Genomic DNA, 141233 nt, shown 5'->3' with positions numbered 1-141233 from the left:
AATTAATGAAAAACCATTTAAATATTGATATCAAAGTCAATTTGATTGGGTTTTTTTTGTGTGTGTTTTCCTGGTTCAATTAACAAAAAACAGAAGAAGACGATTTTTCCATTTATTGCCTGAAATTCGATTAATTTAAATTTATATCAAAAAATTATTTTGAAAAGTAAAACACATCTTTATATAAGGCGATCCAATTTATATACTTGAATTTGAGATTTAAAATGAAGAAATACTTACCATTTCAGTATAATTATATTGTCAATTTGATTGAGTGCGGGAGTTAGATTGAGAAAAAACGGTCGTTAATTAGCTCTTTTGACTAAATTTAATAAGAGGGAATTTAATTGAATTAGTAGTTTTTTTATTGTAATATAACATCCGTTCATTTTTATTTGTCATGTTTCATTTTATGAGAATTAACATAACTAAATTTCGAAAATCAAAAGGTTGCAATTATTTCAAATATTTGTCTAGTAAAATTTGAAGTGGGTTCTTTGAAATAAAAATAGCATGTATAAAATCAACAGAAAACCTACTTTAATTTCAGTCATAATTTTCTTATAATCTAAAATATTTGAAAAAATAATTAAAGAAAATTGTGAAGGGACAGTTAATTAATTGAATTGAATTAAATTTGAATGATTTATACTGTACGTTATGAATATAATGTCATTATTTATGAAACATAAATTTCATATTATATCATAACCTATGGAATAGTCATCAGTGTTATTGCCTTTTGTCACGAACCTAATTATATTCGAAGTTGACGTATAAATCTAATCAACTTTATCATTCGTTATGCTTGTAGCTTAAAAATATCTTCAAACTTAGCTATTTAAAAAAATATCCTTCTAACTAATTATTACTTCAAAACAAGAGAATATCGATCAATTTTACGTTTGAACTATTTGAAATGGATTAATAATTTTGCCCTCCAACAATTTCAACGGTGTTGGTTCTTATGCATGGTCAAATTTATAATAATTCATTAAAATATATTTTTGAGGTACAATTTCTGCTATATTCAGGCTCTTTTTAATGTCTAGTGTAACTTTTCATATTCCTATTTTTCTAATATTTTGAGGTAAATCTTTCTTTATTTTAACACTTTCCATTAAATCGAACAACTAGAGCTTATTAAATATTTAGCAGCAATATATATATATATATATATATATATATATATATATAACATAACAAACTTAAAACACCAACCAAAATTGTTTTTGATGCACTACTCTAAACGTTTACTTTCTTGAAACAACTTATTCATCTTATAAAGATAGAAATAAAAAAAAATTATGCATTTTTTCCAACCTCATGTATTATTATTATTATTTTTATTTTATTTAAGCCTTTCCTTCAAAACATAAGATTATGTTTCGTCATTTTTTAAAAATAATTTCTATTGCCTCGTAAGGTGGCACGTTGGTGTTTGTTACGTAACAATTGGTGCAACGTGGCACTTTTAAGGAGAATTATCATATGTGACCATTTAGAGGTAATTATAATAGCGTGCCTAAATAAAAGTGGGCAAGCTATAAGAGACAAAAGATGAATCTACACATATCTTGTTTATAAATTTTGACAATTTTCACAATGCCACTTGGAAAACGTCACTTTGTAGTGTCAATTTATTAAATCAATTCTATTGGATTTAAGTTAATATATATTAATTGTATAAAAAAGCTTTACATCATTAAAACAATTTAATTCATCACAAACCATCAGTTTGGACATGACTTGAAGGGTTGGAAACTAAAGTTGAATGTTTAATACATGCTTTGATGTCTCCAATCAATTCAGTTTGGTGTAGGGAATAGTTGAAAAAGTTATTATTTTTATCTCCTTTGACTAAAATTTAATAAGAGGGAATTGTAGGGCAGTATTATAAAGCTTGTCTCTTAAAGGTACTCAAAAGGTAAGCATTTCCATATCAATGTCTATTCATTTGTAGCAGTAAATTTTACAAGTTTACCAAAATGATGTATCAGAAGATTGGCTAAATTTTATAAGCTTAGGCACAAAAAGTGTATACAAAGTACAATTACCTATTCAAATGCAAGAAATTGCAGAAATTTTCCTCTTTTTGGTACACTGTTTAGTAAATAACCATCTTATTTAAGAACCTTTCAAGTCATGGTCTAAATATCTCTTTCGATCAAAATAAAACCCTTACGTAAAAATATTAGACCATGGTCTAAAGTTTCTTAGACAGTTTGACACATTTTGTCAGTCCCAGGGCTGTATTTGCATAACTTTTTAAAATTAGGGACAATCTAAATAGTGAAATACTTGAAACAAATTCAGTTTATCGGATTTCTAATATTTAGGAACCTAGGGAGTATAAGCAAACAATTTAAATGATGTTTCTCCTCCCCCCCCCCCCCCCTAAAGATACCTTTTTGTAATCAACTTTATGCTAGATTTGAAAAATTGTACCATCATATTTCTATTGCTATAAATATAAATAGGAGAATCAAAAGGAGGGGGGAAGGGGTTGAATCTGCCTCCAATAAATTTCGTTTTATTTTTGTTGCTCGAATCCCATACCCCACAAACGACGCACGGGGGAAGGTCAACGTTGAAAGGAATGATCAGAGGTGATCCAAGATTTCAAGACAACAGAATGTATCCAACATACACCATTTGAGCTTAACCATAGATATTCTTTAAAAACGATTGTCAATCCACTGCCAACGAGGGAATAAAACGGATGGCTACAGCCAGAAAACAGGCGCTCAACATAAAGGTGAACACGTTAAATACTTTCATTGAGTATACTAGCAAGTGCTTTGAATAACAACCACCCCCAGAAACAAGAAATCCGTTACTAATTCAAATTCAAACTAAGTTGATAGGAAGGCCGACACCCCAAGCTTAGGAACCTAAAAGTCTATAACAGCAGTGGCATTGCTGCATTATTGACAAACACATCCATCGTCGTCTACACACTAGTGAGTATTAATTACATGTCAGGAAGAGCTGAAAGGATTATCCAGAATTTTGCCAGAATACCTGTACAGGACGATAGTGCTAGCAGCTTCCATGTGTGGCTGTAATAACAACCGGCACCCTCCGACTAATCCCATGCCATGTAATGTTTTCTCTTGAATAAACAGTTACCTTCTCTTGCACAGCACACAACCTCAAGTAGATAACATCTGTCGTTTCACCTTTCTCAGCACCGGATGTGCTGCCCGTGCTTTTCTTTATCAGAGAGCCTTCTTCCACTTCATCCCTCAGAATCAAATCATTCAGAATCATCATGTTGTCACCAACTGAACTGAATTTCAGCACTCTTACACCATCATCTTACACAGATAATATAGTCGCACATGACAGCACAAACCAAGTTGCTGGATGCAAAACCATAACCCAATTTACAAGCCGGTGGTCTTTAACCGTTGTAATGGAGTTTCTGATTTTGTGAGCCTTGGACTTGTGGGGCTTGCGGCTGTTGAGGTTGGGAACTTTGCATGTTCAAAGGTTGGGTGTTGTAGTGCCCAAAAGGCTGGGAGTACAGTGGATTGAGTAAACTCTGGAGAAAAACAGAAACAAAATTGATATTGACATTAATTAGACTAGTGAACCAACAAATAAAAAGAATGAACTTCCAAGTCACTGGAAACTTCACGTGATGTGCATACTTCATATATGGGGGTCTTTCAATGATCTTGTTAACTACCAAGCAGAATTAATGAATGCAGTAACCTGAGACTGAAGTGGATTTGCATTGGACATGCCAAAATGGTTCTGTGGACTGTCCTCCTGTGATGGATCGTTGTATCCAGCTTGTGTGAAGAGACCTTGGGATCCATGAGCCATGTAATCCTGCAGAGCAATCAAAATGATGACACAAGTAAAAGACCCATGTAAACAGGAAGAAGAGAAAACATCAGCAAAGAAAACCACATCAGATAAGAGATGTTCACCACCTATGAAGAGACTGCTGACCCCTTCCATTTCCCCCCAACAGACCTAAAAGAGCAAGAAATGAAGGGGACAAAGGACTGGACAGCTTACCTGTGACATAAATTCATTTCCTGAACCAAAACGTGAGTATCCAGCTTGTGAATTCTGGTTCAGATAATTTCCTGGAAAACCAGCCAGTGCTCCCTGATTTACATAATCAACAGCATATCCGCTTTGAGAAGCCTGAACGGAAGTGAAACAAAGCTGAGTTAGTACTACTTCCGGAAAATGATAAAAAATGTACGTACAAATTAGATGGAGAGGGGTGGGAACATCAAGATATTAAAAAAATTAAGGTAGTAATAGCAGCTTCATATGAAGTTGTGAACTGCCTGCTAGAGAATGTGTACGACAGTACCTGTGTAGAGAATTCAGCAACATGATATGGAACATGGGATCCCTGGCTCTTGAAATCATCTCCCAAGAAGTCCTGATAAAAAACTTTCGGATAAATATGATATTCAGTGAAGCAAACAACAATCAATTAACAAAATCGATTACCTGTGACATGCCGCCCATTGAAAATCCATCGCGAAATGTCTGGCTTGGACCTTGAACGGCCATCTATGATGTTTTAAAATTGAAAAAACATGCTTACTACTAGAACAATAAGTAAATGATCGAATAGTGAAAAATTAACGGGTTTACTAACATTAGAAGCATATCCAGGCTGAGATAAAGGTCCTCCCCCAGATGGTTGAGTGTTTGGATTTTCAAGTGCAGAAAAGTTGAAGTTAGGCCCATGACTTCCAATAGGTTGCTGGGAGGCTTGCTGGTGAGAAAGATGGCTACCAATTGGAGCATTGGCATTCCCACGCCCGGCCCCAAAACCCCGGCTACCTGGCTGTGGAACATGAGGTACAGCTCCAACAGGCCCGTGTATAGCACCACGAGCAGGAATTGCATACGGTTGGGGAGGGCCACCATGGTAAGGGGAGATGGGAACTCGAGGCATTGGATAACCAGAAGGATAGACACCAGGTCTGTGAGTACCATTGGATGGACCAGGTGCCATGTAAGAACCTATAAAAAGATAAAAAGTTCAGAACCTGAGCAATAAAACAGGACCAGATGTATGAACACACTGTAATTTGGACCATAACACATGGTTCCACTTTCCGGCACTATTCAAGAAAACTTGGTAGGGAAAGGATGTAGCTTGCATTCTAACAACCTTATCAGGTGAAACCTGCTCAACGTGGAATCATCAACGCCAAACAACTGCATTCTACCTATTATGGGGACCATTATATTATTGTATAATTTTTGGAGCACCTACAGGATTCCACCATTACATGCAGGTGCCTTTCGTAGAAAAAACACATTCTTATCTAAATCATCTACTTTGTATACGCTTGTATACAGGGCTTATCCCTAATTGCATCAAATATGGTACTTCATTTTATTATTTTTTTTGGGTTTGGGGGGGGGGGGGGGGGGGAACAAAATCTCAAAAGAAATTCCACAAATAGCAATTTTACAGGAAATATGCATATGAGTAATGAGTTCCCCGTAACTTTAAGCAAACTCTTCGCGCGTCTAGAAGGATCGATATGGAAATAGTGACACCCATATCATAACATTTCCTACTATACACATCAAAGATACTGAATGATGAGTGTAACATAAGCCAACAGGAGAAAAATTAAATCCAACATACCCTTAGAGCGACTGCTTCGCCTGTCAGCATTGGGGTTTGATGAGGCAGCAGATCCATAATTATCACTGGGAACAATTCCAGGTCCACCACCAAAGAAAAGCCTACGGTCATTGTAGATCTGCAAAACCAATGATACGAAAGATCAACACCACATCAGAACCACAATATGATACATTCTGCTGAGGCACAAACATCAAACTTAGAAGTTAGAACATATATGCACCCATAAGTACCTTTTTTGGCTTCTGAAACTGAACCATGCTTTGCTTCAAGTTATTTAAAGGACCTTCTACCAAGCATTCATGTTCCTGATTGACAAACATGTAAAAGTTTGAGCATCTCAAGGTGTAATAAACTAGAAGTGATTCCCAATGTTTAAAACATTAATGATGTAGTCAGACAAACTCAGTAATACAACACCCTCTTCCAAAGAGGATTTTTTTCAAGTAAAAAAAAAAAATCCTCTTTGGAAGAGGGTGTTGTATTACTGAGTTTGTCTGACTACATCATTATTGTTTTAAAGAGGATTGGCCCAAAAATAACGCGCAATGAGCAAAATGTCAAAAATTTCCAGTTCAACACAACAGTTTAGAATAATCATGAAATGCATATAATTAGGTAATAAGCATTTTAAAAAATCAGTATTAGAAAAGAAAATAAAGAAAGAAAACGTTACCTTTAGCATTTTCCTTTCAGAAATATTTAAGAAATTACCTTGTAGTGTGTCAACAAGCCATTCCAGAGAGGCTGCTTGCTTAACACTTTGGGATTTCCTAGGATAACAATTCCATAACGAGCACGTGTAAGAGCAACATTAAGCCTGCGAGGATCATTAAGGAACCCGATGCCCTGAAATGAATAACAAGTAAACTATAAGTTCCGCAGCTATTTATAAGACACATGGCAATATGGCACGTTTCGGACAGCATGTTTTTTAGTTTTACATAACTATATGGCCAGAACAACCAACAGAGTATTAAAAACTCAAACCACCTCTTGTACCCCAAATCAAAAAGTGGTGAAAAAACTAGCATTTTAACACTTTAAAAATGATGGAAGGCAAAAAATCAGAAGTTATGGTGCAGACATGCTGTGGAAGGAGTGGGAAAAAAGGAGCAAACATCACATGAAGATTACAAACTATCAACACACTAAACCACATTGGTGTCATATTAACATGAACATTAAGTGAAAACAGATAATTATGGATATCAATACCAACCTGATGTTCATTGCTCCTGACACAAGACAAGATGATATAATCTTTTTCCCTTCCTTGAAATGAATCTACACTTGCAACCTGAAGATAAAAATTACTCAATTTATTGGAAGAATTTAAGAGAACCGTAGTAGCCCCTCTATTCACAGCTTACCTCAATTTCCTTGTAAAGTTGCTGCCTTAAAGCACCATTTCTAGACATGTAATTTACAATATATGCTCGTTGACCCTCATATGGTGTGATAACTCCAATCTGGCAAACAAAATACAGAAATAGTAGCACATAAATGAATTATTCAACTCCTAGGTTCTTTTGATTACTGAGAAAAGGAAATGATAGTACCAGAAATAAAACTTATCTGCCACTATGCATTTGGAAGTAGGTAAGTGTGAGTACAGGTTTTTAAATTTAGTTATAGGAAACCTTTCTTCAAATTAAATCTTGCCAATTTCCTTTTAAATATATACTTGAAAATGATTTTTCCATCTTTAAATTTTACTTTGCAGAAATTTCGTGCCAACTTCCTCAAGCGTCCAAAGGACAAGTTACAAATCTAAACCACATACCTGACTAGGGACTACACCACTTTTGAGGAACGTAGTCACTAGCTTCTCAACATTGGCAGCTTCAGTTCTGTTTAGATAGGAAGTTCCACTAGCACTGATCTCCTCTTGTCCCATCTATAGAGATTAACAACTGTGTATGACTTTTTACAGCCAGAAAATGGGAATACACAAAATAGATAGTGAAAAAGAAATCATCAGCCTATATGGCTATATCTCTACAACACATAATCAAGGTATCTTCATAGCCATAGCAGTAATATCCAGATAATCAGGGGAGAACAGAAACAAAATATATATCTTTTCACTCTAATAAGGACATCAGGAAATTAGCTATATAAATTGAGATACCAGGACACTAGTTGTTTTTAAGAAATTGAGAATACCTGGACATAAAATAACATGGGACGGTTTGGCACAGGCCAAGGAAAATCAATGCCTAATGATTGTCTCTCGTTGATGGTTACACCATTTTGAAGGGTACCTTCGTAAAAACTATTTGAGGGAAACTCTGACAGTGCAGGATGCATACGGTATTGTACCTAATATTGCATTTCAATGCACAGGAGAACCAACATTATATATCATTTGAGCAAATATAAAGGGAAAAGCAGAAGAGAATGTACAAACATTTAACAGTAAAGAGGAGTCTGAACAGCATAGACGATAATCAATAAGTTCATAATAAATTTAAACAGAAAGGAACCGACAATCAGGAAAGGAATGGGAGCAGAGTATCTACGACTATACTTTGTCAGGCAAATGAAAAAGGCCAGAATGGCATGGGCAGAAACTCAACAACTGAGATGTAAGTTTAAGCAGGATTGGACTTGCTATCCTACTACACAATTTGGTATGAAGCACGGGAATATCACACACTTAAACTAGAAATATCTTCGTCTTTTGCCCTAACTTTGGTGGGAAGAGTTACCTGGTACCTGTTGCTTGTGAGGGAGGTTGCAGGTATCCTATGGAATTAGTCGAGGTGCGCGCAAGCTGGCCTGGACACCACGGTTATCAATCTCTCTCTCTCTCTCTCTCTCTATATATATATATATATATATATATATATATATATTCTTCCTTTTTTATCTTCCTTATTGTGAAGAAAAAAGATAGAGGAACATTGAAGAAATTTTGAATTTTGGTGTCCATAAACACCCCACACAAAAAAAGGCAAGAAGAAAGAACTGTCTACATAAAACACATGAGCGCTTTAAATCTCTATATCAATTGCATGAGGAACAAGAGAAAACACTGGATCTCATAATTCAACCCAACCTCATAAATCCTCAAAAAGTTAATGCATCGAAAAAACCGCCCAGAAAATCACCTGCAACCTAATTGGCTTCACACCCAGCAGTACAAGACGTTCAAACAGGGATTGAGCAAGTCCAGCCCGTGCAGCTTTCTTGCACATAATGACAGGTCCAAGCTGGCAGTGATCACCAACAAGGACAATCTAGCACATACATTACAGTAAGTATCTTCCATATAGCATACCTCAATATGAAATAAATTGTAGCAGTTACCTGCTTTGCCCCAAGAACCAAAGGAATAAGGCATTCAGGTTCAGCTGCTTGAGTGGACTCATCAATGAGCACCTACAATAAGGTTGCATAGCAGAGATGTTGAAACCAGCAAGGAAACATCCAGATGAATTAAAAAGCGCGCACACCAAAAACTAAATGGATAAGAAAGTGAGAAAAGAGCTAAAGATCCTCAACATCTTTACTTCAGAGGCAAACCAACCTGACGGAATCTGAAATTTGCCAATCTAGGATCTCCAGCACCAACACAGGTGCAACAAATCACATCAGCACTTTGAGCAATCTCCCTCTCCGTAGCCCGTTTCAGAGCTTTATATTTCTTCTCATCACTGCTGGAGAGTTCTCCTGAACATTAATAAATCAAATGAATTTGGATAGGGCAAAGGGCAGCCCGGTGCACTAAAGCTCCCGAATTTGGATAATATGCACACATTTATCAATGCTGCAAACAGAGGATCGTGTATGTACGTAGTGCAAAATTAGTTCTTAGGCCTAATTCACACCCCAAAAGCTAGCTCAAAAGGAGGAGGATTACCCAAGTCTTCTAATGAGTCCACCCATCTCATTAACCACCAATTTGGGACTTTTTATCATTCTTCAACACCCCACTTAACGCCCAGAGCTTAACATCTGGTGCGTGGGCAATTTTAATTTCGGGGGCCCAACATTGGGTAAGACAAGTCCTGCTTTGATACCATGTAACATTAGGTCTTAGGCGTAACTCACACCCCAAAAGCTAGCTAACTTAAAGAGGGGAAAATTGCCCAAGCCTTATACGGAGAGCAACCATTTCATTAACCATCAATGTGGGACTTTTTGTCATTCTTCAACACATAGAAACCAAAGACTTCAAGCTAACAAATCCTTACATAAATTGGAACACCAATATCCATAAAGCATAAACAAACAAGAAGGAACACCAACCTTGTTCATCCTTCAGTTGCTGTAACTTGTGAAGTTCACTCTTCTCAGATGTGTCAAGATGACGAACCTACATGAACAAAGAGTTGAAGAATGGAAGGAGAGAAAAGAATATAAAGGTTCTGAAAGCAAACTTATATGTATGTGTGTGATAATTCACAAAAGAACTAACCTGATAGTGAAGGGTCAAATGCTCAACAGGAGAACTGACAGCTTCTCTCGACTTAGCACAGAGCCTGACAACCTGGAAGGAAAGAATTCATAAGAAAAGAGCTGAAGGATCCAACATTTCATGACGTTTCTATTCATTTTCTGTGATTCCTATGTTCTCAATACTTTTGATTTCTCTTTCTTTTTTCCTTTAGTTGTGTGGTTATATAACAATTAGCAAGGTGCCTTCAGGTTATGGAAAAGTACTCCTCCTGACCAATCAACATAAGGAAAGGGGGTAGAGGAGGGGAAAAGGGAATATGTGATGTCAAAAAGAGAAAGAAGAATAGTTCAGAATTCAATAGGCTACTTCCATTATACAGCAACAAAGAAACATGTGTTGATAACCAAGCAAAAATAATGACTGAATGTTATTTTTTTTGGAACTAGTGAGTATTTTATTTTTGATGCATAATCTTACAATCTTCTATAAGAAAAAAATTGAATGAGAACTTGTTAGAATAGTTCAATGAAAGCTATCCAGCAGAGGGAGATACAGACAAATGGTGGTGCCTCACCTTCAGTCCAGTAGCACTTATTTTCTCTGCTAATTGGTCCACAGCCACGTTACTGGGTGCACAGACCAAAACCTGATGAAAAATAGTCCAAGAAACAATAGAGAATATGCTTAGAATCAAGGGGTTACACTTAACAATGAAGACAAGGTCAACTTGTAGACCAATTAAACATACCTGACCCTGGCCTTGCTTGGCCATATGATACACAATGGCAGCAGAGGTAACAGTTTTTCCCGTTCCAGGAGGACCTTGAATTAAACTGACAGGCTTTTGGAGAACACTTTTTACAGCGAAAACCTAGAAAAATGTACATGTACAATAAGACAATATTTTTCCTCTTACTCATTACGTGATGGGGTGACCATTTTTTCCCCTTTGTTTTTTGGGGGTTGGAGCAAGTGGATTTGAGGCACCACATTTGGGCTAATTAACTAACAGCTGAGTGGAGGGAAAACCGTATGAGCAGAGTGACCAAACAAGATCACCAACAAATTGGATGCAGGATGTTGGTGATGCATAGTTCCATACGGTGACATTCATGATGCAAGCAACTAAAATTATCATTAGTAAAAGAGTAAATACATCAAATCCCCCCCGAACTTGGCACCAAAACTTACTTTAGCACTTTAACTACACGGGCATTCAAATAGCCCCCTTAACAACTTTCAAGTGAATTTAATCTCACCCTTACACTACAATACCAATCTCATAATGGAAAGTGCATTACACACACGCCTCGTCGGCGCCACGTCAGTGCCACATTGAAAAATATTTAAATTTTGTTTTTTTAATTCTTTTTTGTTTCTTTTTATTTATTCACAATTTTAGAAAGGAAAAAAATCTCAAAAAATGGGAATTAATCCAAGATTATAAGGAAAAAAATCTCAAAAAACTAAATCCTTCTCTCTTCTTTCTTTTTCCATGTAAATTAAACTTGGTCAAGTAAAAAAAAAGGTTTCCTTTCTTACCTCACAACTTGTAGCAGTAAAAGGCAGAAGCAAGCACTAAAATTGATAGGTCGGAAAATTTCACCAGCAAATCTTATGTCAACGCCAAAAAATTAAAATGGATTTTCGTTTTTTATTTTGGTATAGTGGAAACAGTGAGGTTGGGATGAGGATGGAGGAAGATAATTAGAGAAGATGGTTGATATGACATACAGTAGTGGCTGTAAAGGGAAGAAGAAAGGTACAAAAATGTAATAAAAAGAAAGATTATTAGCTAAAAAGAAAAAAAATAGGGCCCACTTATTCTTTCTCTTTAATTATTGGTATTTACGCGCTTTTATTTTTTTGATTTGCCATGTCAACCGTTTGGGTGGATTTATATTCACTTGAAATGAGATTAGGGGGGTAAAAAATTATATGTAAAGTTAGAGTGCTAAAGTAAGTTCAGTGGACAAGTTAACATAACTATCATATCATGTGTAGCTCTCTACATGCACAAGTGTGCAGGAGTATAAATCCCATAACTTCTATTCCTAAGGCGTGCACTTGCAACTATCAACTTGCCCCCAAAATACATATTAAAAATATTCCTGAAAAACGGGTAGGAGCAAGATAGATACTGAAACTAGATAGACAACCTGCTGTTTGAGAAATGAGCCAAAAGTTCAAAGAAAGACAGAATTGCCAACCTGAGACGCGTTAAGCTCTGGAAGACCAGGAGCACCAAAACGGCGAGGAAGTGTGTTCCGAAGCATCTGCATCTCTACTTCGTGACCTAGAAGATGATGGTAAATATACCTGCATAATAGAATCAATGAATCAAACATAAGTATTCTATCAAAAAAAATTAAAATCCGGTTAACACAAGCTAAGTTATTTGCTAAAAGTCATCAAGTATGAAAAACTACAGCTATATAATATACTTCAGAGTTCCCTCATGACACCAAGACTGGACAGCAAAGCAAAGTGAATTAACTATCACATAAAGCAACCGCAAAGAAAAGCAGGAACAGTTAGTCTTGCAACATAAATGCCTCCAAGAATCACAGTATATCAACACTCGGAAGAAAGTCAGAAAGCAAATATGAGATCTGTCTATTTAAGAATGCACGATGTAAAAGTACAAATTTAAAGCAAAATAACGCAAACAAGAGGGAAAAGGACATGTATCATTTTCTTTTAATTTCTTTTACAAAATTCAGACATTTGCACTCACCCACTGACACTTGTCTCATCCACAGCAAAAGTTTTCATTGCAGTCTGCATCCTGTCAAAGCTCGTACTCTTCCAAACAAAGTCAACACTCAGCCCATGGGTCACATCAACCGGAACTCCCTGCAAGACAAGAACGTTGCAAATGAATTAAGAACACAAATCGCGATGTAACTTTTGTGTTATTAGGGGGGAAAAGATGACAAGTAAGAGAATAGGAAGTCCTAAAACCAATGTACCTGACTGGCACGAAGCTCAAGGGCAACCTCTTCTTGAGCAGTTAATTTTATCTGAAAATGGAAGAAACAATTCACCAGTCTTGGTCAAAAAGCCAGCCAAAACACACAGATACTAGATGTCGAAGTATACACTTCTCCTTCTAAGTCATCTTGTATGTGTGTTAAGGGTGTTTACAGCTTTAAGGAGGCTCCATAGTTTTTCCCTTCTAAACAGGGTGAGAGATCAAGGTCCGTACCACATGCCCTACTGACTGCCATGCTGGATGAGCTGCATCCCCTGAATAACGCAGTCGTAGCTCATCACCAGGTACAAGCCGTAACTCATTGTCTTCCTAAAAGAACAGCACCCTATGTTCAGTCCAGATGAGTGAAGACACAAAAGAAATCCCACTTCAAGAAAGAATTGGCAATGCCAACAATGTAACAACACAAGAATCTCAAGCTTGATCATAGCCATTAGAGGCAACTTTTATGAGGATGATAATATACCTTCGGGAAAACAAAATATGCAACCCGCTTCTTGTTGAGACCAATATCCCATCGAACAGTGAGGTTATCTTTACTTTGAGACTCTTTCATCATCTACCAAATAGAAATAAAATCTTGTTACGTCAGGCTGTTTTAAACTTCAATATAGACATTACAAGACGGAGAAAAGACGCTCTCAGTAAAACTTTTTGGGGTCTCATACAACATTACCAGTTTCACAAAAAAAAAAGAGGACACTATCATTAGGTTATTGACAGGGATAGAACACATCTTTTCTAAGAGGAAACAATGTCTTAGATTGATAGACTACAGAATTCAATCATAAAGAAAGAAGAAATATCTCATAATTTACAGATTAGACACATTTAGGAGCAAATATAAGGTTGCTTATGACTCAATACTATTGGATAGACCCTCACTCTACTGACATGCAATTCTAATGGTACTACTCACCCAAAAGAAAAGGAAGTACTACACTATCCCAAAGGAAACCTATAAAGGAAAATGATCCATTAAAGGAAAGCGAACGACATTTTTGGATGGAACAAAAAGCCAAGAAAAAGAAGAAATATAATGCACTCAAAATTCAGCAAGTAAAATCATCTAATGGCTGACATACCTTATCATAGTCAGCTTCAAGCTTGATCAGTGGTGCGAATATGTTTTGATACTACATTAGAAGGATAAAGCCAAACTTAGTTAACATGTCAACCACAGAAGTAATTCATGAATACAATCCAGGGCAATTTTATGGAGCATTTATTAGACAACAAAAGCTAAACAAAATAGGATAGCAATATCAAAGACACCTGATAGGCATCTTCATACTTCAAGCCAACAGGCTGAGGTTCGTCATCCACACCTGGCTTCTCAAGATCTTCCAGGTTAGCATCAGGATTTGTCTTCCACAATTCTTCGATTTTATTTATTTGTTGAGCACTGATTTGGCGTGCCCGCAACTGTTCTTGCTCTGTTGGGACCTGCAGCAGGCAATAGGTTACAGAAACAGGAGAGGAGCAAAACTTAGAAAGCACCATAAGAGGAACCAAGAAAGAGTATCCCAAACCTTAACGAGCCATTGCAAGAAACACCTATCATCAATAAGGGGGCACCACTGACTCAAATCCCAATTCATATCCTTCAGCGCATTAACATTTAAACATGGTTCCCTGCAGAGGAGAACAACGACACTCTCTGTCTTGGCAGAGATGAAACCAAGAAGAAAAACGTTTCGGCATCCACAGTTGTAGCACTCTAGAATTGTTTCTCCCAGTGGACTATCTTTATGAAGACAAACCTCCTTGTGTTTTGCTCGGACCTAAGGTCAATGTTGTAGATTAAATTCAGTAATTTCCAAATGCTTTGTTTCTAGAGTGAGAATGACAGATGTACCAACTACAGGAAAAGCCAAGAAACAGCTAGCAAAAAAAAAATATAGCTCATACTCTATTTTTGTCAATTTTATCACACTGTTTACTATAGTAACAAGATTATCTTTGTCGCTTTCGTTATTCGTTATTTGCTTTCCTATATCGCTTTGAACTTCTTAGCCTTATCTGACCTCTTTTTATGCTTCTTCTGAGCCGAGGGTCTCTCGGAAACAGTCGTCCTACCTTGGTAGGAATAAGGTCTGCGTACACTTTACCCTCCCCAGACCCCACGTTGTGGGATTTCACTGGGTTGTTGTTGTAGTTGTTTACTATAGTAACAAGAAACAAAATGTTCGCACTTACTTACATGAATATGTGTCCTATCTTATAGGTGAACTCTCATCTAATGGACATTGAGCATGTAGAAAAGAGAGATCAAATAGAGTACATCAACTCCTTAACAATCAGCAATAGGTACTGCTTCGCTCTTTATTTATTTTTAATAAGTAGATAATGCCTTCGCCTTTCAGCTTGATAAAATACAAAGATCAGTTCAATTTTTCCTCTACATCTAAGAAAATGGACTTGCAAAAGAATAAAATCTTCAACAACCTGACAAGGTCCTAGTTATCAGAACAAGAAGAAATGGACACCACAAATTATACGCCCTGATATTAGAATTCCAAACATAAGACACTGGTCTAAAGAACAACGGCTTCATATTCCCAGGTTGAATATCCATCTCAATGTCCAAGAGAAAGAACTGAATTTGGCAAAAGACCTCATCCGTAACAAAAGAGTATCCGAAAGGAAACAGAACATTTTAAGAGGCACAAAGGATTCTTCATTGATAAGCTCAGTTCCTTAAATTAAACAACTACTAAAACTAGATCATTTTAATCCAAACTAGTTGGAGTTGGTTGTATGAATCCTCTACCTTCTTTTTTTAACAAGTTATAGATTGAAATGAGGAACTACTTAGCACTAAGATATGAATCCTCTACATTCTTTTCCAGTTGGGCCTGTTCCCTCGACAACGAGAATTTAGAGTATATTGTATGGCCGCACAGTATTTTATGCCACCTTTGAATAAGTTGTTTTCCAGTTCCTAAAATCGCCAATAAAAAACTCAATTCCTTGATTTATTAAAAAGTTACTGGTAAAGTCTTCCTGTTCAATCCAATGCAGCAGCTTTCTCACAATTCCCATCAGCTATAGTAATTATCATCATACCTGACAGCCAAACTATGGGAGCTCAGTTCTTCTGGAAATGGGGAGTGGATTACAAGGTGGGGAATCGAACCCTCACCAATAATGTAAAAGTTCAAGTAGCCAACAACTGAGCTACTAAGATTCTTCATGGGAGCTCAATTCAATTCTTCTTTTCTCTCCCTTTTCAACCAGAGGCAGCGACAGCCAATTGCATCGTACAAGGAAAAACAAAACAGCAGGTCTGAGAAGATTTCATGCAATGACCACAGTCATAACACCTCACGCCATTTTTGTGATAAGTCACAACACCTCATTACACCAAAATCATATAATGTGATCTCAAGCAGCACTATATTCACAAGTGTAAAGCTTCCATTTCAAAAACACACTATCTGGTCATAGGTACACACTACTATTACTCACAATTCTTCTTTGAAAAGTAAAGTAACTATCATTTCACAATTCACACTACCTCAAACATCACACAGCATAGAGAAAGTAGTTGTCATTTGTATTTGGGAGAAAACACCAAAGCAACCGGCCCTCCTTTTGGCACATTTCTATAATCACAAGTATGTTTAACAAAACACAGGAAAACCTAAAGCATACATACCAAATGATTAATAATATGAGAACCCGAAGTGTTGCCTCTCGAATTGCAGAACCATTTGCGGCAAGATGGAACGTTGCACCTAACCACACAAGCAGGATTCGTCACTCCACAGTACTTACAAGCATGTTCAACCGCAAAATCCCCTTTTCCATACTCAAAGCTCTCATCATCACCAGTCTCTTCAAAATTCAACCCGCTCAACCCCGCTGCCAATGCATCCACCGCCGCCGCCTTATTACTACTAATCTTACTACTACTACTCCGTCCACCGTCACCTCCACGTGATTTAGCTGACGGAGAGGCGTCAGACGACGACAGCGGACGATCAGGAGCTTCAGAGACTAAGGAATCGGACGGTGTAGGCCAAGCAGATGATCTAATTGGCTGTGAAAGCTCATGAAACTCAGGATAATCAAATTCTTCTCCTTGTGTGTTGAATTCCAAAAATGTGTACGCATCGTTATCCGTGTCCGGCTGCGACGACGTTTCGTACAAACTGTTCCCTTGAGAATCCATTTGTCTCGTTAATCACATAGGAATTCAGCGTTAGGGTTAGGGTTTAGGAATTTGAATGCGAGGAAGGAGAAGAAAATAAATTATATTTTTCTTTCAAATTTGGAGAGTGTTAAGGATTTACAGTGTATGTAAATTGAGGGAGATCGTCGAAGAAGAAGAAGAGAGAAATACAGAAATATTGTATGTATAGCGTCATGGGGGTAGGTGGAGAAACGGCGGGGAGGTCACGTGAGATAAGACTTCTACTCTGTTTGAATATACTTATTTTTAATAATTTATAAATTAAAAATTATTTATAAATTAAAAAATTAAGTAAATGCAGCTAATTTATTTTTTGACCTATAAGATACTTATTTTAATCACAAAATAATTTTAAATTAACCAATCAAACACTCAAAAAAGCTTAAAAACAGTTTATAAATCAATTCAAACGGGTTTGATGCTCTGTGTTGATTGGCTGATTTTGTTTGGTCTCGTGACTATGGGCACGTGACTCAAGGGGTGGCGCGTTTGGCGCGTGAGTTCTTCAGAGTAGGTTGTTTCTTTTTCTGGATATATATTTACAGTGCGTTTTAAATGGAAAAATTGCTATATTTGTAGGTGTAATTTAGTACAAGTTTAACTTTTTTCTTAATATGAAAAATCATAACATACATTTTTTTCCTCAATTTATTTGGAATATTTTGAATTTCAAGAGTCAGACAATTTAAATTTAATCGTAAATTTAAACACGAAATTCTCAAATTTTTTGAAATAAAATTTATATATCTGAAAATTATGTAAAAGTACTATAAATCGCAATAATTGATAATTAAAAATATTTTAAAAGATATATGAAAAAAGTACGGCAAAAAATAGACTATACTTGAATTAATTTAATTTTAACTAAAAAAAGTCAATTCGAGACCAAATCAATCAGACATTATATATATAATTTGTAAAATTTGTTTTATAAATAAACATATTTACTTTTGATATAATTTATAAATATTTCTTATACTTTTCATTGTTTTATCTTTTAACATATTATTTCAAGTTTGAAACTTAAAATTTTGAATGGTCCAATGATGATTTAGTCTCTAGATATTACTAACTCTAATAAATCTCAAATCAAAATCAAATCAATACTAATGCTAAAAATAAATAAATTATTCAACACTAAAATTAACAATAAGATTAAATATTTGTTCTATAATTTACATTGGTCTAAACAATTAAAACATATATAACCTATTTTTAATTTTTCTTTACTATTTAGTCCTGTAATTAATATTTATTGAACTTATTTTAACATAATTAATACTTTTAAATTATGATCATTTTTATTATAACATATTAATTTACAATATTTATTTTATGCAATTTCATTATTATTTTTTATTAAATATTTTAATATCATCATTCATCTCATTTTGTGTTATTTTCTTTAAAAAACACCTTAAATAATTGTATTTGATAAAATAAAAAAATATTTAAAGCACAAATTAATTATATATTGATATGAATACTTTCATAAAAAAAACTCAAAAAAATTCAAAAACTCAAGAATATTTATTTTATGCAATTTCATTATTATTTTTTATTAAATATTTTAATATCATCATTCATCTCATTTTGTGTTATTTTCTTTAAAAAACACCTTAAATAATTGTATTTGATAAAATAAAAAAATATTTAAAGCACAAATTAATTATATATTGATATGAATACTTTCATAAAAAAAACTCAAAAAAATTCAAAAACTCAAGAAACCCAAAATAACCCAAGGTTGAAAACCCAAATTTATTAGCTTGATTTGATTTATAAATTTAAAAACTCAACACAAATCATTTAATTTGATATTTGAAAAACTCGAACTAATCGATCATCACCCCTAACCACATCTAATGATCTAAGTTGTAGATCGGACTATGATAAAAGAGCTTATACTAAGTAATATAACATATAGAATTGACAAAATGGTTCCGGTATCATTTCATACTATTATCGCCCCAATGCAAAAAAGGGGCAAATGTTATTAAAGCTTTTTTCCATTGGCAGGGTAAACTGCAGAAGCCCCCTATCTACGAACCACGTTGTCATCATGCCACTTTTCAATCTGCACAAGCAAACAAATTATACAATATTCATTCCTATGTGTAAACGGAGTTAAGAACATCAAAAACTATATAGTAGGGAGTTATTTATAAATGACCATTTGGATTGGTTAAAATTTTATCTCATAATGAACTCTTAACGTTATATATGTAGAAACTTGTCTGTTTTGGGTTGTACTACTTTCTTTAGGTGTTAGGTGTTAGGTGTTAGGTGTCAAATGTGATGTTATATATCTAGTTGTGAAATCAAACCTAACCTAGTAGAACAAAAAGGAGTTTATTGTGATTGAGATTTGTTAAACGAGGCAGGTCTTTTTTTCGCTTTGAAAATGAAAGAGAAAACGCTGCTCAGTCTTCTAACATAGCGGAGTAAGATATAAGCGGAGTAAGATATATCGAAGAATGAACTTAGTCTTCAACCACAAATGGGGTCCTTTAGGCAGCCGATTGCCCGTTTGCTCGCGAAGTAGACAGCAAGCAGCCAGCAGCATTTTTCGCTTTGAAAATGAAAGAGAAAACGCTTTGAATTTGACGCAAATTATTAGTCAAATTTAAACACACTTTTTTATTTGGGTAACTAAATTTATTTCTATTTGGATAACTAAATTTAGACACACTCCTAATCTGCCACATGATATAGTAAGTACTGAGTGGTCTCAAACTCCTCTCGTAGGAGAGCCCTAAACTTGGCAAGAATGATCTGCCACGTGATATAGTAAGTACTTTTTGGATAATTTACTTCCACGAATAGACTGTTAGGCTAAGAAGAATAGGTTGGGATTGATCCCACCGTTGAAAGAGTGATCTCAAACTCTTGTAGGAGCTCTAAACTTGGCAAGAATTTAGGGATGTATTCCATTCCTATTGCAAGTTTGAGTGTATTTAAGTACAGTTAATTAACTAAGTAGAGGAATGTGTTTTGAGGTTGTCAATAATTTGAAAATAAAATTAATAATTCAGATCGAGGTGCTTGTTCGCCTTTGGCAACTTTGTTAACATCTCTAGCCCTCATCTTGTCATGTGGATCTACTTGAGCTGATGACATTAATTTTTCCTCTATAAACACACAGTACAATAATCTAATTTTTACTTCTTCTTTTGGTGCGTGTAAAATAGTTTGAACAACTTCACCGAATGCATGCTGACACAATGCCTATCAAGTTACAAAAGACGCGTACCAAATATGTAAATGAAACGTGTCACTCGACAATGCTAAGCTTTCCGCTTTTACTAAATAAGAAAGGTTAATTTACAACTTCTTCAAAGTTTATACTTTTTCTTTTATTTTCCCAAGGTTACTAGTGTAGTGTATAGACTTTTGATGACATCCAAGTAGAAGGTGGTTGAACAACGACTCATTAGTAGAAATATATATTTGAATAATTAAGATGTTATTTTTAAAATTTAAATATTAATAATTAAAATTATTTGTTTTTTTAATATTTAAATATGTATAAATTATTTATTTATAAAAATGATAAATACATAATTTAAATAAAAAATAATTAAATATAAAAAATATATAAATTAAATTATTATTTAATATAAAATGAAATATTTATGCTTGTTCGTGATAGTGAAGAAGAGGGTGGTGATAATGATTGAATGATGATGGTGACATTTATGATGACAAAGATGGTTAATATTGTAGTGATTGTTATGATAGTGGTTATGATGGTGAAGTTGGTTGATATTAATAGTTGACAATGTTGGTGATGGTGATTGAAAAATGTGTGGTGTTTGACGATGCATTGACATGATAGTTTGCGCGGTGTTGATTGTGATGATGAAAGTGGTTGGCAAAGGAGTATTGTAATGATGGTAATGGGTGCTAGTGAATGATGGAAGTGGAGAGGACGACAATGACAAAGGCGGTAATGGTAGTTGGCGATGGTGTTGATTGTGTCAATTGATAGTACGGATTTACCGCAGTGACAATAGTGGTTTATAGTGATAGTGGAGGAAGCGATGAAGATGGTAATTAATATAAGGAAAAATTACCTAATTACACTCTTTTATTTATCATATTTTTCATTATTCCCATCCATTTCAAAAAAAATTAAAATCCCTTCTTTCCATCCAGATACATTAATTCTGATTCATAAATTATTCTTATTTTCAATGTATCATACTTTAAATGTTACATGCTGATACATAAAAATCATAATTATTGTATCTGAATTACCATATTTTAAGAAATTTTTGTAAATTGAAAAAAGGGTAAGAAAAATAATGATAATTATCCTTTTACACTGTGTGATTCCTAAAGAATCTACTTAATATAATATAATGATGGAGGTAATAGGTGTGGTGGTAGTTGATAGTAATGGTTAGGAGTGGTGATGATTGTCAGTGATGGTTATGACGACAGAGGTGCTTAGTGATGATGATTTAGCGATTTTCATCCAATTTGAGGTATATGTGATAATTTTCAATGACAACGAGGATATAAATAACCATATAATAAAACAAGGGATAAATTTAGCTAATAAATGAAAGTAGGGTATTATTGGTCCTTTTCCCAAGTGTATTATTGGAGAGGGCTTCAAGACCACTTTACCCTAAGGAGTTTTCATGGTAAGGTACAAAACTTTTTATTTGAGTCTTGAGCAGAGGTACTCGAATAAGCTAATGCATTCATTATTTTTTTATGCATCCACCAAATAATGCCTAATAATTCCACACACTTCACTGATCCTTGAGTGCTGGTATCGCAATATTTTATAACAAAAAATGCCAAAGTATGTTTTGAAGCCCAAAACTACTTCAAAATTTATGTTTACTAGATATTTAAGAAAATTAAATAGCTATTACCAAAAGATGTGGGTCAGTGAATGAGGCTACTCTTTTCTTAACCAGAAGTCTCGATTTCAAGCTCCAGATATGAAAAAATCATTGGTAGAAAGCGATTCTAACGAATGGGCCTTGTGCAATGCAAATTCAGATTACTTGAACTCCAATGTGAACGTAGAAAGCACACGTGGAAAAGTTGAAGCTTTCTGAAAATGGAGAATCCCGAATAGCTGTGGAGGTGTGTCCAAATTTATTTATGGCATGAAACAACTCGCAATATAGGTCTAGCTTATTGATACGACATCGGATGGAAAACAAAACTAAAAAAGAATACTAAAGAGCTATTCAAGTTCTAGACAATCTTAAAAACAACAATTTATAGAACTTGCTAATGTTTTATTTTTTTGGTTGTGGGGGGGAGGGGTGTGTGACTTTTCCTCCACCTCTCTTCTCCCCCTCATCTTTATCCCACTCTAACTAGTATTTGAAAGGGGGGAAAGATCCAAATATTGACAGTGAAATTTCCTAAACCTTTGTCACATTTGCTCAATTCATTTGATGAGTTTCTAGGAAATTTCCTCGTGGTGTCAACTCTCCAATCTGTAATTCTTTTCAATGTATATAAATATCACTTCACAATAGGCACAAGAAAATCATCAAAACATTAAGCTCATAATAATGTGGCATTGCTCTTTCTCTTCTCTCTCACTTTGCTGCTTATTCTTACTATTAACAATAATAACTACACACTGTTACCTGATTTCCCCACCATTGTTAGACTTGATCAACTCAACCTGCAAAGAATGCTCAGATAAGTCAGCAGACATAAACTACAACTTTTGTGTTACTTCACTCCAAGCAATTCCTGTAACTCATGTTACCAACTTACAAGGAGTAGGAATTGTAGCAATGGAGCTGGCTCTAGAAAATGCTACCAACACGATTTCGACCATACAGAAGATGCTCATTAGCAAAGAGTTTGATACTTTTTCTATTGACTGCTTAAGAGATTGCTTGGAACTTTATGCAGATGCTATTGCCATTCTGGTGGATGCCTTTGTTGCATTCTTGGCTGAGCATTTTGATATAGCTACTGTACTAATGAGGACAGTTATGGACGCGACATCAACGTGTGATGAAGAGTTCACTGCGAAGAAAGGAGAATTGACACTACTAGCAAAGGAGAATTACAATCTCTTCCAATTGAGTGACATCTCCTCGTGCATCATTAATAAAGTTTCCTCTGTTCCTTCTCAGCTACCTAATGTATCTTCTTAAGAAGTGGCAGCTATACATTATCAAAAAAAGATATGGCAGCTATAAAGTGTGTACTGCATGGGACATCAAAGAGTTGCTAAATTCTTGTAGAAATATGATCAACAAGTCTTGTTATCTCCATCCCCTTTTTCTTTTTCCCTGATAAGGATATTTGCACATCAAAGTCAAAGCACACATATTAGAGGTCAATTAACAAGAGAACTGGGAAGAACACAAGATAAATGGTAACAACAAAAAGAGCACTATGAAATCCAAGTGTTAAGATCCTGATAGTTGAGGGTGAGATTTGTCACTTAAAATGCCCTCCCTGAACTATTTCTGAAAACCCATCTCCATCCCCTTAGACCTCACGTTACAACGTGCTAACTTCATAAATTTCAGTCTACATTGTTTAGAAAAGGCAGCTCTTAGCTGCTTTCTCAGTAATTATGTGCAGTCAAGGAAGGAGACTACCAGTACTTGCAAGCCACAGCTGATTGTCATGATTTATCAAGACATAAACTGGTGGAACCCTTGATAAAGCAAGGTACGGTAGGGTATGAATTATACTGCTGAATTAAACATACAGTCGTGGGAAAGACAAAGTGCAAGATTTTGTTAGAAAGAAACTTTAGTCAACGCAGAAGTAAATGTAACTGGAGTATATAATAACCCTCACTGTTAAACCAAAGATAAACTTGCTAGCCCATTAAGACAAACATGCACAGAACATTTCAAAAATGTTACATTACAAATAATATTTTTGAATGGCATAACGTAAAGCAGAGTTTTCTGGGATGCTCATAAAGATATACTTGTCGAATGAACATAATGAACTCCCTAATACTTGAAGATGATCTAGAACAACTTTTTTGTAAGTAAATGGACATGATAATGAACCAAGGGAAGGGGTAGAGATTTCTTTTTCCCTTCTCAATTTAACCTAAGAAGCAGTGCACCAACCAAGCATTGGAGATGATGACAGCAAAATTTGAAGTCAGTTTGCAGGAACATGTACTGATAGTTGGTACTCACAATAGTCCAAACTGGCGTGGCTTCATGGAACCTTCTCAGAGCAAATTTGCATTTCTTTCCATGATTTGGGGATATCCACAACCAAACACATAAAGACTTAACAGGTTAAAACTAGTAGAAAATTATCAACGGCCTAAGCCTGAAATGTTCTCTTTACTTGAGTGGGGACAGCAGTTAACCTCCCAGTTGGCACTAATATACCCAGTTGGCACTAGTAGAATGCTTAAAAAGAAACAATCATGTCCATCGTCTAGTATGTTTTTTGATTGTTGCCCATCGTCAAGTGTAACTTCTTTGATACATATTTTCAATATCATTGCTTCAAAGATGCAAAACAGGAATTATCATCTTTACCACTAATTAAACTTGCTGGAAAAATGATTTCTCAAAATTGTTGATACCATACCGAACAGAAATGAGAAAATCTGAACTCTACTGTTCCAATTGAGTTCTTTTTCTGATAAAAGCACGGATTAATCATCTCTTTTACTATTGATTTAGGAAATTAGGTAGACGATATGATAAAAAAACATTGTTGCATTACTTACTAATAACCAGGTAAGACATTTGCCTAAAAATGAAAGCAGTATCATCAATTTTCTGCTTATATGCATTTGTTTCAGTCTAAAATTATCTAACCATGACATTTCTCAAAAATAAATAAATTATCTAACCATGACATGTCATGTGCTTTCCTCTTCTCAGAAATATGCATATCTGGGAATAAAATAGTCCATTTTCTTGTTATTCATCTAATCCTAGATACTGCTAATCCTGCGAGCTGACCTAGATTATAATATATAGGCTCTTCAAATTTGTAACAGAGTTTACAGCAGATTTGAGCTTTCAACATTTCTAGAACCTAATCATGCAACATGTAGTAGTCTAACTATGATGAGCGTGTGTGTTCGTACTCAGCGAGCAAGAGTAAATTCATAAAGAAAAGCTTAAGATCATGATAAGAATATCATAATTCAGGATTAGCCAAGGCAGTAAAGCACTTAGCCTCAGGCTGTATAAAGTATTTTACATGAATTTAGGCTATCCTGTACATATGCCTACCAAGTTGTCCGATCAATAAAATGACTATAACATCTATAGCATATACAACAATAGTATAAAAGATAAATACATTGAGATTTAGCAAAAAGAGTAAACTGTTAATGCTATAGTATTTTAGCAGAGATATAGATAATATTACCTGGAGCCCTCCAGCCAGTCAGTCAGGCAGTTTCAAAGTTTAACTCTCCGTTACGTTTGATATCAACAGATCCTCTTATCAATTGGCTACTTTCAATAGCTTATTTGCCATTAATTGTAATTATTGATGATTTTTTTTTTTGATAAAGGTAATTGTTGATGATTTTCGATTAAGTACACTTAGCTCTATACTATAATGGGAACAAGGAAGTTCCGAAAACCCTCTGGGACTGACATGGTATAAAGCACAAGTGAAAAGAAACGAATGATGATGCCATGGTTTGCTAAAAACACAGACAGAGAGGGGACAGGAAGAAGAATTTAGAAGATTAAACTGAAGATACACAATTTCCAATTATGGAAGATCTTAACTTAGGCATGAGGTTCAACATTTAATTGTTTTAGCTAATCTGGTTGTGGGGAGTGGTAGCAGTGACATGGCGAGGAGAGTGTAGGGAAAAGGGAGAAGGGGGAAGGGTAAAGGACAGATCTAGTGGTGGAGGTTGGCAGAAAGACAGGTAAAAAGAAAGGGAAGGGTAAGAGTGAAGATTCAATGGTGGTGATGGCAGTGATGGCTGGAATGATGCTTTATGGTGGAGGAGGTAGTGTCTGGGAGAGAGAATGAGAAGGAAGAGAGAATTTTTTTTGTTAAAAAAAGAAAATATGACTTTCATGCGCTTATAATAGGTGTATTGTCATTATGCCATGCCAACAATGTGTGTAACAAACACAAATAGGTCACGTGTTCAATAGGTCAGGCATTTAGATCAAGTGTCTAAATGATTCTTTTTAAAAGTTTTGAGGGGCCACATATGTATTTAGCCTTTATTCTTCTTGCAAAAATGTAATGAAAGTCACAGTGATGCTGATTGATTAGTTCTTATAAAAAAATTGATTAGCTGTTATTACTGAGTTCAATGTACATACATAGCAAATATATATCACAGGGGATATGATTGTTCATGAAAAATCATTTGATCATATAGGTACAAAACTACAAATGCAAACAACGTAATATGTTTGCAGCTAAAAGTACAAGTTATATGTTTTAAACCGTTTCTCAAGGAGGAAAGAGCAGTAAACTGTTAAGTTGATAGATTATTACGAATAAGTAAGCAGCATAACAATGTAAAGTTTGCTAGTGGAAACTGAAGCTTAGACATAAGCAACAATGGAGAACAGAGGAACTATCTCATTTTATAAAATTGGATACTTACATAGCTGCTACACTCTTCTTGGCAATATAAGTAACTTTAGTACCATAAAATGTAAAATTTTCTTTCAGAAGAGCAAAAGCCTGAAGGACCTTCAAAAGCACTAATCTGGCTTAAACTTCTGCTGTATAAACCCCTTCTTCATCATCTTCATCACTTCCATTTCTTTCACTATCTTTCTCCCCGCCTGTGCCTAATAAAAACTTTTTATCTGATTTACTGGAAAAACATTTCATATATAGTTCAAAACAAGCATTGAAATGTATCCTGACGTGATGTAAGACCATGTTCTTTAAGGTAGTTCTGTTGCTCCAATGTTTTTCAGTCACTCAGCTGTATATACTCCAGCAGTGCCTTCTCATGATCAGGCCACCACTTAAAAAGGGGTACTTACACAGAAGCTGCTTCACCCTTCTTGGTAACACAAGTACATTTAGCACCATAAAATGTTTGCTTGTCTTTCGAAAAAACTAGAGCCCGCAAGACTTCCAAAAGTACTAATTGTGCTTAAATTTCTGCTGCATGAACCCGATCTTCATCATCATCACTTTCATTTCCTTCATTATCTTTTTCCTCACCTGTGCCTAGTAACAAACTTTTCTGATCTACTGGAACAGCATTTCTTTTGTAGTTCCAAACAAGCATTGAAATGTAATCCTGAGGTGAGATCAGACCTTGTTCTTTAAGGCAGTTCTGTTGCTCCTCCAAAGTTTTCTGGTCATTCAGCTTTATATACTCCACCAGTGCCTTCTCATGATCGGGCCTCCAAGCCACTGGAAAGGGGGTATAATCGGTTTCCGGTACCAGGGACATGCGGGTGTACATGAGCCCATCAATTGATTCCACCAGACCCATCCTCAGTAAATTATGGTATTCTGGTGACTGTCCCTTTTTCTCCTTCAGAGGACGACTAAGAGTCCTAGAACCAATCTTGTAAACCTTAGCTCGTGATCGAAGCTTGTATTTTGCAGCATAGAGCTTAGCAAGTGAACCCCTAATGATATAAGAACAAAAATTAACAATCTTTTTTCTATTATCAGCATACCTGAACCATTCCACCATTGTTGACAAAAGCTTATTCATCTGAGCATTTGTATGGGCTTGAGTAGCATGAAACATTCTAAAACACGGCTGTGGATCTGGATCCCTGTCTCCCTTGAGAAAGTTCAACTTTCTAAATTGTTTAATGCACTGTTTCAGGCTAGCTGTGACAGACAACAGTGTCCCTACTCCTTTTTCACTAATGATTTTCCCACCAGTAGCAGTATATCGGAGTGTGGGATAGACTACTCTACGGCACAATACATGATCAAGAAACAGAATACCTTTTGTTATGTGTTCAATAGGAAGGCTCTCATTGTCAAGCTTGAGCATGTATTTCTGATCACAGAACTCAATCAACTGCTTTCTTAGCGTTGCAGCATCTGCTCTTGGTCCCCTTACCCCTATTAGAATGTGACCACCAAAACGGATGTAGTCAATCTTCCTGGTCTTGTCAGGCCCACTGGTAGGAACAAATTCAGGCCAAGAAGTATTTCCTTGTTCTACTTCCCCATCTGGACTATTCCAAATGACATCATTCTTCGAAGGCCGATAAAACTCCTGGATCTTACCTTCCATCCAGCGGTCCAACTCATCAAGGCAAACATTAGCCAGAAGTGGACTGAGTATACCACAATGCCCCCATGAAGGAACTTTCTCAGCCTCCTCTGGAGCAAAACCAAAGAATGATTCCAGCCAGTATGGATCAGGCTTCGGCTCATCATCTGCTAGGACTCTCTTCTTCTGATACTTTCTTTTCGTTTTCTTCTTTTTCTCAACATCATCAGGCCTGGTAGTTATCACAGGAGTAGTTAAAGCAGCCTTTAGCAAATCAACTACCTTCTTATCTCTAACATCCCTCATTAAAGCGCTAATGACCATCCCAACCTTCATCCCATCCAAAACTGTACTTAAATCCCCTTTTATATACCACAAATACCCTGCAAAGCTTCTCCTAATAACCCTCAAAGCTGTGTGTGCAGTCCTTCCAGGTCGAAAAGCAAATGACTTTTGTGAAAACCGAGCCTCATAAATCGGCTCCAATATCATAAACAACACTTCCTGCACGATCCTATCCTGAAACGGACTTGGCTGTGTTGTAGTCAAGATAGCTTTAATCTTCCTCTTCGACAACGACTCATAATCCGTCCTATCCCTCGGAGATTTAATAAAGAACTCCAACCTAGCTCCCCATTTAAATCTATTATCAAGAACTGCATTTCTCAAAGCCAACAAATCCTCAAGTGCTGGCCTTGTAATCGCACTCCGGGGCATATACGCCCCGGTATCATCGGCAGAAACTTTTTGATAAGCCAATACCCACAACTCAAATCTCCTTAAATAATCAGTTAAATTATTCACTGTCTTATCAGGTTCTCGAAAACTATCAATCCACATTTTACAACAAAGTGATATACTATCTTCTTTCATCAAGGTGGCCGGATCATTCGGGTCCGGTGCTCTTCTATTAGAGTGTGTGGAAGTATACAAAAATGCACGAAATACAGTAAACCCATTATTTCTAGGGTTACAAATACTCAATTCAGGGATAAATAAAGCATTGATTTTTGGTGAAAAAATTGAAGAAATTTTAAGTACCCGATAACTGGATAATACTATACGTTGATGCATCAGAGATTTTGCATCTGTGAGAGAAAATTCTTCGAATAATTATTCAATAATTCGTGTTGGAGTGAAAAAAATTGAAAGAAAATTGAAGATAGGATCGAGGTCTTAAACCTTAAACCCTATTACTGAACCCTAAACGGATATCGACTTTCGGGTTTATCTCACATAGAGATATTCGGATCCAAAATGAGGGTACAATTTGCATAGAGTAACCAATTTTCTTCCCGTTATTTAAGTTAGAGTGATCCATTAAAAAAACACATAAAATATTTTAATTTTTTAAGTTTCATACTTGATCTATTAGAATTTAGATGAATGATTTTTTTATTTGAACTACCATCAATTATTTATTAGAATATACTTTAATTATATTATTTTCATTTGTTACCTGAACAATGATGGTATTTCATATAGAAAAAGAAAATAACTAATAGTTTAAGTGTTTTGATAAATAATTGGAAAGTTACACACTTAAAAATTCAGTTATGAAAGCCAAAAATTTAAAATATTTTAAATATGTTTTTGACCATTAACTTTTTAAATTATATCTAATTCTTTTAAATTATTTAATTTATAATCAATGTTGGCAAATTTTAGACAAAATACGCTTGCCGCCTCCACTATGAGATTTTGTACTTTAATGAATCAGTCATGTTTGATAAGTGTCTTTGTAGTAATGTTGTCTAGTTTTTCTCCTATTCAATTATGTTATACAGTGTCAACTCTTTGAATAACAGGACGTCGGTCCATAAATTTTATTTACCATTTATTTAGTTTATAATAACAATAACATATTCAGTAAAATCATATTAAGTAGGGTCTGAAGAAGATAGAGTGAACGCAGACCATATCATTACCTCAAAGAGATAAAGAGGTTATTTTCGAAAAACTCTAGAATCTTACCATGAATTAAGTCCTCCTCCTCCTCCTTCTTCTTCTTCTTTAAAATTTGACGTACCGCAAATGTGAATCATTTCAATCACATTATATATCAAAATACTTGAAACATCAAAAGAATTTTATGTTTAAAATTTGAATTATATAGAAGATATTTTGAGTTGGTCGTTTTTGAATAGTTAGTGTATACTTTATGTATAGTTAAGTTATATTCAGCTTTTTGAGTATATAATAATGTATAATCAGTGTATAACTCATGTATAAGTAAGTTATATTCAACTTTTTGAGTGTATCATAATGTATAGTCATTGTATACTTTTTATGATTTTTAGCTATTCTTCAAGTAAATAAAAGCATGACTATATTTATTTATTTATTACTATAAACTAATTACTTTATTGTATGTATTTGAAACTATTCTTAATTCTTTTGTAAACTAATTTTACTTATGTGCTTCTTGTTAAATATTCTTTTATTTCTTTCGACACTTTTGCTTTATTACTTTTGATGTAATTTATGTTTCTCTCCATGGAAAAAATAATTGATGTTAATTTCAAGTAAGATAGAAATATCCATACCAGAAAAATAATAACTCCAAACATACATATTTGAACCTTTATGCTAATTTCAAATATAGGCTTGCCCAACTTCAAATTCGTACACTTGAAGCTCTTTGACCTTATAAGCCTTTGAACCTAAAATGTATTTTGATACGGTTAAACATATTCGATTATACCTTAAATAATAATTCTCAAATCGACTGTCTTATAAATAAACTAGGAGGCAGAATCTAACAAAGAATATAGGAAATAAAACCCAGCATAACAAAGTATGGACTGAAGAATTAGAAAGACGGATATGTGTCTCTCAATTCTCATAAAAGGAATATCTCTTTTTTTATACCACCAACAATGGCAGAATGTTGACCTCTTCTGCCCTCATTAATGAAATGGATTAATGGGAATATCAATAGAGTAAAAGAGACGTTAGAAAGGTATTTAGGATGGTATTAAAGACCATAGTAAATTAAGACTATCAAGGACATTCAATAGCTATTTAAGAATAGGGTATTATTGGTGTTAACACAATCTTTTCTCAAAAGGAAAGTCATTAAGGCTTTTCAATTGTAGAATCAATTGTCTGTTACAATTGTTTATGGGAAGAAATATTCCTATTTGGGATATAATTAAACCTTGTTTTTCCAATACTATTTGTGGTTTATAATCATCTCAATCCTCTTGTCTGACCTTTTTATATGCTTCTATTGAGCCGAGGGTCTTTCGGAAACAGCCGTCCTACATTGGTAAGAGTCAGGTCTGCGTACACTTTACCCTTCCCAGACCCTACGATGTGGGATTTCATTGGGTTGTTGTTGTTGTTGTTGTTGAATCATCTCAATCTAAAGAGTTAATTCTTCTCGATAGTGTTAAGTCAAGAATTATTTCAATCAATGTTTGTGAAAATGATATCTTTCTATACTATCTTTGATGTGTTGGGGGAGAAAGCACCACAACTAAAGTTTGATATGATAATAAATAATGAAAATAAATTGGACACGAGAATTTTACGTGAAAACCCCTCAAACAGATAGAGGGGAAAACCACGGGGTAGAAGGATTTTACTATGAAAATATGAACGTATATTGCTCTCAAATACAAGGAGAAAACAACAATTAACACTCCTCTCTTGTAGAAAAAACAACTACTAAAGAGGACCCTCAAGAATATAATATTTATCTTGGTGTATAACACTCTTTGTATTCTTACTCTCTTTTTCTGAATGAATTACATGAGGGCACGAGATCCTCTATTATAGGAGGAAGAAAACGCGTTAATTTTCTACGTGTTTTATTTTTTCTGTCAAAAGTTGTACGCGTAACAAATGTCAACTGCTTTTTCAAACGTTGTTTTTGCCTTCTTTTTTTTTTTCAAAAGCCACTTTTGACTTCCTCCATAGTTGTTGCATTTTTTCTTTCTTTTGTTTTTGCCTTTTTTTGACTTCTTGCATGATGTGCGCAGTAAAAGCCTATTTTATCGTGTATTTTATGCTTGTTAGACAACAAGATATTTGCACTTCAACCTCAATACTTATTTTGGGGGCTTATTAATTAATTTAAATTCACACTGAAAAACTTCACTTTGACGAAATACTCGAACATGAAACCTCTAATTATAAATGATATCCATCTCATCACGATCTTTGATTGGGATAAGCTAACATAGTTAAATTTCATTGAAAAGATATTGAAATATTTCTCCCCAAAATAAACTCGATCTCATCAAATCATATACTTCCTTGTTTCAAGTTTCACGTCAAATTAAAATCAAATAAACATATTGAAACTTAATATTATTATCAAGTCCTCTCTGAGTTTTTTTAACCAGAAAGAAATAAAGACTAAAATATTATAAAATAACCTAACTTAACAAAATAAAAAGTAAAGAGTAAGAGAAAATACAAAGGAGCAAATAAAATTCTGTATGTATATTTATATTTGCAGTGGCTATTTATAACCACTACAAATGAAGAAAGCAACAAATTGATAAAAGTTGATCCCTTAGTGGGATAAAAGTTAGTGGAGGAGAAAAAGTAGAAGAAAAAGAGGGAAAACATAAAAGGGAAAAAGGGGAAGGAAAAGTGGCATCCAATTACATAATACTCCCCCTTGGATGTCCACGTGCAATTAAAAAAAAACTTTACAAGAAACAATATACATAGTTATGTAAACATCCATAAATATTGTGCCTCATTAAAACCTTACTAGAAAAAACCTAGGAAAAAAGCCTAGTAAAGGAAAAAGAGTACACACATCTTGTAATATAGCTTAAGTGTTGTCTCATTAAAAAACTTACCAAGAAAAACTCAATGGGACAAAACCTTGGTTAAGGAAAAAAGAGTGCAACGCATATTTTACTCCCACTAATAAAAACTTTATTTGATATATTGGAGACGACGCATTCCAACCTTATATCTTAGCTTCTCAAAAGTTGATGTTGGTAATGCCTTTGTGAATAAATCTGTAAGATTATCACATGAATGAACTTGTTGTACATCAATATCATCATTCTTCTGGAGATCATGTGTGAAGAATAATTTTGGTGAAATATGTTTCATTCTGTCTCATTTTATAAAGCCATCTTTCAATTGAGCTATGCACGCGACATTGACTTCGAATATAATTATGGGTACTTTGACATCATTTTCTAGGCCACATCTTTTTTTGATGAACTGTATCATCGATCTCAACCACACACATTCTCTACTTGCTTCATAAATTGCTATTATATCAACATGATTTGAAGAAATAGCAACAATAGATTGCTTTGTAGATCGTCATGATATAGCAGTTCCTCTATGTGTAAATAGATAGCTTGTTTGAGATCGAACTTTATGTGGATTTGATAAATAACTTGCATCTGCATAACCAATAAGATCTGCACAACTTTTGTTAGTATAAAACAAACTCATATCAATAGTACTCTTTAGGTATCACAAAATATGCTTGATATCGTTCCAATGTTTTCGTGTTGGGGATGAACTATATTTTGCCAGTAAATTAATAAAAATATTATATCAGGTCTGGTTGTGTTAGCAAGATACATAAGTGCACCAATAGCACTGTGATATGGTACTTAAAGACCAGGAAGTTCTTCATTTTCTTCTAGAGGTCGAAATGGATCTTTATACACTTCAAGTGAACGAACAACCATTGAAGTACTTAATGGATGTGTTTTGTCCATGTAAAATCATTTTAAGATTTTTTCAATGTAGGCAGATTGATGGACAAAGACCCCGTCTGCTAAATGTTCAATTTGCAGACCTAGACAAAGTTTTGTCTTTCTAAGGTCTTTCATCTCAAATTCTTTCTTTAAATATTCAATCACCTTTTAGACCTTTTCAGAGGTTCCAATGAGATTTATGTCATCAACATAAACGGCGAGTATAACAAACTCTGGTTTCATTTTCTTAATAAAAATACATAGACAAATGACATTATTTATATAATCTTCATTTATCAAGTACTCACTAAGGCGATTATACCACATACGCCCTGATTTTTTCAAACCATATAATGATCTTTGCAATTTCATTGAGTACATCTCTCGAGACTTATTACATGCTTCAGACAATTTTAATCCTTCTAGGATTTGTCATGTAAATTTATTATCAAGTGAATCATAAAGGTAAGTTGTAACTATATCCATTAGATGTATTTCAAGAGTTTTATATACAGCTAGACTGACGAGATATCGAAATGTTATATCATCCATAACATGTGAATATGTTTCTTTATAGTTGACCCCGGATCGTTGAGAGAATCCTTGTGCAACAACGTGTGCTTTGCATCTTACTATTTTATTTCTCTCATTTCGTTTTTGCACAAAAACCCATTTATATCCAATTGGTTTTACACCTTTAGGGGTTTGGACTACAGGTTCAAAACCTCACATTTAGCAAGTGAGTTTAATTCTGATTGAATTGTCTTTTGCCATTCTAGCCAATCACATCTACGTCGACATTCTTCGATGGATTTAGGCTCAAGACTTTCACTATTTTGCATGAGGTTAATTGCAACATTATATGCAAAAACATTATCCACCGTAATTTTTGATCGATCTAAATTTATCTCATCACCGATAGAACTAATTGAAAGTTTTTCATTCACTTGAATCTCGGGTTCACTAATTTCATCAGGAATATCAGGATTAGTCAAATCTTGACCTTCTTCAGGAGGTTCTTTTGTAGTATCATCTTTATTATTCCTCACACTTATCTTTCTAGGATTTTTATCCTTTGAACCTAATGGTCTACCAAGCTTCAGGCGTGTTTGGGATTCAGAAGCTATGATACTAGTAGATGGTCTTTTTGGGACATCAATCCGGATAGGCACATTCACTGCACGGATATGTGACTTAGTTATTTGTTGCAAATCAGTAAATGCATTTGGCATTTGATTTGCTATTTTCTGTAAGTAGATGATTTTCTGAACCTCATGCTCACATGTGCAGGTATGTGGATCAAAATGAGATAGTAATGAAACTTTTCACGCAATTTCTCTTTGGGGTTCTTTTTTCTCTCCCCCTAAATGCGGAAAAGTTATTTTATCAAACCGACAATCTGCAAATCGAACAGTAAATAAGTCTCCTGTCAACAGTTCAAGGTATCAAATTATGAAGGGTGAGTCAAACCCAATATAGATGCCCAACCTTCGTTAAGGGCCAATCTTTGTACGTTATGGTGGTGCTACGGGCATGTATACCGCACAATAAAAAATTCATAGATGGACTATATTTGGCTATGAACAAATACTAATTGCGATAAAGAATATTTATTATAATTTATCGGACTGAGATGTACAAGTGTTTCTTCATATAAGATAGCATTATCCCAAACAGTAATTAGCAATTTTGTTTTCATTAGTAGAGGTCGTGCTATCAATTATACGAGCTTAATAAATGACTCTGCCAGGCCATTTTGAGTATGAACATAAGTAACAAGATGTTCAATTTTTATCCCAATTGATAAGCAATAATCATCAAAAGCTTGGGATGTAAATTCTCTAGCATTATCAAGGCGAATAGACTTAATTGGATAATCTGAGAATTGCGCCCTTAATCTTATTATTTGTGTCAACAACTCCGCAAACGCCGGGTTGCGAGATGATAAGAGGCACACATGAGACCATCTAGATGATGCATCTATTAGGACAATAAAATATCTAAATAATCCACTAGGTGGATGAATAGGTCCACATATATCTCCATGTATACGCTATAAAAAGCCAGAAGATTCGATGCAAAACTTCAGGGTTGATGGTCTGACAATTAATTTGTCTTGATAACAAGCAGCACATGAAAATTCATTATTCGTAAGAATCTTCAGGTTCCTTAACGGATGTCCAGTTGATTTTCAAGACTTCATCTCATCATTATTGATCCAGGATGACCTATTCGATCATGCCATTGCATAGATGTATTTAGATCAGTAAACTTGTAATTTACGATCAAATGTGCTTCAATTGCACTAATTTTTCCATAATATAGGTCAGACTGAGTTGGTAATTTTTCTAAAATATATTTATGGTCTGAGACACTCTTGGTTATACCAAAGTATTCAATATTCATTTCATTTAGTATCCTAACATGATATCCATTTCTGCGGATATCTTTAAAACTTAACAAGTTTCTTGGGGATTTAGAAGAGATTGGTGCATCTTTTATAACAATTTTTGTTTTCTTAGACAGAAATATAGTAGCTCTTCTGGAGCCTTCAATCATTTTTGAATTTTCAGAAATTGTAGTAACATTTGCTTTGCTTCTAAGCAAGTTAGAAAAATATTTCTCGTCTTTAAAAATGACATGAGTTATTCCACTATCAATTACACAAATATTTTCGTGATTGATCATTGATTCAAATAAAATTTGAGGCAAATTCATATTTTTCTTCAAAAAAAAATAAAGTAAACATTATAATTAAAACATGGCTCATTATACAAATTTTATTTATTTACATGGATTAAAAAAATACAAACATATTATTTAGTACAAAAAATAAAAGAAAAATTATTTAAATATTATCAGGGTTATCAATATTCATATTTCCTTCTGAGAAATTGAAGAAATCAGCTACATCCAGATGTATAGGCTCAATATTATCTTCAGAGATAAAGTTTATCTCTGGATTATTTTCTGCCCTTTTCAAGGATGTCTGATATAGCTAAACCAGACGTTTTGATGACCGCCAGATCCGTGACCAGTGTCCCATACCTCCACATCTATGATATATACTTTCTAAATTTTTCTTTGGTATAGCTTCTGGCTTTTCACTCTTCTTTTTATATTGCCGATCATTTCTCGATGTCAGCCGAGCATCATGATTATAATTTTTTCTTCGACCACGACCATGACTGGGGCTATGACCTGTTTCTCGTTGGTTATAATTTGTCTGATTCACTTCAGGGAGTGGCAAAGAATCAACGGACCGACTATCATAATTTTTCATTAATAGTTCGTTGTGGCGTTCAGCAATAAGAAGGTGAGAAAGTAATTCAGAATATTTTTTAAACCATTTTTCGTGATATTACTGCTGCTGGAGTATATTTGCTAGTAGAAATGTGGAGTATGTTTTTTCAAGTTTGTCTTGTTTAGTGATTTCTTCTCCGCATAAATTTAACTGAGCTTTAATTCTAAATAAGACAAAATTATAATCAGTTATAGTTTTGAAATCCATTAATCTCAGATTAAGCCAATCATGACGTGCCTGTGGAAGGATGACCAACTTCAGGTGGTCGGTGGTCATATCTTTCTATTAGATTCTTCCATAGTTTAAGGAGGTCTTTTAATGTGAGGTACTGTAATTTTAACCCTTCGTCAAGATGGTGACGGAAAAATATTATGGCTTTGGCACGGTCTTGACTAAATGCCATATTGTTATTTTTTATGGTATCTTCCAGAACCATCGATTCTAGGTATATTTCGGCATCTAGTGCCCATGATGAGTAGCATTTTCCAGATATATCAAGAGCAACAAATTCAAATTTAGAGATATTAGACATTGTAAGAAAATAAAATTCTTATTCTTTTTTTACCTTCTTAAAATAGCTCAAAGTGACGAAAGCTCATGTTGATAGCGTGTTATAAAATAAACTAACTTAGCAAAATAAGAAATATAGAATAATAGAAAATAGAAAAGAGCAGATAAAATTTTGTATGTATATTTACATTTGCAATGGTTATTTATAATCATTGCAAATAAAGAAAACAACAAATTGATGGGACAAAAATTAATGGAGGAGAAAAAGTAGAAGAAAAAGAGGGAAAACGAACAAGGGAAAAAAGGGAAGGGAAAGTGACATCAACTGCATAATACAAAACACGATTGTTTTTTCTTGTAAAGTTTATCCATTAGTTTCTATTGAAGTAATAAATTTTGACTTTGCTAGCTATCAACATCTTTGTTTCTAGTTGTATTAGCTTAGGTATTTATCATCATCACCATATACAGTTGTATGCAGATTATTATTTTTTATTAAAATTAAAGATTGTTTGCTAGATATGAGGATATCTTTAATTTTGTCACTTTCTTTAGTTTTGACAAATATATATTACTACAAATAATATTTGAATTGTTATTTCATATTATATCTGGCATAAAATAATGTTACATAAGCTCTTGCATCTTATGAGCGTATTGGTTATGTGAAAAGGTAAAGTAAGAACCAAATACTCCTTCCATTCATATTTATTTGTCTACTATTTTAAAAATAATTTTTTATTTTAATTTTAATTATCACTTTTAATAACATATTTAAAAATGTCAATTACTTTTTTGATGTCTTATCCTTAACATTTAGTACCTATACCTCAGATCATTTTTATTTGCAAGACTTATCAATTAATATGGATATTATTGTATAAAAAATACTAATATCAATCATTATTATTTAAAAGATGTATACATTGAACAAGTAAAAATAAATAAATAAAATAATACATAAGGGTGCGTTTATAATTGCTTTGTCGTATTGCACAAATAATCAGAGTATAAAAACTTGCATTGCATTATGCATCGTTTGATTTAAATCGATTTCAACATATTCAATATCGACATAACTTATTATACATCAACACAGATTGATGGACTTGCTAATTTATAGATTGATTTAAAGAGTTAAGACTGACGATTCGGTAATCGAGCGAGCAAAGCTACTGACCTGAAAAGTAAGACTAATCCGTAACATCAACTGATTCATGTATTTTTTTCAACACTAAAACTACTATATGAAATAACAATCTCTTGATTAGTTATATATGGATAAAACATTTACAATTAAAAAGATACCCTTAAACATTTTTCAAACCCCTTTTCGAACTCTTGAATACAAACTTAAGTTATGCGATATATAGCTAACTATTAATATAATGAGTCAAATACTCCATAAAAAATATTTTTTGCATTTTATTTCTGCATTACTATTCACAAACTTTTGGGTATAGGAATATATATTCACATTAGGTAGAATATTCTGACTCTCGCTATACAATTCTATATAGAATATAGAAAGACAGTTGTGCATACTTATCAGTGGTGAGGTCAATTTTTTTATTTAGAGTTCAAAATATGAAAAAATAAAAGTTAAAAACGGTTCAACATTTATTCTCTTCTTCTCTCTCTCTATATATAAATTAATTATGTATAAATAATATATTTTTCGCCGAAAAAAGTTCAAATAAACCTCTTTACCCTTGCTAGTTCCGCCCCAAATACCTTTTGACATGTACTTGTCGGATAAACTAACTCTTTATTGAATTTTATTTTTATCATAATTAATTAGGGATCACACATATTCTGTGGTACTCCGGTGAATATGCATTATTATTCGTGAACAACAGTATCCCTACATAATATGTAACTTATTTATTTTTAAACTACTCCGAACAATGTTGAATTTAACGTGGAGACACCTTAATAAACACATTCAGTTTATATAAATTTAAGTAAAATTGAATTTCAATTTATACAAATAATTTAAACTAAAATTATTTTAAGAGTCCAAGTCTTTAATATTTATTATATATTATGTATAAATATTTTTAATACAAATACATGAAAAAATTGTTAATTAAATGAATAAAATGCACTAGAACTTAATAGGCCAAATTAGTAACTATTAACCACCATGTGGAGAAATTCCAATTCTTTCAAATACATAACAAATTATACAACAGATTTTGACCTAATTTCTGTTTCATATAAGCATTGAATTGTAAGCAAGTTATCCCATATACGACATTATTTGATAAATTTGATTTGGCTATCTATTACTAGTAGTCAGAAAGTGTGGCGTTTAAAGTAAAAATTTGTGGTGGGACGATTAGTATTTTTTTATTTTCAATTAACTATGATCAGGTTTGGATCTTGTTAGATATAGAGTATCTACCTCGATATAGATTTTCTAACCTGAATTTAATCAAATTTCAATATAAATATTCTAAAAGATGCAAGATCCGAATCTTTTATTTTAGATATTCTTTAAAAAAATAAAAACTTTAATAATATATAGATTAAGATATCATGAAATGTTATAGGAAATCGAATACATATTAAAATATATCTTAATTAAAAAGATATTTCAACGAATTTATTTCATTAATCATTATATGAACATAATAGTATTTTATAAGTCCACCAACATATGGTACAAGCTACGTAATATTATTAATCCCCATATTTTTAATCTATTTTTTATTTCTTATGAAATTATATATAAATTCATATTGTATAACTTATATATGCAAATATTATTTATGAAGACAATAAAGATGACAATCAATATAGCATTGCTAGCTAATGTTGAATTTTCTGCAAGCATCAAAATGGTAACTAAATATTGTATTACTAATCCTAGAATCTGTGCAAATTTGTCTTTATTTATGCGGCATAATTTTGATTTTGAGAGTCAAATAATTTAAGTTTAACCTTGAATTTGGAAATAAAATATTCAAGTTATTCAAAGCAAAATTTATATAATCCGAAATTACCTAAAATATATTACAAGTCATAATAATCAACAATTTAAAATATTAAAAAATATATAAAAAACATTACGATCAAAAGTAGATATTCTGAATCTTGAAATTTGGAAGGTATAAGATAAATTGAAACAATTGGATTATATTTGGTTACAAGGTATAATCATGAAGAAATACTACGTCATTTGATCCTAACTATTATTTAGTGAATAATTCAACTTTTGCCTTTTTTTCATCCTTTAAATTCGTCAAAGTTAGCTCTAAAAGAACTAATTTTCAATTTGTGGGACTTTATATATATATACACGTGATTAGTGTAACAGATTTATTGAATTTTCTTTCATCTCAAAATCATATAGGATAAGATTAAAAATTATTCCTTATTTCGGAAATTGATTTTGTAGGTTATTTATAATTATTTTTTTTACTGTTATGACTTTTTATAAAAGATGTTTATTTTTACACCAAATAGATCTTCATTTTCGGATATAAGAGATCTGAAATGCAATTTTCTTCTGTTCATATTTACAAGTAACCATGAGTTCTTTATTCCTCACTTCCTCTATCTTCTTAGTATAATTACTTTTTAATATTTCAAATCTCCTTAGTAAAAATCTCCTTACCTGATATTTCTTAGTTTTCTTTATTAATTAAGAATAGGGTTTATTATCACTCTTTGTACCACAACTTATTCATGGCACACTCTACTCAACAAGTGGTGCTGCAAATCCCAGGTTTGTCACTAATTTTCCCATTTTGATAGCTCTTTTATGATCAAAGTTTGATACTGATCTTCTTGGTATATAATAATTCAAGAAATGGACGATGAACTTATTCTACATAGTAGCTCATTAGACAATCGAGAAGCATAGGGTATGTTCATATGATTCTTATAGAAAGAAAAAGATTGTACAGATGATTATATTCGATAGAAGCAATCAACAATATTTATATTGAATACAAGTGATGTATTAAACTAGGAGTGATCTAGTTCAATTTTTTGATTACTTTCACCTAGTTAGTAAGGGTTCGATTAATATGATCGATAACTATTTCAGTCCATGTTGTACTAATTATTCATTTTGTGGTGTATGAAACAAAGAATCAAACAGGCAAATATCCGGAGATGACACAAATCAGCAGCAAAAAATTCCAAGAAAATCAAATATAAACTATGGATGGTGGTGTAGAATATTTTTATACATCATTTGCCTAATTGTTGGCCAATGTGCAGCTACACTTTTAGGAAGATTTTACTATGATGAAGGTGGAAATAGTAAATGGATGACAGCATTTGTTCAATCAGCTGGTTTCCCAATCTTGATTCCTCTCTTCTTTTTCTTTAAATCTTCCAAAAAAAACGCTGCTTCATCGCTCGAAAAGCCATCAAGATCTACCCTTTATATGATCTATGTGTTTTTTGGCCTATTATTAGCAGGTGACAATTTGATGTATTCATATGGGATGTTGTATCTTCCTGTTTCAACTTTTTCCCTCATTTCTGCATCACAATTGCCCTTCAATGCCCTGTTTTCTCTCTTACTAAACGCGCAAAAGTTCACAGCTTTAATACTCAATGCTGTTGTGATTGTCACAATCTCAGCTGCATTACTAGCAGTTAACTCAGAATCAGAGACTAGTACTAAATTATCAGCTGGGCAATACGCGATTGGATTCATCTGCACGGTGGCTGCATCAGCAGCTTACGCGTTATACCTTTCCTTATTAGAATTAACCTTCAAGAGAGTGACCAAAAGTGAGACATTTGACACAGTATTGAAAATGATATTTTATCCAACATTATTAGCAAGTTGTTGTTGTGTTGTGGGGCTATACGCGAGCGGAGAAATAAGAACATTGACAGCAGAGATGAATGGTTTTTACAAGGGCGAAATTTCGTATTTGATGACATTGATTTGGAGTTCTGTGCTTTGGACAATTTGTTGGATTGGTATGTTGGGATTGATCTTTGAAGTGTCTTCTCTGTTCTCAAATGTTATAGGTACTTTGGGTTTGCCTACTGTGCCAGTACTTGCTGTGATTTTCTTTCATGATAAAATGGATGGTGTAAAAGTCATTGCATTGTTACTTGCTCTTTGGGGATTTCTTTCTTATGTATATCAGAATTATCTTGATGACTCCAAAGCCAAATCTTCTAAATCTGAGAACAATGAAGCCACTATTACTCATTGACAAGTCTAGTTTCTATTGGTATGATAAATGGCAAAAAGCATTGAGCATGCATGCTGCACTCTCACCCTCATTCCATTCGAGAAGCTGAGGAAGGAGGAAAAGCGTAATTCTATCATAAGTTACCTTTCTATTTGAATTTTTAAATTATGTCAATTTTTAGAGTACTAGTGATATCTAAGTAGTGTGTTGATTTGAAAATATGAACTTTTTTATTATTATTTGACTCTCTGAAATGTGAAAAATAGAGTATTCCCTTGACTCTTGAGTGATGAATTCAACATGGCAAAATTTATACTCTTTAATTTACTCTCCATGTTCTTTAAAAAGAAAATGTTTTGGGATGCATTTTACAATATGACACTGACTTTGCCTTTTCCTAGATGATTATTAGTATTACAAATACTCCTTCAGTTCCATATTAGTTGCTCATATTATTATAAATAGTTATCGTAAATTACTTATCAATTTACAAAACCAAGATTGAAAAAGAAGTTTTTTAAGGAATAAATTAGTAAAAATTTACATTGTTATTTCATATATGGCCCACGTAAACTAATGTGACAAACTCTTGCATCTTGTGATAGTATTAGCTATGGGAAAAAGTAAAGTAAGAATCAAATAATACATAACGGCGCATCTTTTTAATTCAGTCTCAACATATCTAATATCGAAGCACCTTATACATCAACTTATTCATGTATTTTTTTTCAAAACCAAAACTAATATATGGGCTAACAATATCATGATTAGTTATATATGGATGAAACATTTACAATTAAAAAGATATTTTTGAAGGTTCCTCAACCCCCTTTTTAGAACTCTTATAGATATATAATTTTTTTTAAAATACAAATTTAAGTTATGCAATGTATATTTATTTATTAATATAGTGAGTCAAATACTCGATATAAAATAATTTTTACATTACTATTCACAAACTTTTGGGTGCAGCATACTCATATTATGCAAAATATTTTCACTCTCAATAATCACATACCCATGACATGTATGTGTTAGATGAATCAATTTTTTATTGAATTTTATTTTTGTTCACTATTCATTTTACGTGGAGATTATTTCTCCAATGGCAACTAAATGTTTATCAAGTGGTAGGGACCAAGGTATTAATAGCAAGTTATTATTTCATACACGACATTATTTGATAAGTTTGATTTGGCTTTTTATTATTAATAGATAGAAAGTGACGTGGTGTTTAAAGTAAGGACGGCAGTGGAATAATAAGTATTTTTTTTATTTTTAATTAGATGTTTAAATTTAAATTTTATTAAATTCTGTGTTTTTATTTTTGATGAGAAGATTAAAATTAATTTTTTATACATATATAATTGATGTATTATATATTAAATCTCCCTTAATCTTGACTACATAGATATTTTTTTTGCTTTCTTTATATATTAAAGAAGAACAGGGCTTTATTATCACTCTTTGTACCACAACTCATTCATGGAGCACTCTACTCAACAAGTGGAGCTGCAAATCCCAGGTTTGTCGCTAATTTTCCCATCTTTGTTAGCTCTTTTATGATCAAAATTTGATACTCTTCTTGGTAAATATAATGATTCAAGAATAGGAGGAGAGATCACTTTAATTTGTTGTTTTAAGGATATTAGAACAAATCACCAGAATTTATCTAGGAATTTTAAGTAGCTCAGTTGATTGGTTATCTGAACTTTCACCTTGTCAGAGAGCGATCCTTGTTGTATTAATCATGAATTTTGTGGTGTATGGCACAAAGAATCAAGCAGGCAAATATCAGAAGATGATAATACAAATACAAATCAGCAGCAGCAAATTCCAAGAAGATCAAGTAAACACTATGGATGGTGGTTTAGAATATTTTTATACATCATTTTTCTACTTGTTGGTCAATCTGCAGCTACACTATTAGGAAGATTTTACTATGATGAAGGTGGAAATAGTAAATGGATGGCCACATTTGTTCAATCAGCTGGTTTCCCAATCTTGATTCCTCTCTTCTTTTTCTATAAATCTTCCAAAAAAATCGCCTCTTCATCGCGCGAAAAGCCATCAAGATCTTCCCTTTTTCTCATCTATGTGTTTTTTGGCCTATTATTAGCAGGTGACAATTTGATGTATTCATATGGGCTATTGTATCTTCCTGTCTCAACTTACTCCCTCATTTGTGCATCACAATTGGCCTTCAATTGCCTTTTTTCGCTCCTGCTAAACGCGCAAAAGTTCACAGCTTTAATACTCAACTCTGTTGTGATTGTCACAATCTCAGCTGCACTACTAGCAGTTCACTCAGAATCTGACACTAGTACGAAATTATCAGTTGGGAAATACGTGATTGGATTCGTATGCACGGTGGCTGCATCAGCAACTTACGCGTTATACCTCTCTTTATTAGAAGTAACCTTCAAAAGGGTGATCAAAAGTGAGACATTTGACACAATCTTGAAAATGCAAATTTTTCCTTCATTCATAGCAAGTTGTTGTTGTGTTGTGGGGCTATACGCGAGCGGAGAAATAAGAAATTTGACAACAGAGATGAATGGTTTTTACAAGGGCGAAATTTCGTATTTGATGACATTGGTATGGACTGCTGTGCTTTGGCAAATTTGTTGTATTGGTTTGTTAGGATTGATCTTTGAGGTGTCTTCTCTGTTTTCAAATGTGATGAGTACTTTGGGTTTGCCTACTGTGCCAGTATTTGCTGTGATTTTCTATCATGATAAAATGGACGGTGAAAAAGTCATTGCATTGTTGCTTGCTCTTTGGGGATTTCTTTCTTATGTGTATCAGAATTATCTTGATGATTCCAAAGCCAAATCTTCTAAATCTGAAGCCACTATTACTCATTGAGAATTCTATAGATAGCTAAAAGCATAGAGCGGGCGTACTACACTCTCACACTCCTTCTATCCAAGAAGCTGAAGCGGAAGGAAAAGCGTAATTCTCTAATGTCATAGTTTACATTGTATTTGAATTAAATAATGTCAGTTTTAGAATAGTGATATCTATGTAGTATGTGATTTTAAAATATGATATTTTTTTTAATTATTTGACTCTCATAACTGTGAAAATAGAGTATGCACTCTTGTGTGATGAATTCAAGAAAGCAAAATTTATATTCTAAGGATGCATTTTACAATATGATACTGACTTTGCCTTCCCCTAGATGATTATTATTATTATTAATTACAAACACTTGGAAAAAAAAATGTACTACTTTCTCCTTTAAAATATCAAATGGCGCGTCATGATATAAGGCGATCAAATGGTGCGTCATGATATAAGTGCAAGAAAAAGAAAGTCAAAAAAAGTATAAAATAAAAGGAAAAGTCAAAAAAATAGCTGCCTTTGCCCTTTTTTTAAAAGTCAAAAAAGGGGCACAGTCGTGTTTGTTTGAAAAACAGCAAAAACGTGTAAGAAAAATGTTGACAAAAATAACGCGTAAAAATTTTACATGTTTTCTTCTCCTATAAATAGAAGGTCTCTTGCCCTCATTTAGAATCATTCCAGAAAGAGAGAGTAAGAATACAAAGAGAGTTATACACCAAGAAAAATATTGTAGTCTTGAGTGTCCTCTTTAGTAATTGTTCCTTTTATTTGAGAGTTGTGTACTCCATATTAAAATAGTTTGATCCTTCTACCCGTGGTTTTTCCCTTCTATCAGTTAGAGGGGTTTCCACGTAAAATTCTCGTGTCAAATTTATTTTCATTATTTTCATCATATCAAACTTTAGTTATGGTGATTACTCCCCCAAACAATAAGGCAATAGTAAGTATGGTCTTGAATTTCGTTATGCTAATATTGTGGTGGAAATTGAGTCTAATGTACAACATCATAACTCGTAGTACGGAGAACAGTTTGTTGGACCGGACCCAAAATCCTACTCAGAGAGCCTCCTTCAACGCACAAAGTTAATCAGATTTTAATATGATTTTTAGACGTCTAATGAAAAATAATTTTTTTAAAAAAAACTAAAGTGGCTTCTCCAAACATGTTTTTTCGGGAAATTGGTATAAATTTCATTGTGTGCAGTTTTTTGTGCAACTTATTGGTTTAGTTTGATTAGGTTTGGTTTTAAATTTTGAAAATTGATACTATTTGATTTGGTTTTTGTTTTACTAAAAATGAACCGTAAAAATAATCAAAATCGAATCAAGATATTATATATATAAATTTCATAATTATTTATATATTATTCATAAATAAAATATTCATATTTTGTTAAATTTTAATTAACTTAAGTCTTTAACTTTACCATTTTCTCAAGTCCAACACTTGAATTTTGGAAATTTTCTTGTACCCCTCCCTCGGATAGTCCTCAATTGTTGAGTTTAGAGTTATTTTTTTGTTATAAAGATTTGATCTCTTGATCTTTGGTGTATAATGACTTTAGTATTACTTAACTAAATCACTTTTTCGTGTAATAATAACTCTAGTATTGCTCAATTGAATCAACATTAGCTTTTTTGTGGATTGTTCATTTACTAGGTGTTAGTGTCTATCGAGATGCGTATGCATTCAACAAACTTATTATTTTCAAACAAAAAAAAATAAAAAATTGAATCAAACCTACAATAACCAAACCGATAGTTATTTTTTTGGTTTGATTTTAGAAATTTGAATACCGATTAAATTGATTTGGTTTTGATTTTAATCAATAACCAATCCAAATCGAATCGTGAATACCCCTACTTATTGGTATGCCTGGGCGGATGAAAATATTTTTTGTTCAGACTCTATATATATAATTAAAAAATTTCAAACATACATAAATATTTGATTATGAATTAAACTATTAATTCATATATTAACTTAAAATCACGACAGAAATTCATAAATTTTAAATTAATAAATTTACCTTTTATGTAATGGGAAAAATGAGCGAAGCAATTTACTCAATTTTCTTTTTATGTTTATATGACTCTGAATGCTATTAATTAATAATTAGCCATGTAAATAAAGTTTTGGTTCAATTTAAAAAATTGGAGATCCTATAACTTACTTCTCCTATTGTGCTAATTTCTCCAATTGTGTTAATTTTTGTTATCTCTCGAAAATATTTTGCCTTTAATTTTTGTTCTATCAGATTAAGGAGTTTTAAGTCACCGAGATGACTCTCAATTTCTTCATTTAATTAATCAAAAGTCTTGAATTTGAGCTTTTGAAAATGAAAAATAAAACAAAATCGATTGAAAGCGTCGTCTTCAAAAATAGATCCTACAATATTCGAATCTAGATTTAGTGAGACTCTAATATACATATTCAATACCAGGTCAAAAAACAAACAAAAAAAAAAATCTCAAGGCTTCGATATTGAAATACACACTCTTTAACAGTCTCGCTGGAAGTAACACAACAAATGTTACACTAAACCAAACACAAAAAAGAATTTCTAATTGTCAGAAGACAAAGATTTATTCATACTTATTAATATTTATATTGCTTCTCTATATTAATTTATCATAATTAAGTAATTAACTGTTGTCAAAATATATATTAATTAATTATGATTAAGTGATATAAGTTTAGATGCATATATTATACATCTATCAGATTGGTAAAAACATCAAGTAATTATATAAATAAATAGAAATAAAAATAAAAATAAAAATTCTTACGACATATTTAACACAATTAATTTGAACAAAGGGGATAAGTTGCGTAAAATGCTATAACTCTTTGCTACAATTATATTGTTTTCCAATTAATGTGATTTTGATTGATGGATGATTCTATTAAATGATGGTTATTATTAGTAACAATTTACTTAAGAAAGAATAAAATTAGTTACAAGATCTAGATGACAGTTACATATGATCTTTTTTTTTCAAAAAAGTTGTAATCTATTGAAAGGTTACTATAATTTGTTGAATCATTACTCTTTAATTATCCTTTAGTAGTAAAAGCAAATAATCCCATATATAGAAATTATATTAAATTACCAATTGGCACTTTAAGTAAGGATTTGAATTTAGTACTGATTTCCCGTAAATGCACAGGCATATCACATTTTTCCTTCTATCAATATTAATTTTTTTTAGGTTGAACGTATCAACCTAAATATTTGGAATGTTTTTTGCGTGTTCACAAACATGAATTACATAAATAAGTTAACGCCTAAAATATATTTTGTCTTTAATTATACATGTTAATATCAATTGAAAACACGCATGAGAGGTTTTATAACTTATTGAAACAAATACATAATTATACTTTAATTTCATTGGAATTTAAAAAGGGTGATGTGTACATTGTGAGAAGTGACATTTTTTTAAGTAATTAACTTATCTACGCAATGAGTGACTGAAAATACATGTAAAAAAAATAATCAAATTTTGGAGTCAAAAGTGTTTAAATAAGAACACTTTATTATATTTTTAGATACTCAAATAGAATATATCTTTTACTTCGAAATTCTTGAATGAAATTTAGGCTCCGTTTGGACATGCAATATGAAATTAGATTGGTATGAAGTTGAAATTTTAATTTGTTCGGACTTGCAATTTCAATTTCTCAAGTTGTATAAACATGAAAACCTCACAAGTTATGAAAACTATCAAAATTTTCACAATTCTTATACATCTTACCAAACGAGCAAATCAAAGTTCACAAACAAGATGTCAAAATTAAATCACCGCAATTATAAATCACATATATGGATATCCCTTTTAGAAATAAATATTTGCAATTACAATCTTTCAAATACACATACATAATTGTATAAAGATTAACTAGTCAACAATAGTACTAACTAGTTATTCTTTAATATAATTTTTCTACATGACATAAATAATTTATTCACGCCAAAAAAGAGTATTTTTTTGCAAAATTTAAATGATGATGTTTTTTTACATATTATAAACTTGAGAGGGAAATTTTCCATCTAAAAAGAATTTAAAATTATGATTTGAAATTCCAAATCATATTTTTTTAGAGAATTTAAAATATAAAATTTTGATTTCAAATTATAATTCAAATACTAATATAAAATCATGACTTCATATTGCACCAACACAAGCTTAATACTTTTGTCAATTAAAAATAGAAAAAAAGCTTAAATATGCCATCGAACTTTAAGAAAAGACTCATTTATGTCATCCGTTAAAGATTTAACTCATCTATGTCATTGCCGTTTGAGAAAAGATCCATCTATGCCATTATTTTTTAACTCTGATTTTGAAAAACCACCTAAACAACTTTTAACACTTTTCTATTGGAGTTTTGAATCAAATGTACTTTGTTTGCTTTTTCTTCTTCAAGAATACCAAGTTTGAAATTGTTCAAAATTTCAAGTAATTTGGAATTGTGACGAAAATTCCACTATTAAAGGAGGTTAAAGTTTTAAAATTTTGAATAAATTTTAAGTGTGTCTTGTTGGGTTAGGTTGAATTCGAATTTAAAAGATATAGAGTTTTGATATCTAGCTCGAATGAATGCTACTATTGAAATTTGAGGTGATCTCGTAAAAAATTGAAGAGGTTAGAAATTTAGATTTTTGGTGTTCTTCATGTGTTCTTGAAGAAGAAGAAGAACAAAAAATATATTTGATTCACAACTCCAATAAAAAAATGTGAAAAATTGTTTAGGTGGTTTTGCAAAATCGGGGTTGAAAAATAATGACATAAATTAACCTTTTTCTAAAACGACAATAGCATAAATGAGCCAAACTTTTAACGGATGATATAAATACATTTTTTCTCAAAATTTAATGACATATCTGAGTCTTTTTCCTCAAGGATAAAGTTGACAACACACAAAAAATGATCCCGCCCACAGTCAAAATTTTAAAAATTGTTTGGGGGACCCCATAACCTGAAACAGACTATAAAAGAACTACCACACGTGGCGCACTACCTTGACCACCAACACAAGCTTCTCACACTCTTCACTCCACTCCACTCTACCAAGTCAAAAAATAATAATATAAAAATAGATTCAGTTATTTGCTTCACATTTCTCGTGCTCATTCTCCTCTCATTCGTTGCAGCCGCCGCCGTCGATAGGAATCTCCGGCATCGTGAAACCGGTAGGGTTAGGGTTTTCAGTGAAATGGAAGGCGTTATTGGCCTTGTGAACAAAATACAGAGGGCTTGTACGCTCCTAGGTGATTACGGTGATGATCGAACTTTGCCTACTCTTTGGGATGCTCTTCCTACAATCGTCGTCCTCGGTGGACAGGTTTGATTCATCTACACCTATTTTTTGTGGTTTTGTTTATGTTTATATGTGTAATTTTTCTGTTTATGGTTGTTTTTTTGTATGATCGGTGTTTGTGATGGAGGTTTATTAGTCTTCATGGTTAATTTAGCGTTGTTTCCGTGTTTTTATGAAGTGATTTGATTGAATTATGGTGTTTTTTAGAGTTCCGGGAAGTCTTCGGTGTTGGAGAGCATCGTCGGCCGGGATTTTCTCCCTAGAGGATCAGGTAATGGTTAATTGTACGAATTGTATTCGAAGAGTTCACTCTGGTGTTATTTTCAGTGTTTTAGACCGTAGTTTCTCAATTGGAGATTTTGCCCCCATTAAGATCTAAGTTGGTGGTAACAAATAATTAAAAAGAAAAAAAAATACGAAACAAGACAAAACATAAATAGAGATGAAAATCCTGTTATCATGAGGCCTTGGGATGTTGATTGACATTTCGAGAGCATGCATATACAGATCAATCACTGGAATAGAATATCAGAAACTTAAAAATAGGATATTTTTTTTCTGAAAAATAAAATGAAATCAGCTGCTTTAGCACATGTTAACTCTGATTCCAGCAAAATATATAAAAGAGATTCTTTTATTTCATTGTAAATTGTATTGTTGGATTTGTAAAGAAGAATAGAGAAATGAATAGAACTTGATAGTTGGTAGTTGGTACCACTGTAAATGCTTTAATTAACACGTGCAGATAGAGAAGACAGACTAAAATAAGCTGTTACTTTAGAGAAAAAGAAGTATTTTTAATGAGACTGCAGCACACACTCCAGTAGCTCTTATCTTGATAGAAAATGTGACAATTAATTGATAAGTTAGGAAAAATGCTACTTATATAGACTATAGTTAGTTTTAGATCTTTTGACCTAATGATTGGAGTTTATGCTTACGGGTATTATCATGGTTTGCTCGAGCTAAACTTTCTTATCACAATGCTAGACAGGAAAAAATGATGAGGCATTGATTATAAATGTCTATTTAAAAAATAAAATTATATTTCTTTTCCTTTGTCTTTCCCCCGGACCTTCAACTGTACCACTTCACTATTTTAGACATACTCCAAAATTGATTTTATAATTTTCAGGATGCCACATTGTAATTATTATAGAAACACACCTTATAGTTCTACTCCACTGCACTCTCGCTCTGCTTTTAGAACAAAAATATATAATTATTTGAAAATAAAGTTATAAACTACAATATTTATACTCTGTCCCTCCCTTTAGTTCTGTTTTCACATAGCAACATTTATTTTGGGGCAGGGATTGTAACAAGAAGGCCATTGGTTTTGCAACTTTACAAGATTGAGCCAGGACAACAAGACTATGCACAGTTTCTTCACACTGGAAAAAAGAAGTTTCTAGATTTTGGTATGTTGCTGTTTTGAAGCTGTGCTACAATGCAGATTTTCTGTATAGCTTCTTCTGCTTTACTATTATGAAATCCAGATTACGTTTTCATAATTCTTTTGCTTAGTCCATTACCGTATCCATTTTGGAATTGAATCTTCTGTGTAATATCATTTTAAAAAATGCAGTATTTATATAAAATGCAGCATTTAAAAAAATGATTTTGACATTTCGTACATTTCTTCTTAATGTAGCTATGGTAAGATCAGAGATCCAGGAAGAAACTGACAGGGTGACTGGCAAGACAAAACAGATTTCACCTCTTCCTATTAATCTCAGCATCTACTCTTCAAATGGTGCGTCAAACTTATTTTATTTTACATATTTACAATGTGTTGGCTTTTGTTGTGGATTTAGCAGTGTTGTCTGTGGGAAAACATGCAAGTGATGGTTTACATTTTTGATACCTTATATATGTCCTTATGTTACATTTTTCTGTGCTTTTAAAATATAAAAATCCCTAAGTGAATGTTCTGAAATTTCTCAAGTTTAGTACTACTTTCTATCCCGTGCCTTATCATTTTGTTCAAATTGCTGACAACATTTCCATTACCCAAGGTTGTGTGTGTTTAGTACCTATTGTTCATATAGTGCTCAAAAAAACAAACATGTTGCAAAACGCCGTTGATTTTAGGAGGACAGTGCAATTGCTTCATTGTTAGTTTTTAGCTTTTTACTCTATGGTTGATAGATTCTAGGTGGTATTCATAGGACTCATTATTGGGATTTTGATTTGGGTATTGGTTCAATCAGATAACTCATCTTGGGTTTTCATTGCAGTTGTCAATTTGACATTGGTAGATTTACCTGGTTTAACGAAGGTTGCTGTTGGTATGTTTCTTCATTCTCATGTTATTGGTCTTCCATAAATACATGTTTCATGATCTATTTTGCTCAATGCAATTATGGTTGTCGACAGAGGGACAGCCTGAGAGTATAGTTCAGGAAATTGAAGATATGGTTCGCTCATATGTTGAGAAGGTAATATGCTGAGAGGCAGAGCATGTCTTTGTTGAGTAGCAAATATAACTGTGTAGCCTCTTAGAGATGATAAATCAGCACTTAGAGGATTATGATTCTGCCACATTGAAGTTATAGACTTTGATGATATTGCGTAGTTTGTAAATTTTTCCATAGGCACTTATAGGAACTGACTGACAAAACTTCGGTTCTTGCATTGCAGCCAAACTGTATTCTTTTAGCTATTACCCCAGCCAATCAGGATGTTGCAACATCTGATGCTATAAAGATTGCTAGAGAAGTTGACCCAACTGGTAATATTTCAAGTCTTCTCGGACATAATATATCACTTGCTTAATTTTCCTGTCTTTGCTCTTTCTCCCACATTTTCAAAATACTTTGAGGGTCACTGGAGCTCTTAGTTACTTCCATGCAGGTGAACGTACAATTGGTGTGTTGACAAAGCTTGATTTGATGGACAAGGGAACAAATGCATTGGATGTAAGTACATCTTTTTTCCTTTCTACCTAACAATTGGCTTTTCCTTTGCTGAAGAGGAGTTATATTTCTCTGTATTAACCAGCATCTTTTAATTCCTGATACATCGTTAACGATGAGCAGTTTATAATACACAGGCTTATACCTAATAAAGCTTCTAAATTTACAAAAACACTGAACTCTTCTTTAAAGTCTGTTTCATGCTGATTCTTCCATAGGTCATCTGCAATATCCATCACCACTTTGGATTTTGGGTATTTTGCCTTTCTTTCGTAGTGCTAATATTACTAAAGTGTGAGATTTATGTCTGCACAGTACGAGGATAAAGTATATAGCTAGTTTCGTCATATGTTGCTGTGCAAAAATCCCTTGCTACAGGCTTCCACTGTGAGACTGTATGTTGGCGGACAAGAACTTTCTATTAAGTTAAACCATGTTGAACTTCAAAATTGGTGTAAATGGGTACTGATGAATGGTTGAATGTAGAGAAGGCATTCATGCCCTCTCGGCGCCGTAAATTACTGCAGGATGCAGAGGCAAATAGAGCTTTTGCACATTTTCATTAATCCATGAACAAGATCTATATATCTTGATCAGAAAAGATTCAAGAGAAAAAGAAAGAAAAGGAATTTATTGATAGATTTTTCGAAACAAACGAAAAGGAAACGGAAGTTGAAACATAAATCATCGGGTTGTTCCTTTAGGACTGTGCAGCATTTGTCAGGTTCTCTTTATGAATACGCTCAAAATTCTCTGGAATTAATCAGCAGAGTTTTATGTTACCTTTGCAGCGGCTAGTCCTTTCATCAATTGCGGATAATTGCAACTTTTTTGGGGCTGTATTCTATCATATACTGACATTCCTCTTTTGTTTACTTTTCAATTTATGTAATGAAGGTTCTGGAAGGAAGATCTTATCGGTTACAACATCCTTGGGTTGGACTTGTCAATCGTTCACAGGCCGATATTAATAAAAATGTTGATATGGTTGTTGCAAGGTGTAAGGAACGCGAATTTTTTGCTACAAGTCCTGAGTATGGACATTTGGCCAATAGAATGGGTTCAGAGTATCTGGCAAAACTACTCTCAAAAGTATACACAGTCTACCAAAGCTGCTCAAGAAAGATTTATCTCTAATTCTTGTAACTGATATTTGTTACACGGTGCTGATACCAAATATTTGTTTTCTCAGCATCTAGAATCTGTGATCAATGCCCGTGTACCAGCCATGTTGTCTTTGATCAATACAACCATTGATGAGCTTGAAGCAGAAATGAGTTATCTTGGGAGACCTGTTGCTATTGATGCAAGTGTAATGATACTAATCTTTTCTTTTTCTGAAACTATGCTTAGTGCTTGATTCAATATCTTTACTAGTTTTGCCTAAATTGACAGGCGCAGTTGTATGCCATATTAGAGCTGTGTCGTGCTTTTGATAGGATTTTCAAGGAGCATCTTGAAGGAGGGTAAGAATATACATTTTTCTTTAACTAATGTGAATTGTAAGAAGACAGAAGGAAAATCTTGTTGATTTGAACATTGCTGTATTTTGCTTCTGTCTTCACAACCACAACTGTTATTTTGTCATGTAAAGGAAAACCATAATGTTTGGTTTCATTCACATGTCAAGTACTGTCCATTTAATGGATGTCACATTGCATTACAACGTGTGAAAATGTTGGAGACATATAACGAGGAGTCGGGGACATCTTCAGTTGATTTCATTCATAAAAAAAGGGTAGCCCGGTGCACTAAAGCTCCCGCTATGTGCAGGGTTCAGGAAAGGGTCCGACCACAAGGGTCTATTGTACGCAGTCTTACCTTGCATTTCTGTCAGAGGCTGTTTTCAAGGCTTGAACCCGTGACCTCCTAGTCACATGGCAGCAATTTTACCAGTCATTCATAGTGTCTTAAAAACCAAGGACATCTATTTCATTGCCTTACAATGACGTTAAGTTGAATTTGTTTGTTATAAGTTCCTTATGCTTGGCCTTCTACTTCTGCTTGTGTAGGCGGCCAGGAGGAGATCGCATTTATGGGGTTTTTGACTACCAGCTCCCTGCTGCTTTAACAAAGCTTCCACTGGATCGTCATCTCACGATGCAAAATGTTAGGAAGGTTGTCTCCGAGGCAGATGGCTATCAACCTCATTTAATAGCACCAGAGCATGGTTATAGACGGCTTATCGATGGTGCTCTTAATTATTTCAGGGGTCCTGCTGAAGCCTCAGTGGATGCAGTAAGTACTTGTTTGCACCTTTCCATGCTTTTATCCTGTGGATGTGATTTGTCATATTACTTGATGTGGATATGGTTAAGATCTTTTTATGACACTGCCCCCCACAGAGAGTGTCATCTAAAGAACTATTATCTATTTTGCATGGGCTAGGGAGTGCCAGTAGTTCAATAGCTGCTCTAACTCGAGAGTGCATAAATTACAGAGCCAATAATGCAAAAGCTGCTCTACCTCGAGGGCGCATAATTTTTCCATCTCCCCCTCTTCCCTACTAAAAGACAAACCAAACTGCTCATTTCAACTTAACTCCATGAATTGACAGGTCCACTTCATCTTGAAAGAGCTGGTGAAGAAGTCAATAGGGGAAACTCAGGTATGATCCCAACTCTTTATTACTTTATGGTGTAATGGCAAATGATGAAATTGATATTTCTCAATGCAGGAACTAAGACGCTTTCCAACTCTTCAAGCAGAGATAGCTTCCGCTGCAATTGAAGCATTAGAGCGTTTCCGCAACGACAGCAAGAAGACTGTTCTGCGGATGGTGGATATGGAATCCTCATACCTTACTGTTGACTTTTTCCGAAAACTTCCACAAGATGCAGATAAGGGTGGAAGCCCAATTTCTTCAACTGCTGACCGTTACACAGAGGGGCACTTGCGCAGGATAGGCTCAAACATTTCCTCATATGTTGGGATGGTGTCTGATACCTTAAGGAATACAATACCAAAGGCTGTGGTTTATTGTCAAGTTCGGGAAGCTAAGCGTTGTTTACTTGATCATTTCTATACACAACTGGGCAAAAAGGAGGTATTTCACTTGTCCTGCTTAATAACCTCCAGAGATTAGATATCCATATGCTTAATATCGTTAACGAAAGTCAATGGATGATGATCTATTAATGAAACTGGTGAACATGTCATCAGGTGAAAGCTTATTAATGCTGATGCAATGTTTACAAGCACTTACACAACCTAATTTTTTTTTTTTACTTCTATGCACAAAACTTTCCAAATAATTAACAGAAATAAAGTATCAAATAAATTATCTGAAAATCTATTTCAGTAAGACCTTTCACAAAAATGGTTGAAAATTATGGTATGTTTTCCTTTCAGGTTCAAAGTTAGTAGATGGTAGTTAATGATTTTTTTCCACTTGTAGGGTCATAGGCTCTCCCAGTTACTAGATGAAGATCCAGTCTTGATGGAGAGGAGGGAGAAATGTTCAAGAAGGCTTGAGCTTTACAAGTCTGCTAGAGACGAAATAGATTCAACATTGTGGGTGAAATGATGTGAAAGGGTATATAGTTTGCAAACTAATTAGAAAATTTTCTTTTTGCGCTAAACCTAGGCTTTTCAAAGTCATAGCATCTTGTTATGGGTTTAAACTAAAATACCTATTAGCAATTTTGAACTTTGAACGATGGCTTATCTTTTACCATTGGCAGTGTGAATTCTGTCGGATTCAATTGGCTGCTTTACAAATTATGACACCATGGACAAGCAAAAGATCGATATGATGAGCTACAAAAACTTGTACAGGCTGAGATTTATAAGTCTCTCCTCATCGAATGCTACTGCACAAGGGAAATATAGGCTTTTCCTTAGCTATCAGGTCATACATAGAAAGGAATTTTTATACTACTTGTGCATCTTATGCCCTAGATGTGCAATGGAAAAGAACAAGACCCAACAATTTGAAATAGTTCTGACTCAGATGATATTTATACACTCCGTCCTAGTTACAGGATTGCAGTAGTCAATGTAAGAATACGTTTACCATGATCAATCTCTTAAGTATAAAATTTGTACAGGGTAATCCTAAATATTTTCTAATACCAACATGAGCTGATTTGAGGTGCAGCTGTAATTGATTGATTTACAACATCTTCAGTTCAATGTTATACAACCTATCTGCCAAAACATGTTACACCACGGATGTGAACTAGTTTGGGTTGAAAGGCATAGACATCGACTGATTTGCAACATCTTCATAACCAAAGACTAGAAGCATTCAAACAAATATGAAGAAGTTGGCATCGGTACAGAGTGTATAACAAACAAGTTATTATTAAAGTAATCACTTTTATTCTCAAGGTCTGCAAGAGTGGTGGAGTGAACTTAAAAGCTAGTATTAAACCAAACTAGACTTCCATGAACAAGGTATGATCAATGAACAGTAACTATACCCGGTTTTCATATGCTCCTTAAATCCATATCAACTGCTGGAAACTAGCACATCCGATTATACGGAAGAAAAATAATGATAGTACCATTTCCCTCTTTATGTTTATTTATGAAAAAAATGCAAGGTTTCAATGAAGCAACTCCAATTAAATCAACAACAATAACAAATCTTTCACCTAGTATGTGTACGTCTCAGATTGTAGTTGTTGTGGCACCTGACTTTTTGTCGATTTCCTCTAGAGCTGCCCATAGCTTCGAATCTTCATAATCTTTAATAAGAAAAGCAGGTTTTGCTTCCATTAGCATGTGAGGTGGATTTCGGGTTGCCAAGCCAACAACAGGCATCCCAGCTGCCACCCCAGCTTTTATTCCGGAAGAAGAATCCTAACAGCAGAAGAAAGATTATGAGTTTTATGGCTGTGAAGATAAGTAAATTAAAAAAGCGGTCAATAAAGAAAATCAGACCTCAAATATGAACGTGTGCTCCTTAGACACCTTAAGCAATTCAAGGGCCTTCAAGTAAGGGTCAGGAGATGGTTTTGCGTGCTCACACTCACTTCCAATAATGACCACATCAAAGAAATCCTTTAGGCCAAGTATTTCTATCATCAGTTCAGCGTTTAGTCTAGGTGCATTGGTAACTGCAGCCCGTTTCAGCCCACGATCTTCAATCCATTTCTTCACCTTGTACAAACCATCTATAGGTTTCAACTGTTCTTTCACCAACCTATATTGCACCGAAAACAGCTATGAGACTGGAGGAATGAAATAGAACATATGGTTTAGTAGCACAAGGTCAATTGAAATACAAAAGTTTCATATGCAGGGAATTCCAAACCTTCTAAACATAGCTTCCTTGTCATCACAGAATTTAAGACCTCGTTCCTGATCATCAGGGAAAAGGGCAGAAGCAATATCGTCGTTGTGTTTCCCAGCAATAGTCTTGATAAACCACTCCTCATCAACTGGCACACCCCCATTGTAACCTATCTGCAGAAACCAAATCGCCAGCCATTATGAGAAAAATGATTGACATATTCCAAAGTTGGAAGATTTGCAATGAGCCACAGGGGGAAGTGGGGGTGGGGATAGTGGAGCAGTCCACAAGTCGAAACATATAAGAACGGCTTTCCTCTAAAGGAAAAGTGATTAATTATTGGTACCTCTAGTAGCATTTCGCGGAAGGCATAATGGTGAAGAGGATCTGAATCACATAAAGTTCCGTCTACATCAAATAGAACTGCTTGAAGGGGAGCAAATGTTGCAAGAGATGAAGAACTGCTATGAGAAAATATAGTAGTTTAGTTTTGCTTTTTGGCTTCAACACAACAATCTCCAAACACAATTTGGTGTAGTATTAAACATAACTCGATGCAACTGTATACATTCCATGGACAAATCTAGGTGTCATATATTTGGTGAAATGACACTAACTTTCTTGAGTTAGGACCACATGTGTCCTTCAAAAAAAAAAAAGAAATTGAAAAACGTCCATGCCCAATCAGAATTCACTGATTCTAAATTTTGGACTGCCTTCGATACATTCTCAAGAATAAAATATGAAACATTAGAATGTGTCTTTCCTGATCGTTTTACACGAGGACCAAGAGAATATGAAAGGGATGAAGCATTGATGATAACCGTATCTTAAAGATATAATGAAGTTCATATTTTGAGAAAAAGCAAGTTAAATGTGCACTAAGTTGCTGCGGTTTCTAGGAAGCATTGTGATTTCTATTCAACAGGGGCTATACTAGGAACTGTTTAGCACAAAATCCACATCAAGTCCGATTATCCAGTTATCATTTTTTTACCTACGAGTCTGGACCGGACATTTTCTCATACATCATACGAACTTAAATTACCCTTGATGTGAAGTAAAGTTTTTCGGCATTGCAAAAGGGCTATAGAGTCGGGATAAAAAGTGAGAATAAGCTGCAAAGAATTTAAATTATGTGATAAGCTTAGGTCTAACAGTCACGACGAAGCTCATATACTAGTCAGGAGAAAACAGAAGGCGCGTCATATATAAACGAAAGAAATTACAACGAAATGAAGTTACCAGAAGCCATTCGCCTTATATTATGAACCAGAAACAAGAAATTGCTAAAAATCAGAAACTTAATAACCAATCTAAAACTAAGTGAGACGATTAAGTTTTGGATTAGAGAAACCAGGATAAGAAAACCAGTGGTGAAGGGAAGATATAGATCTGCTTAGCAAATCGAACGCATGTTACATTTTTCGTTTACATCAATCAGATACAAACATCAAAGTTCCAAAACAAAGAGATTGAGATCAATTGTTTCAATCATGCAGAAATGGAGTGAGCAGAACAAGAAGTTTGGATCACAAATCAGATTCAAGAATCTCAAAAGTTCCAAGTAATAGATGAAAATTTTCTAAATGGTCATATATATGGATTCAATCATGCGGCTAGGAAGTCATCAAAACAACTAGCTCCCGACTCCAAAAAATTGGGAGCTCAAGCTTATTCATGAAAAAACAACACATAAAAAAAGCAGAACCTCCGGAAACTCCCATTCTTATTCAATCAACAAAATACATCAAGAAATCAGACCCCAGATCAAATATTCAAATCTATTCACCAAATAGAAGGTAAAAATGGAATTAAAAATTTCAACTTTCTACAGAACTGTCCCCTGCAGAAAGGGGAAATGCAACAAGACACTTTTTTCCTTTACCAATCAGTAAAAATGCATCAAGAAATCAAACCCCAGATCAAATCTTGCCAAATTTCCAAATTTATTCACCAAATAGAAGCTTAAAAATTTCACCTTTCTACAGAACTTTCCCCTGCAGAAAGGGGTAAATGCAACAAGAAACTCTCTTTCTTATACCAATAAACCAAAATACAAGAAGAAATCAGACCCCAGATCAAATCTTGCCAAATAAAATCTAAAAATGGATTAAAAATTTCACCTTTCTGCCGAATTTTCCCCAGTAGGAGCCGTCATCTTGCAATGGGTATCAAAAAATTTCGAGAGTTGCGTAGAAAATTTTGATTAAACCAAATGCTGATTTCCACGAAAGTGTGGTATAAAAAACTTTAGGAAAATTAGCAAAGGTGGCGACTTTACGAAGAAAAAAAGAGTATCTTCTAAAGAATCGGAATAGTCCAGCAGAGAAAATGCGGTCTAAAATGTGCTTTAATTCTTTAATTATTCAATTTAAAATATGAATGCGGGATGTGCATTATTCGGATTAAATCAAATTAAATTAAATTGAATTTTAATTTGAATTGGCTTTTTGGTATTTTGATTTGGTTTTAAATTTACAAAAATAAAAATCAAAAAAATCAAAATCATTAATATATATATATATATATATACCACTTTCATCCCTTTTTTTTAGCTAGATGATTTTTATCAGGGTATTAGTAATTTACTGTACTAGAATAGTTAGACCCAATTTACTGGTCATTCTTATTTCACTAAGTATTGTGTTTTAAAGTTTTACTCGTGACCTATACTAAAAAGTATATTTAAGAGATTAAATATTATTACTTCTTAATGTATGCTATTTTTTTAGCATGCAAGAATAACGTTAATTATATTATAAATTATTGACATAATGAAATAGTCGAACTGAAAAAAACCAAACCGAAAAGAGAAAAATCGAATCAAACTACTTTTTTTTGTTTGAATTGAATTATACTTTTTTAAAATCAAAAATCAAAAATCAAAAAATCGAATAACAAAAAATTGAACCGAAAAATCGAATGCACACCCCTACTTTCGATTGCCGATTAAAAGTGGACTAAAATGTAAATCATTATATCAATCTACAAATTAATTACTAGGAATTTTATATTCGAGATAATTGTTCTTTCCCCAAATTATATTACATAGTATTAATTGAAGTTGTTCATTTATATATTCATTTCAACGCAGAGCAGTGGTAGTTAAAAGCAAAAGATTTTAAATTTATCTTTATACTCACTCTACTTAAAATATCAATTTACATAACGATAAAACAGTGAAATTTATAATGGAATTAAGATATGTTAGTTATATTATGAAATTAAATTTTATGAATCATTGTATCATTAAATATCAATATCTATTTTGCTCTTTAATTAACTTACAATATACTTCGAAAAAAAAATAATCAACAATTCATCGTGGTCAATGATACTATAAAAGAAGTTTATTGATACTACATCAGGGACAATTTATAGTACTACATCAAAAACAAATAGGCTAAAAAACCTTTTAACTTAACCCCTTTTACTATTGGGTGGATTTGATATTTCTCAAATTTATTCAAAAAATAATAATAATATTTATCTATCACGAAGTTCCTACCAAAAGACTCTATTTTTTGATTCAAATATGAGGTCCTTAATTAAAATTATTTTGATGATTCTCAACCATTCTATTACATTCTTTAACAGAATTAACAAAGGTTGTAATAGGATAGATCGGTCCCCTCACCCTAAATTAAAGGTTTAGAATTTGAATTATGAATATAGAAAAAATTCTATTACAAAGCGTTTTAGCTTTATAATAGATTTTACGTGGCGAGATTCCAAATTAATCAGAACCCTAATATAAATATCAAACATCGAAAATATTCTATTACAAAGTGTTTTAGCTTTACAATAGATTTTATGTGGCGAGACTCCAAATTAATCAGAACCCTAATATAAATATCAAACATCGAAAAATTATATTATATATCAGTAAACATGTAGAAGAGATAATTGCTTCTTAATCGTAAAATACTTAATTATTTGATTTAGAATGAAATCATGAAGGAAATAAATTGGAAAGAATCCTCCAAATTATTTAAATGGAGTTTCCTAGAGAATGAACTTGGGGAAGGTAGAATAGAAAGTACAGTAAAACATCAATAAAGTAATAATCTCGCTAAATGAATATTTTTTTCCGGTTTTGATTTGAGCCAGTTATATTAAAGTAATATTCTCGCTAATTGCATTAGATAATAATTAAAAATAAAGTATTAAAGGCCCCCAAAAAATATAAAGTATATCAAGAATTTATATATATTTAATCAGTCAATAATACTAGACCAATAACTATTTCTTTTTAAAATATGATTCTATAGTTGATTGTTTTTTCTTCCCACCAAAACCAAAATTAATCTCATCAATAACTTTTTGAAGAGCGAACACAATTTCCGGAATGTTTTGTTCTTGTTGTACCAAATTGTTTGACAATGTAGTCATTGCTTGAAATGCCTCATTTGACTATACATGTGGACAATGCTACTATCATCTTGTTCAGGATCATTCCCATCATCATTATTCATTACAGATTGAATAATCTCTTTCTTTGTAGGTGATTCCATAACTATATCATTCTCGTTAGGGTAGTTCAAAAGATGTTCAACATCCATCACATTTCTGTAGGCTAAATTAGAGATGACATCATTTAATTCTTGCATACCTTCATCTAATTCACCAACTTCTTGGATACCTTCATATATATAAAATCTCTTCATATTCTATATACATGAATACAATTAGAAACATTAAATTTTACTAAATTTGTTTAGCTTTCTTAGATTTAAATAATAAATATGTAAAGACTACACTTTTTAGTTTTCTAGATTTAAACTTTTGAAATTCTTAATTCAGATATTTTTTTTTCTTTCTTATGTCACACACTGCAAAATACTCTCTAAAATAATAAATATTTATTTATCGATAAATAAATATTTTATGCATTTATCGATAAACTAATAATCTTGATAAATGAATATTTTTTTTCGGTCCCAAGCATATGCATTTATAGAAGTTTTATAAATAAATATTTTATGCATTTATCGATAAACTAATAATCTCGATAAATGAATATTGTTTTTCGGTCCCAAGCATATGCATTTATAGAAGTTTTATAAATAAATATTTTATGCATTTATCGATAAACTAATAATCTCGATAAATGAATATTTTTTTTCGGTCCCAAGCATATGCATTTATAGAAGTTTTATAAATAAATATTTTATGCATTTATCGATAAACTAATAATCTCGATAAATGAATATTTTTTCCGGTCCCAAGCATATGCATTTATAGAAATTTTACTGTAATATGAAAAAATTAGTTAAAACAGGCAAAACGAATGAACACATTTAATTCAATAAAAAGGAAATCTTCTTTTCTCTTCTTACAATAGGATACTCAAATCTAGTTCTTGTGAAGAAAAAGTAAACCTATTTAATTTTGGGCTTGAAAATCAATAGTTCTAGCTGTCGACTCGATTCTTTCAAGTTGTTTCTCATTATTGAGAAAAAGTAACAAAGATAAAATACGAATTTGTTTTATAGCAAGAATAATTAATTGTTGCTAGTTTTAACTTTCAAGGTCAGTCTATTTTTTTTTTTAAATGTATATATGTCATATGTGTGAATCTCGTTGATCTTTTTAACGTGTTCATTTCTTTATATTTTGAATTTCCTCACTAGAAAAACTGATCTTGAAGCTGGGGCAATTGACACAAGTTCATGCATCAAGAGGTCAAGTCCAAGTGAATAAGACAAAAAAAAAAAGGACAGTCCGGTGCACTATGGCTTCCGCTATGTGCAGGGTCCGGAGAAAGTGAATAAGACAATTAGTTACAAATTTATAGTGGTACAAACAATTGAGACCCTTCAAGTGGGGTGATTTATATACAAAGCAGAATGTTGTGAAATGAACTTGCCAAGGTTCAAGACAATAGTACTGAAACTGAAATTCATAAATACAGTAGCAGCCATGGTAGGGTCCAAATCCTTCAGTGGATTTCATGTCATGGATGATGTGTTACAAAGTAGTTGCTCCCTAGACCCTGGCTCCTATCAATATTCTTAATTTAATTCTTGAGATTATGACCATTTAGTATAAGCTACAACCCAGGACTTTCCTCTAGTGATAAAAGTGTAATAAGTGATGCGTAGGTTAGGCACATATCACAGGCTCAAATCTTATCACTGATATTTAAGTGGAGGACAAATAAAGTATATGGTTGGTCTCATTATCCACAAACAGCTTAGAACCATACGTTGGTTTTGTTGGATGTTGGGGATTTCTAGAGTTAATAAAAAAGATACTCATTAAACTCTCGTTATGTGCGGGATATGAGAATGAGTCAAACTATAAGAGTCTATTATAAACAATCTTAATCTGTTTTTCTATAAGAGGTTTCCACAACTCAAACTCAAGACTTCTTGGTCGCGTGGCAATAACTTTATCAGTTACGCCAAGGCTCTCCGTCATAATGTTCTTTTCTCAAATTTGGCAACTAGCAAGCTCTTCAGATTCCTTCTTTTTTTTTATATTCCTTGCACTTTCCAAATCCAAGAAATCAAAGATGTCCTTGTGACTTTTAAACATATCTTTTGAAAATTTTAAGCAAACCGTTAATAGGACCTTATATTCTGTTGTGTAAAAGCACCTAACTTGTCCCCAATTTTACTTCTACAACAAGCAAATTCCTATAGAAATTTGTCCTACAAAGTCAAAAGCTATCTATGTTGTTCATATCTTCTTCATACATCCGTATCAAACGGGAAAACACTTACTTATATCCGGTGTTTTTATCAACTCAATGAATACATAACATGTATCGTTATATACTTTGTTTTCACTTATTCACTTAACCTAACCGTCGTTAATAAATATGACAATCTCACCTCAATTTAATCGCTAACTACGATAAACTAATATAGTTTTGTGTAAACATCGCGTGTGAGTAAAGCTCAGGGATCAGTTGAAGCCTTGAAGGGGCAGAGGGAGGAGTCAATATCACTCAAGTTGGTTCAGACCACTAAGATAATAATTTCGATGTTATTCTTATCGAGAAAGAGGTCATGTCATGAAGGAAGAAGAAAACTCTATCCCAATTTATTTAACCACACTTTCCTTTGATCTGTCACAAAAAAAATGTCACTTTTTTTTTAATATTTATAAACAATATAATCTTCAAATTTTCATTTCACCCTGAATTAAATAATTTATAATTGCACGAATGTCTAAAGTTTGTTCTAGACCACAAATTTAAAAAAAAATATTCTTAAATTCCACTCCCAGTCAATAGTGGGGAGTTACTAGTAATTCTTCATTACTAGTCGAGGTTAATGCGATATTTTTTTCTTTTTTTGTCGGTCCCAAGTAGTAACTATTTAACTTTTAAATTTTTCATTTTATCCTTAATAGAATGATTTATAAACACACAAATATGTATAACTTGTTTCAAACCACAAGTTTCAAAAGTTTTTCTTTCATTCTTAAACTCTGTGCCCTAGTCAAACATCACATAAATTGGAACGGAGGGAATAGTAACACAATTTCTAAACTGAGCCAGTTGAAGGTTGGCAAGGAACAACTGAGAGATTAAAGAAGCATAAAATATTCACCTAATAAAGTGAGAAATTAACTCCCTTTATTATCTAAAACAAGTGATGCAAGGTCCAAAAAGGTTGCTTGGTAAAGACAGAATTCCCTGCATTCAAAATTGGTTGAACAGAATGTCAAAAGTCATAGTTAAGCTTTACCCTCGTGGAGGTTTATTTGCTTCTTCCAGTTCACTATAAATACTCGAACGCCATTTCAATTCCATGCAACACCAACTAGTTTTCTCTTGCTTAATCCCTTTCCTTGTGATCTTGAATCCAAATGGCTCCTCTTCAAGTTCTCTCTGTCTTTGTAGCATCTTTTATCTTCATGCAAACCATGGGGAACTCTCAGACATGCCCGGATTGTTTCACTCGTTCTCGTGCAGGCCACTATCCAAATTCAGAAGAAAAAGGAACAGAAAGTGAGATTCTTGACATACATAGTTGACCGATAACATACTAACATGTACGGAAAATGTAGAAAGTTAAAAGTTTTCTCATAGAATAACCTCTTCTTTTTTATGACATGCAGCTGGGAGTTGTGGATTTGGTACTTTTGGAGCAACAGTCAATGGCGGAGATGTCTCAGCAGCATCAGAACTATATCGAAATGGTCTAGGATGTGGTGCATGTTATCAGGTAAATGATAAAAAAAGAAGAAAAATTTATGTAGTCAATAATAGATGATAACTATCCAAGATTTTCATGTATAAGATGTCATTCCGGACTCTAACCTTGTTTTGCTAGGTGAGGTGCACCGATAGTAACTACTGTTCTGATAAAGGAGTGACTATAGTCGTAACAGACCAAGGTGCAGGAGATCGCACAGACTTTATTCTAAGTCAGCGAGCCTTTGCTCGCATGGCTCAGACAACAGATGCTGCTGCTTCAATATTGCAACTTGGTGTGGTGGATATTGAGTACAGAAGGTAAGATGTATCTCCCAGTTGAAGTTAGTTTATAGCTAGACCTGTAAATATTCAAAGTATATAAGCAAACATGGATCATTGGATATCAATTCATCAAGTACCACATAAGGCAAGCAATTTGCTAATTACTCTTCTGTTAAAGGGAGACTCACATATCTATCGCTCTTTCTCCATCAAACAGGGTCTCATGCACCTACCCGGACAAAAATATTACAATCACTATTGAAGAGAGCAGCAACAATCCTCATTACTTGGCTTTTGTGCTAAGGTATCAACAAGGCAAAAGTGATATTACAGCCGTGCAATTATGTGAGGTATATCTGGTAGTTTGCAAGAACCTAGTATCTGTTTCATCTTTCAGAATCCACACAGTAAAAGTTTCTACATGCAGTCGATAATGAAATAACAGTAGGAGAAGTTAAGGCTGCTTCGTCCAAATTTTCCTATATTTCAACGTTTTGAATACTATCTTCTTTCAATATGCAGACACAAAATTTTGTATGTAAGCTGTTGGACAGGACACATGGAGCAGTGTGGACTACTACTTCACCTCCAAGGGGACCTCTGAAAATCAGAATGCTATTGAGTGTTGATAATGGAGATGAGACATGGGTTGTTCCTGTCAATAATATACCTGAAAACTGGAAAGCTGGTGACACATACGACTCAGGAATACAAGTTGATGCATAAACACAAAGGACTCTTGCTATCTGATTAAATTTTACTAAATAAGTTTATTATCTCTTTGATAGTGTTACTCTGCGATAGCTATCATTCTTTACTGCTAGTAAATATAATCAACAAAAATATCCTGACTCAACTATGTATTTTCAACAAATAAACTTTATGTTTTAAAGCAGTTTTTCATAATGATTCATGACCGGGATGTAAGAAATACAGAACTTGTCTACATCTATTAAGGTTTCCTTTTTATCTTAAACTATGTTGCCATTCAAACACCTTCACATAAAAATGAAACGGAGGGAGTAATTTTGTGCGATGCAGAATTTAGTACTTTAAGGAATGTCTGTGTACCGATTGAATTTGGATTGACGGATGCTGTTCAGGAAGATGATGGGCTCTATGTGTGATTACCTGAGGTGAAGCAAAACCCATGCACAACTTAGATACGGGATCTAAACTGTGCCCTGACATTTCTGTGGCTATAAAACTATGTTATTAAGCATAAAATTGGAAGTTTAGAGTTGAACTGTTTCTAAATATAGAAAGGTGACTTTTTTTGGGAACAAACTAAAAAGGAAAGAATCTCACATAAATGGTACAGCCGGACTTTTATTCAAAATATGTTTATGTTAAACTGTTACAGTATATTATTTCACGTGTAAACTAAAATTCTTCAATTAGATCACAAATCTGATCATTCAAACTTAAAATATTGCTTGCATTAGATTACAAATTTCTGCACATTGATTCAAAGCACATGCTAAATACAGCAACCCTAACTAACCTCTACAAATGGAACATTAATCCTGGTCACAAGAGTCTAGTCATGAGAATCTCTTGGCTCTTAAAAAAACACAAGTAACAAAGAAGAAGCAAAGAAGTTAACTGCAAACATACTATAGTAGCTGTGGTTGTTACAGACAAAGGGGGAAAACTCTGATAGTTACAGATACAATGGAAGACAGCTATGTGATTAGAATCCATCAGCTATCTCAACCTGAAGAATCTTCAGATATATTATGGAAAAAAGAAACCAAAGTAGGAAATTTTTGAGTACTCAGCTTATTCAGATGCCTTTCCTGCCAACTTCGCGATTTCATCGCAATATGTGATGATCTTAAGCTATCCACCAGTGGCTTTTTCTTCAACCTGAGGATATCTCAGCCAATTTAAAATTCTAAACTTTCAACAATTCCACATTGATGATGTTCACTCTCTCTATTCCAATTGTCAGTCATTGTCCCATCACAAAAGTTGCAGGCCGATTGTAGACAGTCAAACAAGCATAATGTACTTGCTGCACAATGCCGGATTTTCTGCTGTACCAGAAATATGCAAAAGAAATGTAGTCTTAGCTCAAAATTGTTGCAGTTTTGCTCCGTGAGCTTGATGTCCTCGATTCACTATATGTCTATTATCTCTTTTGGCATACATGTCCCTGTTGTTGCTTCTCCGAGGGACTCCACTATATTCAAGTTCCTCCATTCCATCACCGATCACTCTGAGATTTGATTTGAGCACCCATCTCACTCAACATGGAACACATCATAACTCTCTTGTGTACTGAAACATTTTCTGGAAAACACCACATGTCCGAGTTTACAAATTGGACTAGGCTAGATCCTGCTTCCTTTCTAATTCCGTTTACAACAATCATTTTTCTTACCTTCTCCACATCATCCCATCTCTCTTGTGCAGCATATATGTTAGATAGAAGCACATAGGATCCGATATCCTCTGGATCCCTCTCAATTAATCTCTTGGCGATGATCTCACCAAGTTCCATATTTGAGTGGGTCTTGCAAGCTGAAAGCAAAGCTCCCCATAATGCTGGTCCCGAGTCCATAGGCATATTCTTGATGAGGTCTTCAAAATCTCTCATCAAACCAGTGCGCCCAAGAAGATCAATCATGCAGCCGTAGTGTTCAACTTTAGGTTCTATTCTATAAACTCTAGTCATCACATTAAAATACCACCAGCCCTCTAATACCATCCCTGAATGAGTACACGCACTTAGAACACAAATGAATGTAGCATCATTTGGCCTCACTCCACTTTTTTCCATCTCCAAGAATGTTTCAAGTGCTTCCTCGCCGTGCCCGTGGATTCCATAACCCATGATCATAGAGTTCCACGTAACAACACTTTTCTCTGGCATCCCAGCAAATACCTCCTTCGCCAAATCAATCTCACTGCACTTAGCATACATTGTCAATAGGGCAGTTGAAAGCAACATGTCAGAATTAATACTCCCACTGTATCTTATATATGAATGTATCCACTTTCCACGATCAAGTCTCCCTAAATGTCCACAAGCAGTCAAAACACTCATGAGGATAGCCTCATTTGGTTGAACATCTCTTCCTTGCATCATTAAATCAAACAATCCCAAGCATTCTGTATAGTACTTCAACCGCACATAAAGAGCCATTAAAGTAGTCCAAGAAACTACATTCCGATAATCCATCTGCTCAAAGAAAGCTCGGGCAGCTACTACATTTCCAGTCCTAGCATATCCATCAAGCAAACAATTCCAAGAAACAGTATCCCTGGAAGGCATCTCCCTAAACAGTAAGTTTGCAGCCTCCATATCTCCGATCCCCACATATCCAGATAACATGGAATTCCAGCTAATAACATCCCTTTCAGGCATTACATCAAAAACATAACGCGCAAGATTCACTTCTCCATTTTTCACATACCCATCAATCATAGTGTTCCAAGTCACCAAATCTGAGTCAGAACTTAAATCAAACACCTTCCTTGCATCATGAATCCGGCAGCACACCGAATACATATGAATCAAAACATTCCTAGTATACAAATCCAACTCGAACCCACATTTCACTACATGGGCATGAATCATTTCCCCTTCTTTTACCCTACCCAAATCAGCACAAGCCTTAACCAATATAGGAAACGTATAATGATTCTGAAAGATCCCATTTTTCACCATCTCATCAGAGTAAAACACCAAAGCCTTTTCCGGGTCATCGAAATTCACATAACATTTCATTATTGTATTACAAATAAAAGCGTCTGGGTTTTCAAGATTCTCAAAAATCTTTACAGCATGAGGAAAAATGGATTGTGAAGAGCAAAGTTTCATCATAACTCGACCTGCAGCTAAAGGGTGTTGAAAGATACCTGAAACAATGAGCTGGGCATGTACTTGATTAAATTGTGTCAATTTCAGGGTGCAAGAATCTAAAATTCGTAAAATGGGGTGACTTAATGTCAATCTATTATGTACACCATTGTTGTATGGGTCAAAAGATTCAGCATCATCATAATCAGACCAGAGTTTTGGAGTGGGTTTTGAAAGGTTAATTTGGGTTTTGATGAACTTGGTAACGTATTCTGAAGAAGGGGAGAGAAACTGCTTGGAATTTTTGAATCTAACTGCCATCCCTGAAGAAATACGCAGTCCTCGTTGAATGTCATTTGGTTCGAATATAAGTTTATGTTCAGATTAATTATATTGAAATTATTTTTTATGGATTCTAAAAATTAAAAAATCATGCATTTCTGTCGCTCCAAGTCTTACAAATTTCAAACTAGGACCCATATTTAATACTCAAAACCAGCTATGAAAATAAAATAAAATGAAACCAAGGCGCTGAACCGAATTTATTTATTTTTATAGTTTCTTTTTTGCATTTTTTACAAATTAAAAAAAATATATTAAAAAGTGAAAAGCAACCAGATGAAGAATCCAAAAGGCACATCTGTAATTGAAGAGTCCACCGATCTATCAAAAACCACGTTTTACCTCTCACCATTTTTGTGAATGCATCTATTTTCTTTCTTCTACTGCATCTTTTGAGCATTGACGGCAAAAATCTATTGCCGATGATCACCAATAAAGAGTGAGACACCGCACTTTACTATTTAATTTCCATGAAAGGAATTCCAAACTTCCAAACATCAACGAAGAGGAAATTCCAAACTTCCACCATAAATTATCCTTTACTATTTAATTTCCATTGGTCACCAACTGTTTCAATGTTCCAACAGAGGAATTCGAATATCTTGCCACAGCCCACACATAACATTTTCAAACATTTATGCCCTTTTCGTGTATCGATACTTTTAATTTCATTGCTTTCTGCTTCCGTGGGTCATCTATTTAAGTTATTTAGTTGTTTTTTCCGTAATAATTTTTGGGATACACATTTTTTAGAATGCGGTTGTTGGGTCAGTGGTGATTTTTTAATTTACTCTCTGTTCTGATCATAATCATTTAAAAGTTTAGACCTTCATCACTTCTTGGATTTACTGAATTTCAAAATTTAGGATGATAATAAAGAATTATCACCACTACTGCTTCAGTTACGTAGTATATGTTTTGATTGTCTTGTAGTCCATTTTGTGAGATATGATTTATCTTCAATGTATTCACTTAATGAATTTACAATCCATAGACAATGACAATAAGAGTGCTTATTTTCCCTTTATGTTTACTTGATAAGTTTGCTTTGTAACTTTGATGTACTTATTCAGATTTCATAAAAAGCGTTTGTAAGAAAAGTTGAGAACTTCCATTGGCCAACTTCTTGAACAATATCATAAAAGAAGTTTGTCATTCTTGAGAAATATCTGAAGGTGCATGTTTTTCATTTTCTTTTGTTGGTGTTTATTTCATGTATTTATGCATTAAATTTTTGTTCGTTTTACATTAGATTTTGACAGAATATGAGTACAAGAATGAAAGAGGCTATCTTTCCTTTGACATGTGTAAGACATAATATAAATTTAAAACATTGTCCGGACATATTAAAGTTGTTGAGGGGTATACAATTACTTAATTTTGTGATAAATGATTGATCTATTTCTAAATAAAAAAATCCAAAACAAATTGGAGAAAGTGCTCGGTTGTTAGAGAAGAATGGAGAAAGTATAGTGATAGATATTATAGTCGTTGTAAAACTCAAGTTGATACTGCAGCTGATTCTCAAACGAAGGAAAAATTAATTAAATTGGCTGAAATGGCTAGAAAGGTATGTTGAATTTCTTTCAACTCATATTTCTGTTCAAGATTGAATAGTGAGAAGTTTGTGTTTTACCTTGAAATATTAAAAGTCTTTATCTTTAGATATCTGAGTGTTTTTGCTTTGGAGAGGCTTTAACTTTAGATATCTTTTCAAATTGTTTCTAATCGGGTATGAGTAATTACAGATTGACGATGAAATGGAAAGATATACTGAGCTTCTAAAAAAAGACTTGAGAAAACCTGAGGGATTTGAATGAAATTGTTTTAAGAGACACAAGAACTTCAATGAAGACTCTTTCGGTATCTGACTTTTCTTTTAGAAATTTACGACAACTTAAAGAGTCAAGACGATAAATTGTCTTTATTGTTCTTTTAGTGTTGGTGATTTAGTTGTGGGTTGTTGTTTACAATCGAAGGGAACAAAAAATGTTCTGCAACACATTGCTTTCACCTCTCTAGCAATACAAAATTTCTTTTCTTTTTCCATATTTTTAGAGAACGTAATATGATTGCAGACTTAATGGCTAATTTCGGAGGAAAGAAAGTCTCAAGTTAACTTTGATGATGAAAAATCCCTTTTTGTCTCTTTGAAGACTATTCTTAATTTGGATAGACAAAGTATCCCAAACTCCAGAACAACACCAAGGAAGAACTATTTCATGATTAATTCTTTACTTCATGAATCTAAGCTTTTATTGTATAGTCTTCCATTATAGTCAAATTGTAATGGAGATTTCTTCCCAATGTAAGCAGATTCTTTTTGTGCAAAACATCTTTAGAAAGAATCAAAGAATCCTATAATCTAACAATTGCATGGCAGTCAAGGAGTATATCTTCCTTTTTGTACCTCATTTTTTTGATAATCAATAGGTTGGAGTTCGGCCTTGACCCCAACCACAATGGTGGTCTTTGATGGAAAAGATCATTACTTTATGCTTGACTATTTGTAAGTTTAATGAGGTCATTTATGACCGTTCGCGCGGGTCTATTACCTAGTAAAATGTAATACTCAATGTTCTACTTTAACCGAACTGATATGTTTTATCTAACAACAGCCAGGCAATCGAAGCAGGATTACTTATGAAATATCGATATTCAACAAACCAGATGAGCAAACCATTTTTACATTGCAAAACAGGTACATGACTCCAATATTCATCAGATACAGAACGAGTGCAGAAAACCAGTGTCTCATCCATCACATTTTTTGAATCTAACAGCGGAATGAAAAACTAATAACGAAATTACGAAATCAACATAATACCTAACTAGCCTAAATGGAAACATTTCTAACAGCCATCTCCAGTCCCAATCCTGGAATGGTGGTTATACATTTCTTCTCCATTTATGACATCTCTCTGAACCTAGCAATAGCCTTTTTTTGTATGAGAGTCTTGTAACTGTCACCGGACTGTGCTTCAAGGGTTGGGTCCACCTTCTTGGACTGACTTCCCAGTCCGGCTCTATGTCCAGTGCTTTGAGCTTGGACTGGCTCTACCATACCACTTCCATCCTTCCCCAATCCCTGAATTCATAACAATAAAAGACACCAAAAAAAATTCCCGAAATACAATCAGGCTTCGCGATACGAGAAAGAATATCAATTTGCCACTTTACAGCCTGGAATCACGAACTTATACAAGGACAAACAAAATGCAGTGTCCCCACATCTTTTTGAGAAATAAACATCACCAAACATGATTAACAATTCAGGAGGATCAGACTGATGCAATAGATATAAGCTTTTTTTAAAATCAGTAAAACCAATATAAGCTTATTAGTTAGGATATATATAGGGCACAAGGGAAGAAGTAGATCTATATAGGTGCTACAAATTTGTAGGGCTACGTTTTAGATATGTTTTTTTTTTTTGGAGAATTAGCTACGTTTTAGACATGTTAGAATGTTTTCTAGGAGTATCTTGGTCTTGTAAGAGATATATAGGTTCGTAGAGAACTTCCAGTTTTTTTTGTTGTATTTGGAAATTTTATTTTATATTATATTGGAGTGAGATGATCTTAGATGGAGCAACATGACATTGAAATCCATAAAGCCAAGCAGAATAAACTTGCTTGGGATTGAGCCGTAGTTATTGTTGTTGTGATTAATCAAAGCTTATTGACAACATTGTCTTGTGATAATAATATAGAAATGAAGTCTGAAGAGAGTTTTAGGGTAAGAAATGATACCAAGCCCTCCTGCCATCCCATGTTGCGAAGCATTCGATTGCCCACATTACTCTCATCTATAGCCCTGTCAGCAGTGATAACCTCAAAGCTCTGACTATTTGCTTCTGCACTACGTCCACCTCCAACACCAGGGGGGAAAGGAGTTGGATCAAAAACACCTCTTCTGAATGTTGAGTCCCGATCTTGAAGCCCAAGCAATAATAGAAAACAAATTTTCTCACAAGTTAATACAAATCCAAACAAATCTAGCAACCACCATTGGAATCTTCATTTTTTGAAAGTTTTCCAACTAAGCAAGGTCTGGGTCTACGGAAAAGTTTTCGACTACGGAAGAATTGCATCCTATAATATCAACGAAGATGCACGCTTACGAAACCCATAATGCATTTGAAACAAGGAGAAGAAAGGAAGAGGGAAGAGAGAAGAGAGACAAAGCTGAGAAGACTTCAAAACAAGTGGTTTTAGCCCAAAATGTTCTATAAAATCTTACTTGAATCTCCATGTTCTGATGCATCATCTCCAAACGCTGAAGATGAACCATATAAGCTCCTCCGCTCAGCAGCACGATCTCGGTATGCAGTTGTAGCTTGAGACTGTTCCTTAATAGATGGAGGAGGCTGTGATGGCAGCTCTGAGAACCTTCTTTTACTACCAGCTGGTACTGGGGGTGTATAAGAACCCAATGCCGATGCATCTGTCCTAAAGGGTGCCGCAGAGGCATCTGCATTTGTTAATGAAGATGGACCTGAGGTTGGTGGCATGGTGTGTGACGTGGATGCACTTCCAGATGATCCTGTATATAGAGTATCCGATTTCACCACTCCTAAACCAGAACCTCTTATGACACCCTTCAGAGTGCCCCCAGAGCTGTTAGTCAGAGACCTAGGCCTATCCTGAGTCTCGGAACTCACAGATTGAAAAGTTGAGCTTCCTACAAGTCCTGAACTGGCTGTAGGATTTTCTCTAGCTGTCAAGGGCTCAGCTTTTAACTTAGTCTTTGCAGCTGGTCCTACCGTGTTAGATCTGTCTTCAGCCACTGTCTGGCCGTCTTCAAGCGCTACACGGGGGGCTTGACCTTCATGACTTCTTTGCTTCCACATTGACAATACATTACTCATTTTCCTCTTATTCGCAAGGATGCTGCTTTTTGACGCAAGTTTTATCTCTTTCGCCTTCTCCTTCTCTTTCTTTTCAGCAGCTATTGCTGCAGAGGCAGCAGCCTGGATAGCATCCGGCAGTGAGGCAGCCTTCTCACCAGCTATTGTAGAAGCTGGTGCAGATATAATGACTTTCTTAGTGTTTGAACCATCAGATGACTTGGCAGTTTCAGTTTGACCTGCTGCTGGTTTGTTTTCATTCTGATTTGTGCAAGGTACATATTGCTGAGTCTTCTGATCATATGTATACCAGATTCCATTGTTACCGTCATAATACAACCCTGCATAAGAACAGTAATTGCAATAGTGTCATCTTTTACCAACAACTGTAACTACGTACTAGGTTTATCAAGACCTTTCATACACAATCCAGCTCCCAAGACTTATTCAAACTAGAGAATAGCGAGAATCAATGAAAGATTTAGCAGAAATAGAAAGATAGCTCCGAGTATAATTATTGTAATAGCAGCAATACATCACATAAAAATCAGCTCAACAAGACTGCCCAATGAAACACAAACCTTTGGAAAGAATCAAACCTACCACACCCTTAGAAGACTAGGTGTTTCAACAATATTCGGGTGAAGTTGAAAAAAAACGAGAGTATTCTGAGTTGAAGTTAAAAAAGAGTATCCGAAAGTTGAAATTGTGCGAGGACATGAATTTTACTAGAAAAATTGGTTAAAGTTAGGTGAGTAAAAACCAATATTTCATTTGAACCAACTTTTTACATTCTCAGGAGTTGACTTGATGGGCATCTAGATCTGCAATTTATCTGCTAAATGGACCTGTGAAATATCACTTAAGACTGCGATACAAACCCATGGCACCCAAAAGGCACAAAAGTGAGCAGACAAAGTGTCTACCATTCATGTTAGTTAAATATCATAAGCTAATGAAGTGTGCTTAACCAGACTCGGTCTATATACAATACAAGTGGACGGTGCTTTAGCATAAAATGAAAATAAACCTGTATTTCCATCATAATAGAAACCAGAAGTGGCGTCATAATAATAGCCAGAGGCTTCATCCCAGACAAATCCAGATTGTGGAGCAGAATTTTGATCAGCAACTTCTCCACTGTGTTCTTGCCCACCAGTGGACCGTTTATCATCAGGATTATACTCTTTTGGTGCCCATCCAACAGCATCATACTAAAAGTATGGAGGAAGAATAATTAGACATATGTGTCAATTGACCTTCATGTATCGGACAATTCTAAATTGCTAAACATGCATCAATTAAAGCATCAACATTTTACAGTCCTATACTGAAAGATGAGCAGCTGTCTACATCCAACCGATTTAAACGCAAGTTGCAAACTACACAACGCCTAGAACACTCAAAGCTCTTTCTTTGCAGCAACAGTCTCCCTGTCTCAACCCCACCTTGCTGCTGAAGAGAACAAACTAAAAACAGAAACCGTTGTATTTATGGATAAAACAAGAGTAGGGCAGCTTTTACTTCCATACATTCCAAACAATATCCCCCCCACACACACACACACACAAAGGAGGAAGCACAACCCAGTGTCAGCTTAATGAAGTGAAATTAATTAAAAGCACAGTAAATTTACTGATATGGAGAAAGTATTAAAAAAAATGAATACAATACATTTGAGAAATGGATGAAGGATGTTTATAAATTTGGGAAATGGTGGGATATCTTAATTTATTTGAAAGATACACTCTAATCAATCGCACTAGATGTGATTTAATCAGCTTGAGCTACGAAGCAGGTATGAATGGAATGCCTTTACCCATTCAAACTAAAATTAATTGATCAAGATTATCTCAATCTAACCAATATAAAAAAAAATTAAAAAAAAATTATCTCCATCCTACAAAGGTATCTGTGGGAACCTGCTCTCAGGATTATTACAAAGAACAAATGAACAAAGCTATAGCCAAGTTAAAGGGGAAGAAAACCTGTTGAGAAAAAGTTGCTGCTTCAATAGCAGCAGCAGCAAGGCTGCTAGCCTGAGAAGCACTAGATCCTGGTCCTAGGATACTTTTTGCATACGCAACTCTAAGAATTTGCCCGTTCTTCTCTAAAGTTATCCCATTTGTTGCTTCAAGAGCTTTAGTAGCATCCTCCACCTGAAATACATGAAAATATCACAATTAAGATAAACATTATTTCACCCCAAGAAAGGAGTAAAGCTGCTAGTACCCACTTCATCAAATTTGCTCATTAACAAATAAAGACAAATATGTTAATACAGCAAGCCTCTAAGCAATGCAGAAAATAGCAAAACATTATACATGACAATCACAAAATACAACATGATGAGAAACATGAACCCACCTAGTTGTTCCCTTTTGTGAATGATATCCTTAATCATAAAAAATACGGAAAAAAAATTGGGAAAATACGCAATTACTGCATAAACTAGTCCTGAGAAACCACTGGCACACCTAAACTTTGTTCCTCTTGCTCCCCTTGTTCAAAGTGATACTACAACCACCCCAAAGCTTCCACCTACTGTTAGATGTGTGAAGAGCATCTAAGACAGGATGAATGAATTTAGGCATCGAAGTTTGACACTCTCTTTCGATGGTGCTATCACTTCGGAGCGATAGCCAGAACTAATGACTCTTTTTTGGCCAATGCGTACTTTTCTTTTTCCTTACATGCAGGTGGCAACATTAAGTGCTTTAATATCATTTTCCTGTTCTTTCTTCTACACCCAATCACACTATTATCTCAAACTAATGGCCTGTTTAGCATATCCATCAATTAGCTCCTGTTTTTTCCACAAAGATACCAGTCCAACCAACCGCCAATTCATCCTTGCTTCACTTCATAAATTGTACTCGGACATTTCGACAGTAACATAAAAGGTCCATTAGCATCTTAGGAACACTTCATGGACACTGAAAAAGGGGACAAAATAGAAGGAGGAGTGGATGCTTCTCTCCTTTCTTGCTGTCTTTTGCTTACCCTTCATTACTAAAGCTCATGACAGAGTTTCCCCATGGTCTTGTTTTATGCTTTGCACTGTTATTTTCTCACCAGGAGCATGCACTTTTGTCCACCGTGATACTTAATTATAAAACACTACAGATGGGAGTTTATGTGATTCATCAGAATCAGATTATTCGCAATTTCCTACAGCATTAAATGTGCTGTCAATCTTGCATATGAAAGATTATCACCAACAGAGGAGTGGCAGATATCGACTGAGAGCTGGTGGCATGACTGGAATTTCCACCAGTTTTGTGTTTGCTATTTTTTAGCATTTCAGAACTTTTTTTGTGGTCATCACACACCCAGCTTCCTTTTAAAATAAACTTCATTTTCCTACCACATTTAGAAAAAAGAAATACCCCTTTGGTTGACACCACCTTAGCCTTACTAAGGGAGGAAGACAGGGGGGAGGTTAGTGGAATAGATCATCTTTAAGAAGAAAAAAAAGAGTAGGGATCATTTTACTCAGCGTATATCAATGGAGGATATGGCGCACATACGGAAGCTCTTAAAGGAGGAAAGATCACAACAGTGAAAAGGTAACGGAATAAGAAGGAAGTAACGGCATTGGTGGATGGGTTTGTGTTTGTTTAGATGGAGAACAGACAGAACAGGGGAAAAGGGATGCTTGGATGAGTGTTTAGGATTTGTATAAATGAAGAGATGACATAGAGACATGAAAGGAGAGAGAAGGCAGCGCAAGGAGGGGTTAAAAGAAAAAAGAGAAAAGTTTAAAAAAAAAAAAAAAAGATACAAGTGACATGTGTTTGTGCATGTATGTGCACAAAGCCCTGCCCAGACTGAATCTAGTTGTCATTTTGTTGGGGCCTTAGTATCATTTCAAACAAGAATGGGGGTTAAGGGGGACAACAATAAAGTTAAGGTGTGCAAGTGATCTTCTGGGACAAGTAACAAGTTTAGGCAGTAATCTATGTCTTCTCCCAAAAAATATTCACATTCATCTTCATAATCACCAACATGATCTACAAAAAAGTATTTTATACGAACTTCTCAAAATAGATAATCATATAAACTTTCCTCCAGCAACCAAAAAGAAGAATACCTACTCCGAGTGATGTAGTGTGCCATAAATAAATATTTAATTGCTTCAATCTACACGCACCGTATAGAAGTGCACAAAAGCAAATCCCCTCGAGACATGAGTGAACTTGTCTCTGACAAGACGAAGATCCTGCACATATTAGAGTTGTTAGACAGCTCAGTAGGAGCCAGGAAACACATTGAACAGCAAAGATGGCCAAAAAACAAATCACCTTAATAGGAGCATGTTTGGAAAATTCATAACGAAGCATTTCCTCGTCTGCATTTTCGTCTAATCCACGGACAACCAAGACATGAGTGGGACCTGATAATGTATCAAATTAAGATCACTCCAAATATGCTAATTAAGTTCCCCATTTGGGGAATTGGGACTCCTTGATCTGAATTAAGAGGGGAAAGCAACTCCAGATTTATTTTTTCATCCTAGTTTGGCAAGAGCCTTATCATTTTTTTTTGGGATCAAGCTTATCCTGCAATGGCCATAAGTTGGATTTGGTCCAAAGAATAAGGCCTAAATGTTTGGAGTGCTGAAACCATATTTTTGGTTCTCCTTACCCAAAAGTAATGGTTACCTTTACACCTATTTCTCTTCCCAATACTCTCTTTCGTCCTTTTTTTTAAAATGGAATGAAAATATGGAGGAAAGAGAAATGGGAAGAAAAACAGGTATAAAGGTTGTAATAATATAAAATCCAAATAACTAATAACATGCCAAACCAAGATTAGTTGAAATCCTTGTAACTTTTACATTTTAAGAAACAAGGACCAAAAATCAGATTAGATTATGCTGGATATAAATTACTTTTAAACCGAGACAGATCCAATCTATTCCATACTTGGATGTTCCAAATAGACCCTAGATAAAAGCTGAACATAGCATATATAAGTTACCTGCTTCGCCTCTCCTCCCCAGAGAGCTAGAGTTGGATGATGCCATGTCTGCTGGAGGAGCATCATCTGTCCGTGGCTCATTACACTGTTTCAAAGAGGACAAAACAGATCTCTCATGGCTATCACAAGATCAAATTTGAACATAATTACAGCATTCTTAACTCTCTCTATCTCTCTCAGGGGCTGTGATGATGCAACAATTTTTGCCAACGAACAAGTGTAAATCTTGTTTCTTAAAAACAATAGCTATAATTGACCACACACAGTGAAAAAATAAAAAAGTTACCATCATTTAGAGACAGGAAAAATAATAAAGATGACAAGTTACCAACTTATTCTTTTTACTCTTTGAGAGAGTCCTTTGAGTCTGAGTGCTGAGTGTGTGTGTCTTGGATAATTGTGACTTCGACCAAAGTCAAAGCAAGTTACAAAACTAATTCTTTAATGAAGGACTTTTATCTATATAGATTATCAAATAACAAGGTACATTACTATAAATATAGGGTAACAAATAAGAACCTGAAAGCAAGATGTCCGCCGTGCAAAATTCACACATCCACAGATGGTACACATCCAATCAGATGGAACAGTGATGCTCCGGTGGTGACCATGGTTAGATCTTGAAGCACTGTCTAGACCACCAGGCCCACCGGGCCCTCCAGTTGGCTTGCTACTGTCAAACAACAAAGAAAGTTCAGTTAGTTAAAACTTTGGAGTGCTATTAAAACATATTGCGCAGAAATGCCAAAAGTAATATCTAAAACTGGTGCAATACATGGTACCTCTACTACTAAGAAAATGAAAATTGTAGCGTCTAAAATTGCAGAAAATATAAGACCAAAATAACAGAGGAGGTTAAGTTATAGAAATATTAATTACTGTTCTGATTGATCAGGGAATAAGTATAAAAGAAAATTAAGGAGAAGTTGAACTGAATTGCAGCTTGTCTAAAATTGCAGAAAATAAAAGATGAAAATAACAGAGGAAGTTAAGTTGCGAACATTGCAGCTCTAAAATTGCAGAAAATAAAAGATAAAAATATCAGAGGAAGTTAAGTTATAGAAATATTAATTAGTAATTACTGCTCTGAATGATCAGGGAATAAGTATAAAAGAAAATTCAGGAGAAGTTGAACTGGGCCTAGTGGATATATCTTCCTCTTTTTTACTTTCTCTTTCATTTCACAAAGGAAAAGAACATTTTCTGTTCTCTCTTACTCCCTTTCCTTCCCTAGTCTCCAGACAGAGTCAAAATTCTATGAAAAAGAGCAAAATGTATGCCTATGATATACCATGAAAGGAAGTGCCAGAGATGCAGTAAGAAAGAACAAAAGAAAAAATAGCACTAGTAGTCTAAAGGTAAATTATAGTCATCCTGTCACAAAGAAATGATGGTTCAAGAAAGCATGAATAACTTGATTCAAAATTTACCCTAATGTGCAAGAGAAAGTAAACAATTGGTGCATTACACCCTTGGCATCACTAGACAATCTCACAAAACATGAACAGGCAATGATAATGATGATAACTAATTAGTGCCCTCGAATGCAACAAAATTGTATTTACCTGTACTCAAAAAAAAGCTTCCTACCATCCACAACTAGACCCTCATCCCCAAGTTTGTCCATCATTGCTTGGGCCGCACCCTATTTCACAGGGCCAAGCACAATTATGTGCTATAATAAAATGGAAAATGTGACATTTGCATATAATTAATTTTTCATACCACAGAAGGGAAGTCAATAAAAGCAAATCCACGAGAAATGCCAGAATTTCGTTCTTTGATCACACGAACATGGCGTAGGGGACCCCACTCGGCCTAAAGAAAAAAACATAGCAAGGGAGAAATTTGATGAGCACAAATACAGCTAAACTGGGTGGGCGACAAGTAGCACATGGGGAGTTGAGCCAGCATGAGGGAGTAATAGAGATTACAAGGATCTGATACAAATCTTCTTCAGTAGTTTTCTGTGAAAGGCCTTTGACAACAACAGTCGCTGAAGGAGCCTACATTAAAATAACAGAAGCCATGAACCCCTCCAAACATAAAAGCAAATGGGAAGTGCAACATAAGAAACAGGAAACATACCACAGAATAATTGTCATGGTATCTTTTATCATCACGATCTCTTCGTCTCTCACTTCTATCGTATCGGCCATCATCATAACTGTCCTCTCTGTGACTACGACTATGACTTCGACTTCGAGGAGACCTTGACTTCAGGCGATCATCATGACCTCGAGAACGTGAACGCGAACGATCATGCCTTCTATATGGACTCGGATCCCTCTCACGACTTGATTCTTTGTCACGTTCACGCTCGCGGGATTCACGTCGTCTCCAATTACCATCTCTCCTACTGCCTCGTTCATAGTCTGAGTCATAACTATATCTACTGTACTCATAGTCTCTTTCACGGCTATCCTCTCTGTTGGGGTGTGCCATACGATGTTTGTAGTCATAATCATCATACGGGTCATCATGCTCCCGTCCCCCATACCTAGCAGGCCTGTCAAATCCAGTATCAGGGTAGTTGTCAAAACTGTGATAACCATCTCTGAATGTGTTAATCTCATGATACTTATCAGCTTCACGAATTTCGTGATATGAATCAACGTACGGCTTCTCATGCCTCCTAGAATCCCTCTCCACAGGGTAAATTTCTTCAAAACTTCTTCTCGTTGTCTGAGGCCAGTGTCCAACTGCTGCTGGTGGATGAGGGTAGTGCTCTCCTTCCAGTATATCACGGTGATAGGCACCCCGTGAGTAAACACCATCCCTTGAAAATCTATCGTCTAGAAACCTCCTATCATCATAAGTACCACCAGCCCTGACAGAAAACCATGAGGCAAAGGCAAATAGGAAAAAAAGGCAAAGAAATAATGAAAGAAATGAAGTTTCAAGTACCAACATAATAGGCTGAGTACATTAAAATATTTAGAATATACTGTCAAATGTTTTCATGCTATCAAGGTGAAAATTAAAATATTATTTAAAATCTCAGGGAAATAAATTTACCAATAAGCAATTGGATTACCCTTTTGGTAAAAAATGATAACACTCACCGGAAATCTGGCTCGTGAACTCCTCTATAACCCTCCAAAGCCTGTGGATTCAAGAGAATAAGTTGTGTCAGCAAGTTAAAATCATGGATGGAAGTTTAGGCAAACCCATTCCACATCCTCACTCTCCCATGGCTTTCATTCATTGTTCTTTAAGAGATGCCGGAAAAGTTTTGGACAATCACATGATCTAGTTTCTTGTATATCATCCATTATGTGATTAAGAAAGGAACCACAATTACGCTGTTATTTTCCCATCCTTGATGGGGGCCATATCGACCAGGATCCATTTCTTGCAAGAGCCACTGGTGTTATTCCTGCAGAACTCTTGATGTTCTTTTTTGAGGTATCAGCTGCACGATGACTGTAAGGCTTTCCTGTAATGCATGCACAAACAGATAGTCAAGCCATCATGAACCAGGAAAAAATCGTCATGATTTGGCCTCCCCTTTACTGGAATCCTCAAAATCAAAATCTTCCCAGAACAACTCTTGAAACATTGTAATGTACAACTAAGATCTTCATGTAGGAATCATCAGATATAATGTTACTGAATATCATCTGAACCTGAAGAGATTACTAATCTCTAGGAGAAAGATATAGGTTCTTGGTTGTTCAAAATTAGAAAGTCACATGATAATCACACTACAAAGGGCACCGCCACAACAAAAAAATACTGCTGCAGCAGAAGAACAAAGAAAGTAATGTCCATCTGTGAAAAGTGGATGTTGATGTGCATTTATAAGGGTCAAACCACGATACACCAGTCAATTAGAAAAATCTACAAAATATATCATATTCCAGAATACAGATACTGAGGAGCTCCAACTATCAATTATAAGCTCAGCGGTTAATGTAGAAATTGATATGTAGAGAACCCAAAGTGGTAACTTTTTCTTCAAAGCATACTTAGTCTAATATAAGAAAAGGAAATGCATATGCACCAGCATGCTGGAAGGACAAGGAATGATCTCATGCTTCGTCTTGTCTAAAAGTCCTCATGAAAACAGATGGACACATGTATATATGTCAGCATCTCCATATATACCCCATCTGACCAAATAGCCTAGAAGGTAGAGTCAAGGCAGTGATCCATGGAGGTAGTTGTTCATATTGATAAATAAAAAGAGTTCTATTAGTGTAAAAGAACATTAAAATTGTCGATTGCACTTCACTATTCTACATGGCTTTCTTAGCAACTTCCATGCTATTTCAGCATTCAATCTAGATGATAAAACAGGTACAAACTCACATCTATGCTTGGGTTATGCTAAGAAGGACACAAGAGTTAAGAAGTAAAATGGGCAGACGGGGTGAGGTCCAAAAGAGACAAACAAACTTAGCGGCACAAACTAGGGATTATGGAATATGGACCATTACTCTATACAAACATTTCAATCTCCCACATCAGATAACTACAAATTAACATTAACTGCAACAACACAGACGAAAATTGAATCAAATCAAAAGAAAAATTACATCAACACTATGTAATGGTAACGTATGATAAAAAATGTGAACATATACTTGAATAGTGATCTTTGTAAACAAAAAGATTGGTTTTTTTCTTTTCCTTTGTTCTTTTCAATCCAAAATTTGATTATCCCAATTCAAAAGCGGGTACTAAAACCTATAAAAATAGTTGTCATTAACTTTGAAGTTTGAAAATAACACTAATTTTTTTCACTTCGTTCCTTAAGATGAATATATCCACAAACTGATTACCAATAGTCACTCAAAACAACCGGCGAAATTAAAACATTAAACTACAAATTAACTTCTAAAATCACCCAAAAAGCAATAAATTTGGATATAAAGCATAAATTTTACAATGATAAATCAAAAAACAAAAATATCGAAAGACAATTGACAACAGTACCATTGAGATATTTTAAGGAGAGGGATTAGGGTTTTGGGGAAAGATAGAGAGGTGAGAGTCAATATAGAGGGGGCGGAAGATCGAGGAGATCTTACAATTCAGTTTTTTAAAAAAAGATCGCCGATAGGTCGCCGGTGATTGAGATAAATATGGAGCAAAGCCTTCGCCGCCGTTGAAAAAAGCTGTTCGGTCAAGTGTGAAACTCGAATGAATAACAAAACTCTGCTTTAACGTGAAATTGGGTCCGCAATTGCGGCGGGCGTATGGATTTGGATTCCTGAGTTGAAATCCACAAGGCCCAACATTTAAGTCCACAAAAATGTTCTTTTTCTTTGGCAACTTTATAAAGCAAGTTAATATAGATGTAAATTACTTAAGGGAAAACTTACATAAAAATATATTATATTAAGAAAATATTTATCATTTATAACAATAATATTTTTTTTATTGGACACTTCTAATACATTTATGAAATAGTTTTAATAAATATTATCAAAAATAATTTATAAAATACATATTATTAAGTTTTATTTATTGATAATACATTTATCACACACTTTAATACACTTATAGTACATTGTGTCAATTTCTTACCAAACAAACATAATATATTTTAAAACACTTATAATACATTTATATTGCATGCATAATTTATTTTTAATATATAACAGATTTATCATAATATTGCTATGTATTGCTATAGATGATAATAAATAAAAGTATCGTTAAAATCAGTAATTATTTATTGAAAAGTGTTCATCCAAGTAATTTTTCCATTACTTAATGTATCGATAATTTCAATAATTACGTATTTTGTTGAGTTGACTTTAGATATATTGTATTGCCTGTAGATATGTTATATCCCGCCTTTTTCTTCTTTCGCTCATATCTTTTTCTCCCTCGCCACTCTACTTTATTATATTTATATTCGTAATGTATTTTTATTTCACAATTTCATGTATATGTGTGTTTAGTATCAAATATGTATTGATGTATGCAATGTAGTAAGTGTCAATTTCATATATCCAACATTAAATGCATGGATAAATTCAGTGTATATGTGCATATTTATAGATTGGTTCTTAAATGGCACTAATATATCTAGGGTATTTGTGATATATCTAGTAATTTGTGCATAAATACATCTATGTGGTGTCAAATTTGTGGTATATCTTGTGTACTTTGTGCATATATACATACTTAGAAACAAATAAAGAAGAAGTTATAGTTATCCACATATATGTATTTGTGTGTAGATATATTGACTGGTATAATTATACCTTAACTAGTGGCCATTCAATAATTATTCAGTATCAATTATGCAACAAAAAGAGCCAGAGAGAGAAAAGGATGATAAAGCGAGAGAAAGAGGGTGAGGTAAATAGGGAGAAAGCGAGGCAGAGAGAGCAAGCGAGAGAAAAATAAAGAGTTTGTGTAATCATTTTAAAGTATAGTAAAATTTAATAGATATGGTATAAATATTTTGCCAAAAAAAAGAAGATATAGTATGAATATTTGTCTAGTTAGGTAGTTTTTTCTTTTTCTTTTTTTTTGGGGGGGGGGGGGGGGTTGGGTCATTCACTTTTTCTCCCATATTTTGTGTTGGTCTATATTTTTTGCTCCTCAATGTCACGCCCTTAGTCCTCTACTAAGCACATGCGCAATACTTGACAACTTGCTCAAATTCTTGCATCACTTGCTCAACATCTTGTTATGTCAAGTCAACCTAACACCCTATGAATCGCTAAGAGAAAACACAAGAGGATTGATAGGAAATATTGTATTATAGGGAACTTTCGTTTTTGCTTGATGGTTTTACGAAGACATAATATATAAATATGCCCTTTAACTTGACCTCATTTCACATTCTATGTCATCCAACTTTGGATGTGCACAAGTAGACACTTAAACTTGTATAAAATTGAACAAGTAGACACACGTATCCTACGTGGCACAATACACGTTGGACACCACATAAGACATAAAATTGTAATGTATGATGTCATGTAGGACGAATGTGTCTATTTGTTCAAGTTTTGGATAGTTAAAGTGTCTACTTGTCTACTAATAAAATTAGAGGTGATAATTGTCAACTAAAGCCGAGTTAAAGATCATATTTATATATTATGGTTTTAACGAATGGATGCCCCCTTTATTTATACTACTTATTTAGGGGCTAATATGTAAATAATAATTGTTAAATAAATCTCTACATATTTACAAATAAATTTCTTCTATAAAATACTCTACAATTCTATAATATTCCAAGGACTTTTCATGTAAATTCATGAAATTCTAAAGTATTCCAAGGGAATTTTCTACACATCTCTAAAATCTTTATTCCTATGTAAGACTTTCACATAGGCAACTTTGTGCCATGTGGCATGATGACGTGGCATGTCGTCACAGCAAAGAGAGAAATTATTATGAGGTATAAGTTTTTATTTCTACATCATAATATCTCATAAGTTATATCTTACGTAAGTTTGATTTTGAATGATAAAAATTTAAAAATGTATCTATTTTAAGAAGTACAATTAAAGACTAAACAATTTTAAAAGCAAATTGTGCAATTAAATAACCTTTGTTTTCTCACTTAAATGAAAGATATATACACCGTTATTTAAAAAAAATATTCATATTTAAGATTTGTGAGTTATTTCATAAAAGGAGAAATTTTATCCTGTGTGCAATCAAAGAATAGCAACACCGAATTTCACTTGTCATAAAAAAAAACTATAAAAACAGAATTCACACCAAAAGTTGGAATTCAATTTCGATAGGATCACTAAAAGACTTGTCTTGTTTTAAGTCTAGGACGAATCACTAGTATTTAGTACACTTTTTTATGAATCACCATAAATTCTGATGGATAAATTTGTTATAAGACTTGATGAATCATAAGCACTCTAGTAAAAAACATATTCAAATTTTGAAATAAATTATTCAAAAATGCTAACAGATCACTGTGAGTGTTCAAAATTCATGATCTTAAAACATGCTATAAAATCATAATACTCTTTGAAACCAGTAATCATAATATAATAATTTAAATCAAATTATTTTCAAATTTAAAAAGGAATCATCTTTCTTAGAATAAACTTAAATAAATAGTCACAGCTATTAACACTAGAACTTTCCATTCCCCACCCAAAACCAACTCATTTTTCTTCTTCCTTTTTCTGGATAACCAAAACAAAAGTTCCTTTTTTCACGGGAATTAAAAAGAAATTTGCAGTATTGTCCAAGTAAGGTACTTTCTTCTCTCACTCAAAAATTCTTGTTTTTCTTTTCATTCTTTTATACAAAGTTGTGAACTTTGAGTTGATTATCATTTATAGACTCAACAAATAGTTGGAATTTTAATGGGATTTGGAGAAAGGGGATGAATTGTTCTTGGAAAATAAATAGTTTTATTATGCTGTTTGTCTAGTCTTAGATAGATTATTGAACAATTGATATGATTTGTATGATGTCTTTAGCTTGTGGAATTGTTGGTGAATTTGAATAGAGATGGAACTAGAATTTTGAGTTTATGGATTCGGGATGAGGTATTTGTAGTTTTCAACAACATTTATTATTGAGAATAAAATGGGAAAAAATAATTAGTTCTGTCTTGAACTTTGAGACAAGGGAACTACAGATTAAGTGGATTTTTTTTGACACAAATATAAGGTCCGGGATAAAGTTAATGGATTATAGTACTGTTATAGTGTCACTGAACTAATAAGTAGCACGGTAGCTCCGCCCCTGAATTTGAAAGTTTTCAGTATGATAAAGTTTACCAGCAAGTTTTCAATTTCATTGTTGTTTTTCTTTTTGTGGAACCGCAGGAACATTGACTAACTAAACATATTCTTTGTGTGGGCAATCCAAGATGGATTTACACAAGGTGAGGAAGTTTCTTTGGTATTTTCCTAATTATCATTGGAATTTCTGATTTTGACTTGGTTATAGTTACTCGTCTCGTCTTAATATTATTTCTTCAAGTCTTTCTTCATTGTCCTTCAAGTAATTGGTTAATATCCTGGTGAAGGTTGGGATCATGAAGTGTTTGTTATATGTTTGGTATAACATCGATTAATGAATACTCTTTGGTTTTGGATTAGAGATTTGAAAGAAATGTGTTGAAATGATCCCAGTATTGAAGTCACGAAACATTTGAAGCTTGTGATAAAATATACAATTAGTACTTGTAATCTTACAAACAAAAGTTAGTAATTGATATATTGAAGGCTCTTTGAATCGGTGATGCATACTATTGGGATCAGCCACTCATAGTTGTGTCAGGCTAGGTTGTCTATTTTACACCCCTTGTGTTTGGCCCTTCCTTACCATGTGTGAATGCGGGATGCTTCGTGAACTGGGTCACCCTTTTTGTAGCTATTCGTCTCATCTAATTTTACTTTTACCAGTCTTTCTTAATTGGTAACATGCTTGTGAAGGTTTGCTTTTCCTTTGGGATCATGAAGTGTGTATTATCCTAATTGATATTGTATAACACGGATTTATGAATTCTCATTGTTTTCCGATTAGAGATTTTAAAAAAAGAAGAAGCTGATTTTGTAAATAAAGAGAATGTTTCATAAACTAGAATTGAATTGTTTCACTACTAAAGTCAACGACATTTGATGCTTGTGACCAAATATAGTATTCGTACTTGTAATCTTGCAAACAAAAGTTAATTCATAGACAGACTGGTAGTAATAGTCCTGGCTTTGTATAACACAGACATATCATTCTATCGTTGTTGTGATATTATTTTATGAGTTTTGCCAATTAAGCTAACATTGTCTCATGCTGGTAGTTTTCCTCCTTTTTGAATTAAACCATTTAATACTGTTCCTTGATCATCTGATTGGTATCTTGTTTTTGCAGGAAGGTGATAGAGGCTCAGCAAAGCAAAAGAAGGTCAAAATTGTTTTTGTTATAGGTTAGGACTTCCGTAATTCCTTTACTTGCACCGCCTGTTGTAATTACATCTACTGCATTTTGTATCTCTTTAGATGAAATTAAAGCTGTATCGTGTGTTCTTGTTTTATCATGAAAAATGCATCTTTTGCTAAGTTTTACCTGCCGTTAGTACATGAATATCTTAATTGGTGATGGTGGAAGGTGGTAAAAGTTGGAATTGACATACTTTTTCTGTGGCTTCCATGCCCCACATATCCAACCACCAGCATATAAGGAAGGAAAAGAGCAACATTTTGCTGTCTTCTTTCTTTTCATTTTTGTTATAGCTTCATCTAATAGGTGTTAAAATGAAAGCTGAATTTAAAAGTTGAGTGTGTGTAACTTTTGATAATAGGCTTTCTGTAAACACCATTGACTTTATGATCAGTATAGTCATCTAGATTTCCACATCCAGTTTTGTTCAAAATGAAAGAAGAAACATTGCTCATTGATGGTTGTCAAATTATCTTAGTTTAGATTGTGAGGGTAGAATTGACATTCGTAAATAATGGAGGTTTATTCTAGTCATTAGTTATAGTTATATCAAAGTTAAATATAAGGCAACTTTGTGTTATTTCAAACGTCGGGGGTAGTATACTGAACTTGAGAGTTACGGTTACGGATATGCAATCTGCTATAAAAACTCATAATGAATAACAGAGGCAGGACTAATGTGGTTTTGCATCTGAGAATTTTAGTTGTATGCATGATAGACATGTTGAAGTGCGTTAAAGGTTTATTCAAGCAATTGGTCAGCAATAGGAGATGTCAATGATGAAGAGTGGTTGATCAAGACAGTGGCTTTTAATAGTGTATTGGTTGAACAAAATAGAACTAAGTTCTTGAAGAACTTCCTAATAGATGCAAGTCTTGTTCCAAACCTTCTTTTGAACTAGCTTCAGTATGCTTTACACCTGTTCATGATCAAGCTTGTAAGTCGTTAATACAATGCTAGCTAATACGTACATCCTCGAGCACAGAGATTACTTAATAAGATCGCAAGGGACATTGACAGTGGCTTTTAATAGTGTATTGGTTGAACAAACTAGAACTAAGTTCTTGAAGAATTTCCTAATAGATGCAAGTTTTGTTCCAAACCTTCTTTTGAACTTGCTTCAGTATGCTTTACACCTTTTCATGATCAACCTTGTAATTCGTTAATACAATGCTAGCTAATACGTACATCCTCGAGCACAAAGAGTACTTAATAAGATCGCAAGGGACATTGTCACATAAGTGTTCTAAATTCTTTTTCTTATGGCTAGTATGTGATATTGCAATTTCTCTTTGTCTCTCTTTTTTTTAAAAATAACTTCCGTCGTTCCTTATTCTCACATAGTGATTATTTATATTTCAGGTGGTCCTGGAAGTGGTAAAGGAACGCAATGCAAAAAAATAGCACAACAATTTGGATACACTCATCTTAGTGTTGGCGAGCTTCTACGTCAAGAAATCAGTTCTGGTTCTGAAACTGGGTAATGTTATTCAACAACCGCTTTTATTTTTTGATAAATCCGTAGTTGTTGCCCTAATATGTAAACTGATATGCTACTAGAGTATATACAATGCAACTAGTTTCATCTAAGAGATCCTCCATGGTCTTACTTGGAATGAGATCATAATATCCACTTTGTAGGCTTACAGTTCTGTTAAGAATTTTGTATGTCACAACGCTGTCTTTATTTCTTTTGTTCGGTTTATTTCAGCTCTATGATTCAGAAAATTATGAAGGAGGGGAAGCTTGTTCCGACAGACGTAACCGTGAGGCTTCTTCAACAACCCATGCAGGGAATCAATAATGACAAATTCCTTATCGACGGCTTCCCCCGGAATGAAGAGAATGTTAGAGTATTTGAGAGTCTTGTAAGTTAGTTTATTATTCAATTTTTTCTAATGTAAGTTAGTAGCACGCTGCTTTTGCTTATATAATTTGAAATAACTGCCTTTTGGGATTTCTTTGTAGACAAAAATAGAGCCTGAGTTTGTCCTTTATCTAGATTGTCCACAAGACGAAATGGAGAGGCGATTGCTCTCAAGAAATGAGGTATATTTAGGCTATGTTGCTCGGACTTTCCAAAATGTTGCTGCTGCACCCTGTTGGATCCTCTCAAAATGCACTACTTTTTGGAGGATCCAACACGCATCTTATTAAATTTTTAAAGAGTCGAGCAATATAATTTTTAGGTACATCGTTCAATCGCATAGCACTTGTATGAAGGATTTTTTTGAGTTAATTCAGAGTAATTATGCAGGGAAGAGATGACGATAATATCGAGACAATAAGGAAGCGATTTAAAGTTTTTATGGAGTCAACTCTCCCTGCAATTGAATATTATGAATCAAAGGGGAAAATTAGGAAGGTAAATCATAAATTTATAATCTTCTTCTTTTGTTGAGTAGGGTGGTGAACGTAGTATAGAATGCTTAGATATTGACTATGTGTAAGATGGAATGATTTTAGTCAGAGGTGGGTGCAACATTGCACCACCGAATTTATTTGAACCCAATACTTTTAACTTGATGTGGAGCATAAAAAATATATGTAAGAATCTACTAAAATTGTAACACATAGTATGTCTAAACTTAGAATTGAACTCGTGGAGTTTAAATCCAGGATATATCCACCCGTAATTTTAGTTGTAACCACTGCTTTGTGTCTGAAAATTATCAGGTTGATGCTGGAAAATCTATTGATGAGATTTTTGAGTCCATCAAAGTCATTTTCTCACAAGGAAAAGATAATAAGGTGCCACCAAGCAGATACAAGTGCAAATGCTTGATACTTTGAATGGATGAGCCTCAAAGCTTGATAATGTACATAAATATTTTTACTGTGAGATTTAACTTAAAGATCCTATCTGTGTGCTTTAACTTATTGCAATTGGTCATGTCCCTTATCTCCACTTATTTTTCGATGACTAGCTATAGTTATTTTTTGGGGGTTTTGATTGTGTAAAAAAAATTATACGTAAGTATATATAAGCTAAATTCTGTATTGTGTAATATCTATCGTTTTGTCTCAACCAAACTTGGGGGACATGTATTTTCTCCTCTGAATGGTTTTTAATTTTGAGGTACAAGACACAGCAAATGTGAGTTCATATTAAATAGTAGTACTCTTTTCTTTACAATTCTCGCTAAATTCAATACCAATTGGAGTTTGTTAACAAAAATGAAAAAAATAATACTTTGGTAAATTTAATAGCAACAACATATTTTGTGAAGTTTCATAAGTGAGTTTTGAAGAGGATATTGTATGCAAATTTTATTATTATTTTGTGGAGGTAAAGAAGATGTTTTCGAAAACACTCTGCTTAAGAACAGCAAATTCAAGTACAAAGAAGAAGAAAACAACGTGGAAAACATAACAACTAACAAGGAAAACTTACAACAAAGCCTACAAGAAAAGGAACAAGAACAACAAAATAGTGCGATAATTGAAACACATTGAACAACAAATGATGATAAAAATCAAAAGCAAGAACTATAATCATACAATTAGTATAATGACAAACACCAACAAACCTAAACCCTCATAAAACAAAAATAACCCTCCACTACCTACTAACCTTCTACTACCATAGTACGTGACTTTCATACCCTCCTATTTAGTGTCATGTGTTCGATAGGCTGAAGATACATCATGTTTTGCTTAATAACCTCTCTCCATTACTTCTTTATTCTACCTCTGTCTCTAAATAATAGTAAGGGAAAAGGTCTTGATATACCCCTAAACTTTATTATTTAGAACTGATATACCCTCCGTTATGAAAGTGGCTCATATATACCCCTATCATTACACAAATGGGTCACATATAACCCACCGTTATAAAAGTGGTTCACATATATCCCTCACCATTATAAAATGGATCATATATACCCTTTTCATCTAAAGGAAGCGAAAAAATTATTTTTTTGATTTTTAGTTTTAAAAAAAATTCATGAATGAGGTATATATATTTTTTTGAGAAAGAAAAAAAATATCCATACATGAATTTTTATATAGAAAAGTTTAGAGCTATATTTAATCTTTTTTACACATGAATAATTTTTATCTTCTTTGATTATTATTATTTGAGTTTCTAATTTTTTTTTTCTTTTTATTCTTGAGTGTAAAAATAAGGGGGGGAAAATGAAGTGTGAATGGAAAAAAGAGAAAAAAGTAAGAAAAAATTTAAAACTATTTTTGGTGGCTATATTGTAATTTAAAACTAATTCATTTTACTGCTATATTGTAATTTAATTTTTTTATCTATAAAAAAATTGGGGCATGTATAATAAATTTCACAAGAAAAATAGTGAGAAAAATAAATTTGATCATCAAAATAATAAATTCAAATTAGTCATTGAATCAAAAAAATAAATTATGTGTGAGAAGAATCAAATATACCCTTATATGTATTATTTTTTAATTAAAAACTTTTAAAAAATAAATTTAAAATTAATTATTTCACTTTCATTAGATAAAAAAAATATACGTAAGTCATTTATATAACAATAGGGATATAACAATCGGTATATCAATTCTAAATGAAAAAATTAAGGGACATATGAGACCCTTTTCACTAATAGTAAAGAGTATATTTAAAGGATCACTTTGATTTTACTACAAACATAAGGTATCACTTTTGGCATTTTCTTAATTTTACACATAGTATAACTTTTGTGAAATAGAAAAAATCTAAATATCAGGCCACTGACCTTTCGTTTGTCAATGGAGTTCTTAGAAGAAGACGCCAAACCCAGATTTCTCCTCCAATCCAAGCCATTGCAGCAATCCAATTCAGATTCGGAAACCCAAACCCGGTCTCTATACCGACCCGGAACCATCATCTCCCTCTCTATTTCTGTTCTCTTCTTCGCTCTTTCGGTCCTCTATTTCTCCTTTGAACCATTCGGATCCATCTTCTTATGGATCTCTCTTTCCTTCCTTATCGGACCTTTTGCTCCTCATTCCATCACAGGTGGTGACATCCGGGTCGGACTCGGACCGCCCATTCAAGACCCGCCAAAAGACGATCTTTCTGATACCGAACCCGATACTAAAAAATCAAACAGAAGATCTAACAGACCCACCAAGAAAAACGTTGACTTTGAGCCTGTGTTAGCCACCCATTATGATCTGAAGCCGGAGAAAATTAATGGGTCGGTGGCAAATTCGAAGAATAGTAAAGGGTCGGTTGCGAATCTGGAGAAAAATGGAGGAGGGAAAGTGGGGGATGGTGTGTGGAATGAAGGGGATGAGGAGTTGTTAAGGAAGATGATGGGGAAGCACCCGGTGGGGAAACCGGGGCGGTGGGAGGCGATAGCGGATGGATTTAACGGGAGATACAGAGTGGAAAGTGTGATAAAGAAAGCGAAAGAATTGGGTGAGAAGAAAATGAGCGATGGGGATTCCTATCAGAGGTTTTTGAAGGACAGGAAAGCAGTTGATAAGAGAGCTGAAGGTGGAAATGAGGCTGATTTCGAGAATATGGAGGTGAAAAAGGCCGTGGAGAGTGGATGGAGTAGTGGGGAGGATTTGGCTTTGCTTAATGCATTGAAGACATTTCCAAAGGAGGTGGCAATGAGGTGGGAGAAAATAGTAGCTGCTGTGCCCGGGAAGAATAAAGCAGCTTGTATGAAAAGAATGGCTGAGTTGAAGAAGGATTTTAGAAGCTCCAAGTCTGCCAATGCTGAAGCTTAGGGATAAAAAGATCAGTTACTGATTGAAATCTCATAGGTTAATTTTCAGCTTTATTGAAGAGGTAACATATTTTCCCATATAGGATACTTATTTATTTATTCGAAAACACAATTTCATTAGTGGGCATTGTGATTTGTTGAGGAAGAAATTGTTAGGCAACAAGTTATTCAGTTAAAAAGTTTTGAAGTTATGTTGTTCTTTGAAATATGTAACTTGACAATGATTTATATGAATAAATACATTTCCACTCTGTGGAGATTGAGCTCACCATGCGTATCCTTCCAAATCTTGAGTTGCAGTTTGCTAAAGATAATTTCTTGACATTTGATGTCAAATCTTTGATCTTGGCACTTTGTGATGCTTGGAATCAAAATGCTTTGATGATTCAAACTGTTAGAGGTTACAATTTCACTTTTCTAATATATTTTCTTGCTACTCGCTAGAATTATGTTGCTTCTGCAATCATTATGTGGTGTGGTATAGGATAGCCAGCGACTCAGCTTGATGTAGAAAATAAGTTTGATTTTAACTTTTTTGATTAGTTCTAGCAGCAGGATTTTGAGGCAAAATGAAGATTGGAGCTATTTAATGAATATATTAACTTGGCTATTGATCTACCGGTGGCAAGATTAACTTGATAATAAGAATGCATAGGCAATTTCACTCTAAATCAAAAAGAATGTATGGGCATTTTATCAAAAGTTAGTAAAAATGATAATCTGAATGGTAAACTTTTTTTTTTTTTGATTGGTGATGGTTTTTATGAAAAACTGAGGTGTCCAAATGTAGGAGATTAAATTGCTTGTGCTACCTGATTAGGCTAGCTATAGATTATTGTTGAACTTTGCAACCAAGGGGATGACTGAGTAGTTGAGGTGTTACGAGAAACGACCTGAAGACCTTAGGTTTGAACCCCAACTATGATACCCAGTGGAGCTGTCTATGCCACCATAGTTCAGGAAAGTTGACCTGAATATGCTTGTGGGCTGCTGCAGGCTGTCCGATAGATTAGTTGTGGTGTGTGTAAGCTGGCATGGTCTCCAACATTGAAAGAAAACGTCATGTTGAACCTTTATTCAAAAGTCCTAGCATCCCAATTTTAGATGTAAGCACTGCATCCCTTAACCTAATCATTGGTATTGCAATGAGAAGTGATCCATGCGTTCTCTTACTTGTTGACAGGGGAAGAACAAGGAGGAGGAGGACTATGTTATCAAAATAAAATGTTGGAAGGGATAAACTAAAAATCAAACTGTACTTTCTCTTACTTGTTACTAGGGAAGAACAAGCTGCATGTATTAAGTTGTAATAGACTGAAAATAAAGCGCAATTACTAGTGTTTGCTTGTAAAATCTGTTCTCAATTTCCTTTCTACCTCCTTTGACCTCGAACCAGGGTCACTGCTTCTTCCATTGGCTGTATGTGCATTGCACCAGCATTCTAGCCTCTCTCTTTTTGATCTGCACTCCTTCCTCTTACCTACGAATCCCCCCCCCCCCCCCCCACCACCAACAACTCTTTTCTCTGCTCAGTAGAATTTAGGTCATATAGACCGAAATAACTATTCCACCTTAAATTATAGAGAAGCTTTTAGCAATTCTCTGTTTAAAGCCATTAATCTCTATTTCCAGTATAACTGTTTTCACTCACATTAACTGAGTTATGATTCAGTTCATGACTCAAAAGGTTCGAAAAGGACTTGAAATATCTCATGTATCAAAAAAGTATCATAAAGTTAAATGAAAAATGATGCTCCATAAAAATATAGTGACAACTAACAAGAAGCCATTAGATAAAGTTGCTTTGGCTACCCTTTTAGGTTAAGCTGGTGATCATCCTGTTGAACTTGGACCCTAGTATCCCTATAATTTTTTATTTAACCATTACATCCCTTAATTTGATCGTAATTAGCTGCCAATAAGAAGCAAGGGTATGCTTCTGTTAGCTGTTTGCAATGAACCGAAAGAGAATCAACGATGGAAGTGGGTGATTTTGAGGAACTCATCAAAAGTTAATGAAAATTTATTCTCCATCAGAACTGAGCGACAAGAAGTCAGCAGATAAAGTTGCTTCAAGCTACCTTTTAGGTTAGTTTTAGATCCTGTTACTGTCTATCACCCGTGTAACTTTAGATGTATAAGCAAGGGCATGTTTTCCCTTACCTATTTGCATTGAAACGAAAGAAAAAGTATGAAGAAACTAGTCTCTGCAGATTAGATAATACAAGAAATGTGCAAAACTGTGTGTTTTTAATGGAAGAGATGAACTTAAATCAAATGAAATTCTCATTGTCCGCAAGTAAAATCCCTTCTCAATATCCTTTTACCTCCCTCTTTCGACCCACTATGAGTAGCTCCAATTCTTCCATAGGCTATTGTACCTTGCCCGCAACCAATATTCCCTTTTGCATCTTCAGTACTTCCTGGTACCTACAATTACCAACAATCAAACAACATACTAATGCAGTTCCACAAGTGGGGTCTAGGGAGGATAGGATGTACGTAGATGTTACTAGTTACCCCCTATCTTTGCGGTGATCTTTCCACGCCGTGTGATGTTTGAGTGAGGGATGATTTTGTACATGCCTTAAATTTGAAAAAAGGTCTGTTCAAGTGCATATTCGTATGTTTTTACTTTGACTTGTTATGGACTGGTAGGGGAAGGAGAATAATGTGGATATTTATTCTAGGGAAGGAACAAGGTTTATTTACCACTCTTATTATGACTTTATGAAAATTTATTTTAGATTTAAATTGGTTTCGTTGAATAATTAAGTTTGTTTCTCACTCTTCTTTTTATTATATTTCATTTTCATGCAAATATTTTTAATAAAAGGTTAAAAAAAATATTTTCTTTGTATGGTGTTTTTTATTGGTCAATTGTGCATTCTTATCTTATGAAATTATATTTGATATATAATAAATGAAAATCATCTTATTTACAGGATTGAACTAGAGAGGGGTGTGCTAAAGAGGTTGCAAGATACTTTGCAAATTTTTATATTTAGATTTTAGCCAAAGTAGAGTCATTGTTTTTAATACTAGGTTTTAGATTGATTTATGAATTTAAAATTTAATTAATTAGTACAAGAATTTAACACACACAACATATGCCATTAATCTTCATTATACTAAAAGAATGAGAAGTTGTTAGAATAATGTATGGTGTGTTTGAAAAACATATCTTCACCGCACATAAATTATGGTGAAATTTTATTAGCATCAAATGTTTATATAAAATCAAACTATTATGTATAATTACACATGCACATATATTACTCAATAATAATTTATATTAATTAGTTTTAAACAAAAAAATTATGACATTTTAATTATTAAAATGACCTAAATCATATAAAGAATTGAGCAAATTAAGTTTAATTTTGTCGTCCCCACTCAATATAAAAAGTTGAAAACTATCGAGGTCTCACAATATAAATATCCAAGAAATCCGATTATCCGCACTTCAGACTGTAAGCAAGAATAGCCATGGGGATTCTGTCATGGTGGAAAGGCGACAAAAATGAAACTCCTAAAGCAACCCAGAAACCCGACCCGAAAACCCAAATCGCTTCCGACAAGCCGGAGGTTCCAGGCATGAACGGAGCTGTTGAGGTTTCCAGGTCCAACCCACCGCCGGCCGACATAACCGTTTTCGAATTCGGGTCGGTGGCTGCTTCTGCTGATAAGGTCACACTTGCCGGATATTGTCCTGTTTCCGATGAGCTGGAGCCTTGCCGTTGGGAGGTTTTGCCGGAAAGTGGGTCCGATGCTCCCCAATTTCGAGTGTTTTTCTGATTGGGGAAGGAAATAATTTGTATGGAATTTCGTGAGGAAGACTTGTGATTTTGAGTTTTTTAGTTGAAAAAAAAAGGTTCTCTTTTTCCTGTTTCCTGAATTTAGTGTTATTTACTGAACATGGCGTAATGAAAAAAACCTAATTTAGTTGGTTAATTTACTGATTTCATGTTCTTGATTCTAGCTTTTGGATGTGTTTCTATGTTTGTTTGGCTACTATTCTGAATTCTATATTTTTGTTTTCCCTAGAACTTTTAGTTTTAGGGGGAAAACCCCTAATTTGTTTAAGGAAAACAATTTATTAAATATAAGAATAAATTGAGCTCGAAGAACAATTTATACAACCCATACCAACTAGTTAGTGATTGATGGGTAGTTAATTTATCTCAGTTAATCTGACAAGGCATAATACATAAACAAACATCCAAACTTGGCCTTTGAGAGTGCACGTCTGGACAACTCAACTTGGTCTCAATTAGCAACTAAACACTCCCAACTCATTCCCATCCCATGCTGACGTGACACATAAATTTTGGAGGTGTCTAGATGATTATTTTGTAAGTTGGAATGTTCATCTGACACAATTGAGACGAGTTGAGTTGTTTAGATATGCATATTCAAAGTTGGAGTGTTTAGTTGTCAGTTGAGGTTAAGTAAGTAAGCAGTGATCTGAATCACTTTGAAATTGAAAGAAAGATAGAAGGAAAGCAAGAATGTCAAGTTAAAGTGTCTATCCATGTATTATGCCATTGGAGAATGGCTAGCTAGTTCTTATTGAGGCAGCTTAGGTATGTTATCTATGATCCTTTGACTAGGAAGAAGCTAAAGGAGAAGAGAAATGCTAACTAGTTTTCAATTTTATGGCACTTTGATCTTATAAGCAATTTTAATGGTCTTTCTTTGTAAGAACTCTGTTAAAAGCAATAAAAAAGAGAGCTTTCTAATCTGAAAACAGATGGGTACTTATTTCATGTGGTTCTTTTCCTCTTCTTTAAGGACTCCATGATGATTGATTTTGCTTTAACTACACTGAAATAAAGAAGTTTGGTGAGGATTTGAAAAAGACCCTTTTGGATTTTTATTTGAAGATTGTTTACTCAATTTTTATTTATGCTTTATTAAAGGGCTTTGCCGAGGCTCTATTGGAAACAGCCTCTCTCCCTCACCTCTGATGTAGAGGTAAGGTCTGCGTATACTCTATCCTCCTCAGACCCCATTGTGTGGGACTACACTGGGTATGTTGTTGTTGGTACTTCTTCTCTTCTTTCCTGTCTGTATCATTTCAACAAGTATGGCTTAGATGAAGAATTGTGGTGCAGTCAAGTGCAAATGTGCTTTATGTTTGATGTATCCTTATAAGTTTACAGTTTCTCTTGGCCATTTGAGTATTTTCATGGTCCCTCTTTTGAGTTGGGGTTGCTTTAGCGTTTGTGAAGTCTTAAGTTAACTTTTCCTGTGATAAGAGTCGAGTGTTTTGCAAATTTTCTGTTGTAAACGTGATACTACCTCTACAGAATACTCTGAAAAAGGTGTTTTGCTACATAATTGAAGCGTTCCAAGGTTGCCATGGTTTCCCAAGTGGTTCTTTTTTCTGTAAAAACTTGCTATATCTCATTGATTTCCTGTGTTTGCATATGCTTGAAAGCTTTGGTTATTGGTGTGTTACTATAAAATATACAATTTTAATGACTTCGGAACCATGTAGGTACAAATGGTCATTAATCTTTTCCTCTCCTTAGAAGATTGACTGGTAAGAAGTAGGTTATCCAAGAAAGTTCCATTACGAAGGGGCAAATATCGTTTCACATCTGATTAAATTGAAACAACTAATCTAAAAACATATGATATCTAGTTTCATTTGTGGGTGTTTTTATATCGATAGAATTCAGAATATGTGCTTTTTGGACACCATTGGCTTGGGATGGCCGCCTCTAACTGTGTGTTTAGAGAAATAGAAAGAAAGGAAAGAAATTAGTGCTTATTGTTATATTCTCTTAATACTGATATCTCTATAGTCGAATGGATGTTTACAAATTATTATTTGCCTTGGTAGTGGGTAAAGTTCTCTCGATCGCTTCCATGACTATAATTGGAGTTGCATTGCAAAAGCTATAATCTGTGGTAATGAGCTTCTTGCTACAAATAACAGCTACTGCAGTGCACCTCTGAGTTTTCTCGAATGTATCAATATGTAGACCCATATTGCGAGTTGTTTCATGTCATAAATAAACTCGGATACTCAAGAAATATGAATCTTCTCGATACGTGGCAATCAGTGACTTGATGTAGTAACTTTACACTCTTTAAGCTTAAGGTGAACTAAACGAATGACTTGAATCAATTATTTCAAGCTTGTGAATCATCATGGTCTATGTTGCTCAATTCAATATAAGTACTCCCTTCATATAATTTTTCATGTGATATTATTTTCTTTATTAGTCTGTTTCGAAAAGAATGACACTTTTTATATTTAGAAACATTAAACTTTTCATTTTAACCTTTTATAGCCACACAAATATTATGACATGTTTAAGAGTTAAGACCATAATTTTAAAAAGTTTTCCTTTTTACTTTTTTTTTTTAAAAAAAACGATGAATGGAGTCAAATTATGCCACATGAATTGAAATGGAGGTCCACTATGTTCAATCTACCAAACAAGATCTTCAACTGCAGAATTCAGAAGTGATGGTGATGTTAGGAAACAAATAAAGTAATCCAACTGCAAGTCACAGAAATGGAAAATGGAAATACAAAGTTTGAGCAAGATACATAAATGGAGATTCAACTACTATTATCAAAAGTAGTTACAAAGTATGCTATAGTAGTAGTAATTACTACCTTCAATATGTTTCCAAATAATTTTCAACAATTCTACAAGTGAGAGAGAGCTCGAGGACCATAAAAGCATCCCACTAACACCCAAAACAGACAGAAAACGATGGTCTTTTATCAGATAGTTCAGTATTTTATCTGCTTAGCAGTTAAAAATATGAAAATTCTGACTGCTATTTTGTTAGTGAGTTAATCAAGCAGTGTCAGAACCAAGATACTGATCCACAAGTCCTGCAACTGAAGAGGCTAGCGCATCTGCAGCATCCTGGGTAGTTGCTTCAGCATATACTCTTACAACATCCTCTGTCCCAGATGGTCTAATAAAACATCGTCCTCGGGAATATTTTACTGGATAAAAAAAATAAGAAATGCGTGTTTAATAGCTAATTAGGGAGCATTCAGCGACATAATTTGCACATATTGACATATTTGATCAACATAAGGCACACTTTTAACACATGATTAACCAATGCATGTACATATAGAGGCAGGGGCGGACCCACGTGTAGTTGAGGGGTTCATCCGAACCCCCTCCGTTAAAAAATTATACTGTATATATAAGATAAATTTTTTAATTTATGTGTATATATTTAACATTGAACCCCCTGAGCATTAGCCAAAGGACTAGCTCAGTGGCAAATGGGGTTCAATATTTCTCCTTAGCTTGTCTCAGCTCGCGGGTTCGAATGTAAATAAGCACATTTTTTTTCTGATTAGCGTGTTTAATTTTTTTTGAACCCCCTTCATAAAATTCCTGGGTCCGCCACTGTATAGAGGGCCATAAGAAATAAGTCGCTAGACAAGCTGCAAGTTCATTTTAACTTTTCTTGGCTGAATATTGAAGTTCAAGATTTGTTTATGGAGGCTGCACCACTGCAACATGAATTTTGTGCAACTGGAAAACATAGAAGCTAAGCATTCCTGCTACAACCACGAGAGAGGGGCGGCGGGGGAGAGACATAATTAGATCTCCTCATATTAGAACAAAATCTAATCTCCATTAACACAAATATGTTTCACCATGGTAAGTAAGTTGATGTGAATTACCTATTTCAGCATTAATGGCTTCTTGAATACCAACAGGCCGAACAGCCACGGTCTCTGCATTTGCCGTGACAACTGCAGTTCTGTCGCCAACCTTTACCTGAAAATACAAGGATCCTGGAATTGACGCACTTATCTTCAAAGTGAAATTTGTTGGGTTTTAAAGGTGTGAATGACAAATGAAAGGTTGTGACATTTACGAAAGGTTGTACCTTTTTCAAAGGGTTGTGACCATTCCGAAAGGTTGTGACTCTTTCAAAAAAATAAGTTGTGATTTTTTTAAAGAGTTGCGACTTTTTTGAAAGGTTGTGACTTTTGTGAAGGATTATGACTTTTCCGATGAGCTACAATAAGCACTTGTTCACACTACCCTTTTTTTGTCTATAAATAAAGGATTTTCCTCTCATTTTTAAACATTGAATTTCTCCTTCTTCTGCATATATTTTCTTACAAACAAAGTTGAGTCTTTATGTGATTTTGTTGTTGGCTTTTGAGTTCGCTGAAATTATTGAAGTTTGAGGTACCGCTACTTCTTTAATAGTTTATCCGTTTTATCTTGGGAGAAAATAATTCATAACCTCGGGTACAGTGAGGGGATTAAATTCCTTAAGGACACACAATGAATTCTGTGGACTCGGATATTATTTTTTTTATTTTCATCTTTATAGTTTATGGTTTACTAACCTTAATACAAGAGGAATAACAAAATTTCCTTATAATAAGATGAACTACCTACAAACAGACCTATTCAAGCTCACATTCAACGGACAGTGCATGTCCCTGAGTCCCTCCCAACAATTATGAATTGATGAGAAATGGGAGGAAAAAAGAGAAACTTTTTAGTTTTGAGACATCACTACCTTCTCACAGCCTAACCTGTGTCTATGGGTTTATTTAATTCTTAATGTGATGTAATGCACTTGAGCTACTGGATAAGCTGAATTTCTGTGTTCTTCTACCCTTCTTTTTAGTCATTAGTTCTGTTTTCTTATCCTTCTTTGTTTACTCCCTTTAGCTTTTAATTTAGCCCAAGTGGATGATAGATAAAGCTGTTTACCCATATTTATTTATTGCATCATTGAATTTTTCTATTTCTATCAAGATAATGAAACATATGGGGCTCCATCCATTAGCTTCGAACAAAATGAGGGTAATTCTGTTAATGATTTGAGAGAATCTACATGTCTTGTGCATCGGTTCTCACTCTTTCAGATCTGCACAGGGGACATGAGTGAAAAGAAAACTATATTGAAGCCAAAATCAAATTAATATGTTACACTACGCTACTGAATTTCTGACATAAAAGTCTCATCAACATTGGAATCCCAGTGTTTGTTTATGGGCAATTTGTTACACGCCTATTAGTAATCAGTACTACTACCCCATCATGCTAATCAACAGAGAACACCAGCAAATTTCCAAGTCTATGCCAATAGGAACGACAGAAATCAGAATATCAACCGGAGTTAAAACAGCAAATCTGAAGTCCCTAATGATGGAGTTAAAGTCAAACCAGTGTGATTACTTGCATCTTCTCTAACATACTATGCAGAACTTGTTACTGAATTCAAAGGTAGAAGAATCTGACCTTCAATTGTCTGCTAGGTAGATCATGATAAAGCTCATTCCATCTACATATGGACCATCCCATGTATTGCAAGATGACCTCCACTAGAAGAAGTCCACTTAAAGCATCTCCCACGGCCTGATTAATCAACTGACTGACAGCCAAAAGTCTTGAAGCAGCCTTCTGTTTTGCTGAACCTAAAATAAGTACAGATAAAATAGGTGTTTTTTAAATATAGGTGGTTAAGATCCATCACAGTAACAAAGGAGATTGGGTCAGACCTTCTGATGTTGATAAAAGTGTCTTGTGAGTAAACTCCAGCCAGCATAGGAAAGCTTCTGAAAACAAGATAGTTCCATGCCCATTCGCCTCAAAATATATGCCAATATCAAATTCAGCAGCTTTTTCATGCAAGTATTTGACTCCTGTTGGAGTAAGCACAACTTCTAGACCCATCTCTTTAAGGTAATCAGTTGATGCTCCGTTCGCATAAGCTGTCTGTACAACACCTAGATGTGCTTGGTAAGAGTCATTATCTTTTTTGCTTTCACCCTCGTTCAAAAGACTTAGTTGCTCCTTGATAAATAAAGCAAACAAAGACAATATCTTGTCCCCATCAACGAGTTCAATCTTCTTGTTTTCATTCAATATAACTGAAAAATAGACTAGCCGATCAGCATCCCCGTCCAAACTGGCACACCTGAACCACTAGGAGCATTGAAGTAATCAATTTCCACCTCTCGTCACTATGAAAAATGAGATCTTTTAACAACTACTGGAGAAATAGTAAGATTACCATATCAACGGATAACCATAACCCGTTCCACTGTGACTAGCTACAAGTATAAGATAAAGTAGCTTCTTAATGAAGATATTCCTAAAAGTTATGTTTCTTGGAAACAATTGATACAGTTAATTAGTAAGAAATATGATATTATTGATCGATTCTCCATCGAGTTGGATATTGAAACAGAGTGCAATCTAAGAGGCCCTATCAGGTTAGTAACTCCTATGCAAATATAGCATCCTAAGTAAGGCCAAGAAAGACAACAGAAGTGCAACAACATAGGTATAAAAGGGATCTTAACAAATCCATATGATGAAAACAAGCTAAAACAAATCATAATCACCACTCAACAGTGGGAGCATTCACATAGGATATAATCAAATTTCCTCTTTCTGGTTTATATCTAGATAGTAGGTCCACATTATTCTCTTTTTCTTGGATAGGTATAGTAGGTTCATATTACTAAACTTCCATCCAAATGAAAATTAAATTAGTGACTATCATGTTACAGTTAAACAGAACTAGATCCACTAGATATCCAAACACTGTGATCAGACATAGTTCAACAAAAGCTTTTCTATAAATGAATAACAAGATGTTCACCTTAAGCCAGCATCAGCAGGACCAAATCCACATGGTGCAACCTTCTCTTTTTGCACATAGTCAGCACCAACACCTTCATTAAGCATACCATCTCCCCGGTTACGAACTTCAATGCACAACCCATTCAACATCTTCTTAAAATGTTCAAGCTTTTCACCACCAACACCATCTGCCCCATCCACCACCAATGCATTATCATCACCATTTTTCCTGATTCCCTCAGGCTTCAAATCCATCAAACACCTAAAAAAAAGCCGGTAGCATGTCTATCAGAACGTATTTCAACTAAATTTAAAGGCTTCAAGAAACTGTCGACTCAAAGTAACCTGAAAGAGCTTGATAGTTGGTGAAAATAACTAGATTCAGATGCCTCCATGCCTCTATTTCTTGCCCGAACCATCCAATGCAGTTGTGGTGTTGTAACTACTCCCATGTCAGTTCCAATTGCTCCAACAATTGAAGTGATTCCCTTTCAATTGACATTTACTACTAATAAATACAACTGAATTCTAAATCATATTGGTCTATCTAACTAGAAGCTCTTTTGTCAGTTGTATTCTGCAAGTTCATGCATACAATGAAGGCCAACAGGAGGCATAATCATTAAAAGACAAGGGAAAAAGGGAGGAGAAATATCAAACCTAACCTAGACAATGGAATTAGATTAAAAAAAAAAAGTTTTCTAGAGAATCATCTTGCCAGCCATCAGATAAAATTTAATAACAAAATAAGAGTGTATAACAATATGATGCACGAGGCCAGAGCCTATAGCAATCTTTGTTCCACCTGAATTCAACTGCAGTAAAGCAGATAGACATATGACTAAAGAAAAGAGAAGAAAGCCCATGGAAGCTACACAAAAGACATACTTGTTTGGCAGCATCAAGGAGAGTCTCTCCACTAGGCCTTGTGTCTCTTCCTAATAACACCTCCGCTGGCTGTCGTCCTTCAAAGCCAATATCTTCTTTCTTTGCAAATTCAATTATTAGCTGTTTCCAGTACGAGATACTATGAATCAGAACCTAGTTAACTGACAGAGTACTAATCCATCACTTGACGCAATGGACTACAGGAAGAAGCGCAAAACAGAGAAGATAACATCAAATCTTTATTAGCTTCTGCACATGTCAAACTACTTTATCATCATCACTGAAAAACTTTATAAGCACAAAAATAACTCACTCATGCTGTGCAACCATAACACTACATATTGGAGTCTCAACCAACAGCAACAGTCCAGAATCACATTATAATAATGTCAAACTTCCAATAATCTAGAAAAAGGAACCCCCTTTCCACCTTCTCAATACTAATTATGTGAAGTTCAACCAATAGAAAAAATTACAAAAACCAATAACAAGAAATGTCCTACATTTGTGTCATACTTGCCAGTTGTACTCTTCTTTGAATACTTATTTTCTGGTTTCTGTTCTTCTACTTCTGTTCAAGTGGCATGTGCTAGCTATGTCTTTAAAAAGATTATGAGAAGAGGCAAAAGAATAGTCATCAAACTAATACTAACACCCCATCGCCTGCCTATTATAGTGAACTTGTGATCATTAAGGGACTGAAAGAACATGAGTTTTTCCACATAATGATAACATACTTTACTCACTTGAACTACTTAAATGAGTTGTGCCCATTATGCAACGCCATGGCATATGAGTAGTGATCTAGAATTAGACTGAACACCAACCCAACCTTGAACAATAAAGAGAAGTACAAGAAAGGGCATTTTCTCGATAAAGAAAGTATTGAACTTCGCGACGCACTTGAAGTAAGTCAAAGTTTCTCTACACGGTTCTTCTGTCCATTAGTTTAATCAAGAATTTATTTGAAAGATTCCAACTTCATTTTATTATCTCTTTCTTCTCTTTCAGTTGAGAATTCCCCTTCTTTCTCTTCCCAGCAATACTTTCACCCAAAAAGATCCATATCTCTCAATCCCTCTAACTCGCCTTATTTGCAGCAGCCATTCTAATTTTTGTGAAGTAATGCACTTTTTCTAAACAGTATACTGTAACAGCAACCACAAATCAATCATTCAATCAATTATGCCTCAATTGCAAACTACTTGTGTCGGTTGTGCTTTATTCAAGCCCATTTCGTAACAACAGAAAATCTTCAAAAGTATCCATATTTATTGAATTAACATACATTTTTTCCACTTGAATGATTATAAGTGTATAAGACTAATGATAGTAGTTTTTCCATTTCCATGTTTTCGAAAATCTGAAAGTCCGCAAAATGGTGTATGTATGTAAAAAAAAAAGAAAAAGAAGAAGGCATTGGAACCTGAAGAAGGGAGTGTGGATCAGGGGCATTAGCAATGGCATCAGCAAAAGGCTCCCAATCCTGAGTCAACATTCCACCACTTGGATCAGCCACTTTGACTCCATTGTCTGATACTTGATTATGGGATGCAGTAATCATCATACCTATCACTGATCCAGTCTTCAACGACCTTAACGCCGCCAATATCCCTACTCTGAACACCGTTGATTCCAACAATGACGCATCAGCTCGAAACCCAGCTGTCCCATATGACAGCTTCACCCCTGTTCATACATTTTCCAAGAAAACCAATCAACAATCAATCAACTAAATCTCAATCCAAAACTAGTTGGTCTGTCTTTTTACGAATCTTTTACATTTCTGCATCCACTTGGGTTCATTTAGTTCATACATTTTCCAAGAAAACCAATCAACAATCAATCAACTACATCTCGATCTAAAACTAGTTGGGTATGTCTTTTTATGAATCTTTTACATTTCTACATCCACTAGGACTCATTTAGTTCATATATTTTCTAACAAAACCCCAATCAACAAACAATCAACTACATCTCGATCCAAAACTAATTGGGTCTTTTTTTTATGAATCATTTGCATTTCTACATCCACTTGGACTCATTGGGTTCATACATTTCAATATAAAATCAGTCAACCATCAATAAATTAGGCCTCAATCCCAAATTAGCTAACGCTTATTAATATAAATCTTCTGTATCCATTCTGCTTTGTTCAAACCCATTTCGTTTCAATACTAAATAATTTGTCTTTTTACGGTAAACTAACGATTTTTCCAAAGATTTAAAGAAAAGGAAATCAAATTGAGAATAATAATATTGCAGTGTTTGAAGGAGATCTCGGAGAATTAATTGCATGAATCATTATAATACCTTTGGGAGGAGGGAAACGATCGGCGGATTCCAGGAGAAGTGATTGCTGTTTTTCGTTCATCCTTTGCCTTTTTTGGATTCTGGAAAATGAGCTCAGCTCTCAGTAGAGTTTCAATGGCGTTGATACTTTCGTCTAGTTTCCTATACTTTTTTGGATGTATATTTGTTTAACGGAAAACGGACCAAAATTACCATTTAACTATTTCATATAAACTAAGTATGGGCAGATTATTAGTCCAATATACTCATTCTGGCTTCCCGTTCTGATGTCGTCGACCATTTCAAGTACAAGTTCTACCAACGATACATTGTGAATATTCTTCTAATTTATATCACCCATTTTAACTAATTTGAGATTGGATCCAAGCTGATAATTGATTGATTGGTATATTCAAAATTATTGGAGTTCAGAGTGGGAAACTTTGTTTACTATTCCATATGTCTCTGGATTAATTTACAAGTTTTAAGTGTCTATTTGACTTTATTTATTTTAAGCAATTTATAACTGAAAACTGCGAACTTTAGATAAACTAAGACAAATATACCCAATTATTTTTTTGAATTTATTTTAAGCACAGAATAATTTTAAGTTGACTTGCCAAACACTCAAAAAGTTAAAAACAACTTATAAGTCAATCCAAACGGGTTATTAATTAATGTTTTAATCTCTAGAATTTTACTCAAAGGTGAGGAAAGCTTTTTAAAGAAATGGGGTTAAAATGGAGTAAGGATTAAATTAGGGTTATTAGAGAAGGTTGGATTTTTAATGGGTTGGGAGGGTGTGCTTAGGGTCCGGTGTTTATGATTATGGACTATATTTTCTTGGATTGTTATAACATCAATAAGTTCTCTTCAGTCATGAATTAAAATTGTGTCATGAAATTTTTCTCACAAATGGAACATTTATTACACAACCGAATTTTCAATTTAAAAAAATGAATCGATCCTGCAACAAGTATAAACATCAAATGCAGCTCGTATGGAATATGTTTTGACTTATAACAGCCAATAATTTATCAACAATATTTCTATTTACAATGCAAAACATTACAAGAGGCAACGGCAAAGTTGAGGCTCGATATTCTGTGGCACACAAACAAAGCAAGGAAGCAGTCCAAGGCCAATCTCAGAACATACTGTATCCGTCGACTTCACTCAACCCAAGATAACACAAGATGGACAGTACAAAAACAAAAAAGGATGAGAGCTCCAATGCCATGGCTCCCCAACCTATTACACCAGCATGCTTTAAGATAATCGGAATTGCAATGCTGCCAACGGTGGACGTTCCAGTCAAGAACTTAGTTGCATCTAACCAACTGTTATACAAGTCATTTTAAAATATGAGGCCTGATGCTTGAGAATAAGTGTTTCTATTTAAGACTTACTATAGCATGATGTGCGTAAGAAAATAAGGCTCACCAGCTTCCAGATTCGGAGTAGAGTCTGGAAGTATCTGAACCGGCAAAGAACATCAACGGCATAGGCAGAATGACATACATTATAACTACAGCAATAAATACCAACAATAGTCAGGATCCGTGATAGATACAGCATTTCTGACAATCTTATCTTCATTAATTCAAGATTTACTGAGTTGTTAAGTTATGAAAACTTGGAAGTAAAATGAATTTGTATCTTTAAAAGTGAATGGATCAGCCTACAAGTGGACGTATCTGTGTACATTAATAAAAAACTTTGTCAATAGCTATTTAGTTGGTTATTCTTGCGACAAATTGTGTGGACTTACTATGGAATTCATCTACTAAGACAATTCTGTTTTTGTTAACATTATTATTTGAATTCCAGTTGAATGTAATATGTACAAACTCATTGGCTTTCAAGAGGGACTTAATATAATTTTAGGCAGGGAACTTTGACGGGTATGAATCTTAGGAGCTAATTTTTGTAATGATGTGTAAGCTAATTGGGGTAGTTCACCTCGTGCGAAGCGCGGGCAATTTACCCAATCTCAAATATAACAAAAGATTTGTCCAGTTGAGAAAAAGACGTCTTATGCCTTCTAAATGTTCAAGGTCTCCAAGCCAAGCACCAAATTATGTAATTGTAATATACAGCCCAAATTAACAAGCAGTAACATTCTTTCTGACACAATTGAATCTTTTTATGCATACATTAGCACTGAATTTCTAATTTTGCATAAGCGGATGACCGGAAGTCAGAGTAAATGACCGATCTCATTTAAATTTGTACAAGGGGGTGACTGGGAGTAAGAAGAAAGGAATGATTGAGCACACACTATATGATTTTGTATTTAATCCAAGATTTATGCCTTTAACGCACCTGTCAACATTGGCCACCAGTTATTGTACAAAGCACATGCCTACAACACAATATAAGGAAAGCAAATCAGGATCATTTACAATGAGAAACAGAAAAGGTTCTATAATTCATAGGATATCAAAGGACAATGGGGCGGACCAGTATTTGCAACACAATCCCTGTAGATACTAACATTGCCAAACACGCAAGCCTCCCTGTGTAAAAGCACATTCTGAAATAACCTGGCATGTCCGCCATTATCTTACCCAAATCATACAACAGAATGGCTGCAGTACAGATGAAAAGCGGAAAGCCCAGTATCAAAATTAGGATTTTCAGACCATATGATGTGTAAGAAATAAATTGAGCAATTAATTGGAAACAACAGAATAGAGAGCTAAGCCAAATAAAGGTGTAGTAAACCCAGTTTCAAAACAAGGATTTTCGGACCATATGATGTGTGTAATAAATAATTTGAGCATTTAATTTGGAAACACCAGAACAAAGAATTAAGCCTTGGAGTCTAAAGGGTTTAAGTTGAGTAGGACAAAGACAGAGTACTTAGAGTGCAAGTTCAGTGAGACACCTCAGGAGGTTGGCGTTGAAGTTAGGCTTGGTGCTCAGGCCATCCAAAAGAGAAGTAGTTGCAAGTATCTTGGGTCTATCATGCAAGGCAGCGGGGAGATTGACGATGATGTCACACATCGTATTGGGGTAGGGTGGATGAAATGGAGGCTCGCTTCCGGAGTGCTATGTGACAAGAATGTGCCACCAAAACTTAAGGGCAAGTTCTACAAAGTGGTGGTTAGACCGGCTATGCTGTATGGGGCGGAGTGTTGGCCAGTTAAGACTTCTCACATTCAAAAGATGAAAGTTGCTGAGATGAGAATGCTGAGATGGATGTGTGGGCACACCAGGAGCGACAGGATTAGAAATGAGGCTATTCGGGACAAGGTAGGAGTGGCCTCGGTGGAAGACAAGATGCGGGAAATGCGACTGAGATGGTATGGACATGTGAAGAGGAGAGACACAGATGCCCCAGTGCGGAGGTGTGAGAGGCTGGCCATGGATGGTTACAGAAGAGGTAGGGGTAGGCCGAAGAAGTATTGGGGAGAGGTGATTAGACAGGACATGGCGCAGTTACAGCTTACGGAGGACATGACCTTAGATAGGAGGGTGTGGAGGACCCACATTAGGGTAGAATGCTAGTTCATAGTCTCGTTATTCTTCTCTATTCATAGGCGTAGTAGTGCATTACGATCTCTTGCGCTGTGACTTCTGATTTCTGTTATTTCTGTTATTATTTATTACTTTCTATGCTTTGATTACTCTATTTTACCTGTGACGCTATCATTATTTATTTAATCGTTATTTGTTATTTGTATTTATTTATTTGTATTTATTTGTTATCTATTCGTTATTTGTTTGTTGTTTTTCTCATAAAGCTTTTAATTTCCTATTCTTATCTAACTTTTTTTTTATGCATTTATGCTTTTACTGAGCCGAGGGTCTCCAGGAAACAGCCGTCCTACCTTGGTAGGAGTAAGGTCTGCGTACATTCTACCCTCCCCAGACCCCATGTTGTGAGATTTCACTGGGTTGTTGTTGTTGTTGTTGTAAAGGTTTGTGCCACATGATTCTACGTTGAACAATAGTCTTGTCTGCCTCTAACTCTCAATACCGCCACAACCTACACTTTTTCTTTCAAATGGGACATACAAAAACCCATTTTAATCATTTTATTTTTGAGGATCATGGTGTTCAGGACAGCTTGTGGGTACCTCGACTAATTCTACGGGGTAACTACTGCCTCCCACCAGCATAGGTACCAAGTAACCTATCCACCAAGGCTCAATTAGATGAGAAGAAATCACCTAGTGTTTTTGCCTCTGCTGGATTGAGCTTGAAACCTCATGGTTCTTAACCCACTTCATTGACTACTAGGCCACATCCTTGGGTGCTAGCAAAAATTATTATTGATGACCACATTCCTCACTGTTGCCTTGGTTACATTTCCTATGAAGTCAAAAACTCCACAAGCTGCTTCAGGAGAGCGTGGACTAGGAAGCATTACTCCGTAATGGATTGGAACAGAATTTTATGCCAATAATACATCAAAAGCTTAGCACCAGACTAAGCATCAGCAGCAAATGATCAAATACGTTATAAGTAGTAGTTTTTATTTTAAGAAAGGAAACAGAGGGTATAAGTATAACAAGTAGTTTATTTTGCAACAGACTCATTAGTGTATATTAGTGCAAGCTAAAATAGAGAAAAGTGTACACAAGCTCTACATGATCTCTCTACATATATACTCTAAAAGATGAAGATGTTTCCGCCAGACTTCTTAATATTATGCATATTAATATAGCCTACCATTTCAGAAAGTTAGGAAACTCTTTAAAATATGACAAGGTTGTCCATGATAAATAAATATTGCTGCACAAGCTAAGTGAATCAATGGAGATCCAAGAATGTTATATAGTTTACTATCTCAGAGAATCTCCATCTCTTTTTCAACACACTCAGTTTGGAACGTGCTTGAAAGCATGACACTGCCATTTAACAAGGACTTCATGGGAGACAGGAACGACCTCGGTTTTGATTCTAGGTAAGAGTTTAAATTAAATACGTAACCTACTAATTATCTTTCTACTTGAGTAAGGCCTTGCCTTGGAATACATATGCTATCTAACTCAGATTTAGGCATAGTGAGCTATTTCCTTACGTTATATTTAACATATACTGAGAGATAGACATACTTCATTAACATGTAAATGCAAAAAAGTCAAAATTCAAATGTACTTTAGGTTCTCATGATTCTACTCTGACATCCAAAAGACCAGAGATAGAGAGGATCTTGTTATTCTAATCAAATCCTCAGAAGTCAGAACCTCAAAAAGATTTCGACTTTTATCTAGACTTAGATCAACAAGCGCGAGGACTAAACTTTTCTATTCAATCACTTACAATCTGCATTAATCCTATATTTCCGCATTGATGCTTGATGAACATTTGATTCATCCGTCATTCTTTTTTCAAATTTTGGTCAATTTTAAATAGGAATGCAACACGAGGACTTCCCGGAGGGTCACTCATCCTAGTATTACTCTCACTCAAGCACTCTTTAACTTCAGAGTTTTGATGGGATATTCTTTTTGATTATGGTGAAATCCGGGTTAGCTTTCATCCACTTCAGCTTTTCCAATTGGTACTTACACTGTCCACCAAGGAATTCAAGGCAATCTAAACAACCAGCACTAAAATTGGTTGCCTTAAAAAATTCAAATATAATTAGCAATAACACAAAATATAGAGCAAATTATTGCAGTAAAATTAACGAGATATGTAAATTTAATACAAAATGATGAGATTTGAGGATACCGATCACTGATGAACTTCCGGAATAGTTTAGGATTCCGATCGCCGGCGACTGAGAATATTGAGGGCTATTTGATTTCTGAGTTATTTATTTATTCGGTGAGAGAATAAACTTTATTGTCTTTGCTCAAAAGCAATTATTAAGTATGCAAATTACCATCTCCTTGTCATTTTGTTAAATGGAAATTGCGCGGTGGCTACGTCATTTGTAAATATTGTCATTTTCATCACTGTTAAATAAACTAGTATACCGCGCGTTGTGTGGTCCATTAATAAATATAATCATAATACTAATTTATTGATAATTTTAAAATTCAATTTATTATAAAATGATATTATGAATTTTATATGAGATAATGTTAGCATTTATATGAGATAATAGGTTATAATAAAAAATCTATTAAAACAAATCAATATATAAGCTTAGCTCATTGTCTAAATTTACAATAATAATTTTTAGCATCATTTAATTTAGTTATTTTTCAAATTATTTAAAATCATAAATATTTTCACCCCGTCCATATATTCATTTGTTAGAATAATAAAGATATGAGAAAATTTAATCATTAATTTAAAATATAATATAACTAAGAAAAGTCCTATGATTATAATAATGATAAACATAAAACTAAGAACTTTTTTATAACCTGAACGGATAAGGAATTAAGGATAGAAGAAAGATAATTCTATAAAAAACTCATTTTAAAAAAAAAATTGTTGCATATGGATCAATTATCAAAATTTTTGGAATTATATAATCATTGTATTAAGAATTAAAAAATATTCAAAATATGTTGAACAAATAAATAAGCAATTCGATTTAAACACAATTTGTAGTTAAATTAGCAATTACATTTTTGAATTTATTCATTTCTTTGTCTAACGGGTATCTTAATATAAAGGATAAATTATTGTCAAATTTTTATTAACCACGCACAAAGTGGCATGAAAATATTTTACTTATGGCTTTTTCTAATATAATTAATTCTCTTTTTCTTAAAGACAACATCATATGTTTACCAAATAAGTTTGTATTAATAGATTGCAAATCTTATAAGCTTCAAACACTTCAAATAAAAGATACCAATTTCTAAAAATATTCATAAGTTTTTGTTACTTCATATCCTATAAATTCTCAATTAATAAAATCACAAATTAAAATTAAAACAAGTAATTAAAGATAAATAATAATTTCATCATCCCATGATCAACAACCAAAAAAACAATAATGACTTAATGGTAAAATCTTTTGTGAAAACATCTGCATTTGTTTTTATTTTATCCTTTCCTTTATACTCTTTCTTAAAAATATTTCATTCTATGCAATAAATTTAAATTAATAATTAACATATCCCATTACTCTCATTTAATTTATGTTATTATTGATCTAAGGTCTATCAAAAATATTTTAGGTATATGTATATTTTTTTATTTTCAGGCTCACTTTATAAAAATATACTGAATATATTATTATTTATACTATTACTTAATATTGTATTATGTTGAATTCTATTTCAAACTAAATTTTGTTTTATAAGAGAAAATAAATATATCATCCATTGAATCAATATTTCTTTTATTTATCCCCCGTTTCTCTTTATTATATTTATCGTTTCTTAATACTATTATATTGTCAAAGTACTTTATATTAGTTCGTCACTTAACTTAATATCTTTGTCTACTACATAATTTTAATAGTGTGTTAAATATATTTCTACTTCCTAAACAAATTATATTTAAACTTTTATATTAATATTCAAAATTATTTAATTATCTAAATGTATTAATGGTATTTTTATTTTTTTAAAAAAAATCATCCTTTGCTTGTATTTTATTGCACTGTGTTATTCATAACCTCCTAAGTAAAACTGTCCCATTTTGTTCATTTTTAACTATCCTAATTTTATTTTATGTTAGATATTAATTTTTTATTTTCAGATTTCTTTTTCATGACTGTTCCAAATTACCTTAAATGGTGGAAGTGTGGAACCATTCCATTTTTTTAGGAAGCATGTAAATTCAATGTGTATTAATTTATTTTCTTTTCATTTAAACTAAATGTCAAAATTTGTAAAAAAATATTAAAGAACATAAAAGTTAAATGTCGTGAGAAGTTAATATGAGTGTTAGGAAATTGTTGATTTTTTTTCCCATTATTTTTAGTGTAGTTTATATAAGGGTTAGTTAACCATTTTTAAAAAAAGGTTAAATTTGAATTTTAAATTAATACTTTTCAAAATTAATATATTTACTTTTAAATATGTACTATTCATATTCTTGATTGAATAACCCAACTTATCTGTTGCACCGTTTATTTACTTTAACTTTATTTAAAAAAATATATATATAGAAGTGGAAAACTAATGTATAGTTGGGAATTTTTTTTTTTTCTTTTTTGATTTTGTTATTTTGTAATGTGTAGTTTAGTAGAAGTGTATATGTATATATATAAAAAAATATTAAAACATTGTATATAAGAATAATTTCAATAATTCAAATTGTCATAAATAAGTAATAACTTACGGTAATCAATTGAAAATGAGCTTCTCTTTTGCAACACGATTATTCTGCATTTTGTGGTTTTTTAAGACCTCAAATTTAAAGGTGAAAAAAACAAAATTAATATATATAAGTTTTATTATTTTCTAGTTAAAGTCTCTTCTAATCCAACATTAGATAACTATGTATTATTTTTATTTTATTTTTCCATGCATTATCTATTTTACTTTTGATTATTTACATCCTCCAGACATTTTGATAGATTTTGTTCTTCTTTTTCTTGGATTTTCACTTCTCTATCCGAGAATATATTTAAATTTTCTCCGGCTAGTGATATTGGGCACATTTACGTGCCCAATAGCAACTAAAATCCATATATTATTGCTAGAATTGAAAACAAAACTACTAAAGTTGAGTTCATCTTGTTCATACTTCATATTATTAAAACTAAATAACATGTCTAGAAACTTTCAGGTTTAAGTGAGTACAAATGGAAATAAGAAGCATGATTTGATGGATATTGAAACTCAAGGGAGAAATAAAATCACAAGGCAAATAAAATACACTGCAACAACGCAAATCGACATCACAGAGTAAGGACCTACACATTTTACTCCAAAAACATGACATGTATTTCACGAGATAGTGTGGTCAACAACAGATCCGCGTCGCGGACCTTGGAATAATGTCTATCAAAATCAAAGCGTGAAAACATTTGGCAAAATAGTCCGCGTCGCGGACCTTGGTAATATGTTGATCAAAAATTAAAATGTAAAATTATTTGGCCAGGCAGTGTGGTCCGCGACAAGTTCGCATCGCGGACCTTGGACATGGGCAAGCTGAATTCGTCCCAAAAATAGGAAAATAAAATGTTATATTGAAACAAGACAAGTCTGCGTCGCGGACTTCAATGCGATTGCTTTAACAACGCATTTTTTGGTGCTATAAAGAGCACTTTTACATTTTATATCAAAAGCACTTGTTCTTGTCGGGAGGTGGCTGAAAGAAGACGACCCAAGACCTAGTTTGGTGATATTTTCTCCCTTCTTTTTCATCTTAGATTCAAATTGATGTTAGAAATGTTTCATCTAATTGTCTCACAAACTATAAGAGGTTAAATCCCCTTGTTCTTGGGTTGTAGCCATATGATGAAAGTTTAATTCTTGTTTGCTTTGGTTGAAGATGAGTTTCATATGAAGTTACTCTTATATTCAGTATGTATAATTGCATAACGACAGTAGTTATTTATAACCACTTCAAATGAAGAAAGAAACAAGTTGAGGGAAAAGTTGGGAGACAGAATTAAGTTGGAAGGAAAAGTGAAAAGAAAAAGAAGGGAAAGCAAAGAGAAGAAAGGGATGTAAAGACATCCACTTCCTTCAATAATTTTACAACACTCTCCCTTTGTTGTCCATAAAAAAAACCTTTACTGAAAGAACAAATATATATAGTTATTCTGAACACCCATATATAGATATTGTGTCTCGTTAAAACCTTATTAGAAAAAATCCAGTGGAAAAAAGCATAATGAAGGGAAAAAAATACACACATTTGGTAATACGCTTTAAGTACTGCCTCTTTAAAAACCTTATCAGGAAACCCAGTGAGACAAAACTTTGGTTAAGGAAAAAAGAGTGCAGCGCGTATTTTACTCCCCCTGATGAAAACTTCATTCACGCATTCCAATATCATACCTTAGCTTCTTAAAAGTTGATGTTGGTAATGTCTTATCTGTTCTTTTTTATGCTTTTATTAAGCCGATGGTCTTTCGGAAACAATCGTCCTACCTTGGTAGGAGTAAGGTCTGCGTACACTTTACCCTCCCAGACCCCACGTTGTGGATTTCACTAGGTTGTTGTTGTTGGTGGTCTCTTTTTGTGAAGCCACATTTCAATTGAGTTATGCACGCGACATTGTTTTTGAATATAACTGTGGGTACTTTGACAGCATTTTCCAAGCCACATCTTTTTTTGATGAATTGTATCATCGATATCAACCACACACATTCTCTACTTGCTTCATGAATTGCTATTATTTCAGCATGATTTGAAGAAGTAGCAACAATAGACTGCTTTGTAGATCGCCATGATATAGCAGTTCCTCAGTATGTAAATAAATAGCCTGTTTGAGATCAAGCTTTATGTGGGGCTGATAAATAACTTGCATCTGCATAACCAATAAGGTTTGCACAACCTTTGTTAGTATAAAACAAACTCATATCAATGGTACCCTTTAGGTATCGCAAAATATGTTTGATACCGTTTCAATGTTTTCGCTTTGGGGATGAACTATACATTGCCAGCAAATTAACAGAAAATGTTATATCAGGCCTGGTTGCGTTAGCAAGATACATAAATGCACCAATAACACTGAGATATGGTACTTCAAGATCAAGAAGTTATTTATTCTCTTCTAGAGGTCGAAATAAATCTTTTTTCACTTCAAGTGATCGAACAACCATTGGAGTACTTAATGGATGTACTTTGTTCATGTAAAATCATTTTAAGATTTTCTTAGTGTAGGCAGATTGGTGGAGAAAGACCCCTTCTCCTAAATGTTCAATTTGCAGACCCAGACAAAGTTTTGTTTTTTCAAGATCTTTCATCTCAAATTCTTTCTTTAGACATTCAATCGTCTTTTGGACCTCTTCATGGGTTCCAATGAGATTTATGTCATCAACATAAACGGCGAGTATAACAAACTCTTATTCTGTTTTCTTAATAAAAACACATTGACAAATGACATCATCTATATAAGTTTCATTTATCAAGTACTCACTAAGACAATTATACCATATACTCCCTGTTTGTTTTAGACTATATAATGATCTTTGCATTTTGATTGAGTACATCTCCTAATACTTAGTACTTGTTTTGGGCAATTTTAATCCGTCTGAGATTTTCATGTAAACTTCATTATAAATTGAACCATAAATGTAAGTTGTAACTACATTCATTAGATGTATTTCAAGATTTTTATATACAGCTAAACTGACGAGATGTCAAAAAGTTATTCCATCCATAACAGGTGAATATTTTTCTTCATAGTTGACCCCGGGTCTTTAAGAGAATCCTTGTGCAACAAGGCGTGCCTTGTATATTATAATTTCATTTCTCTTATTTCGTTTTCGCACAAAAACTCATTTATAGCCAACTAATTTTACACCTTCAGGGGTTTGAATTACAGGTCCAAAAATCTAACGTTTAGTAAGTGAGTCTAATTCTGATTGAATTGTCTTTCACTATCTTGCATGAGGTTAAGTGTAACATTATATGCAAAAACATTATCAATTGTAATTTTTGATCGATCTAAATTTATCTCATCACCGATAGAATTTATTGAAAGTTTTTCATTCACTTGACTCTCGGATTTACTGATTTCTTCAGGATTATCAGGATCACTCAAATCTTGACCTTCTTTAGGAAGTTCTTTTGTAGTATCATCTTTATTACTTCTCACGCTTCTTTTTTTATGATTTTTATCCTTTGAACCCAATGGTCTACCACGCTTCAGGCGTGTTTGGGATTCAAAAGCTATGATACTAGTAGATGATCCTTTTGGGACTAGGGGTGTTCATGGTTCGGTTTGAGTCGATTATTGATTAAAACCATAACCAAATCAATTTAATTGGTTATTAAATGTCTAAAACCATAACCAAACCAAGTAAAATAATAACCACGGGTTTGGTTATTGTCGGTTTGGTTCGGTTATTCGGTTATTCGGTTTATGACTAGTCGAGATAATTCAAATATTCTCTCTACATTCTTTAAATTCTTACGAAACTTTTTTTTCCTCATGGCCCATAGAGGTTCGAAACAGAAAAGGAAACAACTTAAACATTCGAAACAAAAAAGAAAACAACTTAAAATCAATTTAAAATTTGAAAAATTTCTTACAAACCTTCTCAAAATTTGACAATCTTGTACTTGGGGTTGAGGAGTTGAGGTTGCTCTTGAGCCTTCACTGTTAGTCTATGACTGTGAGTCTGTGACTTTGTGAGAAACCAACGTGAGAGGAACAGAAATGTAAAAGGAAAACAAATACTAGAGTTTTAAAGTTTTAACTTTTACCTTATGTTGCTGCCTGCTGCTTAAGTGCTTATTGCTTATTAGGAATTTAGGATTTAGAATTGGGCTTGAGAGTTGGGCTAATAGACTTGGATTGTTGGACTTGGACTGCTGTTTAGTGTTTATTAGAATTTATAATTGGGCTTGAGAGTTGGGCTTGGATTGTTGGGCCTTAAAAATAAGTAGATTAATATTAAATTAATAATTAAAAGGTATAAAATATCTTTAATTATTTATGAAAAACTAATATTATACATATAAATAATTATAAATTTTACGTATATAATTATCGGTTTGGTTCGGTTATTTATTCGGTTATTTTTTCCTATAACCATAACCAAACCAAATATTATCGGTTATTCAAATTTAAAACCAAACCAAATATCGGTTATTTTATTCGATTTGGTTAAATTTTCGGTTTGGTTTTGGTTTTAACCAAAACTGTGAACAACCCTATTGGGGACATCAATCCGGATAGGCATATTCACTGCAGGGATATGTGACTTAGTTATACGCTTCAAATCAGTAAAGGCATCTAATATTTGATTTGCTATTTTCTGTAAGTGGATGATCTTTTGAACCTCCTGCTCACATGTGCGGGTACGTGGATCAAAATGAGATAGTGATGAAATTTTCCACGCAAATTTCTCTTTCGAGTTCCTTTTTCTCTCCCTCTAATCGCGGCAAAGTTGTTTCATCAAACCGACAACTACAAATCAAGCAGTAAATAAGTCTCCTGTCAATGGTTCAATGTAGCGAATTATGGAGGGTGAGTCAAACCCAACATATATGCCCAACCTTCGTTGAGGGCTCATCTTTGTACGTTGTGGTGGTAATAGAGTCACATATACCGCACAATAAAAAATTTGTAGATGGCTATATTTGGCTCATTACCAAATACTAATTATGACGGAGAGTATTTATTATAATTTGTTAGTCTGAGACGTACAAGTGTTGTTGCACGTAAGATAGCATGACCCCGAACAATAATTAACAATTTTATTTTCATTAGTAGAGGTCTTGCTATCAATTGTAGGCGCTTAATAAATAACTCTGCAATACCATTTTGAGTATGAACATGAGCAACAAGATGCTCAATTTTTATCTCAATTGATAAGCAATAATCATCAAAATCTTGGGATGTAAATTCTCTAGCATTATCAAGGTGAATAGCTTTAATTGAATAATTTGAAAATTACACCCTTAATCTTATTATTTGTGCTAACAATTCCGCAAACGCCAGGTTGTGAGATTATAAGAGGCACATATGAGACCATCTTGATGATGCATCTATTAGGATCATAAAATATCTAAACAATCCACTAGGTGGATATAGGTCCATATATATCCCCATGTATACGCTTTCAAAATTCAGGAGATTCGATGTCAACTTCAGGGTTGATGGTCTAATAATTAATTTGCCTTGATAACAAGCAGCACATGAAAATTCATCATTCATAAAATTCTTCAGGTTGTTTAACGGATGTCCAGTCAAATTTTTAAGAATTCGTCTCATCATTATTGATCCAGGATGACCTATTCGATCATGCCATAGCACAAATGTATTTAGATTAGTAAACTTCTGATTTACTATCAAATGTGTTTCAATTGCACTAATTTTTGCATAATATACGCCAGACGACAAAGTTGGTAATTTTTTTCAAAGTATATTTTTGGCCTGAGACACTCTTGGTTATACCAAGGTATTCAATATTCATTTCATTTAGTGTCTCAACATGATATCCATTTATGCGGATGTCTTTAAAACTTAACAAGATTCTTAGGGGTTTAGAAGAAAATAGTGCATTTTCCATAACAATCTTTGTCCCCTTAGGCAGAAATTTAGTAGCTCTTCTAGAGACTTCAATTATTTTTGAATTATCAGAAATTGTAGTAATATTTGCTTTTCTTCTAAGCAAGTAGGAAAAATATTTCTCGTCTTTAAAAATGGCATGAGTCACTCCACTATTAATTACACAAATATCCTTTTGATTGATCATAGATCCAAACAAAATTTGAGCCATATTCATATTTTTCTTTATAAAGAAATAAAGTAAACATTATAATTAAAATATAGCTCATTATACAAATTTTATTTATTTACATGCATTAGAAAAATATAAACATATGATTTAGTACGGACAAATAAAAAGAAAATTATTTAAATATTATCAGGGTTATCAATATTCATATTTTCTTTTGGAAATTTAAAGAAATCAACTACATCTAGATGCATAGGCTCAATATTGTCTTCAGAGATAAAGTTTGTCTCTGGATTATTTTTTGCCCTCTTCAAGGATGCCTGATATAGCTGAACCAGGCATTTTGATGATCGGCAGGTCCGTGACCAGTGCACATACCTCCACATCTATGACATATACTTTTTGAATTTTTCTTTGGTATAACTTCGTGCTTTTCACTCTTCTTTTTATATTGCTGATCATTTATCAGTGCTAGTCGAGCATCATGATTATAATTTCTTTTTCGACCACGATCACGACCATGACCAAGGCCATGATGTCTTTTTCTCATTGGTTATTGTTTGCTTGATTCACTTCAGGGAGTGACAAAGAACCAATAGGCCGATTATTATGATTTTTCATTAATAGTTCGTTATGACGTTCAGCAATAAAAAGGTGAGAAAGTAATTCAGAATATTTCTTAAAACCTTTTTCGCGATATTGCTGCTGCAAGAGCATATTCGCGAGTGAAAATATGTAATATGTTTTTTCAAGTTTGTCTTGTTCACTGATTTCTTCTCCGCATAAATTTAACTGTGCTATAATTTTAAATAAGACAGAATTATATTCAGTTATATTTTTGAAATCCATTAATCTCAAATTGAGTCAATCATGATATGTCTGTGGAAGGATGACCAATTTCAGGTGATAATATCTTTCTTTTATATTCTTCCACAGTTTAAAGGGGTATTTTAATGTGAGGTAATGTAATTTTAACCCTCATCAAGATGGTGGCGGAGAAATATCATAGCTTTGGCACGGTCTTGATTAGATGCCATATTGTTATCTTTGATGGTGTGTGCCAGACCCATCGATTCTAGGTGTATTTCGGCATCTAGTGCCCATGATGAGTAGCATTTTTCAGATATATCAAGAGCAACAAATTCAAGTTTAGAGATATTAGACATTTTAAAAAAATAAAATTCGTATCCTTTTGTTACCTTTTAAAAATAGCTCAAAGTGATGGAGACTCGTGCTGATAACATGTTATAAAACAAGCTAATTTAGCAAATTAATAAGAAGGAGAAATAGTAAGAGAAAGAGCGACAATAGAGAGAATTCAATATGTATAATTGCATAACGACATTGGCTATTTATAGCCACTACAAATGAAAAAAAAACAAGTCGAGGGAAAAGTTAGGAGACAGAATTGAGTGGGAAGGAAAAGTGAAAAGAAAAAGAAGGAAAAGCAAAAAGAAGAAAGGAACGTAAAGACGTCAACTTCCTTCAATAATTTTACAACATATGGGCAGTTATTTAGATTTACAACCACTTTTTTTCTCATGCCCCTAAATATCATTTAAAATTAGGCATGACTTTTAATGTAACTTTTAGATAACAATTGGTTGGATTAACCTATGTTAAGTAGTGGTGCGTATGATGTATTAATCGATTCGGTTCGATTTTAAGTATTATTATTTTGGTTTATTGGTTTTCGATTTCTAAATATGCTAAATCGATAATCAAATTAATAAGATATTTGTTATCGGTCTTTGGTTTATCGATTTTTTGTCTTTAACGATTCGGTTTTCAATTTAACCAATAATTTTTTTTAAAAAAATAAATATACGATTCATGGAGCCGCAATACTGAACCTAAAGCGGCAAAGTCTAAAGGATAAATACTAAATAATATTATATAGTGATTAACTGATTTTATATTTATACTAATATTTTTTTGTTTGATATTTGTGTATAAGTAAAAAACTAAAAATTAAATTAGTAAATTATTATAGTTTTAATGAGTTATTTTTTTATCCAATAACCCAATATTAAAAAATCAATATCAAACCGATAACCTAATAATTTTTTTTATAAATCTATTAAATAACCGTTAATCCAATACCAATAGCAATAAACCAATAACACTTTTTTTGGTTCAATTTATTAGTCTGTTTGATTTTTGCACACCCCTAATATGAAGCCATCGTGAATTAATTTTTATATTATGTGAAGAAATTAAGGATTAAGAACTGAATTTTTGATTTTCAATGGAGAGTTTTTCTGATGTCTCAAGTTTGGGTTTGAGCCGGAACATTATGTGTTGCAAAGTTCAAATTATGTTCTTGAAACTTCAGAATATTACTCCCTCTATTCCATATTAACTGAATTTCTAAAGTTTTTTTCATTGTTCAAAATAGTTGAATTGTATAAAGTTCAAGAGAAATGTTTGAAACTTTTTCCATATTTAACCTTTCCATTAATGAAGTTTTGCAATTTTCTAGGAGTAAACTACACTATTACTTATAAAGTTATACTCCAATAAAAGACTATTTATATTTATAATTTCACATTTAATTATTTTTATGTTTCTGATTAAATAAAAATATAATAAAAAAAAATATGATTTAAAGTTTGTTTTTGAATATTTTAACTAATATGGAATTGAATATAGTGTATTTTAAAGTTTAAAATTTGAATTGTGTTCATCAATGGCTTCCATTTCTGGAACACACCCTCTTAGACCATCCTCTCTAAGCCCTAACCCTAAACCCACCAAAAAGAAAACTTCCTCTTCCTCCTCTTCTTCTCGTCCTTCTACATCATCCATCACTATTCCTCTACAACCTTCCTCAAACTTACTCCCTTCCTCTAAATCGGAGTTTTCAAGGCTCATCGCCGTCGTCGTTGTAGCCTCCGCCGTCGCATTTTCCTGCAATTATGTTTTCACTTATCTCAGTCGCCAACCCAAACCTTTCTGCGATAGCAATTTCGATTTCGATGACTCCCTCTCCGGTTAGTCCATCTTCTTGTAGTAGATTTGTTGTTTTCTTATGTTAGTTTTCGCAGTTTGTATTTTTCTTCAATATGTTAGGCTACGCAGCCTGATTTGCACAATTACTCTACTTCCTTATACAATTTTCACAGATTTCAACCATTTGAGTTTATCAAATTATTCAAAATTTAAAATTTTCAGTATAAAGTTTTTGATGTCATACTAATTTTCTTACAATTATGTTAATGTTCTCTTACGCCATCTGCTAAATGAGGAAGTTGTAGTGCCAGGAGAATTTAATCTGTTAAAGACTAAGAAAGGGGGAAGCTTTTGGTACAAAACTACTGTTATCTTTAATTGCATACTTCTTTTTTGGGGCATGGATCATACTAAATCCTAAAATGGAGGGCCATAATTCATAAAAGTTTAATCAGGGGAAAAACTAATTACTGGACTGGTTGTTTTTCAATTGTCTCATGACCTGCTCTTGTTTTGAAAAGCTCATAACTCAGAATGATGGGATTGGCTTATGAGTTATGAGCATATCCATCCCGCATCTGTTGAGAGGAACTCTTGGTCAGTCTTGTATCCATATCAGGGTAGTAACTAGTAAGAGAAGGGTAAATACCACAGGTTAAGTTATAGTTCTACTTCTAAATGGGAAAGCAGCTAGATGTTACCTTCTTTAGTAATTTTATGTGGAACACTGGTAGCAAATTCCTAATCAATGATGTGGTTTATTATATGTTATTTCTATGTGTTTCTGTTTGCATTTTCTTATTCTCAGAACATCTCAAAATCATGTGACCCTCTTTATTTTTGAGAAATGGAGCTGTGGAACACTATGTTCTACAGTGCTGGCATCTTAAATAACTTCTCTTTGATATCAATAGCTGTGTTGGGTTTTAATGATTCCTCTTGGATTTAGACTTCTGTGAGCCTTGTCCACTTAATGGAGTATGTCAAGAAGGCAAATTAGAGTGTGCTCATGGCTACCGGAGGCTTGGGAACTTATGTGTTGAAGATTCAAATATAAATGAAGCAGCTAAAAAGCTTGTGAGTGACACCTATTTAGTTTTGGTTATTAACATTCCAGTGTTGATTAAATTTGGGTTTTGAATGCTTGCACTATAATGTAATTACATATGTGCAGTCGATGTTAGTAGAAAGTCTTCTTTGTGAAGAATATGCTCAATATTCATGCACGGGTACTGGCACAATTTGGGTAAGTTTCTTTTGAATCTTGTTTACTGTCTCTCTCTCTCTCTCTCTCTCTCTCTCTCTCTCTCTCTCACGCACACACTTTACATGCACAAACTCAAAAAGGGAAAATATTCAAAATGAGTTTGTATTATAAAGCTACTTTTTTGTATAGGTATTATAAAGCTACTGAACTAACATTTCCCATAAGTTTGACGCTTGCCTTTTAGGTTCAAGGTAACCAATTGTGGGAAAAAGTGAATGAATCTGAAATAATGGATGAGTATGGCTTGAACGAGGCTGTTTATGCTCATGCCATGAAAAGAGCCATGGAGGCACTTCACAAGGTTTTAGAGACAAGACTGAATGATCATGGGTATGCTCTGCAGGTTTATTAACCACGATTTACAGAAAGCAGATGAAACCATATCATATTCTTTTTCATTAATGTTTCTTCATGTTTTGTCTAGAATTGAAGAGTTGAAATGTCCAGCTTGGCTGGTCCTACATTATACACCAGTTTCCTGTCGCATCCAGCAGTGGATCCTTGAGCATGCTTTGTTGTTAGTTCCAGCTTGTGCATTGGTACTCCACAGTAAGAGCAGCCTTTGAAAGCTTATATTATAACCGTCTAAACCTTGTTGACAATATTGGGATTTACAGCTCCTGGGATGCGTTTTCACATTGTTAAAACTCCGTCAAAGGTACTACTTGTCAGTTAAAGCTGAACAGATCTATAATGAGGTTTGTAACATCGTTTCCTTTCCTTGGAGAATCTATCCTGTGACATTGTTTACTTTCAGTATCAATTTGTGACCGGCTATACTGTTTGAATATGCTAGGATTCACCTACTTTAAATATAATGAGTCAATAGGCCTAACACTTCAAGGGCAAGGGGCCCATGTGCCTTAGGTAACAATTATAGGCCTCTCAGCCAGTTGTAAATATTAACCCTGATCTCTAAATGTTCTCTCATCTTACACTTCTGAGCATCTATTATTTTTCTTCTGCTTTACTACTTCAAAGCTTACCTCAACACCCATTAATTTAGTCAAATAATGTCACGCCTTTGATAAAATAGATATTTAAGGAAATTGCTTTCTTGATCTAGTTAAATAATGTTCTCTTAGTAGAGTTCTAATATAAGGCATACATGAATTTGTAGATGAAGTCTCACTTCTACTAACTATGTATCCATCATTGCACCTCCCCATTAATTTTAGCATGTTTGGGTTTCTGCTGTGATGTTATATGCATTGTTAACTATATTTCCTCATGATTCATGTGATATTTAGAGGACAAAAGGAACCTGTGTAATATTTAAGGGAACCTGCACTCTTTCATCATTGTTATAAAATGACAATGCTTCATTTCCAAGGCATGGGCGACCTGTGTTGAGGCATGGGAGTAACAACTTGAAGATCCTAGGTTCTAAACCCAACTCAGTACTTGGTATTAGGCTATTTGCTCCAACCATGTGGGAAGGATTGTCTTGACAACCTATGCTTGTGAACTGGACCAGCTGCCTGGCATTAGTCAATGTGTACTCAAGTTGCCTGGGGAACACACTAATATAGAAGAATGATAATGCTTCTTTTAAGGCTACTTCTTCGTACCGAGTAGACTAAGTTACAGTATTAAGTCTAACCTCTTAATTTGGCTCTTTAAGCTGAGCCTAGGATGCATTCATTCTAGATCGCTCAAAATTCCCAACTTTTGAGCTGGTTTGTGGTTTCGCCCTAGCTGAAATGGTTAGGCCTCAAACTTGCATCAAACAAACTCAAGTCATGAGTGAAGTGTTGACTTCCAAAACCATGAATCGAACTAGTCTCCAAGTTTAGCATCTCAAATTAACAACTTATAAATTTAAACTGCTAAGTATTAACACTGGTGTAAGGTAACAAACAATGCCACACATACAACTCTACTAATGTTAACATATTCATAATTCAAATGCAAAAACTCTAAATTTGCTAAACGTTCAGAGTTGTCTCTTTCGTTCCTAATTGAATGCCTCCTTTTGCTGGTCAAAGTGTTAGATCTCAACTGTAGTTAGTACTAAGTATAGATGTTTATCCCAACTATTTTTTTTCTGGTCTAACATGGCAATTGCAAATGATATAGAGGCTGTGATAGATTTTTTGAGCTCATTACACAATATGTAATGGAGTTACCCCTGTAAATTTTCCACAACACCCTCTGGTTGCTGGACTTTTAATACAATACCTTTTTAATGATTTTAAAAAGTGTTAGATCTCAATGCTTTTTTTGCATTTTCTTTAACCTAGTCTTATATTTTGAAAAAATAAGATATGCCTTCCGTTACAATTTATGGGATGTAGTTTGACTCGACACGAGGTTGAAGAAGAAAAGAAAGACATTTTGAAATTTGTGGTCTTAAACATGTCATAGCATTTGTGTGGCTACAAGACTTTTGATATTTGTGGTTGTAAACATGTCATAACACTCGTATGGCTATAAAAGCTTCCGTTTAAAGATGAAATGAGAAGTCTTAAGTTAAAATATTTTCTAAATATAGAAATGTGTCATTCTTCTTAAAACAAACTAATAAGTAATAGGATCACATGAACGGGAAGAGATGGGGTAGTTGCTTTTTGTTGTACTTCTTTAGTTACCAAATATGTAATTTTATTTTTGTAGTAAATAATATAATGGTCTTCTGAGTTTTATACGGAAGTTGATCAAGTATACATCAATGAACATAACAAGACATTGAATTTGTGACAGAGGGGATACTCTTAGATAGGGGACCTAGAGTGTTTATCAGGAAAAGGAATAAAGAATTTTTAAAAAAACAGCAACTTTGATAAAGTCAAGAAAAATAATCTGTCCATCCCAAGTTGCATAGTAGGGTAGTCACTAGTCTTACTTTTTGCCAGTTGGGTTGATTTCATATTTGTTGATCTCTCTTGAAATAATAGGTTTGTGAAGTACTTGAAGAGAAGGCAGTGAGTGCAATGAGTATGACTGGTAAGCATGAACCTTGGGTGGTGGCATCACTGTTACGGGATCATCTTCTTTCACCCAAGGAAAGAAAGGATCCAATGTTATGGAAAAAGGTGCTCATGCCCTCCCTTCTCTTATTTATTTCTCCTGCATTTTTTTGGTTTAGGGATGGTACTATGCTTCATACTTCTCCTCTAGTTGAAATGCTCTCAGAGCATAACAAGATAGTGTAACGTTCTTGATTGGAAAAAATCAAGGTAGTGTAAGGTTCTATCTTTTACGACAATACTTCTCTATATTTTGTAGGTTGAACAACTAGTACAAGAAGATTCTCGTGTAGAGAGATACCCCAAGATGGTCAAGGGTGAATGTAAGGTGGTCTGGGAATGGCAAGGTATGGAAGACATTTTACCACCTTAATCTTGAGTTAAACAATTGTTGTTGTTGATCAAATACTCACCTCATGAGCTAGTTTTTGGGGTTGAGTTAAGTCTAACGTTTTTTCTTTATCATGGTATCAGAGCAGACAAAGGTTTTGGAGTCGAGTCTTACCCCGTCACCCATTATCAAAAACAATTTCCACGTGCTTGATTCATCAAAAAAAAGCAGTTTGCATGTGAGGGCGCGTGTAGAAGACACAATTAAATAAATAAAAATGTGGTCTCTCTAACATCTTAAGGTTTTAAATGAGATGGTCACACACTTCAATGCGGTAGCAAAGTCAGGTTTATCCTAATTCATTGTATGGCTGACTTGGGCCTCCATCTTATATTCGTCACGCTCCAAATGTCTATTTGTTGGTGTGCAAGAGGGTGTTAGAGTCCCAAATCGGCGCTTTAGGGGTGGGATGATCTCTTTTATATGGTCTCGCGCAATCCTCACCTCATGAGCTAGCTTTTGGGGTTGAGTTAGTCCCAAAGTCCTCTTTATTAGCTCCCATGTTCTTTATAAGCCACTGCTGGTTATTTTTCCAGCTAAAAAGTCAATTACTTAACTGCAACAACAGTCGCATTAAAATTTGAAGCATGCTGCAAAAGTTCTCACAGTTTCATGTTGAGAATGTCCATGTTGATTGAAAAACATAATAGTAATTTTTACTCCTATGTATCTCTTAGAAACATTTGTTTTCCTGTCTAGAAATTGAAATTTATTATTAAGAAACATGATTTTCAGCGCTGAATTCTACTTGTGATGTGGTTTGGTTTCTGAGTTTTTGCTTGTCTCTCTCTTTTGACATTTTCTCTTTCCTAAAGATTTTGTAGAAAATTTAATTGTATGTCATCCTTCAATCGTAGAAGCTTGACTCTCAATACCTCGGAAGTGGAAACTGATGGGACTTTGTTCTTTCTGTTTTTCTAGTTGAGGGTTCTTTAAGCTCTTCGAGCAAGAGGGAGAAAGCCAAGGAAAGCAGGCTAGCATCAGGTCAACATGCAGATGTCTCTACTCAGCAAAGAAAATGGCCATGGAAGGTCAAGGAGCTTGTGAAATGCTGAGCTTTTAACCTACACTCTTGTCCGCGTATTATAGATTGTTGTATAGTGTCATGCCCTTAGGTACGTGATACATGTCTCAGAATAGCTTTGTAAAATCTAATTATTTGTCTGGCGTTAAGCACGTTCGTTTGCAACAAAATACAACAATTTTGGCTATATCAAAATTCATATGGAAGATTCATGGTCCTCTAAATGTATCTACCTATGTAGCATTTCTGTCTAATTGTGTTTGCTTTATGCCTGGATTCGATGAGAAAGGCATTATCAAGTCATAGGAAATTTTAAATATAGGCAGTGGAATTGAAAATTGTCTCGAGGGCAAAATTGAACTTTTATTTAAAATGCAAAATTGAACTAAAAAGTATATAATAAAAAAGAAGACGCTAAAGTAATGACTTATGGATCGAATAGCGTCGGCAGAATGTGACTCATGGGCACTTGATATGTCACATTCAGATCTATCCCCCAACGGTTCATAATAACTGCTTTTTTTTACTTCTTCCGTTTCAATTTATTTATTCTATTTAAATATATCATGTGAAAAATTATAATTAAAAAATTATCAAAAAAAATGAGATATTTTATTGTTTTAGAAACGGATTAAGAAAACTAGGACAAATAAATTTAAACAGAGCTAGCATAGTTTTCCCTTTTGAAGTCTCATTTAACTTAGGTGAATCAAAGTTGATTTTTTGTTTTGACATATTTGGATGTAATCAATGAAACGCTTTGATTGATATTTTCCTTAATAATAGTATATTTTTATTGAAAATATATGAGTAGATTAATTAACTATAAATGGACAAGTGGGATCTAAAAAGTACCTTCCTACTAAATTCTTTGTCTTCAAATAACATGCTTACCTTATGCATATTTACCTTAAAATTCTGTCTACATGTCCTTTTTTTTTTCTTTCATAAATCAAATCAAACCAGGACAAGATCTACATATAAATATTCACCATATTATTATTAAGTTTAGCTGCGGAAAATCCAATATTCCATTGTTAGAAAATATTCAAATAATTCTCGTCGGTCACATTACATAATTTTGGGAGATCTAAAACGTGTGGGTCTAAATCCCTTCCCCATATATAAAATGATATTATTTACTACTTTCTTAATTTCAATTTTTCTTTTATGCGTTTTTACAAAAAAATGTTTCTTATTTTGAACAATTATTTAATATCAACTTTCCGCAAAATCACAAAATTTAAAAATTACTTTCTTAATTTCGTATCAAGTCAAAACTTGATAAACAAATTAAAACGAAAGGAATAGATCCTTTCGAAAAATCAGACCTGATACGATGTTTAGATTGATAAGTCAAGAGTCAAGACCTCATTTTTCTTTTATATTATATTAAATGAAAAAATAGATTTGAAATATTCTTGTATCTTGTTTTATTTTTCACAGACTACTTAAATAACTAAATATATGTGTAAAACATTTGTAGTACCAAATTAAATAACTAAGGCAAAAGTTCTCTTTCATACGAGGGGAGAGCCGTAAAACACAAACTTTAAATTGATTGAGGATCTCAGGATATCAAGTTTTGTGTTCAAAATTGAACGGAGATACGGGGAAAGGTAAAAATTATTTATAAATTACGCGAAATTGAATAATTTTTTTTTTGGAATTTCAGGATAATTCGCAATTGATATAATCTCTGCTACAGCCTCTACTCTTCGGGTGAGCACTCTGTGACGTACTGGATAAATTTTTCGTTGTGTAATAGCCTGTAAATCACACATGAGATGTAAACCGCTCTAGATAAATCCCATACAACAAGCTCGATTAAAAAGGCATTGAGGGAATCATTCATGTAGATAACCACTAATAATAATTATATTTTTTTTAGAAAAAGAACAAGAGTCCTAACGCGGTCTTCTCCCCATTGACAGCATCCTTGGGAGTGTGATTGTCTGGTGAATCTCCTCATTTTTACTGCTCAAAAAGTTTAATTGCCAAATACCATTTCTCATCTTTAACTATTACTCCATTGATCATTGATTCATTCGCACTTTTAAGAAGAAAAAAAAAATCAATTCTTTTTCAAGAAACAGTGCATTTATAGCAGAGTATGTGGAGGCTGCTTCTCTTCTGTTAAAAAGGCCTTGGCTTCAGATCTCTCACTTGTCTAGTGAGGACTGAGGAGTCTTCATTTTCAGATTTCTCACTTGGTAATCAGCTAAAGTCTTGATCTTTATCCCTTTTTAACAATTTTTTTGTTTTGCTGCAAGGGTTTTGGGTCTCTGTGTAGTACTGATCCAAAGTTTATTGTTTCAGTTTCTTGGTTGTTTGATAAAGTTTTAATCTTTTTAGTGTACCCATTTGTTTTCTTGAATTTTGTGGATCGATGGGTGTGATTTTATTTGAAAAAGGTTCATTTCAGTGAAATTAGGTATTTGTGATTCTTCTGTTCATTTCTTAATCTGTTAGTTACTAGATGCACTTTCTGTCTTATCTTCTAAGTTGTTAGAGTTGCCTTTTTTCGGACTTCTTTTTTAGTTTTCAAAGATTAGTCAGGATTAGGGTGATGTAGTTTTTAGTGAGTTCTTTGATGATATGTTGGACTGAATATTCATCCCAAGGGAAATGGTATATGAAGTAAGTGACATGTTAAAGAAGATCTGTTTCCTAGTATGAAGACACGGAGTTTTTGTTATTTGGTCATTTTGTCTACCCTTTTGTTTTCTTTAACTTTGTAGATCAATGCTTATCCAAGATCTCTGACTGATGATTTCTTAAGAGCATTTAGTTAATTATTTGTATCTGTTAATTACTTGATGCACTAACTGTTTTGTCTCCTCACCTGTTAGTTTTGTGAAATGATATTTTGTAAATTTCCCTTTTTTCGTGCTTTTGTTTTTCAATCAGATGTTGGTTTCATGGTAATGTATTATTCTCTGAAGTTCTTTGATGAGATCTCTGACTTCAGTCTGAGTACTCATCCCACCCAACTGTTGTCATGCTCATGAAGAAAGCGAGGAAGTTAAAGAGGCATTTATATTCTAATATAAAGATTGAATCTTGAACATCTGTTAATCCCTAGTATGAATTCCTTCATTTGTGCATTTAGATTATAGTATGTCTGTTTTTGTTTTCATCCTTTGAGAATTTCAGTCAAGCTGTTACTGTTTGACTGTCAAGAACCAATGAGTTGCCTGTGTCATGAGCCTTAGTGGATATGAAGTTACTGTTTCCCTGGCTTGAGATGATTATATGAAACTTATTTTTAGAAGAAAAGTATTCTTATCCTGGAAATTGCTCAAAATTCTAATTTCTTTATGCTACAGGGAACTTCTGGTGCTGCCGCGAGCACATAATGGCGTCCAAGTATCATGGACCAAACAACAGAACACGGCGACCTATCTCTATACTAATTGTAATTGGTCTTTGCTGTTTCTGTTATGTAATAGGAATTTGGCAGAAAAGTGGATCTGGAAAGGGAGATAAATTAGCACTACAAGTGACTGAGCAAACTGCTGACTGCAATGTCTTTCCACCAACCACTCTGGATTTTGAATCGCACCATAATTATGTGGAAATGGTTGAAACTTCAGATCTAACAACTAAAAGATTCAAATCATGTGAAACTAAATACACTGACTATACTCCCTGCCATGAACAAGACCGAGCTATGAAATTCTCACGGGAAAATATGATATATAGAGAAAGGCATTGCCCTCCAGATGATGAAAAGCTTCATTGTCTGATTTTAGCACCCAAAGGATACACAACTCCGTTTCCATGGCCAAAAAGCCGTGATTTTGCCTACTATGCTAATGTTCCTTACAAACACTTGACAGTTGAGAAGGCGGTCCAGAACTGGGTACAGTTTCAGGGAAACGTTTTTAAATTTCCAGGAGGAGGTACAATGTTCCCTAAAGGAGCAGATGCATATATTGATGAACTTGCTTCCGTGGTTCCAATTAAAAGTGGCATGATAAGAACTGCTCTTGACACTGGTTGTGGGGTACGATTTCTTTTTTTGTTTTCCTCCTTTCCCTTGAAGTTTTACTAGCTTAGAGCTGGGGCAAGCTGGACAAGTGTGAGTTCTAGAAACCCTGTGAGGTATAATTTGGAAGTTAACATGTATTCAACTCCTCACTATCTCCTATAGAGGGGAAACTAAGGGATGTATTATGAAAATGTTTCTAGTGTGTGGAGTCATTCATTATTTTATCTGTTGCATCAGTTGTAGCTGCAGATACCTCCACTCTAACGACAGTTCTTTTTTTACCTTTTGCTTCCATTAAGAAAGCCATCTCCATGATGCTGATTATTCTCAGTGGTTACATTTTACATATGGAAAAAAGAGAATTTACCTGATTCATGTCTAAACAATTTTCACACACATGTTAAACACGTTTTTGTGAATGAGCAAAACTACCTCACTAAGGCCGTTGTGCTCTTCAATGCTAAGACGTTTTTAAAAACCTCTATTAACATATCGATACTTGACTAGTTCACATTTACTTGTAATAGGCCTATTTATAATGTTTCTGCTATTGAAAGCCAAAATGGGTTATTTTAATCACTACGGTCATTGAATTGGCTATCAAAATGCTTCCCATCTACCTGTGAGAATACCCTTTCTCCCTGATAAGTTGCTTGGAAGGATACTATTCCAATTGGTTTAATACATTATGGCCTGGAATATCTGCAAGTTCTTCTCATGCTATTGTTGATCGCCTCCCACCCCACCCACCCACCACCTTTTTTAAAGTGATAAGTAATTATATTCTACAGGAAAATGGTTACTCTCTGCATTAGTGCTTGTAATTGTCCATTACGTATCATGCTTTTGCATAGTGACCTGTTTTCTTAGATTCTGACTTGTTGCATTCACATCATGTTGATAAGGTTGCAAGCTGGGGTGCTTACTTGCTGAAGAGGAATATTCTGGCAATGTCATTTGCACCTAAGGACAATCATGAAGCACAAGTGCAATTTGCATTGGAGCGAGGTGTACCTGCTGTTATTGGAGTTCTTGGTTCCATAAGCCTTCCATACCCATCAAGAGCATTTGACATGTCTCATTGTTCTCGTTGTCTGATTCCTTGGGCATCAAATGGTACATCCGCAAGCTATAAATTAACAAGATTACAAAATTTTCTGATATTGACCATTTTTTGATCTTGTTTATCTATCATATAAGACGGACTTAATATGTCACGACTTATGTGTCTCTGAATGCATGAATTGAAATATGAGTTCCAACTTTAACAGTTTAAGTGTTTAAAGAGTAATAAACACATAGATGTTACAATGGAAGGTCCTTGCAAGATCCAATTTAAGACTTCAATATGCTTTGGTACATAAGTGTAAAGGGGGAATCAACCATTTAAGAGGATTGGCATTGATAAATACTGTACAAGAGTTAGTGATAGACTAAGAATCTTTCTAAAACTTTCACACTTCATTAGATGTTTTTCATGTTGTACTTGCCCTTTGTATTGTTCTTCAAATGACACCGGAGCGTTGGAAGCTCTATTAACGACACCTTTGGAAAGGAGACATCTAATACCATTGGAACTTCCAAATAGGAGAAGAGCATACTGGGTACCGGCACAAGGAAAAGATTTGACAGAGATTTGGGTTTTGGAATGAGCCTATAGCATAATAGATTTCCATTAAAACAGTAAATTCCTATGTTTAAGAGGAAAGATCCTTTTGAAATCATGTAATAAATAAAATTAGATGCTGTAAATTAGTTCTTTTCAAGAATAATTGTAAGTAGTGACTGTGACTTTTAGTTCATCCTAAGAAAATCAAATTTGTCGGTGATGACTTTTGACTTTAAATGGTGAATTTTCTAGCTTGCTGATAATTGGCTTGTATGTGCAGAGGGCATGTACATGATGGAAGTTGATCGAGTTCTGAGACCTGGTGGATACTGGATACTGTCTGGTCCTCCACTCAATTGGAAGACCTATCACAAAGTCTGGAACAGAACCAAGGAGAATTGTAGAGCCGAGCAAAAAAGGATTGAAGAGTATGCTGAGCTTCTTTGCTGGGAGAAGAAATACGAAAAAGGTGATGTAGCTATATGGAGGAAAAACATAAATGGAAAATCATGCAGAAGAACATCTGCCAACGTATGTCAATCAAAGGATGCTGATAATGTCTGGTGAGTTACTCGCCTACTTGTCAAATTACTTTTATTTATACTCCAGAGACCCTCTTCACTGTGTTTTTGTTGTGAAAGGTACAAGATAATTTGTTGCTTCTGAGTCCAAACTTTTAGCTTTCTAGTTTTATTGTGGTTTCCTCACAAGAGTTGCAACTCATGCTTCTACTTTAAATTTCAGTAGTAACGAAAATGTGTTAATAAAAGCAAAAAGCGTAAAAAAGCTCGAAGGTCCGTTTGGCGTGAGCTTTAATGAAGACAGGCGCAAAGGGATACAAATATATATTTACACCAAGACTAATAATTATAAGCATGAATGACTAATATATGAACAAAGAAATTCATCAAGAATAATCACTTTATCACTATGCTATATATATGTTTTCGAGGGTAAGTGGTGAAGACTCCCTATGAACTTTGATGCGACTTTCTGCTTTGACAAAATTCAGTTATAGTATCCAACCAACACCATTAATAAAGATGTACAATTATCGCTGGGTCTTTTCCTTTCACTTGTGTCAACTAAAGTGTAAATCAGAGCTAATTAGAGCATAAGATGGAAGGCAGGTTGCAGAAAAGGAAAAAGGTGAGAGCCACTCATGAGTCATGACAAGTATTGGAGAAAATATTTCATGTCTATCTGTGACTTGGTTTTCCCAGTGCTTCGTGACTATAACATTACCTTGGGTCGTTTGGATTATCACCATAAATATTGAATGCTACGCTGTTATCCCATTATGTAAGTGCTAATTTGTTTTTATCTTTCCACTTTGTATAAAATGGTGATTTAGGTATAAGAAAATGGATGCATGTATAACCTCCTACCCCGACGTCAAGAATTCTGATGAAGTAGCTGGAGGAGAATTGAAAAAGTTTCCTGCTAGGCTTTTTGCAGTCCCCCCACGTATAGCCAAGGAAATGGTTCCTGGGGTGACAGTTGAGTCTTATCAAGAGGATAATAAACTTTGGAAGAAACATGTTACTTCTTACAAGAGGATCGTTAGCTTACTTGGCACCACAAGA

At 33.9% G+C, this 141233-nt stretch overlaps 17 protein-coding genes across 29 annotated transcripts in view; 10 read left to right on the top strand and 7 right to left on the bottom strand.

Annotated features, from left to right (window-relative positions):
• Nucleotides 1-2753: 2753 nt before the first annotated feature.
• LOC129889747 (regulator of nonsense transcripts 1 homolog) lies at nt 2754-17416 on the bottom strand. Its single transcript, XM_055965170.1, has 29 exons — nt 16706-17416; nt 14577-14828; nt 14320-14490; nt 14130-14180; nt 13511-13603; nt 13258-13353; nt 13022-13072; nt 12787-12905; nt 12260-12368; nt 10798-10920; nt 10624-10695; nt 10068-10139; nt 9899-9965; nt 9177-9319; nt 8957-9028; nt 8758-8886; nt 7811-7966; nt 7428-7541; nt 7015-7113; nt 6864-6941; nt 6356-6490; nt 5875-5949; nt 5642-5759; nt 4634-5004; nt 4483-4545; nt 4340-4411; nt 4033-4164; nt 3721-3840; nt 2754-3547 (listed from the first exon to the last, which is right to left on the bottom strand). Exons 1-29 carry the CDS (start codon nt 17219-17221, stop codon nt 3407-3409), a joined length of 3810 nt encoding a protein of 1269 aa, XP_055821145.1. The 5' UTR covers nt 17222-17416; the 3' UTR covers nt 2754-3406.
• Nucleotides 17417-22688: 5272 nt separating this feature from the next.
• LOC129889746 (putative invertase inhibitor) lies at nt 22689-24733 on the top strand. The gene has a single exon (XM_055965169.1). The coding sequence runs from the start codon at nt 22789-22791 to the stop codon at nt 23386-23388; it is 600 nt and encodes a 199-aa protein (XP_055821144.1). The 5' UTR covers nt 22689-22788; the 3' UTR covers nt 23389-24733.
• Nucleotides 24734-26776: 2043 nt separating this feature from the next.
• LOC129889745 (nuclear intron maturase 2, mitochondrial) lies at nt 26777-29608 on the bottom strand. The gene has a single exon (XM_055965168.1). It carries the CDS (start codon nt 29487-29489, stop codon nt 27324-27326), a length of 2166 nt encoding a protein of 721 aa, XP_055821143.1. The 5' UTR covers nt 29490-29608; the 3' UTR covers nt 26777-27323.
• An 11854-nt stretch (nt 29609-41462) lies between these two features.
• LOC129889744 (probable purine permease 11) lies at nt 41463-43366 on the top strand. Its single transcript, XM_055965167.1, has 2 exons — nt 41463-41649; nt 42018-43366. Exons 1-2 carry the CDS (start codon nt 41610-41612, stop codon nt 43106-43108), a joined length of 1131 nt encoding a protein of 376 aa, XP_055821142.1. The 5' UTR covers nt 41463-41609; the 3' UTR covers nt 43109-43366.
• Nucleotides 43367-44478: 1112 nt separating this feature from the next.
• On the top strand, nt 44479-46246 carry LOC129889743 (probable purine permease 11). Of its 2 annotated transcripts, none has more exons than XM_055965165.1 (2): nt 44479-44612; nt 44814-46246. In XM_055965165.1, the coding sequence occupies exons 1-2, from the start codon at nt 44573-44575 to the stop codon at nt 45953-45955; spliced, it is 1182 nt and encodes a 393-aa protein (XP_055821140.1). In that variant the 5' UTR covers nt 44479-44572; the 3' UTR covers nt 45956-46246. The 2 variants fall into 2 exon arrangements, with proteins under 2 accessions (XP_055821140.1, XP_055821141.1); XM_055965166.1 differs by having other exon boundaries at nt 44480-44612; nt 44865-46246.
• Nucleotides 46247-50964: 4718 nt separating this feature from the next.
• On the top strand, nt 50965-58244 carry LOC129889741 (phragmoplastin DRP1E-like). Of its 2 annotated transcripts, XM_055965163.1 has the most exons (16): nt 50965-51284; nt 51468-51531; nt 52574-52681; nt 52915-53016; nt 53501-53551; nt 53640-53701; nt 53904-53994; nt 54117-54181; nt 55076-55270; nt 55371-55490; nt 55574-55644; nt 56191-56416; nt 56736-56786; nt 56856-57224; nt 57576-57713; nt 57862-58244. In XM_055965163.1, the coding sequence occupies exons 1-15, from the start codon at nt 51156-51158 to the stop codon at nt 57702-57704; spliced, it is 1833 nt and encodes a 610-aa protein (XP_055821138.1). In that variant the 5' UTR covers nt 50965-51155; the 3' UTR covers nt 57705-57713; nt 57862-58244. The 2 variants fall into 2 exon arrangements, with proteins under 2 accessions (XP_055821138.1, XP_055821136.1); XM_055965161.1 differs by lacking the exon at nt 57862-58244 and having other exon boundaries at nt 57576-57834.
• A 194-nt stretch (nt 58245-58438) lies between these two features.
• Nucleotides 58439-61732, bottom strand: LOC129889742 (haloacid dehalogenase-like hydrolase domain-containing protein Sgpp). Its single transcript, XM_055965164.1, has 5 exons — nt 61544-61732; nt 59764-59878; nt 59439-59590; nt 59066-59327; nt 58439-58984 (listed from the first exon to the last, which is right to left on the bottom strand). Exons 1-5 carry the CDS (start codon nt 61576-61578, stop codon nt 58793-58795), a joined length of 756 nt encoding a protein of 251 aa, XP_055821139.1. The 5' UTR covers nt 61579-61732; the 3' UTR covers nt 58439-58792.
• A 5075-nt stretch (nt 61733-66807) lies between these two features.
• Nucleotides 66808-72136, bottom strand: LOC129889738 (pentatricopeptide repeat-containing protein At3g29230-like). Of its 3 annotated transcripts, none has more exons than XM_055965158.1 (4): nt 68043-72136; nt 67696-67931; nt 67471-67576; nt 66808-67351 (listed from the first exon to the last, which is right to left on the bottom strand). In XM_055965158.1, the coding sequence occupies exon 1, from the start codon at nt 71981-71983 to the stop codon at nt 70064-70066; it is 1920 nt and encodes a 639-aa protein (XP_055821133.1). In that variant the 5' UTR covers nt 71984-72136; the 3' UTR covers nt 66808-67351; nt 67471-67576; nt 67696-67931; nt 68043-70063. The 3 variants fall into 3 exon arrangements, with proteins under 3 accessions (XP_055821133.1, XP_055821134.1, XP_055821132.1); XM_055965159.1 differs by having other exon boundaries at nt 68926-72136; XM_055965157.1 differs by having other exon boundaries at nt 67696-72136.
• LOC129889740 (expansin-like B1) lies at nt 67242-68580 on the top strand. The gene is made up of 5 exons (XM_055965160.1): nt 67242-67383; nt 67494-67600; nt 67709-67890; nt 68072-68204; nt 68377-68580. The coding sequence occupies exons 1-5, from the start codon at nt 67242-67244 to the stop codon at nt 68578-68580; spliced, it is 768 nt and encodes a 255-aa protein (XP_055821135.1).
• Nucleotides 72137-74675: 2539 nt separating the features above from the next.
• Nucleotides 74676-87073, bottom strand: LOC129889737 (SUPPRESSOR OF ABI3-5). Of its 6 annotated transcripts, XM_055965155.1 has the most exons (17): nt 86873-87070; nt 85141-85275; nt 84902-84942; nt 84457-84666; nt 83925-84345; nt 83771-83842; nt 83562-83654; nt 83402-83481; nt 82356-82509; nt 81837-81921; nt 81158-81249; nt 81007-81075; nt 78842-79012; nt 77884-78067; nt 76247-77194; nt 75757-75938; nt 74676-75092 (listed from the first exon to the last, which is right to left on the bottom strand). In XM_055965155.1, exons 2-17 carry the CDS (start codon nt 85186-85188, stop codon nt 74913-74915), a joined length of 3030 nt encoding a protein of 1009 aa, XP_055821130.1. In that variant the 5' UTR covers nt 85189-85275; nt 86873-87070; the 3' UTR covers nt 74676-74912. The 6 variants fall into 6 exon arrangements, with proteins under 6 accessions (XP_055821130.1, XP_055821125.1, XP_055821126.1 ...); XM_055965150.1 differs by having other exon boundaries at nt 83925-84666; nt 86873-87071; XM_055965151.1 differs by having other exon boundaries at nt 82356-82506; nt 83925-84666; nt 86873-87071.
• A 2837-nt stretch (nt 87074-89910) lies between these two features.
• Nucleotides 89911-94735, top strand: LOC129889736 (UMP-CMP kinase 3-like). Of its 3 annotated transcripts, none has more exons than XM_055965146.1 (8): nt 89911-90030; nt 90611-90669; nt 91656-91710; nt 93088-93205; nt 93437-93593; nt 93694-93774; nt 93983-94090; nt 94402-94735. In XM_055965146.1, exons 2-8 carry the CDS (start codon nt 90655-90657, stop codon nt 94516-94518), a joined length of 651 nt encoding a protein of 216 aa, XP_055821121.1. In that variant the 5' UTR covers nt 89911-90030; nt 90611-90654; the 3' UTR covers nt 94519-94735. The 3 variants fall into 3 exon arrangements, with proteins under 3 accessions (XP_055821121.1, XP_055821123.1, XP_055821124.1); XM_055965148.1 differs by having other exon boundaries at nt 89915-90025; XM_055965149.1 differs by lacking the exon at nt 89911-90030 and adding an exon at nt 90179-90328.
• A 1611-nt stretch (nt 94736-96346) lies between these two features.
• Nucleotides 96347-100383, top strand: LOC129889735 (transcription factor MAMYB). 2 transcript variants are annotated; one of them, XM_055965145.1, is made up of 2 exons: nt 96347-97477; nt 100361-100383. In XM_055965145.1, exon 1 carries the CDS (start codon nt 96445-96447, stop codon nt 97414-97416), a length of 972 nt encoding a protein of 323 aa, XP_055821120.1. In that variant the 5' UTR covers nt 96347-96444; the 3' UTR covers nt 97417-97477; nt 100361-100383. The 2 variants fall into 2 exon arrangements, with proteins under 2 accessions (XP_055821120.1, XP_055821119.1); XM_055965144.1 differs by lacking the exon at nt 100361-100383 and adding an exon at nt 98599-98755.
• A 453-nt stretch (nt 100384-100836) lies between these two features.
• Nucleotides 100837-101369, top strand: LOC129888484 (uncharacterized). The gene has a single exon (XM_055963452.1). It carries the CDS (start codon nt 100905-100907, stop codon nt 101211-101213), a length of 309 nt encoding a protein of 102 aa, XP_055819427.1. The 5' UTR covers nt 100837-100904; the 3' UTR covers nt 101214-101369.
• Nucleotides 101370-103980: 2611 nt separating this feature from the next.
• Nucleotides 103981-111532, bottom strand: LOC129889733 (phosphoacetylglucosamine mutase). The gene is made up of 9 exons (XM_055965143.1): nt 111230-111532; nt 110343-110605; nt 108917-109036; nt 108374-108516; nt 108048-108290; nt 106939-107357; nt 106679-106854; nt 105094-105190; nt 103981-104394 (listed from the first exon to the last, which is right to left on the bottom strand). Exons 1-9 carry the CDS (start codon nt 111288-111290, stop codon nt 104240-104242), a joined length of 1677 nt encoding a protein of 558 aa, XP_055821118.1. The 5' UTR covers nt 111291-111532; the 3' UTR covers nt 103981-104239.
• Nucleotides 111533-112111: 579 nt separating this feature from the next.
• Nucleotides 112112-117049, bottom strand: LOC129889732 (vacuolar protein sorting-associated protein 55 homolog). The gene is made up of 5 exons (XM_055965142.1): nt 116897-117049; nt 113672-113799; nt 113534-113573; nt 112652-112736; nt 112112-112548 (listed from the first exon to the last, which is right to left on the bottom strand). The coding sequence occupies exons 2-5, from the start codon at nt 113768-113770 to the stop codon at nt 112356-112358; spliced, it is 417 nt and encodes a 138-aa protein (XP_055821117.1). The 5' UTR covers nt 113771-113799; nt 116897-117049; the 3' UTR covers nt 112112-112355.
• Nucleotides 117050-128106: 11057 nt separating this feature from the next.
• Nucleotides 128107-134274, top strand: LOC129889731 (uncharacterized). The gene is made up of 9 exons (XM_055965141.1): nt 128107-128434; nt 129343-129470; nt 129568-129639; nt 129845-129990; nt 130085-130199; nt 130278-130358; nt 132558-132695; nt 132889-132976; nt 133942-134274. The coding sequence occupies exons 1-9, from the start codon at nt 128131-128133 to the stop codon at nt 134073-134075; spliced, it is 1206 nt and encodes a 401-aa protein (XP_055821116.1). The 5' UTR covers nt 128107-128130; the 3' UTR covers nt 134076-134274.
• A 1697-nt stretch (nt 134275-135971) lies between these two features.
• Nucleotides 135972-141233, top strand: part of LOC129889730 (probable methyltransferase PMT14) — a 6533-nt gene continuing 1271 nt past the window's right edge. The window contains exons 1-5 of the mRNA XM_055965140.1: nt 135972-136257; nt 137374-138053; nt 138944-139154; nt 139928-140210; nt 141002-141233. The exon at nt 141002-141233 is cut by the window's right edge and continues 155 nt beyond it. Coding sequence (XP_055821115.1) covers nt 137403-138053; nt 138944-139154; nt 139928-140210; nt 141002-141233 — 1377 coding nt within the window. The 5' untranslated portion in view covers nt 135972-136257; nt 137374-137402. The remainder of the gene's footprint in view (nt 136258-137373; nt 138054-138943; nt 139155-139927; nt 140211-141001) is intronic.

Source organism: Solanum dulcamara, chromosome 5 (genome assembly GCF_947179165.1).
Source record: "Solanum dulcamara chromosome 5, daSolDulc1.2, whole genome shotgun sequence".
NCBI lineage: Eukaryota > Viridiplantae > Streptophyta > Magnoliopsida > Solanales > Solanaceae > Solanum > Solanum dulcamara.
The sequence above is the reverse complement of the archived record's forward strand: the minus strand, read 5'-3'. Positions and strand labels throughout refer to the sequence as shown.

Excerpts from the sequence above, each read along its gene's own strand:
- LOC129889746 (XM_055965169.1), top strand. The coding sequence starts at position 22,789 with ATGTGGCATTGCTCTTTCTCTTCTCTCTCACTTTGCTGCTTATTCTTA.
- LOC129889744 (XM_055965167.1), top strand. The coding sequence starts at position 41,610 with ATGGCACACTCTACTCAACAAGTGGTGCTGCAAATCCCAG. Across the intron at positions 41,650-42,017 it reads AGTGGTGCTGCAAATCCCAG|AATCAAACAGGCAAATATCC; the intron begins GTTTGTCACTAA and ends TATGAAACAAAG.
- LOC129889745 (XM_055965168.1), bottom strand. The coding sequence starts at position 29,489 with ATGCATCAACGTATAGTATTATCCAGTTATCGGGTACTTAAAATTTCT.
- LOC129889740 (XM_055965160.1), top strand. The coding sequence starts at position 67,242 with ATGGCTCCTCTTCAAGTTCTCTCTGTCTTTGTAGCATCTTTTATCTTC. Across the intron at positions 67,384-67,493 it reads AGAAGAAAAAGGAACAGAAA|CTGGGAGTTGTGGATTTGGT; the intron begins GTGAGATTCTTG and ends TATGACATGCAG. Across the intron at positions 68,205-68,376 it reads CAGCCGTGCAATTATGTGAG|ACACAAAATTTTGTATGTAA; the intron begins GTATATCTGGTA and ends TTCAATATGCAG.
- LOC129889732 (XM_055965142.1), bottom strand. The coding sequence starts at position 113,770 with ATGGCGGACATGCCAGGTTATTTCAGAATGTGCTTTTACACAGGGAGG. Across the intron at positions 113,574-113,671 it reads GGATTGTGTTGCAAATACTG|GCATGTGCTTTGTACAATAA; the intron begins GTCCGCCCCATT and ends ATTGTGTTGTAG. Across the intron at positions 112,737-113,533 it reads CTGGTGGCCAATGTTGACAG|TTATAATGTATGTCATTCTG; the intron begins GTGCGTTAAAGG and ends TTATTGCTGTAG.
- LOC129889742 (XM_055965164.1), bottom strand. The coding sequence starts at position 61,578 with ATGACGGCTCCTACTGGGGAAAATTCGGCAGAAAG. Across the intron at positions 59,879-61,543 it reads GGGGAAAATTCGGCAGAAAG|TTCTTCATCTCTTGCAACAT; the intron begins GTGAAATTTTTA and ends TTCTCATAGCAG. Across the intron at positions 59,591-59,763 it reads TCCGCGAAATGCTACTAGAG|ATAGGTTACAATGGGGGTGT; the intron begins GTACCAATAATT and ends TGGTTTCTGCAG.
- LOC129889735 (XM_055965145.1), top strand. The coding sequence starts at position 96,445 with ATGGAGTTCTTAGAAGAAGACGCCAAACCCAGATTTCTCCTCCAATCC.
- LOC129889741 (XM_055965163.1), top strand. The coding sequence starts at position 51,156 with ATGGAAGGCGTTATTGGCCTTGTGAACAAAATACAGAGGGCTTGTACG. Across the intron at positions 51,532-52,573 it reads TTTTCTCCCTAGAGGATCAG|GGATTGTAACAAGAAGGCCA; the intron begins GTAATGGTTAAT and ends ATTTTGGGGCAG. Across the intron at positions 56,787-56,855 it reads AGTCAATAGGGGAAACTCAG|GAACTAAGACGCTTTCCAAC; the intron begins GTATGATCCCAA and ends TTCTCAATGCAG.
- LOC129889743 (XM_055965165.1), top strand. The coding sequence starts at position 44,573 with ATGGAGCACTCTACTCAACAAGTGGAGCTGCAAATCCCAG. Across the intron at positions 44,613-44,813 it reads AGTGGAGCTGCAAATCCCAG|AGAGCGATCCTTGTTGTATT; the intron begins GTTTGTCGCTAA and ends TCACCTTGTCAG.
- LOC129889747 (XM_055965170.1), bottom strand. The coding sequence starts at position 17,221 with ATGGATTCTCAAGGGAACAGTTTGTACGAAACGTCGTCGCAGCCGGAC. Across the intron at positions 14,829-16,705 it reads CTCATATTATTAATCATTTG|GTCCGAGCAAAACACAAGGA; the intron begins GTATGTATGCTT and ends CATTGACCTTAG. Across the intron at positions 13,604-14,129 it reads TTGAAGCTGACTATGATAAG|ATGATGAAAGAGTCTCAAAG; the intron begins GTATGTCAGCCA and ends TCTATTTGGTAG.
- LOC129889737 (XM_055965150.1), bottom strand. The coding sequence starts at position 85,188 with ATGGATCCTGGTCGATATGGCCCCCATCAAGGATGGGAAAATAACAGC. Across the intron at positions 84,667-84,901 it reads GTTCACGAGCCAGATTTCCG|GGCTGGTGGTACTTATGATG; the intron begins GTGAGTGTTATC and ends GTTTTCTGTCAG. Across the intron at positions 75,939-76,246 it reads ATCAGAACATGGAGATTCAA|ATCGGGACTCAACATTCAGA; the intron begins GTAAGATTTTAT and ends TTGGGCTTCAAG.
- LOC129888484 (XM_055963452.1), top strand. The coding sequence starts at position 100,905 with ATGGGGATTCTGTCATGGTGGAAAGGCGACAAAAATGAAACTCCTAAA.
- LOC129889731 (XM_055965141.1), top strand. The coding sequence starts at position 128,131 with ATGGCTTCCATTTCTGGAACACACCCTCTTAGACCATCCTCTCTAAGC. Across the intron at positions 128,435-129,342 it reads TTTCGATGACTCCCTCTCCG|ACTTCTGTGAGCCTTGTCCA; the intron begins GTTAGTCCATCT and ends TCTTGGATTTAG. Across the intron at positions 129,991-130,084 it reads ACAAGACTGAATGATCATGG|AATTGAAGAGTTGAAATGTC; the intron begins GTATGCTCTGCA and ends TGTTTTGTCTAG.
- LOC129889733 (XM_055965143.1), bottom strand. The coding sequence starts at position 111,290 with ATGAACGAAAAACAGCAATCACTTCTCCTGGAATCCGCCGATCGTTTC. Across the intron at positions 108,517-108,916 it reads TCCTTGATGCTGCCAAACAA|GGAATCACTTCAATTGTTGG; the intron begins GTATGTCTTTTG and ends GTCAATTGAAAG. Across the intron at positions 107,358-108,047 it reads CCTGCTGATGCTGGCTTAAG|GTGTGCCAGTTTGGACGGGG; the intron begins GTGAACATCTTG and ends CTAGTGGTTCAG.
- LOC129889736 (XM_055965146.1), top strand. Across the intron at positions 93,206-93,436 it reads AGTTCTGGTTCTGAAACTGG|CTCTATGATTCAGAAAATTA; the intron begins GTAATGTTATTC and ends GGTTTATTTCAG. Across the intron at positions 94,091-94,401 it reads CAAAGGGGAAAATTAGGAAG|GTTGATGCTGGAAAATCTAT; the intron begins GTAAATCATAAA and ends GAAAATTATCAG.
- LOC129889738 (XM_055965157.1), bottom strand. The coding sequence starts at position 71,983 with ATGGCAGTTAGATTCAAAAATTCCAAGCAGTTTCTCTCCCCTTCTTCA.